Source organism: Lissotriton vulgaris, chromosome 4_1 (assembly GCF_964263255.1).
Source record: "Lissotriton vulgaris chromosome 4_1, aLisVul1.2, whole genome shotgun sequence".
NCBI lineage: Eukaryota > Metazoa > Chordata > Amphibia > Caudata > Salamandridae > Lissotriton > Lissotriton vulgaris.
In genome coordinates, this window is record NC_141691.1 from 2124541397 (window position 1) to 2124685575 (window position 144179).

At 46.8% G+C, this 144179-nt stretch overlaps 1 protein-coding gene across 1 annotated transcript; it reads left to right on the forward strand.

The window, feature by feature from the left end:
* Positions 1–48223: 48223 nt before the first annotated feature.
* LOC147725200 (scavenger receptor cysteine-rich domain-containing protein DMBT1-like) lies at positions 48224–105714 on the forward strand. Its single transcript, XM_086918197.1, has 4 exons — positions 48224–48263; positions 54892–55212; positions 96318–96350; positions 105165–105714. The coding sequence occupies exons 1-4, from the start codon at positions 48224–48226 to the stop codon at positions 105659–105661; spliced, it is 891 nt and encodes a 296-aa protein (XP_086774323.1). The 3' UTR covers positions 105662–105714.
* The last annotated feature ends 38465 nt before the right edge of the window (positions 105715–144179 follow it).

A 144179-nucleotide genomic window follows, 5' to 3' on the forward strand; every position in this document is an offset into this window, starting at 1 on the left:
ATATTTCATCATAAAGATAATGTTGCACCGAGTAAGAAATGGTGCAATTATGAAGATTGACCCAATAGTTATTAAAGGTATTTACATATGCTTCTTCCTACAATACAATGGTATTTTTTTTTGAAAAACTTTATTCGTGAATGTATATTCGTCACAGTTGTGTACAAAATTCACATCAGATATGCAATACATCACGTTTTTCAATTTTCTCCCATTCTACAGATAGGGGGCAGAGCTCCGTCCCTTGGATTGTTCCCGTCCGGATTTGCGTTCAGTAGGGAATGTCTCTGTTATCATCAGGACGCATTCGTAAACCCGCCAACTCGCTCCCCAACTGTCCCTCCCTCACCCAAATAACTCTGGTGCTCAATCCCTCCTGTAAGATCGTACTTCGCTCCCCAGCTCTATTCGGTCCCGGATTATGTAGTAGAAGTTCTTACGACCCCTTCCATCCCTCCTCAGCGCCCTGTACAATCTGCAATGTTCCCTCGGCCCACAGTTTGCTCTTGTGTCCTGGGACAGGGGCCGGTCCATACCATCCAGCTCTAACAGCATGACCTCCCATTCTAGTGCCATCGGAATTTTACGCCTCCCGCCTTCTTCCTCTTTCCTAAGGGCGACACATTCTATTCTACATCATTTCGCTACATCTGTTCGCCATGTCTCCACCCTAGGCTCTCTTGGGGACTTCCACCACGTCGTGATTTTCCTAATCGCTAGTAGGGAGGGCTAAGTCCAGAAATCTTAACTTGGGTTTTAGTGGTTTGGGACGAGGCCGGGCTCCTGCCAGGCAGTATAGTGCACTCTCCTTCACTTATATTTGAGATATCTCTCGTAGCGTCTGGCACACCTCACTCCAGCACCCGCTCAGCCGTGGGCACGACCAGAGCATATGGAGGAAGTCCGCCTCGTCCGCCCCACATCGCGGGCACTGGTGGGATGCGTTGGGGAACATCTTATGGATCCTCACTGGGGGTAGGTACGCCCTGTGGAGGATCATGGCTTGAATATATTTAAATTTCAAATTTCTGGAGACCCTCCTTGGGTGTTGTTCCAGGGCCAATCGCCAGGTCGTGTCTGTCAATTCCTCCACTGTATCCCGTGACCAAGCCTCTCTCAGTGTGTCAAGGGAGGGTCCAGTATGAGTCCTAATCCCGGTGTATAGCCAACGTACTAAGTGACCGCCAGCCCCCATGTAGTGTACCAGATGAACCAGCTCGTGTTGCTGTGGGTGAGTGCGTTGCGGAGCCCATGTCCTCCTGATGTAATGGGAGACAGTGGCTTGTAGCAAGAAATGTCTGTCCGAAGTCCGAGTCACGTGCATGAAGGTGCGGTGGTCCAACAATAGGCCATCCCCGAAGAAACCGCCCCCTCCCTCAATTCCATTTGCCGTCCATTCTCTAAGGGCGTATTTGGTAAGTCGTCCCTGCGGCGTCGGGATACCCAGCAATGGGATATTATCTGCGTAAGGCTGAGCCATGGACGTGTAAGCTAGCGCCTTCTTCCATCTTATAAGGGCAGTGCGGAGCAGTGGGTGGCACCCACGTGGGATCCTACTCCTGGGTAACAGTAAGGCGTTTAATTCACCAGCTGACCCCTCGTCCAGCCGATTTCATGGAGGTTTCTCCCGGCTAGCCAGTAAGACAACCATTGGCGTTGACTTGCGTAAAAATAACCCTGGAAGTCAGGGGCTCCCAGTCTCCCCTGAGAGGTGCTGAGTTGTAATTTCCGTAGCTAAATCTGCCATCTGCCCGATCCCCATATAAGGGTAATCAATAAGGATTTAAGGTACTCGAAAGTGTGGCGCGGAATGCACAGGGGCAGGTTCACGAAATAGTAGAGCAGGCGTGGTAACATGACCATCTTCGCTACCGCTATGCGGCCCATAAAAGATAAGGGGAGTGAGGTCCAGAATCCGATACTACCCCGGAGACCAGTTACGGCCCTAGTAATATTACCATCTAGCTGGTATTCCCGTTTCCTATATATGCGGATTCCCAGATATTTAAAACTGGATTGGGCTACTGGGATCTCATAGGTGCCAAACGGCAGGGAGGGCGGGCCAGGCTCCTCGCGGAAATAGAAACCCACCGATTTGTCCGGGTTGATAGCCAGTCCCGATATCGTTTCAAATCGGCAGAAAGTGTCATATAATATCATGTGGTAGCCTCCAGTCTCGGAGGTACAGTAGCATGTCATCCGCGTATACGTGTAGAAGATGTGACGTCCCCGCCACTGGTATTCCCATCGCCTCCGTGTGTTGGCGAAGAGCGATGGCCAATGGTTCCAGCGCCAACACGAACAGTAATGGGGACAGGGGACAGCCCTGCCTCGTGCCCCGATGGACTGTGTATGCAGCCGACACATAGCGTCCTGTTCTGGCCCTGGCCGTGGGATCGGTATACAGCAACCTGATCCACTGTATCAATGGGGCCGGAAACCCAAAGCGGCCCAAGGTCTCGAACATAAAGGGCCAAGAGAGTGAGTCAAACGCTTGTTTGAGGTCTAATGCGATGCATCCTGCCCGTATGCAGCACAGCTGGTGACGCGGTCATAATTGCGTGGAGGCGTCTCGTGTTGAGGGAAGTGCTGTGCCCCAGGCGGAATCCACTCTGGTCACAGTGTATAAGTGTGGTCAGATGGGGCTGGATACGTAGGGCTATAGCTTTACTCAGGATCTTATATTCTGTGGCCAGCATAGACAGAGGCCTATAATTCGTCAATTGCAGAGTGTCTCTCCGGCTTAGGAATAGATATCACTATGGCCTGCATGGTTGAGTGTGGCAGATGTCCCCTCTCGAAGGCCTCCCTATAAATTCATTCTAGGACCGGTACTAATATGTCGGCATAAGTGGAGTAGAACTCAACAGGGAGTCCGTCCATGCCCGGGGTCTTGTTTCTGTTCAAGTGTTTGATCGCAGCGCGTATTTCATGTGAGGTGATGGGACCCTTCATCGATTTTTCTACCTCTGCTGACAGTTGAGGAAAGGGGAGGTCTTGCATGAACTCGGTTATGTATGTAGGATCGTCTGTCCCAGGTCGGGCGTACAGTGGAATGCCCGGTTAATGTCAGATTGCGTGTCCACTAAGTCTCCCTCTCGGTTTCGGATTTGGGTAATAACTGGGGTGTCCGTTTTGTCGCGGATTAAGCGGGCCAGCAGGGCACCAGAGCGGTCAGTTAAAATAGGCCTTGTAATCAATGATGCGCAGTGTTTCTAGCGTCTCAGCGTGTACAATATTTTGTTCCTGCAGGGTCTGTTTTTTACCCGGGTCTTCCCCCACCTCCCGTTCAAGCTCCGCTAGTCTGTCCTCCACCGCACACAATTTCCGGTGGCTCTCCTGCCTTGCACCCACCAGTTTCCCAATCGCCACTCCCCGCACAACCACTTTCATTGTGTCCCAGACCACCAAATTGGAGGAGGCAGTATCCCAGTTTACCTCCCAGTACTGTGTTAAGGCCTTTGAAAGAGTTGCTTTGAACAAGCCGTCCTCCAAGTGTTGGGTTGAGTCACCATGTAGGAACTGGAGTCGGGACCCTGCCCCAGGAGATAGTACATTTGAGGGGTCTGTTGTCCGAGAAGGTCTTTGCTAAATATTCCGGGGAGCTCATCAGTGGGACTATCGATCGGGAGCATAGGAGTCGGTCGATTCGTGTGTGCAAGTTGTGTACGGGGGTGTAGAATGAGTATTCTTTGTGTGTGGGGTGCACCTCCCGCCATACATCACTAAGTCTCCAGCCCTCCACCCATGACCTGAAAGTGTCAGTAAACTTGGTAGCACTGGCAGCCAGTAGTAGTGGGTGTGATCTGTCGAGGGCCAGATTCAGCACAGCGTTCCAGTCCCCCCCAAGTACCCAGAGGATATCTGCCCACGGGGAGAGTGCCCTCCCAACCCTTTGTAGGAACTGTTCCTGGTCATAGTTCGGGGCGAAGATACAGCCCAGAACAATCAATTGGCCATCCAGTTCCCCTTTAACCAGGATATATCTGCCCTGTTCATCCATTTTCTTCTCTAATTCAGTAAACAGTGTCCCATGTCTCACCCAGATTGTGGCCCCCCTAGAGAATGCCGAATAAGACGTAGAGTATATGGGCCCTCTCCATTTCTTCCTTAACTTCTGAGCTTCTGAGACCGTGAGGTGTGTCTCTTGTAAAAAAGCGATTTGTGTCTTCTGTCTAAGGAGATAAGAGTGGACCCTGTGTCGTTTCTGCACCACCCCCAGCCCTCGTACATTCCAGGTGGTAACCTTATACACTCCAGATTGGTCAGCCATGATCAGTGGGCGGTAGAACCAGTTCCGGAGGTGGTCGTGTGTCTAGGACCCCGGGGAGCCTAACCCAGGAGAGTGCACCTATAAAGATTATCAACATTTCAAAAACAAACTTGGCGCAGCCATCGTACATTGCCGAGCCCAACCTTAACAATTGAAACCTAAAGAGCCAAACATTCGTGCCTTTGCCATGAGGGGGTCGGCCCAGCACACATGTGTCCATTTGTTACCAGTTCCAGTCTCTACTGGCTCAACGGTGGCCCGGCCGGGCGCTTAATGCTATAGGGGAAGTGTAGTGTAATTACAGACAAAAGTTGTATAGTTAGCGACAGGCGGCTTCAAGCCTCATCCAGAGGCATCCAGTGCAGTGTCAATTCCAATGGATGAGGAATATATAGGGAGTGGATCAGTGTCCGCTCGTCGGTCCTCTCACCCACCTCCCACACACCCCAGGAACCCAGTTGGGGTCTGTTACCCTAGGACTAAATATAACAGAAAAAGGATACCGTGCATGAACTGCTGCAACAGAGGAGACTCCTGATAAGTCAATTGTCCATGAGGTCATCCGCAGCTCTAGGGGTGATTGTAGGAAAGAGCAGCACACTGTTATCAGAGTCCGAGTGTCCAGTGGTATCCTCAGAGTCTGCGGTTAAATTCGCCTGATCCTCCCTGAAGGTGCCGGCAAGTGAGATGGCCTTTCGCCTTTCGTCCCTCTGATTATTCCGCGATGGGCCGCGCTCAGCATTCCCTTTCCCGGATCCAGACGAGGAGCGGCAGCTTCTTCCTGAGTTCCTGTCCTTCATTCATCGTTCCCGCTTCCACCTCCTGGGATGCCTCCTGACTGCCGTCCAGTCCCATCACCTCTAGCCAATCTTCAGTGTCCGCAGGGCTCTCGAAGAAGTGTGATTTATTCCCCTGAATGACCTTCAGGCGGGCGGGGAAGAGCAAAGCGTAGTTCAGTTGCGCACTTTTCAGTTTCTTCTTCACCTCCATATAGGATGCTCTCTATTTTTGCACCATATTCGTGAAGTCTGGATAGAGTGACACCCTCTGGTTTTCAAAGTGGATGGTAAATCTTTCTCAAGCTTCCTCAGAAGGGTAACCCTATCCCGATAGTTAAGGATACGGACAATGAGAGGGCGAGGAGGGCGGCCCAGCCAGGGCTGTCCCTTCGGGATCCTATGCCCTCGTTTCACACAGAAATATGGGGAGAGGCCGTCCGGCGCTACATGTTCTCTGAACCAATGTTCCATGAATTCTGCCGCCCGCGGTTCCTCACATTTTCCTGGCAGTCCGATTACCCTGATGTTATTTCTCCGATTGCGCCCTTCCGCGTCCTCAACCCGTTCCATCAGCGCAGTCACTTGACCTCGGAGGTCCTGGATAGATTTGCCGTGATCAGCCACAGTGGGTGTAAGGTCCGCTAGTGCAAGCCCCTGATCCTTGACCTTATGAAATGAAATGAAATGAAAAATTCCACTTATATAGCGCATAACTGCCCGGAGGCCTCGCAGCGCTGATGACTGATTACTGTGTTCGACTGCAGGGCAGAGTTAGTACGCTTTTGAGAACAGGTAGGTTTTTAAGTCTCTCCTAAATGACATCAGATTATCATCCGCCAACTTGCTGTGGTCCGCCTTCAAGAGGGAGAAGTTATTAGTGAGGGTCCCCAATTGGTGCTCCAGCGTCTGGTGGGAGTCACGGATCTCCTGGAGGATGAGGTCCAGTTTGTCCGTCTGTTGAGTGTTCGGTCCTGTCTGGACGGTCTGGCCAGGTCCACCTCCACTCACTCCAGCTCCCGTCTGCGGGCCGGGCTCCGTCGGTTCTCCCGGGCCCTCTACGATCCTCTGGCCCTTCCTGACCATGTTGTGTTTAGCCCTTATTACTGGCTATTCCTGGAGCTGGTCCGGCTCCCCAGGCTCAGCAGCGCAGCCAATAGGGCCCGCGCTCTCTGTACGACTGTTGCGGAGGTCCCGCACCGGACCCCGGGGAGTAAAAGCCGACCAACAGGATTGTCTAGCCCCCACCGGGTTGGCTCAAAGGGGGTTTAACTCCTCTCCCGGAGTAAATCAAGTAAGAGGTCGCACTCCAGCAGGGCTCCTTCCAGCTATTTTGTTTTGCCAGCCCAAGCCCAGTAGCGCAAACAGGAGTAGGAGCAGCTTCCCCTCTCGGCCGCCACCTTATGAGCAAGCCCGTGGTTGTCCGGCAGTACTGCCTCGGCCCTCAGGTCGATTGCTACCTGGTCCCCCAGTAGGCTAGTCTGTCGGCTGCAGGAGGTCCCAGGGGAGAGGGGGAGTATGTTTTTTTGGGAATTAGGGCCGCTGTAGGTCCCTGAAGGTCCGTGCGCTGTGAGGGTTGGGCCGCTATCCCAAGGCCTCCCTTCGGCTGGTTCCCGCGAAATGGCGGCTCCTCCCATCCCAGGGCCGCTCCTGGGCTCCATGGCTCAGCGTGCTCCCCCTCGTCCTCCTCACCATGTTCTGCCGGCTCTACTACCGACCAGTGTTGTCTACGGAGATGCAGGCAGCAATCGACAACAGCCACAGGGTGCCGGCTCTGCCCTCCGATCCAGGCGTCTACCCCTGGGTTGGTCCCTGTGTCCGAAGGACCGCCGCCGGGCCTCAGCGTTACTCCACCTCCCGGCTATACAGGCCCTGCGCCACAGTCTTCAGCGCGTCCTGCTGAAAGGAATTTCCTGGCGCTTCTCCCCGCCGCTGCTGGTCTCCGTCGGTAGGTATGTTCTGGATTATGCCCGTCCGGGCACGGAGCTCTAGAAGAGACCGTCCGCCATTGTGGCTGTTCGGCCACGCCCCTCACCTACAATACAATAGTAATTATAGTTGCTTTGCACATTAATAGTAGAGGTATATCAAAAAATTACATTTCCTAGTGGAAGTGTAATTGAAGGTGGTCTATTAAAGAAGCATTTACTAAACATACTACAGAATTAGATGGTTTCAAATACTTCTCTTGTTTCATCTAAAAATTAAACACGAATCAACTCACATAGAATACAACAGGGCTAGTTGTGTCAGTCTTGAAAATTCGCTTCACTACTCTGTAATGGTCAAACAGAACGGGCAGAGCCCTCGTCTGCACGTGCCATGATATTCAGGGCACACAGACATGATATGGTTGGGTGTCTCAAAGTTAATGCCACAAGCTGGGCATGGGTACATCATTTAGGACATGGTCAGGGACATCACTGATCACATCTCAAATGATATCACTGATGACATCACTGATGACATCATCTAGTGAATGTGGTTTTGTTTGAAATTTAAATATCTATTATATATATAACAATCTGTATGAAGATTGAGTGGATATATAACTGTCTGGATGGAGGATTTAGTAGCTCTCTGACTGTTTGTTTAAGTGAGTAAATAAATGTCTCACTAAATATATGGGTTAGTAACCAAACTATGTGAATGTGTGTTACACTGTCTCTGTTGTATAGCCTGCTGCATCAATTGATCACTAACTACATGAGTGTCTGTATTAGTTATTGATTAGTTGGCTGAGTAATTGTAAGGGAGACTGAGTGTATCTGTGATTGTGTGGGGGATTTGTAACTCTATGCATAGATGTATGAGTGGTTGATTGTCCAGGCATATGGATTTAGGAGTGTTTATGGAAACAGTTGTTTGGGTGTCAGAGTGTGTTTATTTGTGTGTCGGTAAGTGAATATATGTGTACATCTCTAACAAAGTAGAAAAATTAAAGGCATTGCATGTGAGAGTTGATGTATATAGAGACCGTAGTGCACACGCATGACTGGAGCTCCAGAGTAACTTTGTTGTAAAGGCTGAGCTAAGAGGTTGCACTAAGGAATGATTGCTGAGACCGGGTGTGAGGAGGTGAAGCTGATTAGAACTTATCTTTATTCATTGGGCACTTTAATCAGGCTTGCAGTTCTGAGATTCCTTCTTGGGAAAACTCCTGCGATAATTTCTCATTCTGTCAAAGCCAAAGTGGTAGAGAACCAGCCTCAGCAACAACAATACCAATCCTACCCGACAGCGGGAACCAATGTCAGCACTGAGATGGCCCCGAAGGTGGCGGTGGTATCTGCAGCTACTAAGGCCAGGGCTGCAAGGCTGGCGCAGCGTGAGGGCCTCGAGCTGGGCAGTGACGCGAGGGGAAGAGATTTAGAGGAGGTGCCAACTCCCTCTGACCCGACGACTTTCAAGACGCCAAAGCACAGAGTTGGTGCCATGCAGAGAGGACGTACGGCCGGCCCTACTGTGGCTGAACTGCTCTGGGGAGGGCCGGCGAATTCAGCCCTGGGTCAGCAGAGGAAGAGTGAACCCGCCCTCCCTGAGGGAGCGGAGGGGACGGAGACTACTGGGGAAAGCAACAAGAGCAACAGAGCGAGAAGCACTGGCAAGGAGTTGGTGTGTGCCATGTATGGTACACCCAATATCCCTGAATTATCTGACAGGGTGGAGGCTGGTCCAGAGTTGGCGACACAATTGAATGCAAGGGCTCAATCTGCTGCAGATGGAGATAAAGGTATGCCTTTGTCGTTATTATCTCCGCAAATAGTAGATACTGCTCCAAATGCTGACAGAGTGCTAGGCAAGACCAATGCAATCAAAGAGACTAATTCCGAGAGTACTAATCAAATGATACCTTATCCTGATAAGTTAATCAATGCCCAACACATACAGCAGGCAAATCTGGGTGGATCTGATCAAGGAAACAAACAGAACACTGGCCAGTCCAATGAAAACACTGAGACTGGCGAAACTGGTGAAGACGGTCTTTATGATTGTGAACAAGAAAAAGACCCTAGTGAATGCTTTTCCTTCTCGGATAGGGGCGAATGGTCAGAAGATATGTCTTCTACTACAGACGAAAGCTGCAGTAAGCCAACGGACGACCTAGGCTCCAGAGCTAAAAGTACCGTAAGAAAAAAAATGAAACGGCATGGAGTAAAAGATCTTGCTTGGGATTACACCTGTAGAAATCATCTCATTAACCATCCAAATGCCCCAAAAGATGAACTGCTGGAACATTTGAGGCACCCAGATCTGACAGGGGCAGCAGCCCCAGTATTAGCTCAACTTTAGAAACTATCCTTCACGCTATCTCCCTGCACCACGAGGAAACACGCGAGAAATGGGCGAAAATCCCAAGCTGCTATGCGCAAAATGCAAGGGGTTGTTCGTAAACTAGCCAAGACATGCAGTGCATTTGGGGATCGTTTTACTGAGTTAGAATCTAGGATGGTTTCCAATGAATTAGACATGGCATTGAATCAGGAGCGGGTGGATTCTCATGAGGCTCAGCTAACAGACGTTAAATAGAAGCAGGAGGAGTTTGAGAACTGCCAACGGAGGAATAATGCCCAGTGTCCAGCTGTACCAAGGTGCAGAGGAACACAGAGCTAAATGCACTGTCAGGGGCTTCTTCATTTCTCCAACCAGGCTAACCAGCACCATGAAAGGTTGTGGCATTTTTCTTAATCCTTGGTGTTAGAATTGGGGGTCTCTAGTTGGCACAGGTAGGTACTTGTGACAAATAGGGACCCTCTCTTCTAGTCAGGGTAAGGGGTTACACTCCTTAAATAACCCATGCTCACCCCCTTGGTAGCTTGGCACGAGCAGAGAGGCTTATCTCAGAGGCAGTGTGTAAAGCATTTGTGAAAACATACAGTAATCAAGTGACAACACTACAAATGGACACCACACAGGTTGTATATTTATAAAAATAAATATATTTTAAATAGAGTTACATCAAGACCATAAACAACAAAAGTAATCCACAATACTATTAGAAATCAAGAGTTCTTGTTAAAAAAAGATGAAATCAAAGTGTGGTGGTGAGCCTCAGCAAGGCCTACCAGTGCAATGTATTTACCCTTCTCTGCACAGAGTCCTCAGACCAATAGGAAGAAGTTGGCACAGAAAGTGGAATAGAAAAGACAGAGTCTATTAAACCTCATGAGGTGGAACTACATTCACACAACACCCTTCGGCAATGTATGAAGTAGCACACTGAATGAAAGGAGCTTGGTCCTTTTATACCCACACAGGGGCTCAAATGAAGGCGGTACAAGTACAGAATGCTGGTTTTAAATACATACAAGATCATACAGAGAGTTTGCTGGCAACAAGTGGGAGGGGCTGACAGTTAGCTAATTCTGGTGGACGCATCCTGACAGTTACAAGTTGGGGACTAAGTATGAGCGGAAAATCCATTCCGCTTGCGGATTTTGCGAATTTTCAGTAAATTCGCGATCCGCGAACTCCCGCGAATTTACCGAGAATTCGCAAATCCGCGAGCGGCGGATTATTCCGGGGGCAAAAGTTGAAGCCTGGCCTGTTGTAACTATTTTACGATGGCGCCGGCAAGCTGCTAGCGCCATCCTAAAATAGTTACTAAGTTAGCTTCAACAGGAAGCTCTAATAGATAAAATAAAGCAGGTGCTCGATTTTATCTATTAGAGCTTCCTGTTGAAGCTAATTTAGTAAGTATTTCAGGATGGCGCTGGCAGCTTGCCGGCGCCATCGTAAAATATTTACAACATGCCCTTCCTGTGACTCATTCATCAGCCCAAAAACAATCATGAGCGTCATCGAGGCAGGTGTGCCTTCTTCACAAATCTACCGTGGAAAATCAGCTGTGATGCTGGATAGAGGCTTTTGCATCCATGACTTTCACGAGCGCAATACCCGTGCTGTTTCTGTGACCAGGAGCCTATTTCTCTTCATCTGCTGAACTGATATTTCTCTGACCTTTTATACACACAAGAAGCATGTGTGAAGTGAACTCGCATGGTAGCCCTGCCCGTTTGGCCCCACCCACACACTCGCGGTTTGCACCGTCTTCCCGCCATTCACCCACTATGATGGACAGCTCACTCAAGGGACCCCAGCGCCCTTCGGGGCGATTGCATAGTAACACACACATGGTCGCTCGAACTAGTTGATGCTCAAATTCAGTGACTCATTCATTAGACCTAAAACAATCGTGAGCCTCGTCGAGGCTGGACAGGTGTGCCTTCTTCCCAACTCTACCGTGGAAAATCAGCTGTGATGCTGGATAGAGGCTTTTGCATCCGTGACTTTCACGAGCGCAATACCCGTGCTGTTTCTGTGACCAGGAGCTTATTTCTCTTCATCTGCTGAACTGATCTTTCTCTGACCTTTTATACAGACAAGAAGCATGTGCACTCGCATGGAAGCCCCGCCCCAAATCCGTGGATCCGCAAATCCGCAAAATCCGCGGATTTTGCGGATCCACGATCCGCAAATCCGCGGATTGTGGATCCGCAAAATCCGCCCATGCTTATTGGGGACAGCTGTTAGCTCAACTGAGCATGTGCGAAGCAAAAGAGGCTAAATATATCTCATCTCTAGGCAGATTTCAAGAGCAGATGACAGGAAAGTAGGACAGAGCACTTGGTGAGCACATGGCAAACAAAATGGCTGCCAGAAATATAAAATGGAATCCACACAACGGACAAGATAGTCTCTAAATACAAGATGTCTTATGCTAATGCTTAACCTAATCGCTGCTAAATTACAACAGATGACCCTTACAGCATTAGCTGAAGACATTCGATTATCTGGGGTAATCTAGAAATGCATCCTGCACATTGATGTTCATCATCTCAGCTATTTCTTTTTTAAACATTTGCTGTGCTTTTATATCTGCAATATTTCTTTTGGCAGGTGTACAAGCAGTGATGCACATGGAGCAAAGCATAGGACCACATTGTATACAAGTACAGTATGTAAATAGTATCACCAGTAGTATACATAAATTGTCAGTAGCTTCCAACCCCAAGTAGCAAAGAGTGTCCATATCCAGTTTGAAAATGTCCATGTACCAGTCTCTGTGTAAATTTCTGCAGCAATCTTATGCAGTTTAGATGTTGCATCATATACTGAAGGTGAGTGATCCGGTATAAATATGCAACAACTGCTACCAATGATGCAACATGCACCACCTCGATCAGCCAAAATCACGTCTACCACCATCCTATTTTGGAGTGCAACAATCCTCGCAATTTGTAGTTCTCTGTAATGTTCCCAAGTGCCATAGCTGTTTAATTGGTGACAGCTTCCACAACATCGCCTTATCTTTCTGCTCTTCAATGCAGCACCCACAAAGAAGAACAAACCCAAATTGAAATTGACATATTGTTGCAAAGTGGTATCTGTCTGGTCAACCTCATCTGTACTTATTGTTCGTTTGTATTTATTCTTGAAAATATCAGTTTTCAGTTTTTAACGTCTTTATTTCGAAGTTTTTCTTCATAAAAGACAAGCATATAAAATAACATACACAAAACACACGACTAATATATACAAATTATGCAACAGTTAAAATTTTCAAGAATCTTGTTCAAAATAAACAATTAAATAGCATAAAAAGACGTTTATGTCAGGGAATAGGTTAACATGATTGACACTCAGCTATTGGCTCTTTGTAAATACATATGATGCAGGTAAAAAGAGACATGTGGCCAAACTATAAGAGCCTTATCCTCGTTTACGAACATACTACATAGGAACCGCATTGCTGTCTAGGTTAAAATATAGTTACAACAAGGGGTGGTGAGGGACAGAGTCTCTGAATTAAGCAGAAAGCTCTCACCCAGTCAAGAGATCAGGGCTAGATCCAACACCGTTTTTTAGCTCACTGCACCATCCCAGTTTCAGAACCTGGCTGTATGCAAATTAGTCTGTTCCTGTCCCAGTGCATGATGGGAACAGGGCAAACCAAACTACAAAAGCCAATTCTTACACTGGGAAGGAAACAAGCTCCCGGGATGGGGCAGTGAGATAAATAACGGTGATGGATCAAGCCCTGATCTTTGGACTGGGTAAGAGTGGTCTGCTCAATTCAGACACTCTGTTCATCACCACCCCCTTTTCTGAATCGATTTTGGCCACTATAGGTGTGGCAGGGTATACTCAGACATGAGTCCCTTTCTCACTGCTCCATCAGGATTCAAGCAAGCCGGGCCGAAGACGGCTGAAATGCCAGAAACCGGTCCCCGGTAGCTTGTTTCCTTTCTGGTGAAGAATTGGCTTGGTAGTTTAGTCTGCCCTGTTCCCATGATGCACTGGGCCAGGGACAGACTGATTTGCATATAGCCAGGTTCTGAGCTGGGATGGGGCAGTGAGATAAATAACTGTGATGGATCAAGCCCTGATCTTTGGACTGGGTAAGAGTGGTCTGCTCAATTCAGACACTCTGTTCATCACCACCCCCTTTTCTGAATCGATTTTGGCCACTATAGGTGTGGCAGGGTATACTCAGACATGAGTCCCTTTCTCACTGCTCCATCAGGATTCAAGCAAGCCGGGCCGAAGACGGCTGAAATGCCAGAAACCGGTCCCCGGTAGCTTGTTTCCTTTCTGGTGAAGAATTGGCTTGGTAGTTTAGTCTGCCCTGTTCCCATGATGCACTGGGCCAGGGACAGACTGATTTGCATATAGCCAGGTTCTGAGCTGGGATGGGGCAGTGAGATAAATAACGGTGATGGATCAAGCCCTGATCTTTGGACTGGGTAAGAGTGGTCTGCTCAATTCAGACACTCTGTTCATCACCACCCCCTTTTCTGAATCGATTTTGGCCACTATAGGTGTGGCAGGGTATACTCAGACATGAGTCCCTTTCTCACTGCTCCATCAGGATTCAAGCAAGCCGGGCCGAAGACGGCTGAAATGCCAGAAACTGGTCCCCGGTAGCTTGTTTCCTTTCTGGTGAAGAATTGGCTTGGTAGTTTAGTCTGCCCTGTTCCCATGATGCACTGGGCCAGGGACAGACTGATTTGCATATAGCCAGGTTCTGAGCTGGGATGGGGCAGTGAGATAAATAACGGTGATGGATCAAGCCCTGATCTTTGGACTGGGTAAGAGTGGTCTGCTCAATTCAGACACTCTGTTCATCACCACCCCCTTTTCTGAATCGATTTTGGCCACTATAGGTGTGGCAAGGTATACTCAGACATGAGTCCCTTTCTCACTGCTCCATCAGGATTCAAGCAAGCCGGGCCGAAGACGGCTGAAATGCCAGAAACCGGTCCCCGGTAGCTTGTTTCCTTTCTGGTGAAGAATTGGCTTGGTAGTTTAGTCTGCCCTGTTCCCATGATGCACTGGGCCAGGGACAGACTGATTTGCATATAGCCAGGTTCTGAGCTGGGATGGGGCAGTGAGATAAATAACGGTGATGGATCAAGCCCTGATCTTTGGACTGGGTAAGAGTGGTCTGCTCAATTCAGACACTCTGTGTTGTATCCTTACAATGATGTAATGTTCCATGGTCTCCATGCTCACTGGATTCCAGAGTGTGGAATCCAGGGAGCAGTACATAGATGAACTGTTTCTGAGTGACTTGGTACCTGGATCTCCCTGGGGTTAGTACTGAACCCAAATCATCCAGATCAAGTCGTTTTAGCGAATGACTATCTTGATCAAGTTTTATTAACCAATGAGGATTCATCTTCAAGATGGGAAGCTATTTTTTCCAAAATTATTTAGCAAAAATTTAGGATGTCTGATCAAATTTGAACATAAAATCATATTAAAAGCTGACAACACTCCATCTATCCACAAGGTAAGGAATGTACCTTTTGCTCTACGGAATCCTTTAAAGGAAGAATTAAATAGGTTATGTGACGCTAAGGTAATAGAACCTATTGAAGCTTCAGAATGGCTTAGTCCCATCGTTTTGGCTCGCAAACCCAACGGAAAAATTAGGATGTGTGTGGACCTGAGGGATCTAAATAAAAATATTTGGGTAGATAGACATCCCCTTCCGCATATCAATGAAATGATTTCTAGTATTAAAGATGCCATGTACTTTTCTTCAATTGATTTGTCAAATGCATATCACCAAATCAAGTTACACGCTGATTCTAGACATCTAACATCTTTTATTACACCGGAGGGTGCTTTTCAATATCTCAGGATGCCTTTCGGATTGGCATCTGCGTCCTCAGTTTTCCAGAGAGTCATGTGTAGCATTTTGAAGGATGAACTAAATGTTAGAATTTTTCAAGACGATGTTCTTATTTGGGGGAAGGATTTAATTTGTCATGACCATGCAGTTCACAACGTGTTGCAAAAGTTGCAAGATGCTGGTTTAACTGTGTGTGGCGAAAAATGCAAGTTTGGAGTGAAAGAAATTGATTATCTTGGTCATACCATCTCCAATGAGGGTGTTAAACCTAAAATGAAATTGTTAGATGCCATTGAGAAAGCTCCTCACCCCATTAATAAGGATCAATTACGATCATTTTTGGGACTTGCAGAGTATTACTCTAAATTTGTCCCAAATTTCGCTGATAAGGTACATAGTTTAAGACTTCTAATGAAAAAAGGTACCTCTTTTGTGTGGTCAACCTTGTGTCAACAAGCCTTTGAGAACATAAAAAATGATATCACAAAAGCTGTAGCTCTTAAACCGTATGATCCTGAACACCTTTCTATTATTGTGGTGGATTCTAGCGCTTACGGTTTAGGTGCTGTTCTTATGCAGAAACACGAAGGAATTGAACGAGTCATTGCGTTTGCGTCTCGTACTCTTAAGGGTGCTGAACCTTCGTATTCTGTGATTGAAAAGGAGGCATTAGCATGTTGGTGGGGTGTTGACCATTTCAAGACGTTTATTTGGGGGACCCCATTTGAATTAAGAACTGACCATCGACCTCTTATTGACATTTTTACTACTAAAGGTGCTGCAAGAGCTACACCTAGAATAGCTAAGTGGTTGTACAGATTACAGGGTTACAATTTTCAAATAAACTATGTTCCTGGTCATAAAAATATAAGCGCAGACTGCTTATCCCGTCTTCCCCTGCCGGGTGTCAATAACGATACAACTGGAGATAATGATGAGTGGTTAGTTGCCAGTATTGAAGAATCTTGCAACAATGCATTTAGTGAACAGGAATGGATTCAGGCTGTGACTGATGACACTTTGTTGCAACAAATCATTAATAATCTACATGTCGGTGTAGATCTATCTTCTCTGGACAAGTCCATTTTGGCTGATTATAAAATGATTTGGCCGGAACTATCGTTTCATGATGGCATTCTTAGGAGAGGTGACAGATTTGTTGTACCTACAGTTTTGCGTGACAGATTATTGAATTTGCTACATGAAGGACACAGTGGAATGACTAGCATGAAAAGGAGGGCTAGAAATGATTTTTGGTGGATTGGAATGGACAAAGACATAGACAGATGTGTTAGGAATTGCCTGGCGTGTATGTCTAGTGACAAATCTCATAAATCCCAAGAAACTACTATCTCTGCTACTCCTTTTCCTGACAAACCTTGGGACAAAGTGGCTATTGATATCTGTGGTCCATTTCACGTGAAGGGGATTGAGGACAAGTTTGCAATTGTTCTAATGGATTTTCATTCGAAATGGCCTGAAGTGGCTTTTGTTAGGGATATTAAGGCTTCCAATATTATTGAGTTCTGTGAAGGTATTTTTCGCAGAGAGGGCTATCCCAGTACCATCTTATCTGATAACGGTCCCCAATTTATAGCAGAGGAATTTTCAGTGTACCTTAAAAAAGTTGGTACAAAACACATTACTACTTCTGTGTATAATCCAAGAGAGAATGGTTTGATAGAAAGGTTCAACCGAGTATTGAAAGAATGCATTCAACTTGCCAGCAATAATAAGGATGATTGTAAAGATGCTGTTAAGGAAATGTTGTGGTGTTATAGGAATACTCCACATACAGCTACTGGTGTCTCTCCATTTTCCTTATTAAAAGGGCGTACGGCTGGATCAAAAGTCAAACCTGCATGGATGTCTAGAAATTGCTCAAAAGCTATGGATGGTGAGATTGTAGCAAATAAAGTTCGACAATATCAGAACAAATATGTTCATAGTCATAATTCTAAAATCAACTGCAGTAGTAGATCTTTTAAGACTGGTGATTGGGTACGTTCACAATTGGTGGGAAATCGGAGACCTGGTTCCTCTAAATGGTCTAAACCCAAACAAATTGTTTCTGTAATTGGCAATATCGTGAAACTAGATGACGGGAAGCAATGGAATGTGAGAAGCATTACAAGGTGCAATGATCTTGAATGTAAACACATAACTGATCAGACTGTGAATTCTCAAAAAATCTCTGCTGAGAAAGGAGATGGTGTTCCTGTGTCAGTGTCTTTATCATCTAGGCCCAAATGTAAGCCAGCGTGGATGAAGGATTATGTTTGTTCATGATTTGGAGCACTCATATACTGTCAGAGATTTCGCACTCATATACTTGTCATAGATTTCTTTTGTATTTTCTACATGTTTTAGGTTTATGTATATTTTCTTTTTTTCTTTTAGATATTGTTTTATTTGTTTTTATAGAAAGGGAGATATGTTGTATCCTTACAATGATGTAATGTTCCATGGTCTCCATGCTCACTGGATTCCAGAGTGTGGAATCCAGGGAGCAGTACATAGATGAACTGTTCCTGAGTGACTTGGTACTTGGATCTTCCTGGGGTTGTTGCTGTGAATAAACTACTATTTTGGATCTACAAATCTACTGTACTTGGAGTCATTTCACTCTGTTCATCACCACCCCCTTTTCTGAATAGGTTAAAATATAAGCTTGACCTTTTAAAAAGCTACTTAACCATTGCAGTATTTATAAAATGTATCAGATCTGTGGAGGGCTGGAAAGCTAATACCACCCCTGTCTAGCAAAATAGTTGTAAACTGCTGTCGATCTTGGTAGGGGGATGTGTGGGGGACACGGATAAAAATCATACAAATCCCAAATGGAGATTGGGCCATCACCTTCGTGGGGCTGGGAGCATCGTAAATGGGAAACGATGTTCCTTTTCCTAAATTTAACAAGGATTAAGTCCCCGGGAATGTCCTTAGGTAGTGATCCTAACCAGCCCACCCTTCTAACACTCAAGATACCGCCATCCATATTGGGTGGCAGGGGTCTGTTTTTAGCTAAACAGAGAATCACCTTGTGAAACAGTTCCCGATAGCTCTCGGATTTACTATGAGCGGGAACTGGTGCTCCTGAAAGAACAAGCACAAAGGGGGCAGCTTCCGGAGGTAAGTCTATGCGTGCTGCTCTGTTTGACTCTGCTCTACCAGCAGAGTAATTAGTTAACAATGGATTAGGGGCAATTTTAGTGACCAGTCGCGGTTGACTCTTGGGAGGCTGTCTATCAATCGGGACATTTTTTCTTATATTAAACAGTGGTTTGTGGGCGGATTTAGTAGCAGTTGGGGACACCATGCTGGGAAGTTGTCTTTCAGTTGAAATAGTTTTTATTGTGTCAGTTAACATAGGCACATCAGGTGCAATTGGTGGAATGAAACAATTAGGTGTTGCCATCTTTATTACGGGTGAAGAATTGGCTTTAATGGCAGTCTCTATACTTGTCAGCCTATCCCCTAAGGCGGTAATTCGTTCTAGCAAAGGTGCTATTACAGAATTTAACAACTGTTCGAGCTGAGGCAGTATTTGCAATTGAGGCGGTGATTCTTGAACATTCATACACTCTGCGACCCCCCCAGATATGATGGAGTTTATGGCAGGCGATGGGGGATCGATACAGAGTTTTTGTGTTTTAGGTTGGAGTTCATGATCGTTGACCCCGTCATATTTCCTTTTCACACTTTGGCCCTTCGACAATGCAGTAGCCTGGATGTTATCCTCATTTGGTGGTAGGGAAGGTTCGCAAGGTGTGTCAGGGGGGGTATTAATACTAGGGCCTTTTACGGGGGAGGGGGATATTACAGGAATAAACTTAGTCCCGCACAGAGCATTTAGTTCCTCCCAGTATGACAATTTTTGCAAACAAACGGGGGTATGTGACGGGGATAGCATTTGGCGACGAACATCGGTGTCTAGGTGATGTATAGCTCTGGATAAGCTTTTCCATTCTCTGGCTTGTAGTACAGAAATGTAATATACCCCCTTGAGTATCACTAATAATAAAGTATGTGATTGATAAAGTAGTGTCAGTGAAGGGGAAGCCAGCAAGTCCATGGGTAGACAGTGAATGGTATACAGTACTATACCTTCTTTCTTTTAACTGTGAAGCCAAGGGAGGTGGCCCGTCCCGTCCTCCTCGATCCTATGAGGGCCTTAGAGGGCCCGCCCTTTGCCCGGGCTTAGCCCCGCGTGCGTCCTGCGACGCGGGAATGGTGAACGAGTGAAATAGCCTGAGGGTGGGGGCGCGGCTTACTCCCAGGCCAGGTGTGAGCACAAAGAATCCTGGGACTTGGAGTCTGCCTCGGTGTTCCGGCGTGACTGCGACAAGCCCAGGTACACAAAGTAATGCCCCAGATAATCCTCCTAGGTCCTCTGGTCTCCGTGTGTCAGGGTAGGACTTGATTCCAGCACACAGCTCCTGATTAAACCCCCCGGACCTCCACGCTGCGGCACCCGCGGAGCGGGTGCGGCAAGGTCAATTTGTTCTGCCTGAGGGTGGGGGTGCGGCTTACTCCCAGGCCAGGTGTGAGCACAAAGAATCCTGGGACTTGGAGTCCGCCTCGGTGTTCCGGCGTGACTGCGACAAGCCCAGGTACACAAAGTAATGCCCCAGATAATCCTCCTAGGTCCTCTGGTCTCTGTGTGTCAGGGTAGGACTTGATTCCAGCACACAGCTCCTGATTAAACCCCCCGGACCTCCACGCTGCGGCACCCGCGGAGCGGGTGCGGCGAGGTCAATTTGTTCTGCCTGAGGGTGGGGGCGCGGCTTACTCCCAGGCCAGGTGTGAGCACAAAGAATCCTGGGACTTGGAGTCCGCCTCGGTGTTCCGGCTTGACTGCGACAAGCCCAGGTACACAAAGTAATGCCCCAGATAATCCTCCTAGGTCCTCTGGTCTCCGTGTGTCAGGGTAGGACTTGATTCCAGCACACAGCTACTGATTAAACCCCCCGGACCTCCACGCTGCGGCACCCGCGGAGCGGGTGCGGCGAGGTCAATTTGTTCTGCCTGAGGGTGGGGGCGCTGCTTACTCCCAGGCCAGGTGTGAGCACAAAGAATCCTGGGACTTGGAGTCCGCCTCGGTGTTCCGGCGTGACTGCGACAAGCCCAGGTACACAAAGTAATGGCCCAGATAATCCTCCTAGGTCCTCTGGTCTCCGTGTGTCAGGGTAGGACTTAATTCCAGCACACAGCTCCTGATTAAACCCCCCGGACCTCCACGCTGCGGAGGTCATTATACAACTTTAAATTCAGGTGATATATGTGAGGGCCAAGAACACAGGTGGTAACAAAAATGATAAGTAACATACCCCGGACCACCCAACAGGCAATTGATAGTATCCTTTATTACCACATACAAAATAAATAATATGCGAAGATGTAAAACTACTGTTATTAGCACCTTCAATAGTCAATGTCAAAATACATTCACTCAGTCCTACTAGAATTCTTCCAACACTAATTATACACAGTTCTGCTTTAGCTGTGGTCACAGAAATTACAAAAGGTCCATTATCCTTGATAGTCCTCATATTCGTGAAGACATATGGTGTTGAAATATTGTCCGGTTGGTACTCTTCCCATTCCCATTTAGTTCCTTTAGCTTGAGGATAACCATCTTCATCTTGGTAGCATACTTTATTCAACCGAAAGATGATTCCACCTACTGAGGGCATTCCGAAAGCAAACAAAAAGGGCATACTAAGCTTGACATGAACCATTGTGGGAAAACGGTAGAGGAATAAAAGGTATTCCTCCTTTCTTTTGGTGTGCAGGTATCATTCCACACACCCAACAGTTGGTAGCATTCGTAGCATTGTGTGTATGATGCAACATCTGGATGAATGTGTTATTTAGATAGGATTGTCGATGCTTCTGCTTGTGATAGGGAAGTGTAAAATATTGGTGTTCCACTGAGCTGGAGTAGTGGCAACAAGAACCTGTCGAGCAGCAGCCACTTTCTCAAGAAACCAGGTGATTGTCGCCATAAGCACCAGAGCAACAACAAACCCTATAGCACAAATGATTCTTTTGTTATTCATTTCAGCAACAGTGATAATTGATCTTCCTAAAACTCGTTAAAAACAATTGTTGGAGCTCTTATCCCTTGGGCAGCCGCTGATTTCTTCATCACGGGCCAAGACGGGTGTCACTACACTAACGCAGGGCTGATCCCCACCATGCCACATCGGCTCTCCGTTTCACTAACCCAGGGCGGTAGCTCAACCAGTCTTTTTCAACACTGCAGATATTTTCCTCGCTCTCAAGTGGTATCGCGATGCTCCAAGAATCGTAGGGTCCGGGAAGACTTCCGCAGTTTCATCAGGTGAGATAGCTTGACCTTTCTCCGTCTCCAGAATCTCTCAATGGTCGGTCAGCACAGCTGGTTCCACCAAGGCAGGTGACACATGCTTACAGTGTGTGCTGTGGACCCAGTTTTTCTTGTTCGTCACTCGAACTGCTGGCCTTGTAGTCAGGAGCACCTGCTTCGGACCTCACCACCTCGGTTCCAGGCTGTTCGATCTTTCGAAGACCTTGAACATCACATAGTCGCAAGGACGGAGTTCGTGGGCCTCACCTGTAGATCTGTCAGGAAGCGCTCCTTGAACCTGTTGCTGAATTGAGATCAAACTGTCGGTTAACTGTGCCAAATAATCATTCATCAGAACACAAGGAACATCACGTATGGGGCGTGGCTTAGGAACTCCCCAAATATTCATCGGTGTCCCAAAGACCACTACGTATGGGGTGAGACCAGATCATGAATGTGGCACCGATCTTATGGACAACAATGCCAAGGGTAATTCTTCTGGCCACTTTAAAGACGTGAAAGCTAGTATTTTTGCCAGCTTCAATTTTAAAGTAGCATTGTACCTCTCCACTAATCCTGCTGATTGTGGGTGGAAGACTGCATGGAATTTCTGCTTTATCCCTAATCCTTTAAGGACATGCTCAATAACTTGCCCATAAAATGAGGTCCGTTGTCACTCCATAAAAGTTTACAAACACCATAGCTAGGGAAAAACTCCCTCAGATGCACCTTTGCTGTGGTGAGAGCAGTATTATCCTTTGAAGGGTATGCCTCTATCCATTTACTGAAGGCACATACCACCACTAAGACATACTTCAGATTATTGCAGCGTTCAAGTTGGATGTAATCCATCTGCAAGACTTCAAAAGGTGCGGTTGGTGTAGTAAACCCTCCTGTAGGAGTCTGTGTCCAGTTTCCAGGATTATACTGCCAACAGATCAAACAGGACTGTACTACTCTTTTAGCTGTGCTGGCAATTTCAGGATGCTCCCAAACTTGTGTAAGCAATTTAGTTATTGCTAGAGCTCCAACATGTGCCGGCCCATGTGCCATTAGAACCATAGGTTGTAAATAGGCTATAGGCAATTTCCACTTATTCATTTATTTGTTACGAGATTATGTTCGAATTCTCCATGCATTATCTGCATCCCGTGGGATGTAAGAAAGCCTCTTTCCTGCCAGAGTAGGCCAAAATCATGGACCACTCCAAAAGCATAGCGGGTATCCATGTAAATGTTCACACACAAGTCAGTGCTAAGTTCACACGCTCGTGTCAAAGCTATTAGTTCAGCTGCTTGAGCCGACTTCTGAGGTATGCGAGCTGTTTCCACTACTGTCTCAAGCGTGGTAATTGCATAAGCAGCTGAAGTCATGCCATCTGGTATCTTCAGACAGGACCCATCAACCCACAGTTCCCTATCTACATCTGGAAGGGGCGTAACTTGCAAATCGATGCGACCCTTTGACTGTTCCTCAGTAAGGAATGTACAATCATGAGGTTCCTTTGACTGGGACTGAGTCGCAGGATATGGCAAGAAAGTGGCTGGGTTCAGTGTCGCGAACCTCTTCAAGGTAATATGAGGTGCTATCAGTGCCAATTCGTATTCTGTTAGGCGAGCACTAGTTAAGTGTTGTGTCTTGGTCTGATTCAAAAGGTCATCTACTGCATGGGGTACTAGAACCAATAGTTTGTGTGACAAAACTACTCCTTCACTCAGACGTATGGACACAGCTGTTGCTGCAACTGAACGGAAGCATCCAGGCAATGCACGAGCAACAGGATCAAGAACTGCAGAAAAGTATGCGCAGGGACGCTGCTTATCACCATGTGTCTGTACTAAAGCTGACAATGCACATCCATCTTTCTCATGTACATATAGTGTAAAAACCTTTATGTAATCTGGTGTACCTAACACTGGTGCAGAGCAAAGAGTTTGTCTTAACTGACAAAAAACATTTTGGCATTCATCCATCCATGGAAGGGGGATCGGAGTGTTTTTAGTCAAAAGGGCTAGCAGGGGTTTAACAATGTGTGAACTTGTCCAGAAATAACTTGAGCAGGTACAGTGCCCCCAGGATATAAAGAAGTTTATGCTCCTGAGGACCTGTCTGTCGATGTTACACAAGCCAACTCAGCATGAACTTGCATCTGTGGATGTATTGATCTTAAATACTGCCACATTCCAGTAGTGCCAATGCTATACTATTTCTTAGTCCCCCTACTAAACTCCATATTGAAATGTTTGCAGTTTTCAAACTTAGCAAACACATTCTTCCCTCCTAATCTCATTTCAAAGAATTGAGAAACACGAGACTCTGCCTGGCGGAGCAGGCTAAAGTGGTGGAAGTCCTCCTGGCTGCTAATTTGAGTCAGAGGAAGACATTGTATGTCTGAAAAAAATAGATTTCCTATAAGGAAAGGAAAGCAGGAACCAAGATCTGCCCACACCAAAATCCAAACCACAAATGAGGCCAAAAGGATGGATTCTTCCTTTTCAATCTATTGACATTGATATGAACTAAACATTTTGTGTTCCTTGGGGTGTGTCTTTCCTCTCATGGACCTCTAGCGAGTGAGTTGTCAGTCTCACAAGGGATCGTAATAAAAAAATAGTATTATACGTGTTAAATAATATAATACTAAATGTAGGCAGTTGAGACTGTTAGTAAAGGTTTATTGGGAATAAATTCCAACTTTTCACTACCGTGTTGGAGAAAAGCCCTTTCTCAGTGTCTGCGTTTTAGGTACTTGGAGGAGGAGTTGCTTATTATGTCTGAAATTTTTTTGTGTGATACACCACAAAGCGGTCCTTGTCAAACGCAGATTTTGGGGACTAAATGGCATTGTGCACAATACACATGGCCTCATACCTTACACGTGAGTGTACTGGAAGCCAACGAGGATGATTAGTGGCCATATTATTATCTCATGTTTATTTTTTTAACCCACATAGAAGGTGTGCTGCGGCTTTTTGAGCAAGTTTAAGATGGGTGATCTGTTTCCTAGGGGCGTTGGAGGAGAATGTCATTGCCATAATCAATTCTAGATTGCATGGGGGTAGTAACAATAGGTAGTCTCTATTTTTGTATTGCATTTCTTTAATAATATTTTTCATAATTCAACATATAAAAATCAACAATGAAATATCTTCATGTAAACAGAGAAAAAAAAGCTGATTATGCAATATGTAGAGGCAAACAGTGATATTGTTAACCAAAAGAAATTGTAACATAAGAGGAGGAAAGGAAACAAAACAGTATCACAAATACCTTGAGTGCACACATCTTAGTCTCACTGCAGAGTTAAAAAAAGGGGGCATTTGATGGAGTATCGTCAGGAGAAAGAAGTATACTTGAGTGTGTGAAATGGTAAGCTGTGCCTAGATCCACATTAATGTGCATGCCAAGATTATGCACAGATCATGCTGGAAGTGGAAATGGGCCCATAAATCGTGGCCTGTGGAGGGCCTTTAAATTGCTATTAATAAACAGAAGCAGATGTTTAGTCTTGCTTTGATGCAACTTAAAGTAGTAAGGGCACATATGGAGAACCGCAGCCTTAAGGCCCGGTGGCGCAGGGTACGGCTAAATCCCCGGGATTCACCTGCCTTGTCAAAACAAAGACACGGACTCTTCGTCTGGTGTAGAAGATGGTATTTTTTAGCTGCAGCTAGTACAATGGTCTTAGAAGTCGTCAATACAACGAGGTCCAAAAGAGACTGCCACTTAACTCCGTGGCGCACAGGTTTATATATCATACAGCACAATGCAAAGATGCAATCACACACGAACATGAGCTATAGGCAAATGTTGCAAACAATATTTTAAGTCCAAAAGAACTCAAATACCCGAGTATTTTTGTCACTCGACCCCTTAAGCAAATCACAAGTGAATCCACACAATTCAATTTACTAGCAGAGAAAAACACAGTTTACTAGCAAGGAAAACACAGCTGTGTGTCGTAGAAGGACAGTCGAGAAACAGGAGAATGCATGAGATGTGTAGCGAAGGGCAGCAGATAAGATAACTTAAAGGAAACAATGGTGTGAAATGACATATAGTCCGAACGGGGATTATTCAGCTCAGACAGGAATTAGTGTACTCTGCCAGACCCTGACACTCATTAGTAAACATAGGCGAGGAAGCCACCTGACACGTAAAGCAGAAATAAAAAAAAACATTGCGTTCGCCGAGCTGCCTGAGTGAGGGCAACACAAAATGGCGGCAATCTCAAAATGGAGGCTGAGCACAAACAAATTCGTAATTTTCAGAACCTCAGACCCTCCTTTTGCCATTACTCAGGCAAAAACAAACCAACTCATGCTAATCTGAGTCAGAGTCAACACTAATATTCATGAAATCTTCAAGCTGCTGCTGCACCATCATTCTAATATTCTCTGTCTTCTGAGCAGCAGATCGTGGGACACACAAGGTAGCCAACAGGCCACACACTGCAGGACCACACTGAATACACAAACAACAAGAGAATATGACAGCTAGAATTGCTCCAATGAATGTTAAGATTTTCCACCCCCAAGTTGACAGCATTCCCCAAAACCATCCCATAAAAGACCAATCTCCTTCATCCTGATGTATCGATTCGGAGACTGTGTGCAATTTGGAAATGGCCTGGTATACTGCTGGAGCGTCATCTGGAATATAAATGCAGCAACTGGATCCGATCAATCTACAGACACCTCCTCGATCTGCCAGAATCACGTCTAGCGCAATTCGATTCTGAAGCGTCATAAGACGGTCCGCTTGAAGCTCTGCAGTAATGTTACCTATCGCACCTGCAGTAACATTAATAGTGGTCTCAACCACTCGAACCAATTGCCTAATGTGTCTGCTGTTAACTATCGGACCCCAAAAGGGAAGGAATCCTTTAAGGAAATCTCCTCCCTCTTGCTCTACCGTGTCTTTGGCATCGAATACGCCTCTGCTATGTCTAACTTTGTGATGGTCTGACGAAGCTGTATATATAGGGGACAGAAGAAAAGCTATGTAGCAAGTTCCAGAAAAGTTAGAAGGTAACCAAGTATAGGCTCGATCATTACAAACAAAGTATGTTCCTTGAGATGGAACTAGCGGAGGGAAATCAAGAGATGAAAGAACAAAGGTGTATGTACATTTCTGGACATCATCAATCTTCTTGCTGTTAATCTGGAGACAAAGATTTCCTTTATGGGGCACAGTCCACACTGGGGAAGACTCGCCTTTTCTAGTTTTATCGCTGAGAATGGAGACATCGTAAGCTTTCTTTTCATCCAATGGAATCTTACTCTTCTCTACAATCTTGGCCATTACCACTATGCTTTTTATTAAGGAACTATGACTAAACTCTAATCCATTCCCAGGAGTTCTCACAGGGCTTCTAAGTCTGTTGTGGTATGCGGCCGAAAACATTGTCAAATAGGCCCAAGCTCAACCTTCGTATGAGAAAGGAAGAACCAGATATGGCATTCCCTTTTGCGTATTATGTGGCATATTGATAGCCAACTGATGTTGGTGCAACAACTGAATAAACGTATTATTCATATACTCGGCTCTCCTTATCTGTTCATGTGGGGGTAAAGTATGCATTTTATGTGAAAAGACAGAAAGTCGAGAAGGCAAATAAGTCGTAGTATTAGCAACATTCCTTGATTGTAAGATATGACCAATCCATCCTGTGCAGGCTAATAAAATACACAAAAACATAAAAGCACACAAAGCTACGCCAAATCGGCTACGTAATAGTTTACAATATTTTACTCTCATTTCTTGCTTTCTATTTTCCCTACCTACAATTATTGTACCATCCATCTTTATCTGAAAAAAATGTTGCTCACGGCACTCTTCTCCAATCAGTCAGCTAATCACTTCTGTATACCTGAGGCACTATCCGCTTACTAAAGAACAGAATCAGGTTACAGTCTGAGTCTCCTTCCGTGACCCTGCGACGGAGACAGATGGCACATCTAATACTAATATTACAAAAAAGGCTAAAAAAAGGGGAAAAAAGGATGTCTTTAATCAGTAAAGAGTGTTCAAGAGTTCAGTTCATTGGGTCTTGGCCTAAATTGTAGCGTGTTTTGCTCGACACGGTCTGGTCTTTAAACAGTATTTCTGGGTTGGTGGTGTCTATTCGACGATGCACAGGCACAGCAGCTTGTAGAATGTCGTCATCCTCTTTTTCAGACAGAGACCCATAAATCTGAGCATCACTGAACGGGACAAAACAAGGAGCAGCTGCAGTGTCCGATTCTCTTACACCACTACGAGTCCACTGGTCAAATGGTAATGGAAGGGGCACCTTCTTGCAGTGCACTCCATGTACCCAGTTGCGCTTTCCCACCACCTTGACAGCCGTGCGAGTAGCGAGCAGCACCTGCGTAGGTGGGGACCACCTAGGTTCCAAATTCTTGGTCCGTTGACAGTTCTTGACACAGACCCAGTCGCCGGGAACGATGGTGTGACCTGGGTCTGTGCAGGCCTCTGGCAGAACACTTTGTACCTGTTGACGAATAATACTCAATTTAGTAGTCAAATCGTGCAGATAATCAATTAACAGAGGATATGGTATATCTGAGTATCTTTTGGGACGAGGGACACCCTAAACATTTGCTGGGCATCCAAATACCACTTCATATGGGCTAAGTCCCATACGAGAGTGCACAATAGTTCTGGTTGACAAAATAGCTAGGGGCAGAGCATCCGGCCAAGCAAGATCTATACTGGCTTGAATCTTCACCAGCTTAAGCTTGAGCATACCATTGTTACACTCAACCAAACCCGCTGACTGTGGATGGTTTGCCGCATGGAATTTTTGCCTAATACCAAGACCAGAACACACTTTCTGCATAATCTGGCCCACAAATTCACTTCCATTGTCACTCCGGAAAATGCGCGGCAAACCAAATCTTGGAAACATTTCTTAATTAGCACTTTATCAGTTGACAAAGCAGTGTTATCTTTCAAGGGGTAGGCCTCTATCAAGCGGGAAAAGGCACATACCACCACCAGAACATACTTGAGGTTGTTACAGCGATCCATATGAATGCAATCGATCTGCAACACCTTGAAGGGATATGACGGAGGAGCAAAATGGCCTGCTGGAGTTGGGGTTCCTTTTCCTGGGTTATGCATTAAGCAAACAATGCAGTGTTTAACTATATTTTTTACACATTTTGGAATTCCTTCATTCTGCCATACCGGAGCCAAAAGCTTGCATATGCCTTTTGCACTAATGTGAGCCGGGCCATGAGCCATAGTCACGACCCTTGCAAACAAAACAGGTGATGGACCGAATGTGGATCAATGTCACACATTCATCCCAGTCCAAAGATCTGGGCCCAAATCCATCGTTTTTTTGCACTCCACACCACCCTGGGTTAGACAATGGCGATATGCAAATCAGCTCTGACCCTGTGCCCCATGGGAACAGTCCAGTCCGAACTACAAAAGCCATGTCCTTCCCAGAACTGAATCAAGCATCCGAGGACCGGACCGGTTTCGAGGTAACACCTCTCATCAGCCCGGCTAGCTTGACTCCAGTGGTGTGGAGTGCCTGGGACCCACGTCTGGGCATCCCCAGCGCACTAATGGCGGCAATTGCAAACAAAACAGGTGATGGACCGAATGTGGATCAATGTCACACATTCATCCCAGTCCAAAGATCTGGGCCCAAATCCATCGTTTTTTTGCACTCCACACCACCCTGGGTTAGACAATGGCGATATGCAAATCAGCTCTGACCCTGTGCCCCATGGGAACAGTCCAGTCCGAACTACAAAAGCCATGTCCTTCCCAGAACTGAATCAAGCATCCAAGGACCGGACCGGTTTCGAGGTAACACCTCTCATCAGCCCGGCTAGCTTGACTCCAGTGGTGTGGAGTGCCTGGGACCCACGTCTGGGCATCCCCAGCGCACTAATGGCGGCAATTGCAAACAAAACAGGTGATGGACCGAATGTGGATCAATGTCACACATTCATCCCAGTCCAAAGATCTGGGCCCAAATCCATCGTTTTTTTGCACTCCACACCACCCTGGGTTAGACAATGGCGATATGCAAATCAGCTCTGACCCTGTGCCCCATGGGAACAGTCCAGTCCGAACTACAAAAGCCATGTCCTTCCCAGAACGGAATCAAGCATCCGAGGACCGGACCGGTTTCGAGGTAACACCTCTCATCAGCCCGGCTAGCTTGACTCCAGTGGTGTGGAGTGCCTGGGACCCACGTCTGGGCATCCCCAGCGCACTAATGGCGGCAATTGCAAACAAAACAGGTGATGGACCGAATGTGGCTCAATGTCACACATTCATCCCAGTCCAAAGATCTGGGCCCAAATCCATCGTTTTTGTGCACTCCACACCACCCTGGGTTAGACAATGGCGATATGCAAATCAGCTCTGACCCTGTGCCCCATGGGAACAGTCCAGTCCGAACTACAAAAGCCATGTCCTTCCCAGAACGGAAGCAAGCATCCGAGGACCGGACCGGTTTCGAGGTAACACCTCTCATCAGCCCGGCTAGCTTGACTCCAGTGGTGTGGAGTGCCTGGGACCCACGTCTGGGCATCCCCAGCGCACTAATGGCGGCAATTGCAAACAAAACAGGTGATGGACCGAATGTGGATCAATGTCACACATTCATCCCAGTCCTAAGATCTGGGCCCAAATCCATCATTTTTTTGCACTCCACACCACCCTGGGTTAGACAATGGCGATATGCAAATCAGCTCTGACCCTGTGCCCCATGGGAACAGTCCAGTCCGAACTACAAAAGCCATGTCCTTCCCAGAACGGAATCAAGCATCCGAGGGCCGGACCGGTTTCGAGGTAACACCTCTCATCAGCCCGACTAGCTTGACTCCAGTGGTGTGGAGTGCCTGGGACCCACGTCTGGGCATCCCCAGCGCACTAATGGCAGCAATTGCAAAGAAAACAGGTGATGGACCGAATGTGGATCAATGTCACACATTCATCCCAGTCCAAAGATCCGGGCCCAAATCCATCGTTTTTTTGCACTCCACACCACCCTGGGTTAGACAATGGCGATATGCAAATCAGCTCTGACCCTGTGCCCCATGGGAACAGTCCAGTCCGAACTACAAAAGCCATGTCCTTCCCAGAACGGAATCAAGCATCCGAGGACCGGACCGGTTTCGAGGTAACACCTCTCATCAGCCCGGCTAGCTTGACTCCAGTGGTGTGGAGAGCCTGGGACCCACGTCTGGGCATCCCCAGCGCACTAATGGCGGCAATTGCAAACAAAACAGGTGATGGACCAAATGTGGATCAATGTCACACATTCATCCCAGTCCAAAGATCTGGGCCCAAATCCATCGTTTTTTTGCACTCCACACCACCCTGGGTTAGACAATGGCGATATGCAAATCAGCTCTGACCCTGTGCCCCATGGGAACAGTCCAGTCCGAACTACAAAAGCCATTTCCTTCCCAGACCGGAATCAAGCATCTGAGGACCGGACCGGTTTCGAGGTAACACCTCTCATCAGCCTGGCTAGCTTGACTCCAGTGGTGTGGAGTGCCTGGGACCCACGTCTGGGCATCCCCAGCGCACTAATGGCGGCAATTGCAAACAAAACAGGTGATGGACCGAATGTGGATCAATGTCACACATTCATCCCAGTCCAAAGATCTGGGCCCAAATCCATCGTTTTTTTGCACTCCACACCACCCTGGGTTAGACAATGGCGATATGTAAATCAGCTCTGACCCTGTGCCCCATGGGAACAGTCCAGTCTGAACTACAAAAGCCATGTCCTTCCCAGAACGGAATCAAGCATCCGAGGACCGGACCGGTTTCGAGGTAACACCTCTCATCAGCCCGGCTAGCTTGACTCCAGTGGTGTGGAGTGCCTGGGACCCACGTCTGGGCATCCCCAGCGCACTAATGGCGGCAATTGCAAACAAAACAGGTGATGGACCGAATGTGGATCAATGTCACACATTCATCCCAGTCCAAAGATCTGGGCCCAAATCCATCGTTTTTTTGCACTCCACACCACCCTGGGTTAGACAATGGCGATATGCAAATCAGCTCTGACCCTGTGCCCCATGGGAACAGTCGAGTCCGAACTACAAAAGCCATGTCCTTCCCAGAACGGAATCAAGCATCCGAGGACCGGACCGGTTTCGAGGTAACACCTCTCATCAGCCCGGCTAGCTTGACTCAAGTGGTGTGGAGTGCCTGGGACCCACGTCTGGGCATCCCCAGCACACTAATGGCGGCAATTGCAAAGAAAACAGGTGATGGACCGAATGTGGATCAATGTCACACTTTCATCCCAGTCCAAAGATCTGGGCCCAAATCCATCGTTTTTTTGCACTCCACACCACCCTGGGTTAGACAATGGCGATATGCAAATCAGCTCTGACCCTGTGCCCCATGGGAACAGTCCAGTCCGAACTACAAAAGCCATGTCCTTCCCAGAACGGAATCAAGCATCCGAGGACCGGACCGGTTTCGAGGTAACACCTCTCATCAGCTTGACTCCAGTGGTGTGGAGTGCCTGGGACCCACGTCTGGGCATCCCCAGCGCACTAATGGCGGCAATTGCAAACAAAACAGGTGATGGACCGAATGTGGATCAATGTCACACATTCATCCCAGTCCAAAGATCTGGGCCCAAATCCATCGTTTTTTTGCACTCCACACCACCCTGGGTTAGACAATGGCGATATGCAAATCAGCTCTGACCCTGTGCCCCATGGGAACAGTCCAGCCGAACTACAAAAGCCAAGTCCTTCCCAGAACGGAATCAAGCATCCGAGTACCGGACCGGTTTCGAGGTAACACCTCTCATCAGCCCGGCTAGCTTGACTCCAGTGGTGTGGAGTGCCTGGGACCCACGTCTGGGCATCCCCAGCGCACTAATGGCGGCAATTGCAAACAAAACAGGTGATGGACCGAATGTGGATCAATGTCACACATTCATCCCAGTCCAAAGATCTGGGCCCAAATCCATCGTTTTTTTGCACTCCACACCACCCTGGGTTAGACAATGGCGATATGCAAATCAGCTCTGACCCTGTGCCCCATGAGAACAGTCCAGTCCGAACTACAAAAGCCATGTCCTTCCCAGAACGAAATCAAGCATCCGAGGACCGGACCGGTTTCGAGGTAACACCTCTCATCAGCCCGGCTAGCTTGACTCCAGTGGTGTGTAGTGCCTGGGACCCACGTCTGGGCATCCCCAGCGCACTAATGGCGGCAATTGCAAAGAAAACAGGTGATGGACCGAATGTGAATCAATGTCACACTTTCATCCCAGTCCAAAGATCTGGGCCCAAATCCATCGTTTTTTTGCACTCCACACCACCCTGGGTTAGACAATGGCGATATGCAAATCAGCTCTGACCCTGTGCCCCATGGGAACAGTCCAGTCCGAACTACAAAAGCCATGTCCTTCCCAGAATGGAATCAAGCATCCGAGGACCGGACCGGTTTCAAGGTAACACCTCTCATCAGCCCGGCTAGCTTGACTCCAGTGGTGTGGAGTGCCTGGGACCCACGTCTGGGCATCCCCAGCGCACTAATGGCGGCAATTGCAAACAAAACAGGTGATGGATCGAATGTGGATCAATGTCACACATTCATCCCAGTCCAAAGATCTGGGCCCAAATCCATCGTTTTTTTGCACTCCACACCACCCTGGGTTAGACAATGGCGATATGCAAATCAGCTCTGACCCTGTGCCCCATGGGAACAGTCCAGTCCGAACTACAAAAGCCATGTCCTTCCCAGAACGGAATCAAGCATCCGAGGACCGGACCGGTTTCGAGGTAACACCTCTCATCAGCCCGGCTAGCTTGACTCCAGTGGTGTGGAGTGCCTGGGACCCAAGTCTGGGCATCCCCAGCGCACTAATGGCGGCAATTGCACACAAAACAGGTGATGGACCGAATGTGGATCAATGTCACACATTCATCCCAGTCCAAAGATCTGGGCCAAAATCCATCGTTTTTTTGCACTCCACACCACCCTGGGTTAGACAATGGCGATATGCAAATCAGCTCCGACCCTGTGCCCCATGGGAACAGTCCAGTCCGAACTACAAAAGCCATGTCCTTCCGAGAACGGAATCAAGCATCCGAGGACTGGACCGGTTTCGAGGTAACACCTCTCATCAGCCCGGCTAGCTTGACTCCAGTGGTGTGAAGTGCCTGGGACCCTCGTCTGGGCATCCCCAGCACACTAATGGCGGCAATTGCAAACAAAACAGGTGATGGACCGAATGTGGATCAATGTCACACATTCATCCCAGTCCAAAGATCTGAGCCCAAATCCATCGTTTTTTTGCACTACACACCACCCTGGGTTAGACAATGGCGATATGCAAATCAGCTCTAACCCTGTGCCCCATGGGAACAGTCCAATTCGAACTTCAAAAGCCATGTCCTTCCCAGGAACGGAATCAAGCATCCGAGGACCGGACCGGTTTCGAGGTAACACCTCTCATCAGCCCGGCTAGCTTGACTCCAGTGGTGTGGAGTGCCTGGGACCCACGTCTGGGCATCCCCAGCGCACTAATGGCGGCAATTGCAAACAAAACAGGTGATGGACCGAATGTGGATCAATGTCACACATTCATCCCAGTCCAAAGATCTGGGCCCAAATCCATCGTTTTTTTGCACTCCACATCACCCTGGGTTAGACAATGGCGATATGCAAATCAGCTCTGACCCTGTGCCCCATGGGAACAGTCCAGTCCGAACTACAAAAGCCATGTCCTTCCCAGAACGGAATCAAGCATCCGAGGACCTGACCGGTTTCGAGGTAACACCTCTCATCAGCCCGGCTAGCTTGACTCCAGTGGTGTGGAGTGCCTGGGACCCACGTCTGGGCATCGCCAGCGCACTAATGGCGGCAATTGCAAACAAAACAGGTGATGGACCGAATGTGGATCAATGTCACACATTCATCCCAGTCCAAAGATCTGGGCCCAAATCCATCGTTTTTTTGCACTCCACACCACCCTGGGTTAGACAATTTTGATATGCAAATCAGCTCTGACCCTGTGCCCCATGGGAACAGTCCAGTCCGAACTACAAAAGCCATGTCCTTCCCAGAACTGAATCAAGCATCCGAGGATCGGACCGGTTTCGAGGTAACACCTCTCATCAGCCCGGCTAGCTTGACTCCAGTGGTGTGGAGTGCCTGGGACCCACGTCTGGGCATCCCCAGCGCACTAATGGCGGCAATTGCAAACAAAACAGGTGATGGACCGTATGTGGATCAATGTCACACATTCATCCCAGTCCAAAGATCTGGGCCCAAATCCATCGTTTTTTTGCACTCCACACCACCCTGGGTTAGACAATGGCGATATGCAAATCAGCTCTGACCCTGTGCCCCATGGGAACAGTCCAGTCCGAACTACAAAAGCCAAGTCCTTCCCAGAATGGAATCAAGCATCCGAGGACCGGACCGGTTTCGAGGTAACACCTCTCATCAGCCCGGCTAGCTTGACTCCAGTGGTGTGGAGTGCCTGGGACCCACGTCTGGGCATCCCCAGCGCACTAATGGCGGCAATTGCAAACAAAACAGGTGATGGACCGAATGTGGATCAATGTCACACATTCATCCCAGTCCAAAGATCTGGGCCCAAATCCATCGTTTTTTTGCACTCCACACCACCCTGGTTTAGACAATGGCGATATGCAAATCAGCTCTGACCCTGTGCCCCATGAGAACAGTCCAGTCCGAACTACAAAAGCCATGTCCTTCCCAGAACGGAATCAAGCATCCGAGGACCGGACCGGTTTCGAGGTAACACCGCTCATCAGCCCGGCTAGCTTGACTCCAGTGGTGTGGAGTGCCTGGGACCCACGTCTGGGCATCCCCAGCGCACTAATGGCGGCAATTGCAAACAAAAAAAAACAGGTGATGGACCGAATGCGGATCAATGTCACACATTCATCCCAGTCCAAAGATCTGGGCCCAAATCCATCGTTTTTTTGCACACCACACCACCCTGGGTTAGACAATGGCGATATGCAAATCAGCTCCGACCCTGTGCCCCATGGGAACAGTCCAGTTCGAACTACAAAAGCCATGTCCTTCCCAGGAACGGAATCAAGCATCCGAGGACCGGACCGGTTTCGAGGTAACACCTCTCATCAGCCCGGCTAGCTTGACTCCAGTGGTGTGGAGTGCCTGGGACCCACGTCTGGGCATCCCCAGCGCACTAATGGCGGCAATTGCAAACAAAACAGGTGATGGACCGAATGTGGATCAATGTCACACATTCATCCCAGTCCAAAGATCTAGGCCCAAATCCATCGTTTTTTTGCACTCCACACCACCCTGGGTTAGACAATGGCAATATGCAAATCAGCTCTGACCCTGTGTTCCCATGGGAACAGTCCAGTCCGAACTACAAAAGCCATGTCCTTCCCAGAACGGAATCAAGCATCCGAGGACCGGACCGGTTTCGAGGTAACACCTCTCATCAGCCCAGCTAGCTTGACTCCAGTGGTGTGGAGTGCCTGGGACCCACGTCTGGGCATCCCCAGTGCACTAATGGCGGCAATTGCAAACAAAACAGGTGATGGACCGAATGTGGATCAATGTCACACATTCATCCCAGTCCAAAGATCTGGGCCCAAATCCATCGTTTTTTTGCACTCCACACCACCCTGGGTTAGACAATGGTGATATGCAAATCAGCTCTGACCTTGTGCCCCATGGGAACAGTCCAGTCCGAACTACAAAAGCCATGTCCTTCCCAGAACGGAATCAAGCATCCGAGGACCGGACCGGTTTCGAGGTAATACCTCTCATCAGCCCGGCTAGCTTGACTCCAGTGGTGTGGAGTGCCTGGGACCCACGTCTGGGCATCCCCAGCGCACTAATGGCGGCAATTGCAAACAAAACAGGTGATGGACCGAATGTGGATCAATGTCACACATTCATCCCAGTCCAAAGATCTGGGCCCAAATCCATCGTTTTTTTGCACTCCACACCACCCTGGGTTAGACAATGGCGATATGCAAATCAGCTCTGACCCTGTGCCCCATGGGAACAGTCCAGTCCGATCTACAAATGCCATGTCCTTCCCAGAACGGAATCAAGCATCCGAGGACCGGACCGGTTTCGAGGTAACACCTCTCATCAGCCTGGCTAGCTTGACTCCAGTGGTGTGGAGTGCCTGGGACCCACGTCTGGGCATCCCCAGCGCACTAATGGTGGCAATTGCAAACAAAACAGGTGATGGACCGAATGTGGATCAATGTCACACATTCATCCCAGTCCAAAGATCTGGGCCCAAATCCATCGTTTTTTTGCACTCCACACCACCCTGGGTTAGACAATGGCGATATGCAAATCAGCTCTGACCCTGTGCCCCATGGGAACAGTCCAGTCCGAACTACAAAAGCCATGTCCTTCCCAGAACTGAATCAAGCATCCGAGGATCGGACCGGTTTCGAGGTAACACCTCTCATCAGCCCGGCTAGCTTGACTCCAGTGGTGTGGAGTGCCTGGGACCCACGTCTGGTCATCCCCAGCGCACTAATGGCGGCAATTGCAAACAAAACAGGTGATGGACCGAATGTGGATCAATGTCACACATTCATCCCAGTCCAAAGATCTGGGCCCAAATCCATCGTTTTTTTGCACTCCACACCACCCTGGGTTAGACAATGGCGATATGCAAATCAGCTCTGACCCTGTGCCCCATGAGAACAGTCCAGTCCGAACTACAAAAGCCATGTCCTTCCCAGAACGGAATCAAGCATCCGAGGACCGGACCGGTTTCGAGGTAACACCGCTCATCAGCCCGGCTAGCTTGACTCCAGTGGTGTGGAGTGCCTGGGACCCACGTCTGGGCATCCCCAGCGCACTAATGGCGGCAATTGCAAACAAAAAAAAACAGGTGATGGACCGAATGCGGATCAATGTCACACATTCATCCCAGTCCAAAGATCTGGGCCCAAATCCATCGTTTTTTTGCACTCCACACCACCCTGGGTTAGACAATGGCGATATGCAAATCAGCTCCGACCCTGTGCCCCATGGGAACAGTCCAGTCCGAACTACAAAAGCCATGTCCTTCCGAGAACGGAATCAAGCATCCGAGGACTGGACCGGTTTCGAGGTAACACCTCTCATCAGCCCGGCTAGCTTGACTCCAGTGGTGTGAAGTGCCTGGGACCCACGTCTGGGCATCCCCAGCACACTAATGGCGGCAATTGCAAACAAAACAGGTGATGGACCGAATGTGGATCAATGTCACACATTCATCCCAGTCCAAAGATCTGGGCCCAAATCCATCGTTTTTTTGCACTACACACCACCCTGGGTTAGACAATGGCGATATGCAAATCAGCTCTGACCCTGTGCCCCATGGGAACAGTCCAATTCGAACTTCAAAAGCCATGTCCTTCCCAGGAACGGAATCAAGCATCCGAGGACCGGACCGGTTTCGAGGTAACACCTCTCATCAGCCCGGCTAGCTTGACTCCAGTGGTGTGGAGTGCCTGGGACCCACGTCTGGGCATCCCCAGCGCACTAATGGCGGCAATTGCAAACAAAACAGGTGATGGACCGAATGTGGATCAATGTCACACATTCATCCCAGTCCAAAGATCTGGGCCCAAATCCATCGTTTTTTTGCACTCCACATCACCCTGGGTTAGACAATGGCGATATGCAAATCAGCTCTGACCCTGTGCCCCATGGGAACGGTCCAGTCCGAACTACAAAAGCCATGTCCTTCCCAGAACGGAATCAAGCATCCGAGGACCGGACCGGTTTCGAGGTAACACCTCTCATCAGCCCGGCTAGCTTGACTCCAGTGGTGTGGAGTGCCTGGGACCCACGTCTGGGCATCCCCAGCGCACTAATGGCGGCAATTGCAAACAAAACAGGTGATGGACCGAATGTGGATCAATGTCACACATTCATCCCAGTCCAAAGATCTAGGCCCAAATCCATCGTTTTTTTGCACTCCACACCACCCTGGGTTAGACAATGGCAATATGCAAATCAGCTCTGACCCTGTGCCCCATGGGAACAGTCGAGTCCGAACTACAAAAGCCATGTCCTTCCCAGAACGGAATCAAGCATCCGAGGACCGGACCGGTTTCGAGGTAACACCTCTCATCAGCCCAGCTAGCTTGACTCCAGTGGTGTGGAGTGCCTGGGACCCACGTCTGGGCATCCCCAGTGCACTAATGGCGGCAATTGCAAACAAAACAGGTGATGGACCGAATGTGGATCAATGTCACACATTCATCCCAGTCCAAAGATCTGGGCCCAAATCCATCGTTTTTTTGCACTCCACACCACCCTGGGTTAGACAATGGCGATATGCAAATCAGCTCTGACCTTGTGCCCCATGGGAACAGTCCAGTCCGAACTACAAAAGCCATGTCCTTCCCAGAACGGAATCAAGCATCCGAGGACCGGACCGGTTTCGAGGTAATACCTCTCATCAGCCCGGCTAGCTTGACTCCAGTGGTGTGGAGTGCCTGGGACCCACGTCTGGGCATCCCCAGCGCACTAATGGCGGCAATTGCAAACAAAACAGGTGATGGACCGAATGTGGATCAATGTCACACATTCATCCCAGTCCAAAGATCTGGGCCCAAATCCATCGTTTTTTTGCACTCCACACCACCCTGGGTTAGACAATGGCGATATGCAAATCAGCTCTGACCCTGTGCCCCATGGGAACAGTCCAGTCCGAACTACAAATGCCATGTCCTTCCCAGAACCGAATCAAGCATCCGAGGACCGGACCGGTTTCGAGGTAACACCTCTCATCAGCCTGGCTAGCTTGACTCCAGTGGTGTGGAGTGCCTGGGACCCACGTCTGGGCATCCCCAGCGCACTAATGGTGGCAATTGCAAACAAAACAGGTGATGGACCGAATGTGGATCAATGTCACACATTCATCCCAGTCCAAAGATCTGGGCCCAAATCCATCGTTTTTTTGCACTCCACACCACCCTGGGTTAGACAATGGCGATATGCAAATCAGCTCTGACCCTGTGCCCCATGGGAACAGTCTAGTCCGAACTACAAAAGCCATGTCCTTCCCAGAACTGAATCAAGCATCCGAGGATCGGACCGGTTTCGAGGTAACACCTCTCATCAGCCCGGCTAGCTTGACTCCAGTGGTGTGGAGTGCCTGGGACCCACGTCTGGGCATCCCCAGCGCACTAATGGCGGCAATTGCAAACAAAACAGGTGATGGACCGAATGTGGATCAATGTCACACATTCATCCCAGTCCAAAGATCTGGGCCCAAATCCATCATTTTTTTGCACTCCACACCACCCTGGGTTAGACAATGGCGATATGCAAATCAGCTCTGACCCTGTGCCCCATGGGAACAGTCCAGTCCGAACTACAAAAGCAAGTCCTTCCCAGAACGGAATCAAGCATCCAAGGACCGGACCAGTTTCGAGGTAACACCTCTCATCAGCCCGGCTAGCTTGACTCCAGTGGTGTGGAGTGCCTGGGACCCACGTCTGGGCATCCCCAGCGCACTAATGGCGGCAATTGCAAACAAAACAGGTGATGGACCGAATGTGGATCAATGTCACACATTCATCCCAGTCCAAAGATCTGGGCCCAAATCCATCATTTTTTTGCACTCCACACCACCCTGGGTTAGACAATGGCGATATGCAAATCAGCTCCGACCCTGTGCCCCATGGGAACAGTCCAGTCCGAACTACAAAAGCCATGTCCTTCCCAGAACGGAATCAAGCATCCGAGGACCGGACCGGTTTCGAGGTAACACCTCTCATCAGCCCGGCTAGCTTGACTCCAGTGGTGTGGAGTGCCTGGGACCCACGTCTGGGCATCCCCAGCGCACTAATGGCGGCAATTGCAAACAAAACAGGTGATGGACCGAATGTGGATCAATGTCACACATTCAACCCAGTCCAAAGATCTGGGCCCAAATCCATCGTTTTTTTGCACTCCACACCACCCTGGGTTAGACAATGGCAATATGCAAATCAGCTCTGACCCTGTGCCCCATGGGAACAGTCCAGTCCGAACTACAAAAGCCATGTCCTTCCCAGAACGGAATCAAGCATCCGAGGACCGGACCGGTTTCGAGGTAACACCTCTCATCAGCCTGGCTAGCTTGACTCCAGTGGTGTGGAGTGCCTGGGACCCACGTCTGGGCATCCCCAGCGCACTAATGGCGGCAATTGCAAACAAAACAGGTGATGGACCGAATGTGGATCAATGTCACACATTCATCCCAGTCCAAAGATCTGGGCCCAAATCCATCGTTTTTTTGCACTCCACACCACCCTGGGTTAGACAAGCCTCCGAGGACCGGACCGGTTTCGAGGACATGGGTCCCAGACAATGATATTCGGTGCCGGTTGGCCCGAACACCCATGGTAAATCCTCCTTTTAATACCTAGCTTAAATTTGAGAATTAATTTTGACTCAGAATTTATTGAATTATTCTTTATTTTATAGAATTGTCTTGCCCCACTACAATACCTCTTGTCCTGATGAAGACCCCGTCTTAAGGGCTCAAGTCAACCTCCCATGTAGGGGTCGAAACGTCGACGGCTCTACCTATCCCATCATCCGGCACTATCCAAGATTAAATTACTTATGAATGTGACCGTAGAATGATTTGCATATTTGTTTCATTATAACATTGGCTTGAATAAGTTATAGCCTTTCGTAATTTATAATGAATGTTTTGTATTGAATATGTAACTCAGTTTTTCCTTCTTTAAATCACTTTACTTTTTCTTATCCCACACTCCACACTTCTTTCCCCTTTTCTCTGTGCTTGGGTCTTTAATGTTTTTATGCTGAAAAATGTGAATTGAATGAATAGCACATTGTGATTCAATGACAGTGTTGGCTTGATTAAATATGATGAATTCTACATTTTTGCAATGTTTTGATAAAGTATTGTGCGTACTCTTATGTTACGCTCCCTTCCTAGGACCCCTATATATGTATTGCCTAGCACCCATGTCCCAGTGACTTTTTGGGTAAAACCCCCCTTGGTAACACGTGTAGTCACTTAACACCTAAGCTTTCGGGTGCCGATCTGCTTGTGCCAGGATACCCCCGGGGAACTGGCGACCCCAGTTCCTACAAGAACAAACAACAACCAAACTGGATCATTCCAATACCGCATTTCCCACCCAGTCGACAGTAGAGCTTGAGGTGAAATGTGGTGTTGTTGCAACAATAAACATCGCAGGAAGTGTAACAGGCATTTTACATAACTGTCAGCAGAGCCATTCAATCAGCGGCATGCGTAGTCAGGTATGTTTGTCAGGTATACCCAATAATTTTTAGGCCGAGACCTAGGTGGTAACATTTCTTCATAGGTACATAGTGTGTTCGACCGATGGTACCTTAGTACTCTCCCAGCTCATTGAGATTCTGCGTTTAGCCAACAGCAAGGCCACCGCACAGAACTTACGCTTTGTGGCTTTCACCTTGCCCAGTAGACCCAGGAGACAGCAACGAACAGTGCATTCAATGTCAACCCCCACCATTATAGACAATACAGTTATGACTTCCGCCTAGTAGTTTTGTATCCCCGCGCAATGCCATGCTAAGTGGCTAAAGTCCGCCTGGTCATAACCACACCTTTTGCATTGCACTTCTTCACGTAATCCGTATCTATGCAATTGAACCGGGTGAAATATGCCTGGTGTATGTACTTAAAATGTATAATCCTCAAATTGACATTGGGTGTAAGCAGCTTAGTCAGTGTGCAAACAGTCTCCCAGTCCTTGTCCGTAAGGGGAATTTCCAGCACTAGGTTCCATTGTTCCTGAGCTTTTGTAGCCCTATGGCCTATTTCCGCCTGTGCCACCGCGTAGAGTCAAGATACTAAGTGTTTAGCGTTTGGGGATGTTAGGACGAGTTGTAGTGTATCCAGAGTAGGTGGTTCATCAGGAAAGGTAGGGTAGAGTTGTCTAATCGCACTTTTCAGCCTGTGAAATGTGAATTGAAATAGTAACGTTGGGATTTGGATGTAGTCCAAATCATTTGTCGTGAGGAACACTCCATCTTTATATAGGTCACCCATCGAAACCATCCCTACTCGATTTAGGAGTTCCATACCCACAGACTCAGCCGTTACCGACAACCTGGCATGATGGTGGAGTGGCCAAGCAGGAGCGTAGAGTGGTAGTTTGTGTGCTAATTGGCCTAACCGCCTCCATGCTGCGTTCGTAGCGTCAATCGTGTTAATGTCCTTGTTATGAGGCGGGGGTCTATCATGTGTGATGATGGCATCCAGTGGGACAGGCTTAGCGTCTCCCTCCTCAATAGCTACGTGGGTTAGATATGGAATTGTGTGGTACCAAAAGGTGGCATATTGTGCCTGTGCACATAGGTAATATAATAGGAAATCTGGCATCCCCCACCCCCCTTTGGAGTATGGTAGTGTTAATACAGCTAGTTGGACGCGTGCTCGTTTACCTGCCCAAATCAGTTTCAACACAATAGCGGTTATACGTTTGAAAACTTCCTTTGGTGGTTAAATAGGGATATTATTGAAGAGGTAGAGGAGTTTCGGAAGCACTACCATCTTAACAATCGCTATGCGGTCAGCTAGCGACAATGGGAGCTGAATCTATCTCTTAACTTTGTCTTCTAGGGAGTCTATTACTTTTCCATAATTTGTCCTAATTACTATTTCTGGGTCCTTGTGGAACCAAATCCCTAGATAGCGTACAGAATTTGCCACTCCAATGGGTATTCTATCGCATGCGGCAGTGTAGTGTCCGTCAGTGGGAATTTCAAGGATTTTTCCCAATTTATTTGTAGTCCCGAGAATCCCCTAAATTTGATGTATGTATACAATAGGGGGTCCAGATTTGTTGCGGAATCGCGAACATATAGGAGCATGTCATCCGCATAAAGGGCTAAGTGCAGAGGTCTTCTTGGGAATTGGAGCGCTAGGTGATGGTTCTTCTGCCGAACTATGCAGGCCAAAAGTTCTAGGGCAATGGCAAATAGGAGAGGGGACAGTGGGTAGCCCTGTCTAGTCCCCCTTTCTACATTAAAGGCATCCGAGAAATAACCATTGATTTTAACCCTGGCCATAGGTCGGGTGTACAATAGCTGGATCCATTGAATAAATATTTGGGGGAAACCCATCCTGTGAAGTATCGTTAATAGATAGGACCATTCAATGGAATCAAATGCCCTTGCGGCGTCCAGCATGACCCCTACAGCTTTCGTGGTTGGTGTTGTGTAATGGGAGACCGCACAGAGTGTCCTAGTGTTGTGTGCAGTGTTCCTGGAGAGTATAAAACTAGACTGGTCTGGGAGGACCAAGTTCGCCATGAGTGGTTGTAATCGTATGGCGAGAGTTTTTTAGAGAATTTTTGAGTCAACATTTAGCAAAGACAGCGGGCGATATGAGTTGCAGCTATCAGGATCTTTGCCTTGTTTAAGGAGCGCTATGAGTAGTGCTTCGCGTAGTGTAGATGGTAGTAACTGAGCGTCATGCGCAGTTCAAAACATAGCAACTAGCCGAGGCGCTAGGATATCTTTGTACGTTTTGTAGAATTCACAAGTGAATCCTTCCGGGCCCGGGGCCTTGCCATTAGGTAAAGATTGGATCACTTCCGTCACTTCCTCTACAGTGATCGGTAGTGCTAAATATTGCCTCTGTGTGTCGGAAAGCCATGCAATGGCAATGTCCTCCAGATAATGGAGCGTTTCTTGCTGTGTAGCCACCGGTTGTGATTTATACAGGTCACTGTAATTTTGGACAAAGCACTGCTGTATACCCGATTGATCTGTGTGCATCCTACCATCTTCCCCTCTGACTTGCGTTACTGTGTTAGTTTTGCGACCTGCTCAAATTTTAGACGCCAGTACTCGCCCAGGACGTCCGCCCTCTCCGTACGCTCTGGCTACGTGTTTCTTACTCAGATATTTGATTTCATCAGCAGCAAATGCTTGATGTTCAGTTAGTGTCTCCCTGATTTCACTAAGTATAGCAGGTTGTGGCGCTATTTCATATTGGCGTTCTAGCATACTGAGTTTGGAATCGCATCTAGACAGTTGTGTTCTGATATCACGCAATATCCCTGCCGTTGTGCTGATGCAGACACCGCGTATTGTGGCTTTAAATGCCTCCCATAAGAGGCCAGCCTCGTCTGTGGATGCTTCATTCAGTTGAAAGTATTCCCTAATTGCCTTTGCAATTGTGTCTGCATAGAATGAGTCAGTAAGCGCTGCCGCATTAGACCTCCAGCTATATGGTGGTGGTGTGTAGTTGGGTACTTGTAGTGACAGTTTGATGGGGTTGTGGTCAGAAAGCGTCTTGGGCATATGCGATATCGCCCTGGTCTATAACGGTAAATCATCTGAGCCCAGTCAGTAATCTATGCGCGACCAGCTGCCATTTGCAGCCGACGCATGCGTCTCCTCTCTAACTCCTGGGTTACGTGTTCTCCAAATATCTTTGATATTTACATCTAACAGTACGTCATGTAGTTTGGCACGGGCTCGTGTGTGGTGTTCCGTCGTGTTACCCGATCTGTCCAGATTATCATCTAGAGCGATATTTAGGTCACAACCCCAAAGTAAAGTGTATTCATCTTCAGAGTGTAGCTGTTGCCAAATCTCGTGATAGAAGTCAGGTTCGTCAGTGTTTGGACCGTATGTGTTAACTAGTGTCAGCCTCCTACTGCGTATCATACCTCTGAGTATAATGTAGCGGCCGTTCGTGTCCAGTGTCGATGTGTCAATTTTGAAATTCGTACCTTTCCTAACCAGGATGGAGACCCCTCTAGAGTACGATGAGTATTTTGAGCAATGAATAGATTCTGCCCACCTCCTTCCCACCTGTGCATGTGAATGTGGAGCATCGTATGTTTCCTGGAACATTACAATATCAATACGCCCCCTGTCCAGGCATGCAAATATATGCAGTATCTTTTTGGGATTGGTATACTCCCTTATATTCCAAGTGAGCAAATTGAGTGTCTGTGCAGCTAACGTAGGCTCAGCCATGGGGCCCAATAAAGTGATCTGTGAACTTTCTCAGTCTTATCCCGATAATACCTCCGTATGGAAAACACCACATTCTGCATATAGACACCGTATTCAAAACAACAGGTATTTTCCGACTGGATGTAGGAAGTGCATCTTAAGCAGTCTGATCCTTGAACTAAAACAGTGACCCTCATGTTCCACCCCCCTCCCACAACAGCAGCCCAATCCTGCTGATGCCACACCCCAGTTAAACATCCCAATTGCATAGAACTTTCATGGGGATCACCCATTGGGGGGTCCGCCTGGACTGCACGTCTCCATCCGATCCAACGGATGTGGACGGACTACGCTATCTAGTAGCAAACTAAATAACACACCATACTGCAACAGGATAGCAATTAACAGTGCATTGCGAAGAAAACCAAACATAGCACCACTCCTTGCAGGGCGTGCAACTTACCCCGGCGCAATTGATGCCACACCTGATGTCGTATACAAGCAATGTTTATCTGAGATGGAATAAATGCTGTGCTAGATAGAGTGATGGTAGAGTGGTTCATCTTATAGCAAAGCCAGATAAAGAACACAGCGTACAACACAAATAGGACCCGGTAGGGAAGAAAAACACATTATACAATGTTAAAAATATACATCTTTGAATTTAAAAACCATATCATAGTTTACTAAAAGACAAAACAAGAGAGCAAAAGATTTTTTAAAAACATCACTAAATTTATTAAAAACTATGTCATAAAATATTTAAAAATCATCATACCGCCATCAACCTTGTTCCTGATATATGGTACTATTTAACTACTAAAGTGCAAGGTGCAAAGCTTCACAACAATATGGCCAATCTCTCATTCTCCATGAGTCTTTTCTTGGTGCGTACCGCACACACCAAATGATTGGCTACGTGAAAGAGAGTGCTGGGGTGATTTAACAGCTGCAAATAGAGGAGTGCTGGTCTGACTTGCAGAAACCCTGCCTTTTTTAATATTGGCACAAGATACTTCCTCCTTTCCACTGTAAAATGCCCACAGAACATGGTGAAATGTATAGTATCTTGGATAGAAAAGCTATCACAAGAACAAGGTGGAAATTCATCAGGTTTACACCAAGTTGTGTATTGACCTAATATCAGGTGAATCATATTTAGGCGGAAACAAGTTAATAAGAACCTATGAAAGGGGCGGTTAACCAGAGTGAGATAAAATTCAGGGCCTGGAGGGGTTGCAACCAAAAGGTGTGCTCTAACCAAAGGTTTTACCAGCTCCTTTTCCTCTCTTAATAGGGACAGCCTCATGAGCATATCATTTTTGGTTCTAACAATATCAGTCCGCAATATAGTCTCCAGTGAAGAGAAGAGGTTAGGTCGTCCCAGAGCGCTAAAACCATTTTTAACATAGGTTAACCACTTGATTTTGTGGGCGTTGTCAAGTAAAAGACAGTCTTTCAAAATGGCCTGGTTTAAAGATAGTTCCTTATTAAGCCAAATTTTAAGCCACATAATTAAAGGGGCCACTCGAATTTTGTCTGTTATAAAATCGGCCCCCAGTTCAGAATGAACCGAATATGCTTACGGCAGAAGCATCCCGTGCCCACAACGGAATGAAACCAATGAGGAAACCAAACAAGGTTATACGTGAAGGTAGATAAAGCGCAGTGATTCTGAAACATTGTTCATGGTTCATCAGGAGCTACATCTGCAATAGCATCTACATCTTCCTAGTTCATACAGTGACCAGTAGCCTCCCAGGCCTGTATCTCAGTCATCTCAGCGAGACTAGGGAATTATTCTCACATAGTAAAAGAGAGTTGTGTGCTGAGGTCAAGCATCTTACAGTTTATTCAGCACACATGGGTCATCGATACGGTTTATATTCACACATATTTGTAAAGTCGTGTGTGCTAGGGCTGGGCTCTGAATCAGAATGTGAACTTACCGCTGGCGGGGTGCCCATCGCAACTCAAATCAGCAGTTATGTTAGACAAGGCAGATCCTACCAGGTCGTCTGGGGCATCTGTGAGCATCAGTGTCACTGACATTGTCTATTTCCCAGTTGGACCTCATTCCTCGTCATGTTCCTGGTCTTGTTCTCCTATGTTCTTTCGGGAGGTCACAATGGTCTTGATGAAGTCGTTCGTTGCCTTAGGCGTTGTGAGAATCATCGGTTTGCCATTCCATGTCACCTTCAGACGCGCTGGGTACAACATAGCATATTCTATTTTCAAGTTGTGTATTTTGGCCTTCGCTGCGTTAAATTCTTTGCGGGCCTGCTGCACAGCCATCGTGTAGTCAGGATAGAATTCCAGTTTGTTGTTTTGGAAGGTGAGGTCCTTAAGCTCACGAGCCATTCGCAATATAGTATCCCTGTCCCGATAATTCAAGATGTGTGCCACTATTGGCCTTGGTGGTGAGTCCGGTGGAGGACGCTGTGCCAGGGTGCGATGAGCCCTTTCCACGATAAATATCGCGATAGTGCATCTTTGCCAAAGAGTGCCAGGCAGAGTTCCTCCACATACGTATCCATCTTGCCCGTGTTTGTGGATTCTGGCGCACCTGCGATGCGTACATTATTGCGAGGCCATCTAGCTTCCAAATCCTCCGGCTTCGACCTTATGACTTCCAGTATTTTTTCGAAACCAGTGCATTTAGCTGTACTTGCGTGTGCTTCCTCCTTAACCGCCGATATTCTGGTTTCAGCCTCATCTAGTCTTTCGCCATGTCTGTCCAACTTCGACGCCATATTATCTACTTGGCAGGTGAGGTGGTCCAGTTTACCCTTCATGTCCTGGAGGGTGGATTGGATGGCTTTCAGCATGGACTCCATTTCCTGCGTTGCTCCATCCCACGCGTCTGTCTCCATGCCCGATTGTGACGCAGGTGTACGCGTCGTCCTTCTTTGCTCAAAGTTTAACTTAGGTTGTTGCTTGTCCGGCTTTCCCATCTCGAGACGTCAAAAGTTGCAGTGGGTCCGCAGTCAGGCGCAATATAACCCAGCACTCTGATGATGGCAAGCCGGTATTCTCGCTTTGCACTCAGCAGCGGTAACATGAGTGTGACGCACCACCAGTGTTGAAGCATGTACTATGTTAGCGTGCACACATCAGCCCTCAATTGTAATCACCCTGGCGCCACCAAGTTTCCTGGGTAGTGTTAGGACTGTATTTCCAGAAAGTGTGCACCAGAGGATATGAGCGCGACGGATTCGGAAAAAGCGCCTTAGTAATGAAGTGATCTGGGTCTGTGTCAGTGTTTTTCACCATTCGATGATCACGCCAAAATGGCCGCTTGGCGCAAATAAACATTATGTGTCGGTATGGTTGGACGTTGCATGCAGAGTTTCGCCAGATCCAGCAGTTAATTATTTCCGCGTCTCCCACAAGACTCACCACCATGAGATGTTGAGCGCAATTGATGGTCATATATCAGAGGGGATGCAGCTCGTCTGCACAGCGCTCCACAGTTTATTCAATGATTAGTTTTGTCTCAGTGTCACAGCCGGAGCGTCATACCGCAGTGCAACATGTGCCGCATGAATGGCCGATGTATTTCCCAAGTGTGCCATGCAAAGTTAACCACATCCCCATGTGATAGAGGAAATTGGCAGAGTCAGGCGTGTGCCAGCATGCTATATGGGCGCGGGCATACACACGGCATCTCCGGACACAGCGGCGTCCCAAAGGCGGCCTGCCTCGAAAGCAACACCGTGGCTGTTGTAAATACGGCTCTGCAGTCCATAGAACTCCGGGTTGTGCTATTCATCCAGCAAAGCGTCGAGCACTTTACTGGCTATATAGTACTCTCGGGTAGTGTGCAGGCAGTGCCCTGTGGAAGCAAGCGGGAGTCAGTTAGTCGCATTAACGGTGCTCCATGGGGGCCGCCATTTTGGCTCAATCGGCTCAGTAGCTGTTTGCGCGCTTTTCTCCTAATTCGGGCACCTCCTGGCATTTCACAGCTTCGTATGCCCCATAACTATGTTAGATAGGTTACGTGGGAGGGTGGAATGCAAAAGCTGGCAGTGTCATAACGTGAGAGCCGAGATTGCAGCAACATCTTGGGAGCAGGCGTCATCTTACCCCACCATCCCAATTTCAGCCACAGTCCTTTCCGGGGCGATCACCGGACATAGCTCCACAATTACGCTGTTTAAAGGTCATCCTCGGGTGCACGACATGCTCCGATTGCACCACATAACATTTGTTGGCATGTTAGGTCGCATATGTGGTCGCTATACACGCTGTTTGATGTCCGTCCGGCGGAGCTGCCGCATCAGTCAGCCACCGTCCACCACCACCATGTCCACCACCATGTCCACCACCACCATGTCTCCCACCACCAGGTCCACCACCACATCCACCACCACCATGTCCACCACCACATCCATCACCATCACATCCACTACCACCACCATGCCCACCACGATGTAGCCCACCAACACATCCACCACCACCACTTTCACCACCACCACATCCATCATAACGTCCACTGCCACGTCAACCACCACCATGTCCACCACCACCACATCTACCACCACCACGGTCACCACCACGTCCACCACCACCACCAAATCCACTCTCACCACATCTCTACCTCACAGTGGCATACCTGTACGAGTCACTCACTCAAAAAAAGCATTGGCATTGCCAATAGGTCTCGCATTTGTGACCGTATAAGTGTTTAGCTATGCAACACTTGATGTTGTTGCACCAAGGATATTGTGCTGGATAACTAAACACTTTTAAGGTCCCAAAGGTGAGACCTATTGGCTATGCCAATGCTTGTTCTGTTTGGCCACACTCTTTTCGTTGTTGTTTTGATGTTGTTTAGGGAGAACAAGAGTGGCCCCATTTCTTACTCCCCCTCTTTCTCTCATTGTTTTTCTATCTCTAATTTGAGAAATTTGTCATTTTCTCCTCCTAACCATTTGGTGCCTACATTCTGGCATCTTAGGTCACATGCCTGTGATTAGCATTAGAGTTGGCCTTTGGGTATTCATCCCACACATTGAGACAAAGGGAAATTAGGTGTTGGCAGGATGAGCCATTCTGCCCGATGTGTTGCGCAGCTTTTTCCACTTTCAAAGGAGATGCCTCAGCACACACACTCAGGCTTTTTTCAGCCCAGACCACTTTAAGCCTCTGCAGAAATGAAGATATTCCAGACTTATTTGTGAGTGGAAAACTCCAAAAGTTCTGTCCACTTCAAAATTGGCATTAGGTATATAAAAGTGTGCCCTCAGACCCTCTCTTCAATTCACTTCTCAACTGAGGAGGACACTTACAAGGCACCTGGCACTTGAGAGGACTGTCCTGCTGTTAAAAAGGACAGCTGGGTACTTAAGAGGATTGTCCAGCTGCTGTAAGCCTGTCTTAGATCCTCAGAGGACTGGCTACTATTTGAGGCCTGCCTTTGTGCTTGAACCTAACATTGCCAGAATGATTTCAAGGGCTAGTGTGCTGGCCTCCTGTTCTTCGATACAGGGACACAAAAATATCCCAAATGTTTAACCCTCCAAATGGACCCAGCATGAAGTGGTTCATACCTTCTGTATGGTGCCCACCCAATCCTGGACCATTGAAAATTGTGCTGAAGGTGCCCAAACAGTATTAAAAGAAAACATGAGGCTTACAAATTCTTCAGCTAAAAATCACTTTGGGAAGAGACTCGGAGCTACCTGCTCATCAATCTGCCCAAGACGCCATCTGATTGTCCTGACTTTGCTTTAGCTCCCACAACATTCTTGTTCAGCATTTCCTCACATACATGATATCTGGCCTCATAGAGCCCTTGTTGGCTACAGAGTGCCGCTTCATCCTGCTGGAGATTTTCAAGTTCCAAAAAAGTGACTAATGACCAGATTTAAATGGTGGTATGTATACTCCTTGTCAATAGCAGTATTGCTGCTGATGATCAACACCTCCTGGAGACCAGGACTGGGAACTGTAGTTGCAGAAACCAAGCACCAGCCATGAAGGCTGCACCTATCGAAGATGAATACCCTCCATACAGACTTGTCTGACTAACCCCCCCAACCAGTCCTTGTGCTAAATGAAATTATCTTTATGGGCTTGCCTCATCCAAGTCACTAGTGGAGCTGAAGCGTGGCAGAGCACACCCTTCAACACTAGAAGAGCCGCCTCTTCACCAAGGTGAAAAAATGTGGTCTAGCGAGAAGGTAGAGCGAATAAACATATAGAGACAAATGAGCTTTTAAGAACAGTAGGTATTGACTGTGTGAGCTCCTAGTGGAACGACTGTTGATCTGTGCTTTAGCCAGCTAATCAACGACTATGCCTACTCTTCATGAGGGAGAACAGCCATAACAACGCGGGGATTACCCCGCACTACTATTACAATGCGGGAATTTCAACGAAAGTTGTTACAACGACTTTCGCTGGAGGGCACTGTTGGATAGGGAATAGTTTAATTTTCTATCCAACACCTTCCCTACTGTCATCGTGGGCTGGAGTTGGAATAGAAAATTAGACTATTCCACTATCCAGCGCCCTCCAGCGAAAGTCGTTGTAACGACTTTCGTTGTAAGCCCCGTGTTGTAATGGCATGCGCGGTAAAAGCCCGCGTTGTATTGACATACAACCCTTCATGAGTGACCATATACATTAGGAGAGCTTCTAGAACTAGGACAAGGCACACTGAGTGTTCCTGCTTCACTGAGATGTGTAGATGAGATTACATCTGTTAACTGTATTTCAATTTGAGCTGTGCATTATTTTCAATTCACTAAACTAAGCTCAAGGTTGAACAGTATGTGATTCTCTGACTGTTGAATTCTCAGGTATTGTGCTGTGGGAGATTCCTCTTAGAAATAGCAGCAATGTTTAATGTTTATCAAATTTAAATAAGGCCTTGCAATTTAATATGCTTATGTATTCTTTATATTCCTAAAAGCTGTATATACCCAATGTGCTAGCAATTTTTTTTTCAAAAAGTGTTAATTTCTGTTTCTGAAGATTATCTGCTCGAGAACTGGTGGAGAAATAACTGGGAATATGAATGTGCCTTCGAGTATTTTTACACTGCCAAAGTCCTCCACAAGAATCCATTCACTGCACAAACAGGATAAAACTTTTTAAAAAATCAATATAGTATCAAACTATTTTTTATCAAAATGTAATATTGAATGAAATTATATTACTAACAACAATTTTTAACAATACTTTTTACCATGTATGTTAAAAACACCACAAAAATGTGTATTCTTCCCTGCAAAATTCTGTTTAACAATATCTCCTACATCACATATTCTTGCAATGATATTATTTTTTTCTTGATATTAAAAACTCAATACTTTTTTACAATCTCCATTATCTATGTGACCTACAAAAGTAAACGTTTATGCACAAAAATCCTGGGAGATAATGAGGCTCACATTTTAACTGAGGAATGCAAAACTGTCTGAGATGGGAAATAAGTGAGTGATGGGTTCCATCCTGATATCAAAATAGTGTTTTATAAACTCAAAAAATTCAAATTGACAGGCATAAGTTGAAGAGAAGTATCTCATGATTGAGTTGTAGCATGTAGAATGACCCCTCACAGCATACAGCATACAGAGCTATACAATGAGCTATACTATGAGCTATACAATGAAAGAAAACCACACAACTGTTGAAAGGGATAGGTAATTTGGAGTACATGCCCAGTTAGATTGAACACGAAGGATGAGTGGTGTAGGAAGGAGTTTGACAAGCAAAGGCAAAGGAAGGTAAAGAATAACAGAAAAAGGGTTTAAAAGGTGGGGACAATGTAAGAGTGAAAGTCCCTTTGGGGAGACAGAAATGATCCAGGTTTTCAAAATATTAGAGATTTACTCAAATCTATCTATCTATCTATCTATCTATCTATCTATCTATCTATCTATCTATCTATCTATCTATCTATCTATCTATCTATCTATCTATCTATCTATCTATCTATCTATCTATCTATCTATATCTTCGTAGACATACTCACATGTGAGTGACGAAAGACTTTGCTTCAAACCCACCTGCACAGCCTATGTTTACTTATGGTGGACTTACAAAAAAGCATAATATGCCACTCAATTCATATCAAGAACACCCAGCACTGTTTAAGGAGGGGCAACTTTCACTCTCCTGCCCTGGGACACCATGTAAGACATAACATTCCGAGACACAGTAAACAAAGATTGCCCCATGTATCCTCAACTTTGGGAGTACACTGAATACACGCGGAGAGGCCTAAAAGTAACAAGAAACATGGGGCCTGATTACAATTGCGGACGGACTTCTGTCCTGGGGAAGGGGACCGCCCGCCTTTAGGGCGGCGGTACCACATGTGGTATTACAATGCAGCCACCACCCCAATGGAAAAAATGCCTTTACTACGTGGCAGGTTCCACGCGATACCTGCCACCTGGTGCAGAGAAATGTAGTGGGCACCATATGTGCTCCCAAAACTCAAAACCAAAATGCCCGGTGGCAAGGGGGGCCCGCTACAGGCCCGAAGTCCGTCCACACCAGCCTTTCAATGGCGGGTGAACCGGCATAGAAAGGCTGGTGGGGAGGCACATTGTAATTCCAACGCTGGTGCCTGGTAGGCACCGCCACCGTTTTTGGGATAGGTGGGCCTCTACCACACCAGCAGGCTCAAAGAGCCAGCCAGACGCATGTTGGTCAGATTTTCCGACCGCCACAAACCCACCCCCATTATAATACGGCTGGTTGGAAATCGCCATTGAAATGACCCCCACAATGGCCAGGTCAGCATTGGGGAATCCCCTGCTCTGGTGGAGTCACTGACTACACAGTGCTAGGCAGGTCCAGAGCTCTAGATGGGGAAGGTGGTTTACCTCTTCTGATGGCAGAGGGTTGTCTCCATCATCTCTGCAGGGCTCACAGGCAGCATTGTCCTTATACTCTGTTGCATGAGCCTTAATCAACCCGCCCTCTGAGCCCACAAAATCTATAATTTATGAAAGAGTTTATTTGAGGCCCCCAGGTGGTCTAATGAGGTAGAACGTTATGTGCATGTTTATACTTGTTTGTAGGGAGGTGCTCAATCTGGGGTTCATCAAAAAGAGTTCCCCTTAAAGGACACACATATGTTATGCTTCCAAAGGCTTTGTCAAGTATTAGTCACCAGGTCAGTCAACATAAACTGTGCATTTGTCCCAAATGTTAATATACAAATTCTGATGTCATTTAGGTCGATAGAAAGAGTTCTAAGTTGGTTATTAGCACAAGCCACTGAGTGTAATCTGGTAGCACACATGCCACAGTAGTCACTAAGAGATGACAATAAGGGTGGATGGATTTTCTAAAGATTTGACGGCAATTGTTCTTGCATATTAGATTTCTCTGCAAAAATGTTTCTGACCTGTTCCTTCTGGTCCTTTCTTCACAGGGGGAGCCGATACTGTCCGGTTGGTGAATTCCGGGGACGCCTGCAGCGGAAGGGTGGAGATCAAACACGAGAATCGCTGGGGGACGGTCTGTGACAGCGAGTGGGACTTAAAGGATGCTGAGGTGGTCTGTAGACAACTTAACTGTGGATCTGCATCCAGAGCAGAAACAAGAAATGATGTATTTTTAAATGGTGTCTTCCCCGTGTGGATGAGTGACGTCAGGTGCACGGGAGCAGAAAAATCTCTCTTCGATTGTCCACGAAGTTCATGGGGAACCAACAGCTGCACGTACAGGAGGGACAGTGGAGTACAGTGCAGAGGTAAGAGAAACCCATAGCAGTCCCTCAACTCCATCGAAAAAGTCACAAACTAATTAAAAAAGTAGAGTTGGATTAATCAAAAAATGCACAAGTCATAACAACATCACATTACTATTGAAAATCTTAAGAAAGAACATGAATGGAAAAAGACAACATTAATTGAAACAGATGCAGAGAAGTAATTTGACAAACTGAATTGAATTTATTAGGAGCATGAGAAGGCAACAAAAGCAGAAGGTGGCCTAGTGCTAAAACCCTATATACAGATGACTTACGTCTAGCATCAGGCCCTGTCACTTCTGTCCTTCAGTATGTGCAGGTTATAGGTGAAGAAGGGTCCATCTCAGGGCACAACAAAAAGTTGGAACTGATTAGTTTTCCTTTCAAACGTAGATTGTTTTTGATTGGTTTTTATTATACATTTAAAAGCAAGAGCAAGTTCTAGGGATGTTTTCGATACAGTAACTCCATCAACGTCATGTGAAAGGATATATTGAGATGATGCTGAAGACATCATGGAAGAAAGCAGCCTGACTTCAAGTTAAGTAACTAATATATTTGGTAACCAATGCCGACAATTAAGAAGCCTTGAAATATTTCAACCTCCCCATTTTACTATTGTGTAAGCAACATTACTGTCAGGGACTAGCCACACTATAAGTGTTATTTCAACCGTGCTCTGCATCAAGGAGACATTCCATGGGTATTGCAGGGAATTTAATTGAATTCAAATTTTTTGAATTGTATTTATTTATTGTTCAGTTAATTAAAACCATAACAATATACAAACACTACATATAAAGAGCAATCTGCATATAATCATCTTAAAATGTATGCAATTATAAAATATACTTCATGTTTTATCATTGCCCAGATTTAGCTTTCAGTTCTTGTTCACGAGTACGTAAAAATGTAATCAGCTTACAGTTCATTTGGGGGTCAGTGGAAACCATTCCTCTTATGTTAGCTGTTCTGCACGACCTTATGCCTCTGTCCAGGAATGGTTGCCGTAGTTTTGTGCTTCGTGCTGGTTGCACTATCTTACAGTGGCATACCAGATGAATCAATTCCTCCTTTTTATAGCCACAATGCCAGCAATTTTTATTTTCCCTATATATCCAATGAGGGGCATCCGTAAGAGTGGGGAACTGTCCAAACCTTAGCCCCTTCTGTGCTGATGACGAGCTGAGCCCCCTCAGCAAGTAGAAAGACAGGAGAGGTATCGTTGGAAAGGGGAGAATCTCCCCAGTAGATCCCTACTTGGGGATCACCACAAGAGGGCGATCCCCAAGCAGGGATCCACCAACGAGACACCAGGGAGGGGGGAGCGGCCCCTTGGGCAAGGGTTTTTGCTCCCCCCAAATTATTTTGGCACAATGTAGTCTTTTTCCCACCTGGGGGGCATATGGGGGCAGTAGCCCCCAATCTGCCCCCCCGGGGGGGGGGCAAAAAGCAGGGAATTTTAAATATATTTAAAATAATGGTGGGGGCTGCCCAAAAGGGGCATGCCCATGCCCCCACCAAACCCCCGCAAAAATCACAGCCTTTCTGCCCCCCTGGGATGCATATGGGGCATTAGCCCACAATCGACCCCACCTAGGGGGCAAAAAGCCCACTAGACGCCAGGGATTTTTTGGGGCAAATTTGAATTACGGTGGGGGCTCCCAAAATGGGCATGCCCATGCCTGCACCCCCTCCCCCGCAAAAATAAAAGCCTTCCTGCCCCACCCCGGGGGGCTGCTGGGGCAGTAGCCTCAAATCTGTAGCCCCGGTGGGGGCAAAAAGCGCAAAGGGCAAAGGGATTTTTTGGGGGAAATTTTAATTAGGGTGGGGGCATTGGAATGCCCATTTTGGGCCGTTCCACCCTAATTAAAATTTGCCCAAAAAACTCCCTGGTATCTAGTGGAATTTCTGCCCACCCTGCGGGCAGAAGGGGGCATTACCCCACAATCTGCCCCACCGGTGGGGGCAAAAAGCCCACTAGACAACAGGGATTTTTTGGGGGCAAATTTGAATTAGGGTGGGGGCTCCCAAAATGGGCATGACCATGTCCCCATCCCCTCTCCCGCAAAAATAAAAGCCTTCTTGCTCCTCCTGGGGGGCGGATAAGGCAGTAACCCCCAATCTGCCCCCAAGGGGGGGGGCAAAAAGGGCACTAGACGGCTGGGATTTCTTTGGCAAATTAGGGCAGCCCCCACCCTAATTAAAATTTGCCTAAAAAACTCCCTGGCGTCTAGTGGACTTTCTGCCCCCCTGGGGGGCAAATGGGGGCATTAGCCCACAATCTGCCCTGCCGGGGGGGGGGAAAGCCCACTGGATGCCAGGGATTTTTCGGGGGCAAATTTATTTAGGGTGGGTGTTTCCAAAACGGGCATGCCTATGCCCCCACCCCCTGCCCCTGCAAAAATAAAAGTTTTCCTGACCCCCCTGGGGTGCAGATGGGGCAGTAGCCCCCAATCTTCCCCCAGGGGGCAAACAGCCCACTAGGCACCCGGGATTTTTTGGAGCAAATTTGAATTAGGGTGGGGGCATTGGAATGCCCGTTGTGGGCAGCCCCCACCCTAATTAAAATTTGCCAAAATAACTCCCTGGCGTCTAGTGTACTTTTTGCACCCCCTGGAGGGCAGATGGGGACATTAGCCCCTACTCTGCCCAGTCAGGGGGGAGCAAAAAGATCCCTAGAAGCCAGTGTTTCTGCTCCCCTTGGGTACATATCGGGCAACCCCACATCCAATATCCCCCCCAAGGCAGCAGAAAGCCGACTAGGCACAGATTTGTTTTTAGCAATATGTTTACCTGTCAATTTTGGGCCCTAGCACAGCAGGCACATAGGAAAACCTAGCAGACCTGTACATTTTTCCAAACAAGACACCCAGGGGAATCCAGGATGGGGTAACTTGATTGGCTCTCACTAGGTTCTGTTACCCAGAATCCCTTACAAACCTAAAAAATTGACCAAAAAAACACATTTTTCCCACATGTCTGTGGTGGAAAGTTCTGGAATCTGCGTGGATCCACAAATTTCCACCCACCTCGCGTTTCCCAAAGTCTTACGAGAAAAATGGTACCTGACTTGCATGGGTGAGTCAAGGAACCGCAACAGGTAAGGGACCAAAACCTATTGAGGTGACATCAAAATTACCCATCACAAACCAACCTGGTTTTGCAAGCGGGGTCCCATGAGTTTTTGGCCTGGGTCTCAGAGGCCATCTAGGGAAACCAACCTAACCCACTCATAGACACCCAGGGGAGTCCAGCGTGGTATGGCTTGCGTAGGTCTCCCATCTTTCTCCTACCCAGAATACCCTGCAAACCTCAAATTTTGCGGAAAAATTCATTCATCTGCGTGGATCCATAAATTTCCTTCCACCCAGCGTTCCCCCAAGTCTTCCCATAAAAATGGTACCTCACTTGCGTGGGTTGGTCAAGGACCTGCGACAGGCAGTGGCCCAAAACCTTTTGAGGCGAAATCAAAATTACCTATCACAAACCAACCTGGATTTGCAAGGGGGATTGCGTTTTTTTTTACAATTCTTTGTTTGCAAGGGATTCTGGGTAACAGAACCTGGTGGGAGGCAGTCAAGTCACCCCATCCTGAATTTCCCTGAATGTCTAGTTTTCAAAAAATGTATGGGTGTGCTAGGTTTTCCTAGGTGTGACAGAGCTAAGGTTAAAAAACTACAGCTATACACTTTGCCAAAAAAGGGTCATTTTTCATTACGAAATTGAGGTGTGACCACGTTGTGTTTTGCACCGTTTCCTGTCGCGGGCACTAAGCCTACCAACACAAGTGAGGTACCATTTTTCTCGTAAGACTTTGGGGAACGCGGGGTGGGTGTACATTTGTGGATCTACGCATATTACAGAACTTTCCACCACATAATTGTGGGGAAAATGTGTTTTTAGGACATTTAATAGGTTGCAGGGGATTCTGGGTAACAAAACCTGCTGGAAGGCAGTCACGTCACCCCATCATGAATTCGCCTGGGTGTCTAGTTTTCAAAAATGTATGGGTTTGCTAGGTTTACCTAGGTGCCAGCAGAGCTACGGTTAAAAAACTACAGCTAGGCACTTAGCCAAAAAAGGGTCATTTTTGACTACGAAATTGAGGTGTGACCACGTTGCGTTTTGCACCGTTTCCTGTTGCGGGCACTAGGCTGCCCCACACAAGTGAGGTACCATTTTTCTCATAAGAGTTTGGGGAAAGCGGGGTGGGTGTAAATTTGTGGATCCACACAGATTCCAGAACTTTCCACCACATAAATTTGGGGATTTTTTTTTTAACAGTTCATTAGGTTTGCAAGGGATTCTCGGCAACAGAACATGGAGGGAGGCAGTCAAGGAACCCTATCCTGGATTCCCCTAGGTGTATAGTTTTCAAAAATGTATCGGTTTGCTAGGTTTCCCTAGGTGCCAGCAGATCTACGGTTCAAAAACTAGAACTAGGCACTTTGCCAAAAAAGGGTCATTTTTCACTGCGAAATTGAGGTGGGACCACGTTGCGTTTTACACCGTTTCCTGTCGTGGGCACTCGGCCGACCCACACAAGTGAGGTACCATTTTTCTTGGAAGACTGTGGGCAACATGGGGTGAGTGGAAAATTGTGGATCCGCACAGATTCTGGAACTTTCCACCACAGAAATGTTGGGAAAATGTGTTTTTTTTACAATTGTTTAGGTTTGCAATGGATTCTTAGCAACAGAATCAGGTGGGAGGCAGTCAAGAAACCCTATCCTGGATTCCTCTAGGTGTATAGTTTTCAAAAATGTATGGGTTTGCTAGGTTTCCCTAGGTGCCGGCAGAGCTACGGTTCAGAAACTACAGCTATGCACTTTTCCAAAAAAGGGTCATTTTTCACTGTGAAATTGAGATGTGACCACATTGCGTTTTGCAACGTTTCCTGTCGCGGGCACAAGGCCGACCCACACAAGTGAGGTACCATTTTTCTTGGAAGACATTTGGAAACGAAGGGTGGGTAGAAATTTGTGGATCCACGCAGATTCCAGAACTTTCCACCACAGAAATAAGGGGAAAATATGTTTTTTTAAAATATTAATTTAGGTTGCAGGGGATTCATGGTAACAAAACCTGGTGGAAGGTAGTCAAGTCACCCCATCCTGAATTCCCCTGGATGTCTAGTATTCAAATATGTATAGGATTGCTAGATTTCCCTAGGTGTCGGCAGAGCTAGGGTTAATAAACTACTGCTAGGCACTTTTCCAAAAAATGGTAATTTTTCACTTCAAAAGTGAGGTGTGACCACTTTTCATTTTGCGCCGTTCCCTATCCCAGGCACTAGGCGGACTCACACAACTGAGGTACAATTTTTCTCATAAGACTTTGGGGAACCCGGGGTGGGTGTAAATTTGTGGATCCATGAAGATTCCACAACTTTACACAATATAAATGTGGGGAATTTTTTTGTTTTACAATTCTTTAGGTTTGCAAGGCATGCTCGGTAACAGAACCTGGAGGGAGGAAGTCAAGAAACCCTACCCTAGATTTCCCTGGGTGTCTAGTTAAAAAAAAATTATGGGTCTGCAAGGTTTTCCTAGGTGCCGGCAGAGCTACGGTTCAAAAACTACAGCTAGGCACTTTGCCAAAAAAGGGTCTTTTTTCACTGCCAAATTGAGGTGTGACCACATTGTGTTTTGCACCAATTCCTGTCGCGGGCACTAGTCCGACCCACACAAGTAAGGTACCATTTTTCCTGGAAGACATTTGGAAACGCAGGATGGGTAGAAATTTTTGGATCCATGCAGATTCCAGAACTTTCCACCACAGAAATGTGGGGAAAATGTGTTTTTTTTTACAATTCTTTCGGTTTGCAAGGGATTCCGGGTAACAGAACCTGGTGGGAGGCAGTGAAGTCACACCATCCTGGATTCCCCTGGGTGTCTAGTTTTCAAAAATATATCGGTTTGCTAGGTTTCCCTAGGTGCCGGCAGAGCTAGGGTTCAAAAACTACAGCTAGGCACCTTGACAAAAAAGGGTCATTTTTCACTGCGAAATTGAGGTGTGACCACGTTGCGTTTTGTGCCGTTTCCTGTCGCAGGCGCTAAGCCGACCCACACAAGTTGGGCACCCTTTTCTCTGTAGACTTTGGGGAACGCTGGGTGAAAGGAAATTTGTGGATACACGCAGATTCCAGAACTTTCCACCACAGAAAAGTGGAGAAAATGTGGTATTTTTTTACACTTTTTTAAGTTTGCAAAGGTTTCTGCCTAACAGAACCTGGTGGGAGGCAGTCAAGTCACCCATCCTGGATTCCCCTGGGTGTCTAGTTTTTCAAAAATGTATGGGTTTTCCAGGTGTCCCAAGGTGCCGGCAGAGCTAAGGTTCAATAACTACCGCTAGGCACTTTGCCAAAAAAGGGTAATTTTTCAATGTGAAATTGAGGGGTGACCACATTGCGTTTTGCAATTGTTCTATGTCTCACTTTTTCCAGTTTTGCTTTTTGGCTGTTTGGGGTGTTAAACTTGTTTTCGCCTGGGTTGACGGGTCTGGGGGCATTGCTGGGAAGGTCTAATACCGGATAAAATTGTTTTGGATAAAATCCATGGTGAAAAAGTTTTTCACTTTTCACAGTTTTCACTCACTTTCGTGTTTTTGGGGGCCTGCTTGGGGGGGTTCCTGGTGTTTGGGGGCTTGGGGGGTCTTGGAGCAATGCTGGGTATGGATGGTTTTGATTGCAAGTGGTTTGAAGAAAATCCATGGTGGCAAAGGGGAGTTAGGGCCTAGCTGCAGAGCGAGCACAGAGTGATTTGGGAATGAGGCCTAAATTATTCTAAGTCTCACTTTTTCTGGCTTTGCTTTTTGTCTGATTGGGGTGTTAAACTTTTTTTCGCCTGGGTTGACAGGTCTGGGGGCATTGCTGGGAAGGTCTAATACCGGATAAAAGTGTTTTTGAGAAAATCCATGGTGAAAAGTTTTTCACTTTTCGGAGTTTTCTCTCACTTTTGTGTTTTCGTGGGCCTGTTTGGGGGTTCCTGGTGTTTGGGGGGGTCTAGGAGCAACACTGGGTTTGGATAGTTTTGATTGCAAGTGGTTTGAAGAAAATAATGGTGGCAAAGGGGAGTTAGGGCTTAGTTGCAGAGCGCGCACGGAGTGATTTGGGAATGAGGCCTAATTTATTCTGTCTCACTTTTTCCGGTTTTGCTTTTTGGCTGTTTGGGGGTGTTAAACTTGTTTTCGCCTGGGTTGATAGGTCTGGGGGCATTGCAGGGAAGGTCTAATACCGGATAAAAGTGTTTTGGAGAAAATCTATGGTGAAAAAGTTTTTCACTTTTCAGAGTTTTCGTTCACTTTCGTGTTTTCGGGGGCCTGCTTGGGGGGGTACCTGGTGTTTGGGGGGGTCGGGGGTCTCGGAGCAATGCTGGGTATGGATAGTTTTGATTGCAAGTGGTTTGAAGAAAATCCATGGCAGCAAAGGGGAGTTAGGGCCTAGCTGCAGAGCGCGCATGGAGTGATTTGCGAATGAGGCCTAAATTATTATATGTCTCACTTTCTGGTTTTGCTTTTTGGCTGTTTGGGGGTGTTAAACTTGTTTTCGCCTGGGTTGACGGGTCTGGGGGCATTGCTGGGAAGGTCTAATACCGGATAAAATTGTTTTAGATAAAATCTATGGTGAAAAAGTTTTTCACTTTTCAGAGTTTTCGCTCACCTTCGTGTTTTCGGGGGCCTGCTTGGAGGGGGTTCTTGGTGTTTTGGGGTTTGGGGGGGGTCTTGGAGAAATGCTGGGTATGGATAGTTTTGATTGCAAGTGGTTTGAAGAAAATAATGGTGGCAAAGGGGTGTTTGGGCTTAGCTGCAGAGTGATTTGGGAATGAGGCCTAATTTATTCTGTCTCACTTTTTCTGGTTTTGCTTTTTGGCTGTTTGGGGGTGTTAAACTTGTTTTTGCTGGTCTGTGGTCTGCTAAATGTCCGGTCGATGCGTGCCCATAGAATGGACATCCATGATCTCCTTAGTGAAAAACAATGGGACCTAGTTTTCCTTACGGAGACTTGGTTGGACTGTGACTCTTCCCCAGAGGCCCTCGAAGCCATCCCAGAGTGCTATACCCTGATAAGGCAAGATAGACCGAAGGGGAGAGGTGGAGGGATAGCCATTGTTGCCCGCCAGGGCTTACGCTGTCATTTTGAGCCGACGGCTATTAACAATAGTGAGGCGGGTGAGTTTTCCATTCAGGTCAATGGGGGTTTCTGTGTAAAGGGCCTCCTGATATATAGACCTCCTGGCCCAGCAGCAGGATTTGTTGATAGCCTAGTCGAAGGCGTCACAGAGCTTGCCTTGCACACGGATAAATTCCTGGTGTTGGGTGATCTTAACCTACACCTGGACGACCCTGCGGATAAGCTGGCCAGGGCCCTTTGCAAAGCAATGAGTGCGCTTCAACTCGAGTTGATGGGCAAAATTCCCACCCACTCACGGGGCCATTTGCTGGACCCAATTTTTGCAAACTGGGAAAAAGTGGAGGTTGCTACCCCCGTACCCGTTCTCCGGTCGGACCACTACTTGGTGCCCTTTTCGATCTACATTCCGGGTACTAGAATACCGGAAAAGGTAGCACTACATCACCCGAGGCGGAGATGGGTTAACTTTTCCCAAGATAGATTCAATGAGCCACTTTGGAGCCGTACATCCGCCACCTTCTGAACATCTCTTTTGGGACTCATTCTGTCCCTGAGGCCTGGAAGCAAGCGGTAGTCCTCCCGCTTCAAAAGAAGCTTAATATTAGTTACGATAGGCTGGACAATCTCCGCCCCATTTCTCTTTTGCCATACATGGCAAAGGTGGCCGAAAAAATTGCGAACCTCCAGCTAATGGGCTTTGTAGAGGAAGCCTCCCTGCTCCATGATTCACAGTTTGGATTCCGTCCGCGGCATTCGACTGAATCAGCACTACTAATGGCTGTAAAATCCTTACGACAGGGAGTGGATGAGGGCCAGACTATGGCTCTGATCCTCTTGGACCTAAGCGCAGCATTGGACACTGTAGCTCATTTATTCTTGCTACAGTGTCTGAATGATGGGGGAGTTTCAGGGGCTGCGCTTGGGTGGATCTGATCTTTCCTGACAGGCAGATGCTTCCAGGTTCGCCAGGGAGAGTGTTACTCTAGGGAGATTGAGTTGGGACAGGGCGTGCCGCAAGGCTCGTCCCTGAGCCCGACCCTGTTTAATCTGTATGTCTCCCCACTGGCGGCCATAGTAAAAAGCTATGGACTTCGCCTGGTGTCCTACGCCGACGACACGCAGCTGGTCATCTCCCTTTCGCGCGCACCCGATTTGATGGCGGACAACTTCAGAGTTTGCATGCAAGAACTGGCAGCCTGGATGTCCGCCAACTGCCTGATACTTAATGGCAGCAAAACCGAGGTGCTCGTGGTGGGGGGATGTCCATCTGTGTGGACGTCGGCATGGTGGCCGTCCTGCCTAGGAGAGACGCCTGTTCCCTGCCTGGAAGCCAGGAATCTTGGGGTGTGGCTGGACACCAACCTTGCCTTCGGTCCCCAGATTGGCCGTGTGGTGGGGACTTGCTTCGGAGTCTTAAGAACTCTGAGAAAGGTCTTGGATTTCCTGCCAACTTCTGCTCGTCGGACGCTGGTGCATGCTTTAGTCACCTCACGCCTAGATTACGGCAATTTGCTGTATCTGGGGGCCACGGGAAAGGTTCTTAATCGCCTACAGGTGCTGCAGAATGCTGCTGCTTGCCTTATTTTGAGGCTTCCTAGAAGATCTTCCTCTAAAAGTACTGATGATGGCATTCGTTTAGACTTCACCACTACGAGTAGGTGGCGGTGAGGTACGAGAGGAAAGCAGCACCAAACAGGTACAACCTTCTGTGAGCATTGCTTATCCTAACATCGATGATAGCAATCACACAGAGAACTGCACAGTTTCAATATTTTCTAACTTGGGCGAAACTTTCACCTGATGTTGTAGACCAATTTTTTGCGGGTCTGTCTGAAATGATGTTCTCTCCAGTCAACGAAAATAACTCTTTAAAAAAAAAAACAATGAACAGACAGCGTTCCCTGAACTCTGAATTCGGCCTTCAGTTTTGATGAACAAAGCTTGGAACTATTTTTTCCCCTGAAAGCGAAATAATTTTTTTCCCATTTACCAAAATATTTACTTTTTTTGGCACATGGTACTCTGCTTAAAGTAGAACTATTCTTACAGAACAGAGCTTCTATTTTTAGGATACTAGAGACAATATTTTACTTCAACCTCTAGCACATATACAGCATTTTGTATAAATATGTGATAGAATGGTCTCGACCTTCTTTTCTGTATTAAGAGCCATTTCATGTGTAATTTTCGCAATTCATTCAGCTGATATATATATGCATTTAACTGAATGATGACACTGCTTGAAAAGGGTACAGTACCAACGCTCATTTTCGTGTACTTACCATATACCATGTCAAATGCGAAATATGTATGTTGGGGTGGGTTGGAAAACACACATGCATCGTTATATGTTTACTATTGCTTCGTTTTTTAGTAGTAATGATGGACATTAGTCCGTGGAGCGGGTGTTGTATTTCTATCTAGGACCCTATTTCGATATTCCCGATTCATGCCTTTATGTGGTTATAATTAATAATATCCTTATAGAGGCATAAGAATCATATCCATATTCAGTAATAGCCCATGCAGTCCAAAGCACAGCACGGCTACTCCCATCGACTCCTAGAAAGCACAACGCGTTCTTTAAACAAACCAAGCCGCCAGCAGCCCGGGAAATCCCCCCCCTGCTTTTGTTTTGATTTGAACAAGAACTCCTGGAGTCCAGAAAGAACTGTTAGTTCTTAGTGATGCCTTATGTCCAACCTTAGGTCAAACTCGGCATCTTTCAGGTATAAATATACCAGCAGTTGCCTTAAGCGAACACACTGTGGTTTGGAGCAGAGCGGCTATCTACTTGCCCGAGAGCCCAGCTGATGCAAGAGCCCACGGAAGTCGCCCCTCCCATTTTGACGCACTGAGAGAGACTCTGTCTTTTTCTCCACCTACAGCGATAAGAGAGGGCATTAAAGACCTTTTGTAAGGAGGAACCTGAGTCATCACTGGGTCCACCTCCATGCCGCTAAAGAGGATACTGAACAAAGCTACGACAAATGTTTCCAACTTCTTCCCTCCAGTGGATAAACATTTGCCTTCAGGTCACGACAACAGCACAGACACCATGGCCTTCACAGAGGATGACCTCAAGGCTTTCCTTTTTTTTTTTTTTTTTTTTTAACATTTTTTATTTTTTTTATTTTTTTATGTACAAAGGCACATTAATAATACACCATAGCTTTTACACAATTTGCAGTAGATTGGTCATTACCGCATTTTCCCTTAGCCCTTCCTAGCTACTTAAACTCTAATACAACTAAATCATATATCAATCAGACTCCTAACCGTAATTACACATATCCTTCAAATCTATTACTTTTGCTTCTCTTTCCATTTACTTATAGGCTCCCATATTTTCCTCCCCAACTCTCCTCCTCTTCTTCCTTTCCGAGCATAGACATTTTCCTCAATCTTAAAGGCATACAGCGTGGCTGCCAACCAGTCTTGAAATTTAGGGGGATTTTTATCTAGCCAAGCCCGGGCTATTGTCAGCCTATACACTGCCATTACTACAAAGAGAAAATCTACAAATTCTTCTTGGTTCTGTTCAGCTACCCCTAACATAATCCAACATGGTGTGAGGCGAATTATGATCCCCAAAGATCTTTCTAAGAATCCCTCTATCTCCTTGATCAGTGAGAATTGCTGTGGGCATGTTGCAAAGATGTGAATACTATCAGCTTCCAACTCGTTACATCGAGGGCAATTTATACCTGTATTCCCTCCCCATTTTGCTATCTTCTCAGGTGTATAGTAAAGAAAGTATAATGTCTTGTAATGTTGAGACTGCAAAGGGGCAGCACTCAAGATCGTGCGACCTAAGTTTAAAGATTCAAAAAAGCGATTGCAGTCAACCCCTATTTTCACTGCCCACTTTGTACTATATTTCTCTAAGTCATCCTGCTTTTCTTTCAGCAGAGCTGCGTACAGAGACCTAATTGTACAATCCCTTGACGTCCTAATTTTTTCCATTATTTCAACCTTATTGAAGCCTACTGGCCCTCCAGATTTATTCTTTAAGTAACTTCTAATCTGTAAGTACTTGAAGAAGCCCCTGTTTCCTATGCCATATACCTCTCTCAAGTCTGCAAATTGCTTAAAGCCTGCTTGATCAAATAGATCCCCAATTTGCGTAATACCACTCGCTGCCCAATCTATCATAATTTGATCAGCAAAAATCTCCCCCGGGAGGGAGCTATTATTCAGCAGTAGAACATATCTATTATATCTGCCCATTTTAACTTTTTTTAAGAAAGCATTCCATATCGTAACTGCAGCCTTAACAGTTTTAAACCTCGTCCTCTTGAAGTAGCTGTATTCTATACTTTTTAAAAAACAATTCTGTGCATTTGGCCCTAATACAACAGTATAAATCTTTGTAGACAGGTCTTGTATTCTTACATCATCAACCTTCCCCCCAATTAACCCTTGTATGTATTGCAATACAGTAACCACATAGTATAGATGAAAATCAGGTGCACCCCATCCCCCTCTTTCCCTAGGTAATGTCATATATCTGTACGCTCTCCGAGTTTTACCGTGGGCCCAAATAAATCTATTACATATGCCTTCTATATTCTTGAACCAACTGTATTCAAATAACAGTGGTATGGCCCTAAAGAAATATAAGAACTTAGGAAAGATCATCATTTTGATAATGTTTGTGCATCCCACCAATGATAAATGTAAATTGTTCATTCTTTCCAAGTCTCTTTTTACGCTGGTCAACAGGGGATCAAGATTGCTTTTAACAATGTTATCAATCTCTGCTGTAATTCTCACCCCTAGATAGGTTGCAGCTTCTACCACTCTGTCGTCATTACAAATTGCCCACTGGTTTTTAACAATTTGGGTTTTAGTGCTGTTCAGGCTATACCCTGAAAATTGACCAAATCGCCCCGCTTCAGCTTCGATTGCTCTAATAGCTACTATAGGTTGTGCAGTCAAAATAGCCACATCGTCGGCCTACGCTAACGTTTTAAATCTGCATCCGTTAATAACTAATGGCGGGATTTGTCGATCATTTTCCAGTCTCCGAATATAAGGATCTAAATATAGAGCAAACAGCAGGGGGGAAGAAGGACACCCCTGCCTTGTCCCTCTAAAGATTTTGACTTCAGTTGATTGTCCTCTGTTGACCCTTATTTTGGCAGATGGATTAATATAGAGAGTCTGCAAGGCCTTTACAAATCCTGCCCCTATTCCATTCCATCTCAGTACCTCCCATAGATATCTCCAGGAAACCCTGTCGAATGCTTTTTCAGCGTCTAAAAACAGAGCAGCTGTAGAGACTTTTAGCGCATTTGCTGCATCAAATACCGTAATCACTTGCCTAGTGTGTTGTGTCGTTCCCTTTCCTGGAATGAACCCATGCTGTGTGGGAACTACCAACGTTTCAATTACCCTTGCTAGCCTTTTTGCCAGGATTTTAGAGAACACCTTGACATCCGCGTTCATTAACGTGATGGGGCGATACGAGCCCGGGAGGTCTGTGGGTTTACCCTTTTTAGGAATTACAATAATATCTGCACCTCCCCATGAATCTGGTACAGCTTCACCCTTTTGTGCTAATAACATCACATTAAGCATTTCTTCTAACAGTACTGGTTTGAAGGTTCAAATAAAATTCTACTGGCAACTGATCCGGGCCAGCTGCTTTACCAGCTGGTAGTTCCCCCAAGGCTTCCACCAATTCGTTCACCTGTATAGTCTCTTCCAGGCTATTTTTATCTTGCTCACATAGTTCCGAAGGGTCTGTTTCACTGAGATAAGCTCTTATATCTTCCTCATCCTCCTGACCATCCTGTGCATAGAGTTCCTCGTAAAACTGTTTAAAGACCTCTCTAACTTGCTCGACTTCCTTCACAATATCCCCCTGCTTATTCTTAATTTCTTTAATATCAGCCATTCCCTCTCTTTGCCTAGCTCGCACAGCTAGTATATGTCCTACTCGTTCGTTGAGTTCATAGGCCTTTTCTTTGTTTGCCATATATTTTTCCACTGTCTTTTTCGCCATCTCATCCAGGGCTTCCGCTTTAAGAGCTACTATTTTCAATAAAATTTGGTCTATCGGAGAGTGAGAAGATATGGCTGCGATAAGTGTATCTTCTGCTTCCCTCAATAATTTAATATTTCCTTCAGTTTTTGCTTTTGATTCTCTCTGCATCTTGATGACAAAGCTCAGGGTTTCCCCCCTTACCCCGGCTTTGAAAGCGTCCCACACTATCCCTGATGGTGCTGTACCCTTATTTATCTCCCAATATTCCTTTATCCAAATGCTCATTCTATCCTTGTAGCCCTGGTCCTGTAGTAATGTCCTATCAAATGTCCACTGACTTATTGCCTTGTTTCTCCTTTGTCCCATTACCACCGTTAAAACTAATGGGCTGTGATCCGAGATGACCCTCGGTTCCCTGTCTACCTTTACACTATCCATCAGACTTCTTGAAATTAAAAAATAGTCTAGCCTAACCAATATTTGGTGGGGGGCTGAAAAGTAAGTACTCCCATCTATATTAGGATGGCATTTTAACCAAGGATCATTTAGTGAATTGTTCCTTACCATCTCTGCTAGAGCTCTGTAAGTCCTCTTTTTCCTGCCTGAATAAATCCTACCATAGTCTAAGAAACTACTGTCCGCATCATGTAGATTCAGATCCCCGCATACTATTATGGGTTCTGGCCACTGTGCTAATTCTATGTCCAGATATTGAAAGATCTCGGGATCATCTCCTGTAGATCCGTAAACCGAGACAACTGTGAGAATCTCCCCTCTAAATACCAATTCAGCTATGACCCATCTACCCCCTTGATCTACCTTCTTTCTTTTAACCTGCGTATCGCATCTCTTACCTAAGATGGCCACCCCCCTTGTCTTAGTATTCTGGTTAGTTTTTGCTAGTACGTTAAAACCTAACTGCTCTAGTAGGTAAGCCTTAGAATCCTCAATGTGTGTCTCTTGAAGACATACTAAGTCCGGGTTTAGTGTTTTGAGGTAGGCAGTAGTCTTAAGCCTTTTATTTAGATCATTTAGCCCACATATGTTTACTGAAACTATCTTACAAGTCATTCGTAATCTGTTTTTTTCCCCCTTCCCCTCTCGCATTCCCCCTATCCAATTGCTTCTTTATTTCCTTTTTAAATTTTAATAAAAAACTAATAAACACGTCATTCATCAATTCTTTCTTTCCTTTATTACCTGTGTTGTGCTTTGGCTTGTGATTGTGCCCATCACCTGAGTGCCTTACCCCCCCCTTCCCCTCCCCCTGTCACCCTCCCCTCTGGATCCCCCCCCTTACCACAGGCAAATAGGTCTAGCAGACCTATGTGTGGCCCCTGTAGTCTGCAGAGTCGCTACTCTCCCCCACCCTGAACACACATGTATTGACTGTACTTCATATACTTTACATATTTTGCTCTCTTGATTACCATTAGTTTGTCCTAGTTTTGGAGATTTTTACGGAGTTTTTGGTGGACTAACTGCTGGAGATTTTGGCGGAGTTCTAGATCTGTTCTCTTTTCTTCTCCTACCTGACTCCGAGATCTCTTCAAGATATTCCCCCGCCTTTATCTCCGATGTGAACATCCTTGTGTACCCCTTCCTTATTACTTTCAACCTTGCTGGATATAACAGATAGGCTTCCGCCCCTTGTTTTTGGAAGGGAGTTATCAACTGCCTTAATTTCCACCGTCTTTCCACCGTGACATGGCAGAAATCAGGCCTATCAAAAAAGGTGTTCCCATCGGCCGTCTTTCTAGCATCAGGCCTAGCCTTGTCGATTATTTCCTGCCTTGCTAAGAAGTTCCCTAAAAAAACCAGCATAGCCCTTGGTAATGCTTTTTCCTGCCCACCATGGTTCTTCTTTCTGAACATAGGATATCTATGAGCCCTCTGTACCTCTAGGTCCCATTGCCATTTAGAATCTGGAAAAGCCTCAGTGAGTATTTTTACCACATAACCTCTAGGGTCCTGGCCCTCGCGCCCTTCCTCCAGTCCCAAAAGTCTCACATTGCTTTGCCTTTGTCGGTTTTCAAAGTCTTCCAACTTCCATTGCAAGTCCTCCACCACTTTTTCTTGTTCTACCTTGAATGTTTTCCAGTCTGTTACCTCATCCTCCACTCTGCCAGTTCTTTCTTCCACTTGCGTCACCCTTGCTTCAACCTCTTCCTGTTTTCTGCTTACTCTTCTGATAGAGGCTTGTAGTTTTTTTGTATCCCTCTTCGCTCTCCTACTTTCTGCTCTGGCCTCAGAATGCATCTGCTTTAGTGTCCCGAATAGCATTTCCAATGTCACATTTTGAGAATTCCCTGAGTCCCCATTTTCGCCCTCCTTTTGGTCTCTTTCCTGGTATGTCTCTGATGTAGCTGAATAGTCCCACGACAGTTTTTGGTTCATACTGCTTCTAGACCCTCTTGTACCTTTGCTAATTCCAGCTCTCCTTTTCTTCCTGGATGTTTGATCCCTGGAGTCATTACTCATAGCAGAGTCTGATGATTGATCTGTGCTGCTCTCCTCTTCCTCATTTTCTGGGCCGCTAATATCTGTAGAGTCAGAGCCCTCGTTAACTGAGAAAAACTCGGGTGAGCCCCCTCTGGCCTCTCTCTCATCTCTTCCTCCTCTACCATTTCCTTGAACATGCAGGAGCTCCTGCCGGCTCATTAGGCTTTGTGTGCTTCCCCAGCTTGGGACAATATGGGGCAAAGGTCTAGTATTCAGTTCCAATTCAACCTCCTTCAAGGCATCTAGCATTTGGGAATTACTGCCCCTTTCCGTATGCTCACCTTCTGAGCGAGCGTCCTCCTTGCTCCCCTTTCCTTCCTCTGCATTCAGCTCCGCTTGCATCGCGCGCTGCGTTTGGTTACCTTCAGTCTGCCGTGGTTGCCCAGCAACCAAGCCCTCGACGCTTGCGTCCTCGAGGGTTACCGTTTCTCCGTCCTCTGTGTTCTGCCCGACTGCTAAACTCGCCGCTCCCGTCTCAGCCTGCATCGTTGACGGTGCTCTGCTCGTAATACTGGGCTGCTGCAGATCGAGTGTCTGTGTCTGTGGCTGCGCCTGAATCGGCGGGAGTATCTTCACCGCTGAGAATGTTTCCGGTAAAGTAGACTGCCGTAATTGTTCTTTTATCGATGTTCCTTGGATTCTCTGGCTTTTCAGTTCAGTATCGAGAACTGCCTCCCTCGCGGCTTTGCTCGCCGTGAGGCGGGTTTCTGGTTTTGTTTCGGTCTTTTTCTCCTGTTTATCTGTCTTTCTGAGCATAGTACTTTTGACAGATCGGGTAACCTGCTCCATTTGCTTCTTTACTGCGGCGGCTGGAACCTTTGGGATCGCGCCTTCTTTTACCGCTGGGCCCTTACTCTGCCCTGCTGGTTTGTCCAGTTTACTCTTCTGGGACATAGTGTGTTCTCTCACTCTTCTCCAAAAGCAAAAAAGAGCTGATTTAGTCGCAGCAGTTACCCAATGATGACCTGCTGTAACCAGGGATTCGATCAGCAGCATCCACATCCCCGTATCTCCGTATCTCCCTATCTCAGAGTCCTATCGGTCCGCTACCATCCTGGGGTGGGAGAGAGAGGAACTAGCGACTGTCCTCTACAGCGCTACAGCGGCCATCTTGCCTCCGCCCTGTTCCAGGCCTCAAATGACCTCAAGGCTTTCCTGCGGGATTTCAAAATAAAACTTTGAAAATAACTTAGCCAGGATACTAAGGCCTCCATCGACCAATTGAAGACTGACCTCAGTGAAAGACGGGGCCCCCTCCAACAAGATGTGGAATCAGTGGGGTCAGAGTGGTGGATCTGGAGACCCAGACTCAAGAATTCGACAAAAGTACCTCTGAAATGCAGGACAAAATGCGCACCCTCCAGGATCAGCTTCTCCAACCGAACTGAAAGCTGATGATTTGGAAAACAGGGCTCAAAGAGACAACCTACGGATACTTGATCTAGAGGAGGGGGTGGCAGGTCCAGATCTGAAAGCTTTCCTCAAAGGCCCATTTATTGTGATCCTAATTCAAAATACTCTTAACATCAAGCTGGAGTGGGTTCCCCGGGACGGGGAACCACCAACCAGAGAACAGAGGCGAACAAGAGACATACTGGTGAAATTCCACTCCTATAAGGGGAAATAAGCAGTCCTGTTGGAGCCAGAAAACAAAATGTCAGACACCACTGGGCAGACCCGTTCATCCCAAGTTTTGAGTACAAAAGAAGCAATGTCATATTACGGAACTGAGGGAGGGGCTGGATTTACTGTGTATCTCTACCACCGACATTGAACCTTCCCAAAGTAAAGTACAAGGGTCACAGCCCCCAGGCTCATCACCGACACAATGGTCCACGAGCTCCATGGGGAATCACAAGTAAGACGGGAGATGAGAGATTACAGGATATGACTCCTCAAGGACTGTGGAGCAATGCTCCATCCTTACTCAGACATTCATCCCCTGTCAAAAGCCATGATGTTTTCCAATCCTGACAACAGCCTCAGATTAGAGGATAAAACAGATCTGCTCAACTTCGAAGAGACACCATTCAAGGCGGCCTTAGCTACCCTTGATCTAGACGGGCGCGAATGGGGTTATCGTTCACACCATCACCAACGCATCCAGATAGATGGTTACATGCACGGTCGGATTCTTACCATCGACCCGCCATGTGTTATTGATGGTGAAGTTGGGTTTGGGTTTTTCTTTTTTTGCTGCTTTCTGGGAGGGGGATGGTTAAAGGAGTGGTGGCAGCTTTGCTCAGATAGGCAACACCCCAGCTTTCTGGTCAGGGAACATCCAACATGAAAGGCACACCTGGGAGGTCTACACATGTCTACTTGGGAATCTGATATCATTGTCTTACTTGGGAGGGATGTGAGCGGCGGGAAGAGATGTCTTGGAGAAAATGTTAATTACAATAGGATCATGGATTGTTAAGGGGCTGAATTCACCCCTAAAGAGGCAAAAAATCTGGAAATATCTCACTGATCATCACTGTGACATAGTGACGCTTCAGGAGACTCACCTCCAGAAAGAGGAAGAATCACAACTTAAACACAAACAGTACCCGCTTATTTACAGATCCTCAGCACTCACTAAACACCTGGGGGTTGCACTTTTATTCCATTCCTCAATGAAGTTTAAACCATTGTCCATCCAATCAGACAAGGAGGGTAGGCTGGTTATGGTCAAGGGTGTACTGAGGGGTAAACTGATTACCTTTACCACGGCCTACGCACCCAACACAGGACAAATGGGTTTTTGAACTACCCTATGGGACAAAATAGCGAATTTTGCAAAGTGGCCAACGGTTCTCAAGGGGGACTTTAACCTCACTTGGCAGGCAGATTCAGATAGTACACACTCACACTGAGCTAAATCTAGATCATTTAATGCAGACATTAGCAGAGAATATCTGACTCTGGACTCAACGACGCCTGCCGAACTATGTACTCTCAGTCTAGGGATTACAAATTATATTCCCACATGCATCGCACCTATTATAAATTGGATTATATATTTATCAGTCAAAACCAGTTAGGCACCCTCAAGGAGGCTAAGATTTTCCCCCTCTCTCTTTCAGATCACTGTCCTATTTCAGTTTGCTTACAGTGGGGGGCTGCCTCGGTGACCATGCCTAAATAGTATTTCCCAATCTCCCTTACACGAGATAGAGTGGAATGCAACGAACCCTGAGAAGCAATCAGGGACTGTTTGAAATTAAATAGAGCTGAGGACACCTCTGTGGGCAATACATGGGACACTTTTAATGCAGTCATGAGGGGAAAATGCATAGAGCTTAACTCCAGATTAAACAGACAATGTACTAAAGTGAGGGAAAACCTAGAGATTGAACTGGAAATGGAATTTACAGAGAAGGCACACATATCAACTCCTTCCAGACCTTCTCTTTGTACCCTTACAGCATTGCGGGGTAAAATGAAGGCTATCTATAATAATAGGTTCGAACTCGCGCTTTTATAGCTTTCGTCACATCTCATATAACCAGGGTAAGAAAATAGGCAAACATTTAGCAAGACAATTGAAAGAGAAGCGCATGAGGTAATACATTGGAGTCATACGGACGGGAACAACCAGCTCATACTTACAGATAAAGACAAGGCAGATATCTTTGGTTCCTTTTAGAGATCCCTTTACACTGGGGAATCCAGGGATAAAGAGCTGCAGGAGAACTGTCTCTGGGCATTGCAATTCCCCCAGGTATCGCAATGCACAAATGATAGGCTCACAGCTCCCATTACAGCAAAACACACAAGATGATGGACGTAATGTTACACAATGGCAAAACATTCACCCCCAGTACAGATCTGGGTTTAATCCATTGTTATTTTGCTCACCAAGCCACCGAAATTCAGACATGGCCATATGCAAATCAGTCATGACCCTGTGCCTTATGGGAACAGTCCAGCCCGACCTGCCACGACATGTCTTCCCTGGACTGGAATCAAGCATCCTAGGATCAGTTTCCGGCTATCAGCCATCTTCAGCCTAGATAGCTTGACTCCAGTGGCGTAGTGAGCACGGGAACCATGTCTGGCATACCCTTCCCACATAGGGCAAACAGCAAAACATACAAGATGATGGACGGAATGTTGCACAATGGCAAAACATTCACCCCAGTCACAGATCTGGGTTTAATCCATTGTTATTTTGCTCACTAAGCCACCCCAGTTCAGAAATGGCAATATGCAAATCAGTCGTCACCCTGTGCCTCATGGGAACAGTCCAGCCCACACTGCCAAGCCATGTCTTCCCTTGACCGGAATCAAGCATCTTACGACCGGTTTCTGGCTATCAGCCGTCTTCAGCCAGAATAGATATACTTTATTTGCACAATTAATTAAAATCATTGCAATTCATACAAAATAGAAATAGAAAGACACTTTCAGCTCTCAATTTAAAAGAAAAATACGCAAGTTCATGTCTGACACAGTAAAATTTCATGGGTGGTATCTGTTGGTAGCATTAGATTAACTCCTTGCATGCGTCGGATGGCCCCTGGCCATCCGACGCTGCAGTGCTCGTGCGCCTCGGACGGCTAGGGGCCATCCGGTCTGCCCACGCGTAGACTTTTGCCGCACCACTTCAAAGTTCCGGCCGCGCCCAAGGGGTTAATCTAAGTCATGAATTACACAAACCGAGCAGCCATTGTACTGATTTCCCCTTCATACATTCCTCTAAGGCTTCATGGCAGGTACGCACATTACAAATTCTCCAGATGGGGCGCAGCCATTAAGTTCGAAGGGGGAGTAAAGTACTGCAAATACACAAAACATGGATTACATTTTCTTCCCCATTGTTGCTATAGCAGCACAGAGAAAACATGTCTGCCTTGTATCTCCTTCCATAATTGTACCCCACCAGGGGATTTGTCCAAAACGTAGTCTCATTAACTGATGTTTCACTAGTGGGCTCATGGAAGATGACATGTAGTGTGGAAGGGTTTTTAGGTCATAGAGTTTTGATGCCCAGCTGCCATGGGATAGCTGTTTCACGGATATTTTATCGTGTTCCATTGATCGTATTTTTGCTTGTTTGGTCAGGGCTTTGGTGGCAAACCTTATGGTTAGCAAGCTTGCCCATAGATCATGGGCTTCTAAAGGGTCCAGGCAGAATGTTAAAAATGTATTCTAAGAAGTGCTGGGGTTAATTAGCAATGACCAGATGCAACTCTTTAGTGTGGAGACTTGGGCTATTTTTGTTTTTGCACAATTGGCAATGAATTTCGCTTTCATGATCCATTTTTGGGAAAACAAGCGGAACTCCCTGCAGATTTGGGCATGAGAGGTCGAATTAGGTAGGTGAAACACTCTACAAAAACAGGCTGATTGCATTCTGTCCAACCAAGTGGAGATTTTATCTTTAAAATTAGTAGCGCTAAAGGCTATTGTAGTTAGTAATTTGGCGACTATCACTCTAATTAACGGAGTGAAGTCAGGAGAATGGAGAGCTTTCTTAGTTCATAGGAAGGCCCCCTCCAGGCTGCGGGCCACACTTTGCATTGCCGCGGTTTGCGGACCCGAGCTTCCTCTGAGATCTAATTTTTGATTTTTGATTTTTTAAATTTTTCGGGATTTATTGAGCGCTCGATTGCCCGAAGGCCTCTTGGCGCTGGTCTATCCAGACTCCAAGATATTTATAAGTGGTGACTACCTCAATGGATATTTCAGCAATGTACCAGGGGCGTTGTCTCGCTCGGCTTCTCGAGACTATCATCACCTTTGTTTTGGAGACATTAATCTTCAATGCATTGATTTCACAATATGCTACCAAGGAATCAAAAAGTCATTGATGGCCCACCGGTGTTTGATCAAATAGAATCGTATCATCTGCGTATTGCATTGACTGGATTTTAACAGATGTGACTCTTGGAGGGAAGGCATGAGAGCTGGCCAGCCACTCCGGTAGATCTGCGAGGTACAAATTGAAAAGTAAAGGGGCCAAAATACATCCCTGCTTTAGGCCTTTGTTGGTCATAAACTTGTTGGTTGTAGACCAACCAGCGGAGACTTTTATTTTGACCCAAGTATCAGAATACAGAGCGATTCTGATAAAGTTCAATAAAGATGGCGGAATGCCATATTTGTGCAGTTTCTCCGAGAGCCTGGGACGGGCAACGTTGTCAAATGCCTTTTGGAAATGGATAAATCCCAGAAACAGTGATTTTCCTTTTGTTGCAAGTGTAACCTTAATCATGTGGGCTAAGCAAATCAGATTGTCATCAATGTGGCAGCCCTTTTAAAAGCCAGTTTGCATGCCAGGTATTAATTTTTGGTCTTCCGCCCAGCTGGTCAGTTCTTGTAATAAGAGGTTTTCGTAGGCCTTTCCATCAACATCGAGGAGTGCAATCATCCGGTAGTTATCAGGATTAGATCGCTGACCTTTTTGTGGATAGGGACAAGGAGCGAACCACGCCACAAATCAGTAATGGGACCACCCATTCTACATGTCTCAAAAATGGGGGCCAGAAGCGCATCCCCTTTTGTTTCACTTATGAGTCGAGGCTTTATATATCTTTGTTGGTAGCCCATTTGGGCCTGGGGCCCCTCCTGGACGCATTCGTTTTATAATAAGGCAACTTGACTTGGGGTAATCATAATAGTTGATGACCTACAAGGGAGGGGATTAAGAAGGATGGAGCTATGGTAGTTACACCAATTATATTTATCAAGCTCAACGTAGAGAGTTTCAATGTGGGCCTGCCCATCAGTAGGGGAGACATTCATTATGGTGGATGATTGGCCTGATCTAGCAACCTTGTTTACCCAGTTCCAAAATCTCTTTTGATCTTTTGATTTTATGATTTCATGGGCAAGGGTCCAGCGCTGTTCTTTTTTTTATCTTTGAACCTTTATTTCCTATATTCTTTACGGGTGCTCAAAATCTTTCTTCCTAAGTATTTGTAGTCCAGGCTGGTATGTGCGCTTTTATGCAATAAGGTATTTAATTTAGTTTTAATACTCAGCATGGTGTGCTTGAGGTCGCTGTGGCGGGGTATAGATGAATAATAATTATTTGAGTTTTAATACTCTTAACGATAGACTTTTTTTAAGGACCTCCTCTGCCTGTTCCCACCGTGATAGCGTCAGCTGGCTACCAGGCTCTAGATTCAAGTTTTCCAAAAAGTTGACCACCTTATCTTCAATTGCCTAAATGTTGGCCCAGTGTCCAGTGTAGTTTTCTAATTGGCTCCGATGTTGAATCTTTCCCAATCAGGTCGGTTTTTGGCCGGAAACTCTGATTTGATAGAACCTTGCATGTTAAGATTGCATGATCACTTTCCAATGAGGGGGTTACCACAAATGTTTGGACTAAATGGAAGTGGGCAACCGAAATCTATATGTAGTCCAAGGTGACCATTCTAAAGGGAGAAACATGGGTATAAGCAGCAGGCAAATCTGACTCCAATCTACCGTTCAGGATACAGAGCCCTAGTTGATTTAAACTTGTGGCCACCTTTGTCCCTTGACTATCCTTCCGTTGGTACTAGCATTTTATATCTGGAATTGCCCACATTTGGTTATCCAGTGAAGTTAGAAGGGAGGGATTCAGATTTTTCTCCATTAAGTCGGCATTAAAATCTCCCATTATTAGCCATATATCATTCGGAAAGTGTTCAAAAAGATCTGTCATGATAGGAAAAATGTTGTTCAAAGTAGTCGCTTGCTTGGTTTTAGAGGGGTGTAGATAGATAGAGCCCAGGATAATAGAATGTTTTTTGTTGATTTGTTTTCCAACCCTTGTGGCTCAATATTAATAAAAATGTAGTCACCTTGGCCTTCTATAATCATGGAGACCTTTAGGAATTAATACACCTCCTGACGCATGCCCACCTACTTGAGATGCAATTGCACTAGATTTATAATAAGCGTTGCAAAGACCTGATTTCTTGCAGAGCAATAATATCATAATTTCTTAAAAAGGAGGTTGTTACTTTTTCCGCTTTTTCGTTTGTTAGCCCTCGAATATTCCAGGAACAGATACTGAGGTGGGGGGTGTTTTCTTCACCAGTTTTATGTCCACTTGCGATGTTATGTGCTTCACCCTAAGACCTGGGAGAACCAGGGCCAGTCTTGAGAGTTCTGTAGTTTTAGTGCACATTGGTGGGGGCCTCCTGTTCTGGATGAAGTTATTTGAAGCGGATTTCTTTTCCACGGTGCTGTTTGGGACGCTGCTAATGGGCGACGCAAGACTGAAGTAGTCAGCTGGCTGGTTGTATCACTGCTTGCCAATGTTGAGGTGTTATAATCCTTTAATGCATTTGGGACTCTATCCTTTAAGACGACAGGGTATTTAGCTTTAGTCATGAGACTGGTGTGAATGCCCCAGTCTCCCAGCCGATCTTTATTCAACAGTAGTGCTACGGCTATGTCGTTACTCTGAAAGGTTACTACTGTGGTCTCGTTGACTTGACCCTGTTCAGGGGCAATAAAAGCGATACTTTCAATGTCTGTAGTTTTTATATTTTCTAGTCCTGGGAGGTGCGAGAATAGATTTAGAAGGTTTCCTCTTTTGAGGATATCCCATTTCCCTTGGGATAGATACTCTGGGTACAGTTTTAACTTTTTACCTTCTTGTGGTGATTGAGCCATGTCAGCCTCAACTGACATGGTTTTCTTTCCATTTGAAAATGTTGTTTCTAAGTCAACTTTGGGCATCTTGTTCTTGAGTGAGTGGTTCAGACATTCTGGTTTGTTCGCTTTAAAACAATGTGGGTTGACCTCATAGTTAACAGATTTCTCATTTATGTTCCCTTGATTGAAATCCTGGCTCTGGTTCAATATTACCATGGTGTTCGAGGTCTTCTCAGTTTGTTTCATTTCAGAGACATAAGATTAACTTGTGTGGCTATCTCCTCTGTGGCTTTCCTTGTGTTTTGGCTCTTTTTTGTTGTTTCACGTGGGTATCTTAGGTCGCTTCGGCTTGTGGCTTCATGGGGGCATCCCAACGTGTGGTCTTTCTCATACCGTGTCTAATAGGAGGTTGATCACATGGTGGGTTTGTGGGTTTATCCATGATCATCTGGGTTTCTCCATAATATGCATTGGGTTCTTTTCTTTCCATACAATTCCCAATTTTCTCCTTTGGGCTATCCAAGGTGCCTTGGATAGCTTCTGGCTTACATTGGCCCATATTTTTTATTTATTGGAAGGCGAGTATCTAAAGTTCCTCCTCCATCTGAGTTTTTGCTGAATTCTGAGGCTATGATTGATTTCAAGTCGTTGTCATTAGTTCTGAGCCAGCGTAGAAGCACTCCACTCTTTTTCCTAGCATTGTTTAATTTCTTTAATCTCTTCTTGTTTTTCCTGGACAGATGTTGTTCTTCGGCCGGGGTTACAGTTGTCATCTTCAATGGTGAGAGGGAGTGAGACAGGTTATTAGCTCCTGTTACAGTGATAGGTTGGGATATATTTACTGGAGCAGACTTTTCTTGATTAAAGTTATCAGCCCCATTTGTTGTACCTATGTCTAAGATGGATTTGAAGTCTTGTTTGTCAACAATTTTCAGGTTTTTAATCTGCTTGTCTTGTATGAAAGTAGTCGGCTGATCTATATAATCAGGGGAGTCATTGCCATGGGACTGAGTTCTTGCTTTTGAATTTATCTCTGTGTCGCCTGTGTGCTCTATACTTTGAAATATTGTTTTTTCTGAAGTAGGCCGATTGGCACGTGTGGGTTCGTATCCCATCCTCGTCACCAATGTAGAAATTAATAAGGTCTCGTAGACAGCTCTTGTAGGTGGTATTTTATTCATTCAGCTACAGCTTAGTAAGTTCCAGTGTAAGCCTTAATATAAGCCCCACCAGGAGCAGCCTCCTGGCTGCTCAGCCCATCTTCTCCAACAGCTCCCCCTTCAATTACAAACGTCCATAACATTCCAAATGACATCATATAGCTAGAGCATCAGGCAGAGAACCAGGGCCAGGGAGATGCATTACATAAGAAGCAGATTACTACAGTATTGGTTCAACTGGGGATTAGGAGAAGTGGATTTCGACATACGTCCACATGCCTCTTTCTTCAGGTCCTCTATTAATGTGAACATAACTTCTGGTAAGGTTTCTAATTTTTTTAATACCGGATAACAGCTACCCTCGCTGTTACTTTGGCTTGACGCTACATTATTTTGGGCTCTGCATACCAGAGAGTTTAGTAGGTCAAGTTTGGTATCAATTTTAGTTATTAGACCAGCTATTAGCTGCAGGATATTTAGTTGGCCATCCAGTTTATCTGCGTGCATATGGGCAGCGCTCGCCATTGAATTCAGGGCTTGGTTGGTTTCCGAGATGAGCATCTCAACCTTGTGCTTGATGGGAGTATAAATATGTCTTCCTGAGCCGGAGTTCAGAATTTAGAGAGTCACTGATCTCATTTTGACTGTGTAGGGAAGGTAGGTTTGGGTTTATAGGGCTACTGGTTATAGGTGTTTGCTTTCTTATGTTAGTTTCATTTAGTTTTTGTTGTGAGTTTAGCTATTTTAGCTATATTTAGCTACTTTTATTTATGAACACTAGCGGAGTATTAAATAAAGAGTCCATAGCACAAGTCTGATAAGGGTCTTTCGCGTAATTATTTGACATTTGCTCATAGGGTACCGGAGTTGGTGTAGGGGTGGGTAGTGGAAAGTCAACTTGAGCGTTTGGATGCCTGGCTGACCTGTACCATTGGGTTCTATATGTTTGTTTCAATGGGAGACCAGCCCAATAGGCTTATGTGCTGGGATGTGAAACTCACTGAACTGGTTGACGAAATCCAGATTGGAGATTCTAGTATAATCTGCGCTGGGTCGTAAGTGGGGACAGGGACTTTGTCCTTTCGCGGTCTAAGAGCACTAGCCGTTCGGCTGATTCTTGATTGGCTCCGATTAGCTTCAATTTGTCCAGGGTGCTGTCAAGCGATCTGGGCACACTCAGGATTAGGTTGTTGTTTTGCAGGTTATCCTGATGGTTTTCTGGATTCTCTTTGAGGAAGGAGAGAAGTTGTTTTTACTGGGGCTAAAAGTCTCCCTTGAATTATAATCTCTGGGTAGAGATTAACAACAGGGAGAGTACTTGCCCGTGACTCTTCACGTTGGATCCAGGGTTTTATGGTCTCCAAACACTTGAAGGAGATTTCAGAAGTGAACATTATAGCTTCTTTAATAGGCTGCTTGAAATATTCTCTTATGTTGCCAGTGTCTCTAATATCACAACTATTCCAATTAGCTGACCTCAAGACATGTCCTTGTTGTGTTCTCTTAAGAAATTCTTGGTTTTTTTTGACAGGTGTGAAAAGGTGTTACAAGGCCTGTCCGATGTAATCCTCTCGGGCTCTTCATGCCCCTCTGATTTTCCCTCCTGGGTCTGATTCCCTCGTCTTTCTTCTTTGGGATATTGCATTTTCACTTTCTGTCGTTTGGCAGTCTTATGTGGTCGATGGGAGGTTTGCAACTGCACAGAGTTTCTTGTTCTCATTTTTATTGTCTTTTTGATCTGTTGTTTCTCGTGTGCTCCTTCCTCTTTGTGCCTTTTCAAGCTTGGGGCAGGCAGTAGTTAGTAGGAGTTAATCTCTGAGACCCAGGGTCTAAGAAACCCAGGGGCATATTATCAAGGGGGTTTATCTCCGCTTTTTTGGCTTTAAAAGCCAAGAAAGCGGAGATAAAATTATCTCCCTATTACCTAGCTGTCGCTAACACCAGTTAGCGACAGCTAGTAGGAGATAGCGACCATCTTGGGCCCCACTTTGCATGTCAGTGATATTTATCACTAATGACATGCAAAGTGGGCGTGCCAAGATGTTAGAGACTGAAAACAGTCGCTAACATCGCTATCTCCTATTACCAACTTTTGGAGATATTCGCGCTAAGCGCGTATATCTCCAAAAGCTAACACCTGCCCTGAGCAGTTCTTAGCCATGTTATCCAATAGGAGATGGATAACATGGCTAAGAGCATTAGCTCGGTAATGCATGAATATCGCTGACTTTTTAGCGATATTCATGCATTGCGGCGATTTTTATCGCTTTTTGTGATAAACCTTGGTAATAACAAGGTTTCTTTGCGGTAAAAATCGCCGCTGCTCAGCGGTAAATTTTTGTCTCTAACCAAGCAATAGCGATAATTATCGCTATTGCTTGGTAATATGCCCCCCAGAGTTCAAACATGCCCAGGGGACCCCACAGACACTTGTTTTGGTTTCAGGTAATAGAGAAATATTAACATTTGAGTTTCAGTCAGGATAGCTTGACTCCAGTGGCGTAGTGAGCACTGGACCCACATTCGTCCATCATCCCCATTGGTATTGCTTTGTTCGCCCTGAGTTGGCAGGGTATGCCCAGACCTGGGTCCCTTGCTCACTCTACCACTGGATTCAAGATAGCCCAGCCGATGAAGATAATGAATCGGAAACCGGTCCACGGAAGCTTGTTTCCGGTCCAGGGACCCCCTGGCTTGGCAGTTTGGGCTGGACTGTTCCCATGAGGCACAGGGTCAGACTGATTTGCATATGGTCATGTCTGAACTGGGGTGGTGGAGTGAGATTAAGAATGGTGATGGATTAAACCCAGATCAGTTGACTGGGGGTGAGTGTTTTATTCGCTCAAGCACTCCGTCCATCAACCCCTTTGGTATCGCACAGCTTCCATTACAGCAGCAGAAGTGAATGCGGCCATCACTGCTCTTGAAATACACAAGGCCCCCGGCCCTAATGCCCTGATGGCCAACTTTTGCACAAGACCTCATTCCACACCTCACAAGCCTTTTTAATCACATGGCGGAAGCCGCAGAGGTGACTCCCTCAATGGCCGAGGCTGTAGTGTTGGATATTCCTAAACCCGGGAAAAATGTGAAACCATGTGCCTCCTACCACCCAATTGCGCTTTTACATTTAGGTGCAAAGCTTTTCTCTGCTAGTTTAGCTGCTTGGCCGAATGATCTGATGCCAGATCTCATCCACCCTGAGCAATCCGACTTCATCAAAGTACGCCAGACACATAAATGTATTCAAATGATTAAAGCTAACTAGTCATCTCCCCGCTCTACAGTGAAGGTCAATGGAGTGCTTTCGGCCCCTTTTTCTCTAACAAGACGTACTAGGCAAGGGTGTCTATTATCACCCTCACTATTTGCTCCTAGTATTGAGCCATTAACAATGTCTATTAGAGAAACCCAGTTAATTAACCGCTTCGCTGCTAGAGAGTTTCCCCTGCTGTTATGGACAGCAATGAAAACTGGTGTGGTCATGACGAGCTCAGCTCGTCATGAGCACACGAGCACTGTGCTGCATGACGAGCTTAAAGGAATTCGCTTCGGGGGTGATACTCATAAAATCTCTCTTTTTGCAGACAATGTGCTCCTGTCCCTCAATTTCTCTTCCCACACTACAATCTGAGCTGGTCAAGTATCAGGCAGTAGTGAGCTTCAAGATTAACCTCGATAAATCACTTATATTCAACTTCATGGTCCCAGAGGTCGAAGCCAGCGAACTGCAGTTACACTCCCCACTCCAATGGACTGACCGCTCTCTTCAACATTTGGGGATTCAATTGACACTGCGTGTGGAAGGGTTTCATAAGGCTAATTTCCTGACTGCTCTTCTCCAACTCCAAAATGACCCTAAGGGTTGAAAGCCCATGTTCATCTCCTGGCTTGGTCGAAACATGCAATCAAAAGGACAGTTCTTCCCAAACTGCTATATCTCTTTCAGGCTCTACCTATTGACCTAGACAGGACATTCCTCCCTAAAAATAAATCCATGTTCACCCGGTTTATATGGCAAGGAGGGAGGGCATGTTTATTGTTCACACTGCTACGGTGCCCCAGAGCAGATGGAGGGGCAGGAATGCCTGATCTAGGCCTATATTACAAAGCTGCTCAGGTGCATGTAGGGACAGAGTGGTTTAAAGGAGAGTCAGAGAAACACTGGCTTCATATGGATAGAGCACTTTCAGGGAGGACAATATGAGACAATATGGAACTTAATATGGAAGCCCAAAAAAAAGAGGCTGGCAAATTAATATATCAGACGAATACTTCCACTACCTCCACCTCTGACATTGGGCTCTCACTCCCTATGTTCATGAGGCAGCTACAAGGGTGAAAATTGGATTTGAAAAATTTGTGAGGTCGGTGGAATCCATGAAAAGGGTGAATTCCTTCCTATGCATTTATCTTCTCTCCTCCACACACTCAGCAGGTCCTCAATATATGTCAATGTGGAATGGGGTGTTACAAAGAGAAATACTAGATAAAGATCGGAATGCCCTGTGGTCTGATATCACAAAATGTAATCACTCTTTAGAACTAAGGGAAGCACATTTAAAAACACTGATGGACTGGTACCTATATTCCTCCAAACTCAAACGCATTTTTCCAAACATGTCTGACATGTGCTCTAGGGGCTGTGGTTAGCTTGAGGATTTTCAGCACATCTAGTGGTGTTGTCCCACCATAAGACCATTTTGAGAGGAAATCCTAGTGCACATTTAGACCATAATGGGCTACCCCATACCGATTACTCTGGAGGGGGTCGTCTTGGGCATCCGTGATCCTTCCCTTAAACATCAAACCAAAGCTGGACATGCATAGGAGCTGCGAAGGTAACGATCGCAGCCACCTGGAAGAGAAAGTCAGCCCCCTCTCTTTCAATTTGGCACTCTCACCTTTGGAAACTACTGTGTCTTGGGAGAATGGTGGATATCTTCTGTGATGTTTATAAAAGCTTTGAACACAAGTGGGGACCACTGCTTGCCTTTCTCACAGAGGGCTTGCCACTGACAGAATGCCCACCTTCACTCAGAGACATGCATCTCTTCCGATTTAAAGCACCTGTATATGACCAGATGGTGAAATACTCTCCATAGTTAGAGCAGCCGCCACTTACCTTGTTCAGCCTGGATGGATTTAGTCAAGCTATCCAGGCTGATGAAGGCTGATAGCCAGAAACCGGTCCTTGGATGCTTGATTCCGGTCTAGGAAAGACATGGCTTGGTAGTTCGGACTGGACTGTTCCCATGAGGCACAGGGTCAGAGCTGATTTGCATATAGCCATGTCTGAACTGGGGTGGCAGAGTGGGCTAAAGAATGGTGATGGATTAAACCCAGATCAGTTGACTGGGGGTGACTGTTTGATTGGTTTAGATGCTCCGTCCATCACCACCCCCATTTGTACCCCGAGTGGGCTGGGTATGCTCAGACGTGAGTCCCAGGCTCTCCACACCACTGGAGTCAAGCTAACCAGGCTGAAGAAGGCTGATAGCCCGAAACCGGTCCTTGGATGCTTGATTCCGGTCTGGGAAAGACATGGCTTGGTAGTTCGTACTGGACTGTTCCCATGAGGCACAGGGTCAGAGCTGATTTGCATATAGCCAGTGTCTAACCCAGGTTGGTGTGGAGTGCAAAAGAACGATGGATGTAGGCCCAGATCCTTGTACTGAGGTGAATATATGACATTGTTCTACATTCTGTCCATCAACTGTGTTTTTTGCAATTTTCACCTACAATAGAGAGAGATCACCGTCCGCTCCGCTGTTACTTCATAATGGACTACTTCCTAGTGCAATTAAGAGCAATGAGGCAGCCATGTACGCTCTGATGATGTTTTAGTAAGCGATAACCGTCGCTCACTATAATGGGCATGAATGTTCGAGCATGGTGAAGTATTGGCAAGCATTTACAACACATTTGCCAATATTTTCCGTAGATATATGACCACACCATTAGAGGGAAATACATTTTTAGACTTACATAACAGGTTTTTAAAGCTCTCGGCCCAAATGTAACTAAAATACCAAAAAAGACTGGTGGAGATGTAAAGCCTATGCTGGTAGGGAAATTCTGGTTTAACAAGGACTGCCGCAATGCCAAGGCTGAACTACTCCAAGCTATTAAAAACAATAATTTGCTTAAAATAAAAGATGCCAGACTTAAATACAGGAAAGTACAAGAGAAGGCCAAAACATCATGGGACGATGAGAATTGGTCAGACTTGCTCATTGCTGCTAATAATAAGGACCAAAAGGCCTTCTGGAGATTTGTGGCTAAAGGAAATAAAAAAGAAAAAGAAACTAAGAATGTTTATCTCGATGATATTACTTGGACTGAGCACTTTACCAAGCTATATGGAGCACCAGAGGATGGTAGGGTTCCACCAAAAGATGGGTTATTATCAAGTCCAAGTGATGCCAAATTAGACTTTGACTTAGAGGAAACTACACTGGCTATCAATTTAGCTAAAAACAGGAAAGCACCCGGACTGGATAAAATTCCAGGAGACTTGTATAAGCATGAAACTGGTGTTTGGGGCCCCTACAATAACTATTTATGCAATGCTGTAGCCGCGGGTATAGATTTTCCGGAGACATGGAGGGGGGCGGAAATCCTTACCATTTTTAAAAAGAGCAATGGGAGCGATCCTGCAAACTATCGCCCAATTAGTTTAATTGACACCTTAAAAAAGATTTACGCAAGGCAGATTTTTTATCAAATGAACACATGGATTGAGGAAAACACAGTCCTCTCAAAGTTTCAGGCAGGGTTCAGATCAAAAATAGGCACTATAGCTCAGGTCCTCAGCTTTTGTTGCCTATGCTGGATGTAAATATAAGAAAGGGGCATTTACATGTAGCCTTCGTAGAGGTCAGGGCTGCATTTGATCTCATTCCCTATGATCTGTAATGGGCTGCCAGCAAATCTCTTAGAACAGATTCTGAGACTGCATGAAAATAATTATGCTAAGGTTAGGTGGGGTCCAGGGGGCGAACTAACAAGCCCAATCCCTATAAATAGGGGGGACAGCCAAGGTTGCGTATTGGCAACCACGTTATTTTCACTATTTGTCAACGATATTCCATCTTTTTTGGAGGGCTGCAAAAATGATGCACCAAAGCTGAGGTCAGAAAGGATACCAGCCCTCCTTTTCGCTGATGATACCTTATTAATATCTCAAACGCCCAAGGGACTACAATGTCTACTACATTTGTTCCAAACATACTGCAGCAAACAAGGCCTTGAGATCAATACTAGTAAGACCAAATATATGGCCATAAATCCTCATAAAACCTTTAGGGAAAATTTGTTTTTAAATGGCCAAAAATTGGAACACGTACAGAACTTTAGCTACTTGGGTGTTTCATTGGATTCTAAATTATCATGGAAAACTCAAGTTGAAAAAAGTAAAAGGACTCTAACACAAAACATGCTACCAATTATGAAAAGACATGGGAACAGTCTTAGTAAAGCCGTTTCGCCAGCACTAGAGGTATTCAAGTTTAAAGCCCAATCGGAAGCATTATTTAGAGCCAAATTATGAGGAACCTCATGTGAAAAGGTCTTTGAGGTTGCCGAAAATAAATTTTATAGAGCATTGTTAAGGTTGCCTGTACATACACCGCTCATACCAATTCTTCTTGATCTGAACATGAAAGGTACTGACCATCATGCGACCCTGAGGCCCTTGATGTTTTGGGTAAAACTTTGGTCAAGTTGCTAGACTACAAGGAAGGTTTAGAAGAAATAATGGAATTGGATAAGAACAATAGTATCATATGGCTTAAACATGTTTTTACTTGGTTAAAAAGGATCGGCTTATCACAGTTTTGGGACAATCCATCTACATAAACTCAAAACTCGAAAAAGGTTCTAAAATCATAATTTTGTGCATACATTGCGCACAGTGTGTTAAATGAAAGAGCAAGTGGAACCTTAACAAGCAAGTTCCTTACGTTCAAAGATAATGCTCACTTTGAACAATTTTTGGATGAAGTATATCCACCACTTGCTAAAACATTATATATGAAATGTAGATATGGAGTATTGAGCAGAAACACAAATGTAGCAAGGTGGTCAAACCATCATATTGAGAAGAAAGATGATTTATGCACTTTGTGCCCAGGTAAAGTTAGAGAAGATGAGTCGCACATTCTGTTCTTTTGTCCTGCTTATGCCGTAGCCAGAAAAAGATGGATCAAACAGCTCCATCTAAATTTAGGTGTGAGATCACACAAAGAGGCGGAATGGATCTTAAAAACTGATACTAGCCAGGTTATCATCTTTGGTATTTGCAACTAATTTTGTACGAAAATGTTAGAGAAATCTTGCACTGTTATGCAATCGATAAAAACAGTGGAGCAACTCCTAATGAAACGTTACTGTCAATTTTATTTCTCAAGAATCAAAAGTGTATATATATTAACTGTCTAAATATTTTAAATATACTGGAATATTCTGACTGACCATGGATTTAACCTCAAATGCCATATGTGTTTTTATTATTAATGCGTTTTAACTACTTAAATTAAGGTTTTAAAATGTAAGGATTATATACCCTACTATGTTACCTTCTAATAATTACTTGATTGAACTTCTACTTGGTACTTGTAATAATATCAGTTTATGTTTTTATGCATCTGAAAATGTTTTTATGTATCTTTTATGGTTCTAATGTACCGAAATAAAGTTTATGAAAGAAAGAGTGGACAGGGCTTGCTCTAGCAATCCCAATGTGCTCTTCTAGGGCGTAATGTGTTAGAACAGCCTTCGGCTTATCAGAGAGGAGTGTAAGACTTATACAAATACACACAATAGTCAATACAGATGCATACAACTCAATAGGGAGATCCACACCAATTTATAAAAATAACAAGTATCTTTATATATATTTAGGCACCAGAATCAATACAATGAGGTAAGTACATTATCAATAGAAATTCTTTTGTATTCTCAAAATTGACAAAATGCAATTTTCAGAAGCTGCAAAGTCATGGGAGGAAGAACAAGTAGAGCATTCAGGTACAGTAAAGTGACTTACATAGGAAAGTTCACGAGGTGTGAAACCACAGTGGACGATGGCTCAGAAAGGTTGGGGGACCGCACTGACCCCTTTGGCCCACTTCAATTCGGGCTTGGAGCAACGGGTTGTTCTTAGGCACAAGGATTCTGCGATCTTGGAGTCCTCTCATTTCTTTCTGGGTGCCTGCAGGATGCAGGGAAACAGGTCCCCAGCTTCACTGGCGGTCTTGGTTCCTAGAAGAAGTACTGGCAGGTCTTCCTGGTTTTGAAGACACAGCAGCTGCAGTACAAGTCGTCTTTTTGCGCAGTTCTCCAAGTCTGCAGGCTGGCTGGCAGTGTTGTCACCAAGTCAGTTGCTGGATTTTCAGGTCTTGCTCTTTGCAACTCTTCACGTCTGTCCGGTCGGCAGGATCTGATTTTTGGTGCAAGGGCTCCCTGAATACTGAATGTAGGGATGCTACAGGAGTGTAGGGTAGTAGCCAACGGTTTTCATGTTCTCTGTCAGAGAAGCTTGCACAACTGCTGCTTATGATTGTCATGTTTTGTGCAAGAGAAGCTTGCACAGCTGCTGCCCATGCTGGACCTCCTTTGCAATGGTGGGTTCCACAGCTGCTCACTGTAATGTACAATTTTAGCTGCTGTCCAGGCTGCACCTTTCCTCTGCAAGGAAAGCCATCAGTGCTGCTGCTCGTGGTGTGCCTGTTCTGAGTTGTGAATGATGCCTCCATAATTGTTGATTCCCCATGGCTGTTAACCACCATGTGCTTTGCTCTTGTGCATAAAGGGACTTTACACTGGGGCTGCGCTTTCTGTACCTCTTTAACTCTTATTTGTGAGGTAATTTTACAATCCTTCCTGCAATATACCATAGTTAAATTAAAAGCAGCCAAACTTTAGATTTGCATAAGGCATACTTTTCTTTAGAGTGGCACAGTCAATGGGACGAATAGGTTGGAATGCAGTGCCACAAGCTTTCTTGCTGCACCGCTCTCCGTCACAGGAAATGGGCAGGAACGTGCTGCATCTATGAGATGCAAAAACCACAGCTGGAATGCCAGAAACCGGTCCTCGGAAGCTTGTTTCCGGTCCAGGGAAGGCATGGCTTGGCAGTTCGGGCTGGACTGTTCCCATGAGGAACAGGGTCAGAATGCAGAACAATGTCATACATTCACCCAGTACAGAGATCTGGGCCTAAATCCATCTATGAGATGCGGCACATTCCTGACGTTTTTAACAGTGCTGGTGCACAATGACTGCCATGGTACAAGTATGTCTGCGTTGAAATCAGGTTGATTTTGTAGGGGAAGAATTGCCTTCCTTCACAAAAACAACCCTTACACCACCCTTGGGGCGGTGCACGCTTTTGATACACACACTAGTTTAAAGTATGTTGTAAACCTGGGAATGTGTCACATGCCACGGGTGTTACATGGGAGCACTCACCGTAATGCCCATGGCACGCCTCCCCCTCACAGTGCAAGGCAACGCAGAGACTTGTGCTGCGTTGCCTCACAACATATCTATGGGGTCATTTTTCACTGTAATGTCATTAAAGTGATGCTCTGGTGGTGCACTGTGCTTGCAGATAAGCCCCTAAGCGTGTTGGAAGACATTGTGGCTAAAACAAGTAGACCCTCATTGAGGAGAGAGAGTTTCTCTGAACAGATCCACCACTGCTTCCAACACTTTTCAAAGGTGGCCACTATAAAAATTATAGCACACCACTGTAAACCAAAGACAATTTAAATTCACCCTTTCTTCTTGTGAGATAACCAACCTCACCAGCCAAAAAAACCCTCTCCACTGTGGTCAGGTGTTCAAGCATCCTTGATAGGCTAGGTTCCTCCCGTAGGATTCCAATAATGAAGCATGCAACCAACTAGGTTGGTGGGCAAGGGGTCTTTTGATAAACTTAAAGGCTTTTTTAACACTGAGTCTCTCACCTACGAGGAATTGGCATGGGCAACATTGCAAATCTTCTTGCTGCACAGTCCTACAACAATGTGAGATGGCAGGAATGCACCGTATTAATGAAACTGTGATGAGTGGCCTTTCCCCCTGTGCTGGCTCCCAATTTGCTGCATATCACCGCCAAAGTAAGCAGTCTTGCACCACGGTACAAGGGTGCCTCTGTGGCAGGCAGGATTGTTTTTGTGTAGGAAGGGGCACCTTCCTGCACACAAAAAAATCCCAGACGTTTTTCTCTTTATATTTGGGCTGCAGAATGCAGCACACATATTTCTCCACATATTTCTCCTTGTTATACCTGCTCTGGGGAGGTGTACAGTTTTGGTGCAGCCCCAGGGTTACAGGATTTAGTCAATCCTGGAGCAGCCTGAAAATCAATGGGTGCTGCATAGGTAAACCCTGTAGGAGAGGAGGGTCTGCTATCCTATGGTCACCCCAAATTTTTGCTTTTTGCTTCACTGGTTTCTGACTTAATGTGGCTGTGGGCCTGCTAATCAGACCCACAGCCTGCTGTTCTCTCTCTAAATTACTGCCAATGCACTTTAGGTGCATTACGAATTGGAACTGGTTCACCTTATGAGCCCCTGTAGTAGTGTACCTTAGGTACCCAGGGCATAGGTGTATCCAAGGCCTACCAGGGGCTGCAGCATGTATTATGCCACCCCTGGCCTGGCCTCCATATTTGACACAACTGGCTGATCACTCAGCTGGGGTAAGTTGGTGTAATCACCTCTTACTTAGGTATAGTATGCCTGTGCCTAACCCTAAACTGGACACATATGTTCCTATCAGCCACTCCTATGGAAGGCCTCATCAATCCTGGAGGCAGAGTGCTTGGAAATATGTGAGATGGTGCTCTAGCATGAGCTGAGCCTGTCTGCAGCTGTCGGGAACCACTCCCTAAGCTGTTCCGGGATATTGCCATACCATATACTCTTAAGTGCATTATAATCCTCGCGGTTAAATGCTATCTTTGGTTTGGCTTTATCAAAACATGTCGAGTAAGGTGTCATACGAATTGGAATACTATCCCCTCGCCAGTTCTGGCGACGGGGATAGCATTCCACCCTTCTAGAGGGACACAACATGTGTGTAGCCTTAACCCCGGTTAAAGTTAAACAGAGCCTCAGCATCACAAAATGGATGCTGCCACCACAGACACGAGTCTGGCCTCCTGCTGCTGACCGAAACTCGGCAGATGGTGGCCTGGACAAAGGGTTTCCTGCCTTGGGAGGTGCGAGCACCACCCCAGACAGGGTTTTGTGTATTGGGTAGGACAGGGCTGAATAGAATCAGACATGCCCGGGGCACACAAGGTGTCCCCGTGCATAGGCCAGTCCAAACCGGTTCTGGGACTTTCCAGACCCAGGCTTGGCGCGGAACTGGACAAAGGAAAGGGGGTGTAACCGCCCCCCTTCCTGGTTCCTCCCAGAGGAGGGACCTAGTAGGTGATCCACCCCTCAGATTGGGAATAAGAGTGGGAGCAGTGCCATTGCATGGCAGATCATCCTGAATCAACTTGAAATACAGAAGAAGACTGGACTTCGACATTCTGCTGCACAGAAGACTGAAGAGAATCTCCCTTGTGGCCTAGGAGTGGCCACCCTGTGAACACAGGCACCAACCAGCAACTCGACATCTGCTTTACCGCCGCCTCCCGCCGGAGCCCAAGCCCAGAGCCCGACAAGAACCAGACTCCCAGACCTCTCAATGCCCGATCCACAGTCCCTGCAAAGAAGGGACCTGTGGAGGCACCGCGTGACGTGGGACCGGACCTCTTGGAAGACACTTGAAAAGCTGACTGCGCAGCTTCTGAGGTATCCTCGATGTTGTGCTTTGGGGACTGAGAACCCCCACCACCGAGCAGCCCTTGCACCGAAGATCAGCCCTCCAGCATCTCCACGATCTGCGTGGGGCCCTTTTGCATTGTGCCACTTGATGCGCCATCCCGGCCACTAGCCACGTGGTCAGCGGCCTTCTTGGCGACGAAACCGACGATTTACACAGCAGGCCTAATTGCTCCAGACCTACCCCAGCTCCTGTGAAAAGGAGCACCCGCTCTGACCTTGCTGGTCCGAGTGAAAAGCATCTTTCACCTTCTGCGTGGCTTGCATTTGCCAAGGCCTGTTTGCTCCGATCAGGTCGCCGACACCGCCAACAGTGAGAAGCCTGCGTGGGACAGCTTGTGACCGACTCCTGGACATCCTCGACCCCGGGTATCTACGTGGCTGCAGAAAGAAGCTACCTGACAATGCCTATTTGCACCCGACATCGCCTGGTTCCAATCTGGTTCCACGGTAGTCACTGGCTAGTGACTTTGAACATTGTCCCCTCTGCTTTCAGGTCTTCACCACTTCAGATCCACCCTTGGATCCACCGGAACTCTACACATCGAGCCGCCTGCAGCATCTTCAGCTCCAAGCACCATCGACCAGCGTGACGAAACCCGACACTACTTTGACCCTGTGCACCCGCTTCCTGTGGGTGAGGTAACTCAGCTCTGCCAGTGCTCCTGCACTGGTAAGCATCTCAAGGGCCTGTGTCTTAAGTTTCAGCTCCGTAGGTCACTCAGAAGGTTCCTAACTTTCTAACTTTGTACTTTTTACGCGCCATAGACTTTACATTGGAAAGTGCGTGCACTTTGAACATTGCACCCGAGTCCCGGGGGCCTTTCCCGACTTAGTCACTGCTAGTCTCGAATAGCTCCAGCGATTCCCAAGGCCCTAGGCCTGTTCCCTTTCCTATTGGTATCTCTTATACCACTTTCTTAGTATATGGTTTAGGTGGCCCCTAGGGCTCATCCATATTGTGCAACTTTTGTGTATTTTAAACTGTCTTGTGATTTAACGCTTGTGCTTCTGTGCTCATAAAGAGTCCAAGGGATTTTATAGTTAATAAATCAATATATATTTTCAATATATATCTGTGTGGTGTCCCTTTCATTTGGTATTCAAGGGGGTTGTGTATGGTAATACAGCTGGCTTCACATGCCTTTCAGAGTTTAGCCTAAGACTGCTTTGTCCACGTTACCACTAGGATAACTGGTCTACAAGGTTGAATTACAACCAATCATCATAAGGGTTGCTTGGCATGGTACAAAGTGATCACTAAGAATTAGTGAGCATTATATACCAGGCCAATTTCTCACAAACCCACTGCAACAGCCATAGAACGCCTCCTTGGTGCACAGTAAGGGAAGGCAGTGGCTTGCGCTACTTTGTCTTACTCCATATCTATGAGGCTATGTAAACCAGGCAGAGTGACTTTGCATCACCTCATAGATATGATTGAGAGGTCTATGTCACCGGAGCATCAGAAAAAGGTGGCGTCAGCCTGTCATAAATAAGCCCCTTAGTGTGAAGGACATCTCTAAGGAATTAATAAATGACTTGGTAGCGTGCTCTCTTTCCATTGATTAAGTAATGAGAGGTAGACGTGGGAGGTAAGCATGGTAAATATACTAATACTTCCTTAGAGTTTTTGTATGTGTGGCTCCTCACAGAACCTTGCAGGGAGGCCATATGGTTTTATTAGGCCACTGGATGCTTTATTTTTCACTGTCCGTCTCTGGGTGGAGAGGGTAGTAAATATGGTAATGCCTTCCTGGATGTCTCTCTAGAAGGGAAGTGGTGCAGGAAACCATAAGAATACAGCTGATTAATGTGTATAATACCAGCATATAACCAAGGAACAATGTATAAAAATAATATCTTGTTATGTTTCTCTTTTATCTTCTCAGAGAGTCGTGTTTTCAACCCAACAGTCTTCAGAGGTACATCTATAAGTTGTTTTGCATCCTTGAATGTATATATTTAGTCCGCTCCCTGTCTAGTACAGTGTGCACCAACATATGTAACAAGTGTAACATGTTACATAGAAGACACATATTAGAAACTCTCCATGTCTAGAGAGATCTGTCTTAAGGCCAGAAGGGTGGGTGGCCACATTTTCCCCACAGCAACCTTAAAAAGTGTTACTTACCTCAAAAGTAGTTCTTTAGGCCTCTCTGCACACTAAAAAAATGGTAGATGGGCACTATCTTAGAATAAGAGATCATGTGAAATGGCTCAAGGGGAGTTCCTAGACACTAAACACACGATCCCCTGACATGAAGAGAAACATCCATTACACCACAGTCATTACAATGCACAACTGTTAAAACGCAACTGTCTTTACATCGCATGCCATTACAATGCATGCCATTACAACGCATACCATTAAAACTCATGCCATTACAACGTATTATAAGGTATGTAATTGAGATTTATTTTTTTAGTTTTAGTATGGGTTTTGGGGTACATGGGAATTTTAATTTTTACCCCTACACTATTAAAAACTTTCCCCACTGTTGCACTCATTGGAGGAAGGATAGTAATGTTTACCCCTACGCTATCCAACGCTTTCCCTACAGTTACCCTTACAGGAGGGAGAATAGTAATTTTTACCTCTACGCTATCCAAAACTTATAGTAATTTTTATCACTACACTATCCAACACTAACCCTACTGTTGCCTTAAAAATATTATATGTTGTAATGGTATGCGTTGTAATTGTATGCGAGGTAACGGAGTGATTTGTCTTGGTAGTTGCGATGTAAAAACCATGTTGTAAAAGCACGTGTTGTAATTGTTTGCATTGTCAAGTCATATATTTGACATGAGGCACATCTGCCCGCACATTACCACCCATCACACTAATCCGTCGCACATACACCTTAGTACAACTTGTGTCTGATGTTGTATGTTTGTCCTGAAGTTTAACATGCGTCTAACACATGCTGTACTGGCCTTCATCGATGGGGACCACAGGCTTGCCTGGGTGTCACTCAGAGGCAGTTGGTGGCAAAGCACATTGGAGGGACAAAAACAAGTACACATAACTAATAAACATGCTAATATACACAACAATATGCACATCATTATAAATATACACATAAAAAAATAACTTACCTTACACTGCCGCTTGATGTTCTGAATCACGTCCTCTTTGTTCTGCAGCATATCCTCCAAGTGCATTGCCCCCAGCCAAATCTATTGTCCATTCAAGACACTGTTCTCATTCTGTTAAGCAGTATGTGTAAAACTTTTTGTTAGGCTGGAACAGGCTGGCTTCGTGCCTGCTCCCCAACCCAACTATCTAAGACAGCTGGGTTGGAGATGGTTGAATTGCGCATGTCGGTTTGGCTGTAGCTCGGTAGCCAGACAAACCAACGTGTGCAATTCAAGCTTACATGGCTACTCCTCACTGCTGCCAGTCATTGTCAGTAGTGCAGCACTGCCCTAGCTCTGCTATCGTACTCCGTTTGATGTCAAAAAGCATAATAAATAAAATAGGGATACAATTATTTTATTTTCAACACTTTCTGCACAGCAGTGTGGGGGTGCGAAGATCCTCTGCTCCCATAAAGGAACTGCCGCTCAGGTCACTGCACTTTCCTCACCATTGATTGCTGCCCCTTGTTAGAAATGGGATTACTGGTTGACGAAAAGGCTTGCACCAAAGCCAGGCAGAAACCACCACTCTAGTGAGGGCAAGGGAGTTACACACTGAATATAACCCCTACTCACATGAGCAGTCATTCTTATCCCAGGAGCCATTGTGTAAAGCTTCTGCGCAACACACACACAGCAACAACAACAACAACATACATGGCGCAGCACAAAAGGAACTCCACGCAAGGTTATATATAAAAATAGCCTTTGTATTATCATAAACACATTAGAATGGTAATCACACAATATACACTGTGCCAATTGGCACTAGGCAATATTTACAGGGGATTATATACACATGACAGGGCCAATTGGGTCACTCTCAGAACTATCAAAAAGTGAAAATAGTAAATGTAGTACACAACCGGTAACTACTGGCAAACACTGTACTCCTCATTATATCCTGCAACATAAGTCATATTGTGCAATCAGCATTATAACAGGCATAAAATGTATTATGCGCCAACCTCATAAGCCTAAACATATCAGACCATAACCTCCTGATCATAAATCACATTAGGGGCACAAACCACAGTAGAGAATAACCTCACAAGCATAAACACAGTATGCAAATAACCTCATAAACATAAATCACATTAGAGGCACAAACCACAGTAGAGAACAACCTCACAAGCGTAAACACAGTATGCAAATAACCTCATAAACATAAATCACATTGGAGACATAAATCACATTTCCTGCGTACCACATAAATCACATTATAACCTGGCGCCCTATCAACCTAACAGTCCCCCTGGGCAACTGGCCTTTGCAGAGTAGTCAAATCCTCTATGTCCCTAATGTCAGGGCTTGGGCTGCCAATGCAGCAACATCAAAAGTGCACAATTGCACTGGGGCAGAGGAGTGTATCTCACTCCTGTCTCACCCAAAATGCCCCCCAAGAATGTTGTAACTGCCGCTAATTGAGGTGCAGCTGTGAAAGAAATTAGGCACTGGCACTGACTGTGCCCTGAGAGCCCGACTGGGACTTTATAAAACAAATATGCCAAAACATTGCAGCTGCCTGCTCTGGTGTGGTGCAGCTGTGCATAAAATAAAGGGGCCCTGGCATGACTGTGCCCTCGGGCCTCCACTGGGGATCTCTGAATAAAACTCCCCCCATCGTTGTAGGTGCCCTATATCAGGAGAGGCAGCTGTGAAAAATGGCCTTAGCCCCACTCTGGGACTTGTATCTCTAGAATTGCACCAAATAGAAATGGCACTGGCACTATACGTGCCGTGGAAGCCCCACTCCAGGACTCCCAAAGTAACCTTTGCCAATGTTGCAGCTGCCCTCTGTCTAGCGGGGCAGCTTTGAAGAACAATCAGGGACTGGCACCAGCCGTGCCTTAGGAGCGACCACAGGGGTGTGCAACGACAATGTGCCCCGACATACCCTCCCACCATGCTCCCAATGCGGTCCCACTCACCAAATCTTCTCTATGACTTGCTGACTCCTCCTGTCACCGTCGATCTCTGCAGCCTTCTTCCCCTTCTGCCAGGTGGGGGAACGCTGAAACGCTGCCACTGGAGCCTGCAAGCCTCCGTCCTCTCTTACCGGGGCTACCTCTGGTCATTACCGCGGGGCTCTCCCACCCTCACGGGAGACCCAAACAGACTTATGGCCATTCACTGCAGGCCCCACCCACAGTCAGGAGCAGGTGCCTGTCTTCCGGTTTTGGTGCTCTCGGGCAGCGGCACTGATCTCCTTAACAGAAGAACGCGGGGTGGGTACCCACAAAAGGCAACATAAAAAGGGAGTGGGCACCCGCATTTAAAATAGCTTGAGAGGAGGGTGGGCACCCGCTCTCCAAAATAAAGATAATTGCGGCATCAATGCGAGGTGGGCTCCGGCCTCATCAGAAATGTGGGGGAATCCCTACGCCAGGGATTCCCTTCTTCACTAGCAGCTCAGTGCTGCGAATCCCACGTATTCCTCTTCTTGGGAATTTAAAGTAAAGCGTTCTCCAGTCGTTAGGGGTCCTTAAGTCCATGGGGCATATCTGGGCTAAATTAAAATGTAGCGCCCAGAAGGCGCTAGATTTAGAAAAAGTCCTGAGAGATTAAGAGGGCAATGCTGGGCCCAGGGAGGCAAGCCCTCATGGTGGTTCCTCTTGGGCCCAAGCAGCAGTATGCCCCACAAATTCAAGAACAAGCACAATCACCCAAAACATGGGGTAAAAGCCCCTATACTTATACTCCTTTCTCCTTTGTCTACAGTGTATGGTTTGGGGGAACCAGATGCAACTGGTTCAGGGGGGAATTGGAGCACTTTGTTTATAATTTCCGATTAAACAGATTTTTACATATAAAAGCAGACAGAAAACAAGTTCTCTTTTATCTGTATTTATATATAAAAACGGGAAAATACTAGTATATTTTGTCATTGGCCTCAATGGATTCACACCCCCAACCATCTGCTGTCTCCCCCTCCTTCGAGTTGTCAGCCCAGGGGCACACACACAGCCGCACCGAGTACTTCACAGATCTTTGAAAGACCTTTTACTTTTTAATGAGGCTTTTTTGTTCTTTCACACCTTAGCCCCTGCCTCTTCACTCTGCTGATTGCACTGAAGGCTGTTCGGCTATCTGTGGGCACACCCAGCTAGGGCCTGCGTTGAGGCCGCATTTACTCCTCTACATGGAATACAAAAGGATTGTTTCTCTCGGCTTCACCTATGTTTGTTCTTGCAGAGTGTGCCACGTGGACTGTGCGTGTTTGCACTTTGCATAGCGCTTGATACAGCAGTGTTCTTCTAAGCACTGTAAATAATAGGTTCTTTTTACTCGGTCCAGGATCACTCTATTCAGGTCAGTAGGAGGGGGGGAGCCACACTGGCCTGCAGGTCACACCAGAGGTCAGCAGAGGTTGCTGCGCCTTGAAGATAACATTTGAAGCACCAGCATCTTTGTGAATCTAGCAAAATGTTTGTACTGGATCCCTCTGGAAAATGTCAGCATTATTTCAGGGTCTGGGGGTGTCTCCCCAGCAGGTTTATGTTTTAAACTAGCATGTCTGTCGTAGCAAGCCTCAGCCAGACCCGCTAGTGCAAGGGGTTCGCCCTTCTGTGCACAAAGTTCTCAGACCAATAGGAAGAAGTTGGCACAGAAACTGTAATAGAAAAAGTAACATTTATTACACCTCTTGAGGTGATGCTACGGTTCAAACAGTACCCTTCGGTATTGCATGAAGTAGAGCCAAGAAAGCATGATTTATTGATACCCACACAGGGGCTCAAAAGAAGGCGGTACAAAACACAAGAGCACAGCTTATGTACATATAAGGTAATATCGAGAAGCACAACCGATCAGTGGGAGGAGCTAACAGTCTTGGGGGCTGACAAACACATTCCTATCTGGAACGAATCACTAACAGATGTGGACCCTAACGGACATCAGCAAAGTGGGGGAGGCTAAATATAACTTGTTGCCGGGCAGATTTCAAGCGCCGTGAACAGGAAGATAGGACAAAGCACATGGACGGCACGAGGCAGCATGAGGCAAGTAAAATTGCCACCATGAATACAAAATGGAGTCCGCTAAATGTCAAGTTAACGGCTAGAACTAAGATGTCTTCTGCTAATGCTTAATCTAATCACTGTCAAATTACAACATGTCCACCACTGAATACCAGTTTTTTTGGTCTGACTAGAGATCGCATTAGCGGTAAGCCATGTCTTGTGATGGCAAAGAAGTATTCACAGAGGGGCTCTTCCTGTTTGCTTCAGTCTTTTGTGTTTTTGAATTGGTGAGGCAGATTCAAAAAGTAGATTTTGTACACGATTGCTCCACAGAGCTGCCTTCACGCAATCGCAGCCCCTGGTGTTGGTTCATATTTACAGCAGTAATAACTATGACAGTGACAACATATCTTGTCCTTGCTCCAACCGATATGGATAACCAAAGCAGCTGCTGTATGGCAGCTGTTGCGCCTGTGGTCACTGCCGTTGTCCCTAAAGTGGTCACAGCTTTGGCATCTTCTGTGTTTCCTGCTCTTGTGATAGAAACATCTTATTTGCAATGCCCTTCTTATTTACCACAAGGTGTTAGGTGTCCCTGTCTTCTGGTTTTGGGAGCAGGTGGCTATAGTTTTCGAGATAGGATTTTTTTAAAAATGAGAAACAAACAAACAGCTTTATTGTGCATGTGCTGAGAAAGGAGACAAGAGGCAAGTCGGTTTAAACACCAGAATGAAATGGATCCAAAAAAAGAAGAAACACTTTTGCTGCAAATGTATTTGTCTGACATTTTTCTACTCCAAAATGCAGCCTAGGAGGAGAGAATTTTTTTTGGTAAAATACAAACAATAAATACATAACTAAATTAAGCAAGACTGAGTAGTCGCATAGTGGCCAGATTGGTTTCATTTACACTTAAACACATTAGCGCCACCTTACAGATTTTGACAGTGAAGCGCTATTTTTTTTCATGCAAAAACACTCATTGATTTCTGAAAATGCTGATGGTAAAAGCTTTAAGTTGTATTCCCTATGAGTGTTTGCTTTTTTTCAGTATGTTGTTACTTTTTTCAAGCAGCATATTACTGTAGTCTAGTGCATAATTTTAATTGAATTGCTTCCTGGTGTTTAAAGCGGGACACAATTGGTTTACAGCTGAAGGCAGTGTGGGTTTCTCTCAGTGGGGTACTATGGTGTTCAGTGGGGGAGAGGATGTGGCACCCTGCCAATGACAGAAACTGCAAGGCTCTGAGACAAATGGCTTGTGATAGCACTTTTAAGCATATTTGGGACATTCTGCAAATGGCAAAGTTTTCAGATGAATGTATATTGTTGACCAATAACAACCAAGCGCATGTGTGCATTGTCAATTTAAATAAATGTGGAAAAATACTAGCTGTGGTGTCGTCTTTTGCTTGTGGCAAAAATAAATGTGGATAGATACAGAAAAAATGCCCAAAAAATAAATATGGATAAATACAGACGGAAATGACAAAAAAATAAATACCATAAAACCGGGAGCCTTTTTATAATGCTCCTCTTCCCCTTTGTCAGATGGGGGCTAGGTGATCAGACACACCACAGGAGGCGGAGCCAGCATTGTACAGGCTGGGCAAAGATCTATTCAGGGTCAGGGGATTACTCCTCTCACTATTCCCAATGCAGATATCCTATTCAGCCTAGTGCTGACTCACCCTGCCCCTCCTGGAGCCACACACACCTCCCAGCCTCTGTCACTCAAAAGCGAGAAATGCAGTTCACATCAGGCAGGCAGACACATAGCACACAGAAATGCAAACTTCTAAAAGTAGTATTTTTCAAATAGTCATAATAAATCTGCGCACACCATTGAGCAGCATTTATTGCGACAATTCCAAAAATACTAAACTCGACCACGCTGCTCCCCTCATCCCAGGAATTACCACTGACACACTTATCAGGGAATCCCCAATGCATTCCTATGGGAGGGCAGGCCAATCTTACCAAAAGTACCACAGAGAGAGCCCGGACTTTACACTGGACAGTAGTGCTAAAGTGCACAGAGGCCTAAAACCACTAACACCATGTCAGAAAAAAGGCCAGGAGAAAGGCAACAAGTTTAGGGATGACCATGCAAAAAGGGCCAAGCCCAACACCCCTCTATTCCCTCTGCACTAGTACAAGAGTGCGGCCAGGTAGGACTGGTCGTATTACACTGGCTGCACAAATGAGACCTTTGCCTCTGCTCACAATGCAAAAGCATGGCCAGCTTGGCCCGGGTGCCACTGCACCAGCTGAATCATTGATAGATACCCTATTGCTCATAATGTACCAGTACAGGTGCTGCAACGCTGGTCAGACCCGGGCCATTGCACCTGCTGCACCAGTGCTCTGCGCTCATCTGAAGATGTATGTCCATCTCTCACACTTCAGATGGTGATGACATCAGTTAACGTGGCACTCTCCAGTGAGGGACACGTCATTATCTGGCACTTTTAAAGGCTTATTCACAATCCCCATGCAGCTGCCGGAGCATCACTTTTTCATATAATAAAAGTGATGTGCCTGTGCTGCAAGGGGCTTGTAAATCATCCCCTCAGGGTCTCATTTATGAAAAGTGTCACATCGCTCAGTAAAAAAAGCGATGCAACACTTTACGGTGGGCCCTCCTTGCGACACCATGGAGGTGCTGTATTTACTGTAGGGTGCTCTATGTCGCAAGGATTTACAGGCATAAGGATTTCAAGTAGTGACACTCTAGAATTGTCGCAGTGAGACCTCATAGATTTCACTGTGTCACTTGTACGTGGCTGTCCAGCGTCGGAACTCCCACCATGCATACATTATACCTGTCGCAGGTATAATGTGCGCAGGGGTTTGCAAAGGTACACATCTGCTTAGATGCGTCACTTTGTAAATATTAGGGGTGGGCGGAAGTCGCGTAAAGGACTCACGCGGAGAGGCACAGAGATTGAACCCATCTCCATGCCTCTCTGCATATTTCTGTTACGCGACGCCCGCCCACCTGCCCACCCACAATATTAAATGAGATAAAAAAGCCTTTAATAAGATTTAAATAAAACTTACCTTATCGCTGGGTCATCCTTGTCCATCTAGCCTACTTCTTGAAACTGCGCATGAGCAGGAGCCTGCAAATGCGCATTCCTCACCAGGAACTGCGCGTGCGCAGGTTCCCGAGCATGCGCAGTTCCAAGAAGAAGGCTAGATGGACAAGGATGACCCCGCGATAAGGTAAGTTTTTTATTAAATCTTATTTTAGGCTTTTTAATCTCATTTAATACTGTGGGCGGGAGGCGGGCGGGAGGCGGGCAGCCAACTTCTGTTACGCTCCCGAGTGTCCGGAAATTTGCCTCGTTTCTCCACCTTCATTGCGAAAGGCGGAAGGCGCAAATCTCCGCACATTCCATGGGCGGAACGGAGATGCCCACCCACCCCTAGACTAAATATGGCACAGCATGGCAATTATTTTACGCCTCAGCAGTGTCACAAAAAGTGATGCAATGACAACGTAAGGCCTTCATAAATAGGGACCTTCGTTTTTTATATCTTTTTGTCTGCCAGATAATTCTGCGCATTATTGGAAAGTGTTGACAAGTTTGGTGAGTATAAATAATGATATTCTCTTTCTGTCCTCAGTGCCCCAGTCAGTGAATCCAAAGGCTGCAGGTGGGTCGTTTTTCATCAGCAGCGACGGGAAGGATCTCCGCAACGTCGGCGAGATGCGCTGTCTCCCGGGGACCACGGGGATCATCTCCGGGAAGTGGTACTGGCAGGTGTACATAAACCCGGCAGCGAACGTCAAGGAATCATATAAGCTGGGTCACCAATGGAGGCTGGGGGTTGCCAGAGAATCAGTAAAAGAAAAGTTTGTGTCCCTTTATAGCCCCAGTAATGGCGTCTGGGTTCTCACCCAAAAATGGACAACGTATTATTTTATCGATGAAACGGACAGAGAGCACACGTTTAAAGGCATGCCTTATAATGTGGGGATTTTCGTAGACTTCGAGGAGGGGCTGGTGTCTTTCTACAACGCCAATGCACAACAGCACCTGTACACCTTCACCGCCACTTTTACTGAAAAAATATATCCATACATCTGCCTTGGGCACGGAAGAAACCTTTATCTGCCGTAATCGCACTAAGGTTAAAAATGGGTGTCTGATGAACTGTTCTCTTTTCATGATATTTTGAAATCACAATAATATCAAAATAGTTAAAGCTGCAGTAACGATTAATTATATTCAATAAAAAAGGCAAGTTAAACAAATGTGGCTGTGCATCTTTCTAGAAGCCAGAGTCATCTGATTTGAACAAGAACATCTCATTGAGAGAGAAAGATAAAGTGGAAGCTAGAGGTCAGAGGTTGTCACATCTTGAGACTCATGACCAGCAGCAGTGACGTAGAGAGTTTGTCCTGAGCCCAGGTGTCTAGGAAGGAAATGGGGCCCCTACCACTGTTTGACCTGTGAAATACAACAATCATGACCTCTAGGCCTGGTGACACTTCACCAGCTGCACCAATGAAAGCTAAACCCCATAGCCAGTGTGTCCTGAACCCAGGAGCAACAAAGGAAATGGTGCCCGTAACCACGCTTTTGAACTGTGAAATAGAGCAATAATCAGGGCTTCTGGGCCCCGGTGCGACAGCACCGGCTGCACCAATTTAAGCTCAAGCCCTTGTCAAGGGGAGATATTGATTAGATACACACTTCAATTTATGGGAACGGACATTTTATTCTGAAGTAAGCAAAGGTCAGAGGGACACTCCTTCGGTTCCATAATGTCATCCATTTTTTATTTATTTTTATTTTTTATTCATTGCTTGGAATACAGTACCAAGGATGTATTTCCAGAAGCCACCTCCCACTGCCTTGAATAATAAATAACATTCATTGCAAACTGTATGCCATATCTCATGATAGAACAATATTAATAATTTTACACAAATTCATAAAAGTTACAATGCGAGTACCGTACACATTTCCCCAGTCATTGCTATTGAGAGATGGTATGACTAAGTGTGCAAAGCAATGAATAAAGTCCATGTCTATTCTCCTGAACCTCATATTCCACAAAGGATGACCCTGAGATCTTTCCTAGGGGTGGGCGGAATTTGCGAAATTCACTTTTTCAAACTATTGCAAAATTACCAAAATCTCCGCAAACACGCAGAAATATCGTGAAGACATGGAAGTTTTTTTCCCCGCCTGTTCGCGATATTTTCTGCGTGATCGCGTTAAAAAATGTCTCACCAACCTGCCCATGAGGTCGCCATCTTGTTTTCACTTGTCCCACCCGCTCACGGGTCTCGAATGACATGTTCGCGATCGCTAATTCACGCGGGATAGCATGACTGGCTACCAACAATCCAACATTGGAAAACTCGTCAGCGTACACAGGGACACTACCGTGCACAAGAATGCATTTTTAAAGCGCGAGCAAGAAAAAACTTCCGTTTCACGGCAAATTGCGAAAGTTTTGACATTATCGCGCTCTCCGCGGAACGCGAAAATGTCAAATTATTGCAATTTCCGCGAGTGGAATGAAATTTACCTCCTAGGCCTAATCTTTCCACAGCATTATATGTTATTCATATGGGCAAACTACCAGTATTACCTTGTGTAATGAACCCAAATGTTCCCACTGTAGGCCTAGGTAGTTGAATGACCTTTTACTTATATTTATCCTACCATTGTTCTACATAACGGTTCTAGTGCTGACCTTTTACCTAGTTAGGTGCTGAATAATTATTGTGTGATTTTCTCGAAAAACTAGCCTCATTTATTATGCAGGAGGATTCTCAGCATCACAGCAGGATTACCATCTTTTGCATAATAACTCTGTATAAGGGTCACCATTATCGTCAACCTTGGCCGACTGCCCACAGTACCATGACACATCTTGTGACAATTGCTCGCCAGAACCTGATGGAATGTCTCGGTATATAAGCACCACATTTTTGCTGGGCAAACCAGATGAGAAAGTCTTCCATGCTGACACACTGACATGAGACGATGAGGGACCTACATGCAGATACTCCAGCACACAGTGGTGTGACATCCCTCGCGGGGTGTCCATCTCAAGACCAAGACAGGGTCCTTCATTCTCTCGCATCAGGTAATGGGGTAGTCTCTTTCCTAAGGGGACTCTTGGCTATACACCAACATACATGTTAGGTACACTTAGGTACATCTAGTTAGGGTTTGCATCGTAAGAGTATGCAATACTACTGTCATGTATTTATATGCCTATATATATTTACTATTTTAGCACTATGATAGAATTCTACCATCTATTTACTCTGTTGGTGCTGATACCTATATATATCTGTTTCTATATTATGATTGTTGCAGCACAAGTATTTTATACTAGATGGACACGGTTTCAATAAATATTTATTGACATTGTCCCCATCGTTTATTATGTATAACTCTCTGAGACAAAATGAGCACAAGTGACTGAGCAAAAAGTGATGCACTATTTCCACAATCGAGGAGTGGTCAGGGTTGTCATGTCATGTTCAATATTTGCCAGAAAGTACTCGTACCCTGATAAAAGGGTCAAATAGTGATACTGTGAGCTAGCTGGTCTACAGACTAACATATCCTTTGTGGGTGTCTGGAATCAGTCTGGACACCAATCCCATAGTTTATGCTGTCTAAACATGCAGATCCTATATAGATTTATCGGAACTACACGACATGGAACCAATGGTTTGGTTCTAATTTAACGGTAAAATCTGAGTAGTTCAGTTGTGCTTCTACTCACATTCACCCAGAGATATCTGGAGTGGGAAGGGAAAAATCACCACAGCTGAGTAGGAATACCATATGTATTGGCTGTAGGTGTATTCAAGCTTGAAGGATTATACTTTCCCACATTGTGCATAAAACCTTATATAATTTTCTGTAAAACTCTTTCAACAATGTCTGGTGAACATAACGCTGCAGCAGCATTACCTGCAAATGCAACAGTAGAAGAAGAGCAGAAAGGTGCTATACACATTTCCAGAAAAGGCAAAAATAAACTTACATTAAAATTAGCAGAATTTGGAGTCCTGTCTTGAAGTGGCACTGTTACCTTCATGGTTGAGGCACACAAGGCATGCAGGACAGAGGTATTATATTCTTGGGCTAAATTCGCATCTGCAAATAAACGTACACATACATTTCATTCTTATATTGTAGATGAAATAGAGGAATACTGTCCATATGAGGATATTGAAGTTCTGCTCAGTTACCAAGAGCATATGAATTGGCTTAAAGGTGCCCTCCCACCTACTACAGAAAACATGAGACATTGGCTGGTCCTGGCTGCTTACACACCACATCTGGAAATTGGCACATTGCAAATAGCAGACTTTCGTACACTTTACTAAGAAATAGTAAACCTTTATAGGAATTAAACACAGTTTGTTATGAGAACTCACACTACAACCCTAGGGGAGAGGTGTGGTGCCACGGCCAGGGCGACTGACGCTGGAATCTGGGGCTCACGGTTCGATCCCCGGCTCCGGTGGCAAGTTAGCCCAGCACGATGTGACTCTGGGCAAAAGCTTGCTTAATCTTCCTGACGGCCCCCTGCACCTGGAGACTCTTACGGGTGATTGTTCGCGCTTTACAAATGTGCATATTATTATTACAAGGGTTACACCAGCAAGTAAACTTCAAGGGAGCAAAGACCATTCTAGATAGCACAGAAAATGGCACAGTTAGAGACAGTGGGGGAAATTCACAGTACTAATCTGAGACAAAATCCTAAACTTAAGTATTCACATTAGGCATTTAGTAGTAGTACATTTATGATATTGTCTTAAGTTTGACTTAACACAGTCTTAAGACAAACAGGACAGACTAAAGTCAGACTCAAGACAGACTTAAGACAGATTTAAGACAGATTTAAGACAGATTCAAGACAAAATCCTAACTTTACTACTACTAAATGCCTTCTGTGAATACCAAAAGTAGTAAGTTTAGGATTTTGTCTCAGATTACTTCTGTGAATCGGGCCCATTGTTTCCTCACACAGGCCCATAAGACAAACACAGAATACTGACAATTTGCTTGTCAATGGGGATAGCTCCCCGATATAGCATTGTACCACTTGAGTACAGTTTTCCCTGCCATCTATATCAAGACTCATGGCACTAATTCAATGGCAGTGATACCAGACATATTAAGACAAATACAGAATGAGTATGGAGCAGAACATGCTCTGAATTTAGGGATGAAATTAGCAGGCAATTATTTCCAGGTATCTACAACTATGTGAGAGAAAATAAAAGGGGAGGCAGCAGTGGTGGCTATATTCCAATGCCTGAGAGAATGCACTCCTGTACAACAGGAGCGAGAATTACCTAAAATTATTGAAGACACATATGCTGAATTGGGTGGAGATCATTTGGGAGATAGACCTAAAAAACCACAAGTGATGGGTAGTCCTGAAAAGGGTAATGACAAGCAAGCACTTGATTCTTCTAAAAAGAAATGGCATAATAAACAACAACAAAGTAAACACATCACAATCACAGGGTGGGTCTCCTCAACAGAGACAGTACCTAATAAAACATGATGCAAAAAAACAAGTTAGGGAGATCTTATATCAGTTTGAATACCAGGGTGTAATAGAGAATTGCACCTCTTTAATGAATAATCCGTTGTTTCCCGTAATGAAACCTGACATAGCATACCGTTTAGTTTTAGAGTACGGACATTTAAACACTTGCACAAAGACATTTGCAGGAAAGAATGCACACAGTGCCGCATTAATGAAAAACATAGTGCAGAAGAAATATAAAACAACACTAAATATCTCAAATGGAATTTTGTGCCACAAAACAGCACCTGAAAGCAGACACTCGAAAGCATTCTTAGCCCTATGCTCTGAACATCGATTCTGTAGATTGCCCCAAGGGTATAAGAATAGCCCCAGGCTATTCTCAGTAAGAGTAACAGAGTTGCTTCAAAATTTTGATGAGGGGCATTGTCCTATAAGGATTATGTTTATCTGACAGATTATGAACTATGGATTATTTGACCAGGGTTAACAACATAATATTGGGGTTTCCTCTGAAGGCTACAAATTTAACTTTAGAAAATCAAAAATTGCCCACCTCAATCTCCTATTAGTAGGATATGAGCGTTCAAGCGAAGGAAAAAGCCTAGTAACTAATATTTGGGAAAATGTGCACTGCTCCAAACTCCAAACTCCGAAAAACTTACAATCCATTTTAGGATTCCTAAATTTTGGCAAAACATACTTTTTAGATTACGCAAAAAAAGTAAACCTTTTCTATGATTTTTTTTACCTGATATCCTGTTCAAAATTGAACACACAAAAAACCTACATTCCATACAAGATGACATGATAGTTTCCAATCACTTGCACACATATGTAAACACCAGAAACTTGGTGATCAGTGTAATCGTGGGTCAATCAGGGTACACTTAACTAACCTCTAATGAAGGCGAAACAGTACCAGTAGCATACATATCACATTTGTACATAAATGCTAAAATGCATATTGCATCCATTGAAAAATTTCTGACAGCAGTTACAGAGGCTGTTACAAAAGCTGGTGTTCCAAATGAAAAAACACTGCATCCATAGTGGATACAATGGGCTACCTCTATTACTGCAATGGATGTGGACTACAAATTTGATTCTACATTAAAGGCATAAGCATTTTTGCAGTATGAAGAAGGATATCCTCTCCTGAATGAAATAATGCCCCATGTTCAATATAAATACATTATTTACACTGACGGTTTTGCTCATTCTGCCATAGGAAGTAAACAACAATACAGCACAGCTTGTGCAATTGTAAAGGGATGTATGCAGGATGGTAAGTTCTGTCCTAGCAATATGCAGACACAAGTCTCTAGAAGATTGCTTACCACAACTGGCAGAATTAAAAGCCCTGACACTGGCACTAAAAATTTAGATTGAGAATTCCCCACACTCATTGTGTCTGATTAATTTTATTGTCTCTCATCTTACAATGAATATCTTCACTACTGGGGCCAGAATGGTTTAGAGAATCAAAAGGTTGCTCTGAAGGACATGGCACTCTAAGGGCCCAACAGGTTAATTCCACAACCGCCTGCTATGCCTTCTCAGATGAAGAGTCGGTCAGACAGTCGAGAATACAAACTTACTTTATTAGTAGTTCTCTGCAGAGAGAGCCCGGTCAGACCTGCACCCTAAGATGGACGCTTAGGGGACTGCCTGCCCAAAGCACGCTAATACATAATAAAGCTTTCTCAAGACCTCAGCCACGCCCCCTATGGAAAAATACCAGCCAGAGCTGTACATGAACAAAGATGGTACAGAGAGATGAGCTAACACCTGCCGGATCGGTGTATTATCAGTGCTCCAAGGCAAATGTGTCGGGCTTCAACATCTACTAACATGGGAGCAGAACTACACATACAGAAATGAATGTACAAAAAAGAGCATCTATTTGGTAGCAGACTTGACATGACGCTTGGGAAGCAGAGAAAGAATAATAATGATATACAATTTTCAGTTCTGATGAAGCAAGTGAAAACCAATTGAGACCTAGCGTGGCTGCGGCCTATACTGACTTCTAATAGTGGCAACATGGAGGCACACAAGCCAATGAAGCTTGCATGCCGTAAGGAAAACTCAGTGGGATTCATAATGCTAATATAAATGGCGTCTATTTAGCCACCCAATGCTAACTTATAGAATAGATACAAATGCATACAATGTAAAGGAATTTAAAACCTAACAGACCTTTCTTGCTGCTTAGGAGGCTAAATAAGCTTTATTGTTATCTGGCAGAGTCTTCATAATTCAAAGGGAAGGGCTAGTAGCATAATCGTCGATGCAAATGCATTTTAAGCAGGTATTCAAAATATGCAAATGCATTGTAAGAGGGTATAAAACATCTACAAATATTGTAGCAATCTAATAATAAAATATTCCCTCATCAAATAACATTAGTGACAGAGATAGCACAGTCCACTCAGATTCGGACCACAGTGTGATACTGTTCCCTACCATGACGCCCCGCACAGCTGATGACGTGATGGGCAATTGTAGGAGGGAGGACCAGGCCGGAAGCAGTTTACCTGCCTACGAACCGTATTGTATTTTGCTGTTTGATTTTACTATGCTCTGTGATGTTTTCCTTGGCAGGCGGAGGGTGGGGGACGCTATGTACAAGTATCTTGTCGTTGCATGGGACTGTCAATCAATCAATCAATCAATCAAAGCATTTATATAGCGCACTTCTCACCCAGAGGGTCTCAAGGCGCTTGGGGAGGGGGGTCCGCTACTGCTCGAACAGCCAGGTCTTGAGTTGCCTCCTGAAGGCGAGGTGGTCCTGGGTCAGGCGGACGTGGGTCGGAAGGCAGTTCCATGTCTTGGTGACGAGGTAGGAGAAGGACCGTCCCCCTGTGGTGGCTCTTCAGATGCAGGGGACGGTGGCGAGGGCGTGGCCGGTCGATCGAAGCTGGCGTTTGGGAGTGTAGAAGTTGAGGCGGCTGTTGAGGTATCCTGGGCCTTGGTTGTGTAGGGCTTTGTGTGCGTGGGTGAGGAGACGGAAGGTGATTCTCTTGGTGACCGGGAGCCAGTGCAGGTCTCTCAGGTGTCCGGAGATGTGGCTGCGACAGGGGATGTCCAGGATGAGTAGTGCTGAGGCGTTCTGGATCCGCTGTAGTCTTTTCTGGAGTTTGGCGGTGGTTCAGGCATAGACGGCTGGTGACGAGGGCCTGGGTGACCGTCTTCCTGGTCTCGGCGGAAGATCTTTCGTAGCATGTGCAGGATGTTGAAGCACGACGAGGAGACGGCGTTGACTTGTCTGGTCATGGAGAGGGTGGAGTCCAGGATGAAGCCCAGGTTGCGTGCGTGGTCTGTTGATTTGGGTGCGCTGCCTAGGGCGGGGGCCACCAGGAGTCGTCCCAGGCAGAGGGTGAGGATCCTAGGATGAGGACTTCCATCTTGTCCGAGTTCAGTTTCAGGCGGCTGTTCTTCATCCATTCGGCTACCTCTTTCAACCCTTCGTGAAGGTTGGCTCTGGCGGTGGCGGGGTCGTTGGTGAGGGAGAGAATCAGCTGGGTGTCGTCGGCGTAGGAGATGATGTTGAGGTTGTGCTGGCGTGCGATGTCTGCGAGGGGGCTCATGTACACGTTGAAGAGGGTTGGACTGAGCGAGGAGCCTTGAGGAACGCCGCAGATGACTTCGGTGGCTTCAGATCTGAACGGGGGGAGGCGGACTCTCTGTGTCCTTCCGGCGAGGAAGGAGATGATCCACTCCAGTGCCTTCTCCTGGATTCCGACGTTGCTGAGTCGCTGTACTAGTGTACGGTGGCAGACAGTGTCGAAGGCCGCGGAGAGCTCTAGGAGGATGAGGGCCGCTGTTTCTCCGTTGTCAAGCAGAGCTCGGATGTCATCGGTGGCTGCGATCAGGGCGGCCTCGGTGCTGTGGTTGGCCCGGAAGCCAGACTGCGAGAGGTCCAGGGATCCGTTTGTCTCGAGGAAGGCGGCCAGCTGCTTGTTGACGGTCTTCTCGATGACTTTTGCAGGAAACGGGAGCAGCGAGATGGGGCGGTAGTTCTTGAGGTCGGTGGGGTCGGCTGATGGCTTCTTTAGTAGAGCGCTGAGTTCGGCGTGCTTCCAGCTCTCCGGGAAGGTAGCGGTGTCGAAGGAGGTGTTGATGATGTCCCGCAGGTGGGGTGCGATGACAGCGTCGGCCTTGTTGAAGACGTGGTGAGGGCAGGGGTCGGTAGGAGATCCGGAGTGGATGGAGTTCATCGTGCGGACGGTGTCTTCGGTGCTGATCGGGGTCCAGGCGCGGAGGGTGGTGGTGGGGGGCGGTGGTTCGGTCGTGGCGTGCGTCGGTTGAGTGCTGAAGCTGTTGTGTATGTCCGCGATCTTGTTGTGGAAGTAGGAGGTGAGGGAGTTGCAGAGGTCTTGCGAAGGGGTGATGTTGTTGTTTCCGGCGTTGGGGTTGGAGAGCTCTTTGACGATGTTGAAGAGTTCCTTGCTGTTGTGTGCGTTGTTGTCCAGTCGTTCCTTGAATGCGGTTTTCTTGGTGGCGTGGATGAGTTGGTGGTGTTTTCGGGTGGCGAGCTTGAGGGCAGTCATGTTGTCCGGTGTTGGGTCTCTGCGCCAGGTTCTCTCGAGGGCTCGGCAGTTCTTCTTGGAGCTCTTGAGTTCGTCGGTGTACCATGGGGCTTTCTTGCTACCGGGTCTGCTAGGTGGGGTCTGCAGAGGGGCGAGGTCGTCTGCGCAGTCGCTGATCCACTTCGTGAGGTTGGTGGCTGCTTGGCTGGGGTTCGTTGCGCTGGTGGGTGGGTTCTTGCTCAGGGCGGTCACGAGCTGGTCGGCTGTGATCTTGTTCCAGCTTTTGCGTGCAACCTTTTGCTGGTGGTGGTGGATCGTGGTCCTTCTGAAGCTGAAGTGGACGCAGCTGTGGTCCGTCCAGTGGAGTCCGGTGGCGTGGCTGAAGGCGATGTCCTTGCTGGATGAGAAGACGGGGTCGAGTGTGTGTCCGGCATAGTGGGTGGGGGTGGTCACCAGCTGCTTGAGTCCGAGGTTGGCGAGGTTGTCCAGCAGGGTGGTGGTGTTGCGGTCGTTGTTGTTCTCCAGGTGGAAGTTGAGGTCCCCGAGGAGGATGTAGTCATCGGAGGGGAGGGCGTGCGGGCTGATGAAGTCGGCGATGTCTTCGCTGAATTGTGTGCGTGGTTCCGGGGGTCTGTAGATGAGGGTGCCTCTGAGGGTGGTCTTGGGGTTGATGTGGACCTGAAAGTGCAGGTGCTCGGCGGGTGCGAGGGTGTCGACGGTGTTGGTCGTGATGCGGATGGTGTTCCTGTGGATGATGGCGATGCCTCCTCCGGTGTGGTTGATGCGGTCCCTTCGGATGATCTTGTAGCCGTCTGGGATGGCGATGGCGATGTCGGGCGCTGAAGAGGCGTTCATCCATGTTTCCGTGAGGAAGGCGACATCTGGGGCTGTGGTGTCGAGCAGGTTCCAGAGCTCGACGGCGTGTCTGTGGACGGAGCGGGTGTTGAGCAGGATGCATTTCAGGTGGCTGCTGTTGTTGCTCGTCTTGGTCTTGGTTGGTGCGGGAGTAGTGCAGGTCCGGATGCAGGTGAACTTGCAGGAGTTGATGCAGAAGGGTCCGTGGGTGCGTCTCGGGGTGGCTCGGTAGCATCCTGGGATTCTGCCGGCGTTAAGTGCGTTGAGGGTGGCGGCGTCGTACGTCCGGCGGGTGGGCTGGGGTCTGCGGGGGCCAGGGGTCCTGGCACTGGGCGTGGTCCAGGCGCGGACGGGCATAGACGGGCTTACCTTTGGCGCACCTTCGGCGCTCAATCGGTGCTCCCGCTGCGCGCGTCCGCTGCGCGGTCGCTCTGGGGACGTCATAAGAAGGGAGCCGGTCGGGAGGGTCTGCGGGGAGGCGGAGAGCCAATCAGCTGGCGGGGGGGTGGGGCCACGGGCTGGGGCGGCGGGAAAAGCTGGAGCGGGCTTGGCGGCCCTCGGGTGGCTGGGGCTGCGGGAGGCTGGTGTGGGCTCGGCGGCCCTCGGGTGGCTGGGGCTGCGGGAGGCTGGTGTTGTGCTCGGCGGCCCTCGGGTGGCTGGGGCTGTGGGAGGCTGGTGTGGGCTTGGCGGCCCTCGGGTGGCTGGGGCTGCGGGAGGCTGGTGTGGGCTTGGCGGCCTTCGGGTGGCTGGGGCTGCGGGAGGCTGGTGTGGGCTCAGCGGCCCTCGGGTGGCTGGGGCTGCGGGAGGCTGGTGTGGGCTCGGCGGCCCTCGGGTGGCTGGGGCTGCGAGAGCAGGCACAGGCACTGGAGCGTGGGGGTGACCAGGCCGGAAGGCGCAGTGGTCACTCTGCGGACTGTCAGATCTGGGTTTTATTACTTCACCTGTTGCATATGTACATTAGTAATGATGCCCCTGAAGACAGCTTGCTGGGGTGTCCAGATTGACAGACTTATTCCGAACATGGGCGACGGGTTGGGGCTTGAGGGACATATGACGTGCACTTTATCCGGAGGCCATGGAATACTCCCACTATTCACATATACACATGCTACACAATAGGATAAACAGGTTCCTATGCTCCGACTCCATAGTCGCGAAGGTGGAGACCCCGGAATGGCAAAACCTTTTTCTGACCACAGGCCCTTGACGTTTTGCCTCATGTGGGGTAGGGTCCCGACTCCTGTCCCTAGCTGGCGCCTAGATCTGCTTCTACTGGAGGATGGCCCCTTCAGGGCATCCTTGTCCGAGACTGTAGTTGAGTATTTTACAGAAAACTGGGACTCTGCCTCCACTAATCTGGTGGTATGGGACGCCATGAAGGTGGTGATACGCGGCGCAGCGATAGGACAGCTAGTAGGTGCCCGACAGGAAATACACCGGAAACTTTGCAGCATAGAGGAACGATTACAGACACTAGAGCGAGAAGCAGGAGTTGATCCTGAAAAGAAAAAAGATTTGCAGAGAGAAAACATAGAACACGCAGATACTCTAGAAACGCTTCGTGTCATAGATCACAAACAATACCTTTGTCGACAACATACGGAGGCGGACCGGTCAGGGGCACTATTAGCTCGTTTGGTAAGGGATCGCCCGGATGTCCCGGTGATAACCCAAATCCGAACTGGGGAAGGTGATTTGGTTAGTACACAGAATGAAATTAATCGGGTGTTCTGTGTCCTTCTGACTGCACTGTATGCACGACCTGAGCGGGAGGACCTGGGTCGAATCTCTGATTTTCTGGCGACCTTCCATTCCCAACGCTAACCGTGGATGCTAAGAAAGACCTCGAGGGACCCATTACGCAACATGAGATACGCATTGCCATCAAGTCCCTTAACCGCAATAAAACACCGGGTATGGATGGGCTCCCGGTGGAGTTTTACGCGACCTACTCGGACACCCTGGTACCTGTATTGGAAAAGGTGTACCGGACGGCGTTTTTAGGGGGCCATCTGCCTGACTCCACTATGCAAGCACTGGTGGTCTCACTGCCAAAGCTGGGTAGGCATCACTTCGATATGTCCAACTACAGGCCCCTATCGATGCTCTGTACTGAATACAAAATTCTTAGTAAAGGGATAGCTTTAAGGTTCCAAGCGCACCTCCCTACCCTAATCGATAGGGACCAGTGCAGCTTTCTTCCGGGCAGGAGCACCTCCATGAACAGGCGAAGATTACAGGCTCTCATGGCAACCACCTCACAGGTCCTCCTCACGGCAGGCTGTATAGCCTTGGATCTTAGACAGGCCTTTGATTCACTGTCTTGGGCTTTCATGTTTCTAACCTTGGAGGGGTTTTTGCTTCCAGCTTCCATTCTGGCATGGATCAGACTGCTCTACACTGCACCTTCGGCACGAACACGCACAGGACAACATGTGTTCGATAAATATGCAGTGCACCGGGGCACCAGACAGGGATGTCCCCTGTCCCCAATGCTATTTGTTCTTGCCTGCGACCCCTGGCCATAGCCCTGCGTACAAAGGAAGAACAGAGAGGCATACCAGACAGAGGTGCATACAACCTGATATCGATCTACGCGGACGATATCCTATTATACCTACAAGACCTAGGGGCTGATCACACTGCCATCCAAGACATATTTGATCGCTTTGCAGAGGTCTCAGGCCTAGCCATTAACTCGGACAAGCCCAACGGCTTATATTTTCGGGACATCACAAAACCTGGGTCTCATTCTCTTTGGGGCCTATCTTATCCCAGTAGCTCCGATTACGTTTAAGTACCTGGGGATCCAGGTATACAGGAAACAAGAAGACCAGATAGACGGGAACATCAAGTGGGCTATTTTGCGGCTCCGCGGTTTGGTGAGTTTCTGGACGGTGTTGCCTTTATCGGTCGTGGGCAGGATCACAATTTCCAAAATGGTGATGCTCCTCCGAATACTGTACTTTTTCGTTAATCTCCCTGTGGGTCAGCCTCAGTCAATTTTTGACACACTTAATATACTCTTAGTTACTTTAATATGGGGGGTTGGGAGACGCCGGATAGGCCTCCGTAAGCTACAGTTAGGGACTAGAGAAGGAGGGCTGGGGGCCCCAGATTTCAAAGGTTATTACCTTTCTAGTCAGCTTCAATGGCACTCCTACTGGATGGCAGGATGGAACCTATATGAAATAGACTACACGCCCGAGAGGCTGAACCGGGGTGAACAACACACATTGCTACTGCCACGGAGCCGCATCCCCGCTGACTGCCACCAGCTCCTTCGCACGGCTTTGGTATGCTGGCGGAAAGCCCTAGCGTATACAGCTCCGACAGTGGTGTACGCGGCTAATATCCCTCTATTGGGAATCCGGACGCCACAGGGTAGACTTACTAGTAGAGCAATGCGCCCCTGGCAGGAGGCTGGTGTGCTTGAAGTGGGCGCCTTTTTCAGAGATGGCAACTTGTTGGACCACGACGCCACTGGTGCTCCCCCCCCAGTTGTACTTACTTCATGCCACCGTCACACATTTTATACGCCACAAATGGGCACTGCAACGTCTTCAACCCCCACAACATGAATTAGTCCACCTACTATACTACATGGGCTCAGGGGGTCACCTAGTACGTTGGCTGTACATGGGCATCAGGACGCACGCCGCGATTCAAATCACAACACTGAAACACACTTGGGAACGGGACACGGATAGGATAATGATGGAGAAAGAATGGCACACAGCGCTGGAACATCCCTGGAGAGTATCACGCATTATTAGGTTCAGATTTATACAAGTAATGGTTTTACACGGAGCATACCTAACCCCCAAATGACTACACAAGATGTTCCCGGATGCCCCTCATAGATGTCCTCGTTGTGGAGAGGATGAGGCTGGGTTCCTCCATATGATATGGGCTTGCATAAGACTTCGCGAGTATTGGTCGGTGGTGTGTCAGGTGCTACATACGGTCACGAACCTGCCGGTGCCGGTTGAAACACTGCCCTGCTTACTGGGGCTGCGCAGACGGCCTAAACCACTGAAAACCCAACTGAAATTGTTAGACTTAGCTCTCATATTGGCAATACGGGTGATAATGATGAGATGGAAATCCCCTAGGGCACCAGGAACACACCTATGGCAAACAGAGGTACTGAAATGTGGTCGGGCAGAGGGGGCAGCCATTAGGAAGGAAGAAATGCGGGGCCACAGAAAGTAACCCATATCCCAAGACTGGGAGGTCATGCTCATACTACTTAAAGATATAGATCTGACCCCTGCACCGTGAAACGGCTCTCAGGGTTAGGAGGGAGGAGTAGGGCTCTGTTTAGGTAGGATCTGATAGCTCCCACAGGTCGTACGATATACCAGGATACAGCACCTATTCTGTTACATGAAAGCCAGTAAAGACCGAGCTTAAACGACGAGAGTTGCACGGACCACCGGGAGACGGTGAGGGAGGGATTTGCACGGGGTGTGGGAGGGAGGGGGAGGGAAGATGAGTTAGCCTTTTTGTTTAGCCCCACGATATTATAGATTGCGAACACAGACATATGAAAGAGATGCGTTGCAGAACGTAATGGACTACCTGTATTACCGATGGTTCCATGTTTGGGAATAAAACTGGCAAAGTGGGTAGTTATGGCTGGGAGAAAAATTGGAAAATACCAGCTGATGAAACGCAGAAGATAATTGCACTGTCATGTTTCTGAAGATACAGCTGTGGATAAAGAGTTTAAAAAAAACCCATCATTGACAGATTTTTTTGTACCATAATAGAGGAATATTTATTTTCTTGTGTTGACCTCGCTATGTTGGAAGTAGGTTTTGTTGCACAGTATGTACAGCAAGCTGAAAGACAATTGATCTATAAACAACAAGTGAATATAACCCCTGCAATGGCTATCAATACGAGAATTATCTTCCAACCCCATGAAGTCAATAGGTCCCAGAACCACCCTGTGAGAGACCATGATCTTTTATCCTGCTGTATTTCTCTAGCCAATCAGTGTAACCTTTGTATGGCAGATGATACAGTCAGAGCACTATTATGAATGTACACACAGCAGCTGCTGCCGATGACCCTACATGCTCCACCCCTAACAGCCAGTATGACATCTAAAACCATCCGATTTTGGAGTGAAAAATGTTTGCAGCTTTGAGTTCGACTGTTATATTAGTGCGTATACTGGCAGAAGCATTAATGACTCCTTTGACTACTCTAGCTAGGCGGCTTATGTTACGGCTATTGAATATGGGACCCCAGAATAGCACACTACTTTTCATTTTGTTAGTGAATTACTGTAGTGAAGAATCTGTTTGATCAATATCATCTACTTTGACCATTCTTTTGTCTCGGTGCATGGAGACATCCCTTCAATGTAACCTATGACCTTTGTGGTAAGTGGATGGCGTAATATAAACAGGATGCAGAATAAAGGAAAGATAGCACTGACCAGATCATCCCCTAGGGAGTAAAGTATACACTTGTTCTCTACAGATAAAATACATATTTGGAGGTGTCATTAAAGGTGGCCTACTAATCGTGTTCAGCTGGTAAGTGTAATTACACTGGCTTCACCCGACGGAAACATTCCCTGAACCCTGAACACAGAATAATAATAATAATCCACATTTGTAAAGCGCACAATCACCCGTAAGGGTCTCTAGGCGCTGGGGGCCGTCGGGAAGATTAAGCGAGCTATTGCCTAGAGTCACATGGTGCTGGGCTAATCTGCTGCCGGTGCCAGGGATCGAACCGCGATTCCCAGATTCCGGAGTCAGTCGCCCTAGCCGCGGCGCCACACCTCTTCTAATCTAGCCATTGTATTTATCATAGGAACAGGCATGGCTTTCTCCTCAGTGATATTACACTCATTAAAGTATTCAGTTAAGTTAAATCCTTGAAAGTCAAATACTTCAGTCCTTAACTAGGTAACATTTTCGTAAGAATGTAAATACGTTCATGTAAGCATCAGGGTGTAGCGTACCCTCCTTTCCATCTTTCCCGGGGATATATCCCTGATGCACCACAATATACTCTAGAATTGCTTCCTAGTCGGCCTGCGTCATTTTCATTGAATCTGCATAATAGTGCATATTAACCAAGGACAATAACTTAAACCAAACCTCACAGATGCCTAAGTAAGATAAAGGCATAGAAATGAATAGATCATTCTTCTGCATAACGGAAGGAAGTAGAACTCTTACCCAGCACTCTGTGACATGAGTTTTGCTATGCACCTGATGGAGCATTTGAATAAAGGCATTCTGATTGTGTGTTTTTCTATGTCTCTCCGTATACACGGATAATATTATGAACGAATGCTCTGCTGGCACTGGGGTGGTCACTATCAGAATATGTAAAGGATGCTGCTCTTACAGATACCAAACTATTCTCAACAATGCAACCATCAACACCAGAATGAACACCAACGCCACCGCCTTGCTTCCAGCGGACCAACTAAAACATCCAGAGCCATTCCCCTGTATCGGAGAAGCCATCAGAGGGCGCTCCTCTCTCATTGTTTCACGACCAAACGGTACAGAGCAAGATAGTATTTAGGGAAAGTCAAATCCACTGTAGAACCAGCCAGATGAGTATTCTTCGCCCCTGTGTCTGTCAAACCCACAAAGGCCGTCTTCTATCGTTCATCAACGTTGACTGCCACAAGGGACCTGCACACTTGCAACCCAGCAACACAGTTGTGGCCCGAGCCGTAGACCATCCTTCATTCAGAATACAGTAACCTCACTCAACGATCCTGTCCAGTGTTCTAGGCAGTGCACCAGTAATTAACTCTGATATAAAACAGATAGCAGGAGCACAGCCCCAGCACCCTAAACTCAAGTATTTCCCTAACTCCTGTGTTGGCCTGCTGATGCACTGTCTTTTTGTTGGGGCTGCAGATTGCACCTAGTGTGCCCAGGCACTTCATCATCAACAAACAAAGGTAAGAGCTCACACTCTGCTGGGGACCGGAACTCAGGTAATTGCAATGCAGGAGCTGGGGTATCTGGGGCAGCCCTTATTTCAGGGGGGACCACCTTAAGCAAGATCTCACCACTCTCCTTGTCAGTCAGTGCCCCTCTCCACTGGGCATCATAGAAGGAAACAAAACGAGGTACCAGCTCTCCTTCCTGGTAGGCGATCTTCTGTCACCCAGGATTTATACGGGAGCAGCAGTGGTCCCTCTTTACATGAGAGGGGTGTACCCAGTGTTTCTGGTCATCCACCTTCACAGCTGTCCCAATTGCCAAAAGCACCGCAGTAGGGCCTCTCCACCTCGGCTCCAAACAGGATTAAGGCTGAAACTGGCAGACTAGAACATAGTCCCCAGGCTGGATCTGATGTCCGGGATCCTCTGGCAATGGTTATAGGGCGGCAGATATCTGTTGATGAAAAGAACGGAGATATTTAAAACGAGCCTACAAATAATCAGTCAAGAGTAGATACTCTATTTCTGAAAATGTCCTAGGTCTGGGAAGGCCCCAAACATTAGCAGGGCACCCAAAGACTACCTCAGAGGGAGCCAACCCAGTCCTGGTATGTGCAGTCACCCTCGCTGACATAAGTGCTAGAGGTAATGCATATGGCCATTGCAATCCTGTGCTTTCATGAATCTTTGCTAGTTTCAACTTGAGAATGCCTTTATATTTCTCAACTAGGCCGGCTGACTGTGGATGGTTTGCTGCATGAACCTTTTGCACAATGTGCAAGCCTTTACACACCAGTTTAATGACTTTAGCATTGAAATGGCTCCTGTTGTCCCTCCAGATCACACATGGCAATCCGTAGCGTGGGAAGTACTCTTTTATAAGTGTTATTGTTGTCGCTATAGCCGTGCTCTCTTTAGTTGGGTAGACCTCCACCCACTTACTAAATGCGCAGACTACCAATACGCATTTAATATTGTTGACCCGTTCCATCTCGATGAAATCCATATGGATGACCTCGAAAGGGAAAAAAGGCATTGCAAAATTACCAGCAGGTATAGGGGTGCCTTTTCCAGGATTGAGCTTCAAACAGACAATAGAATGTCTCACCAAGTGTATTGCAACTTTAGAGATATTCTCATTCTGCCATACTGGGTCTTGAAATTTACAAATACCCTTTGCACTAATGTTCGCCGGACTATGAGCCATAGTGACCACAGGAAGAACAAAGGCATTGGGTAACATCCATCTCTGTTTTCATGAAAAGTCAGTGCAACGTCCATCCTCATCCAAGCATCCTATCTTTTCCTCCTACATCTAGTTTGTCTACAGTAGTCTCACTCTGAATTACCCTCACACTTTTAACAGTATTCTCGAATATCCCATTATCTGGGACCCATCTAGCAGGACCTACCACAAACATTATATCTTTCTTGGATCTAACGGTCTCCTTGGCTGTTCTGTCTGTGAACACATTACCTCTTCTAACATCATCCGTGACAGATTTATGGGTGCTGCAATTTATTATTTCTACTTTTGCAGGAAGAGTGGTATCAGTGGACCACATTGTATTCTTTGGCCGTCTGACATCAGGAACACTCTCTCTGCCCATAGGCACCCAAAATTTTGAGCCACCCAGAACAGGTACTGGCTGTCTATGTAAATATTGACAGCTAATCCCTCACTCAGCTCACAAGCCCTTTGGAGTGCAACCAACTCTGCTGCCTGGGCCGACTGGTATGGAATGCGAGACATCTCAACTACAGTGTGTAAGGTGGTTATTGCGTAGCCTGCAGTAGTAGAGCCATCCAGCAGTTTGAAACACGAACCATCACAATATGGTTCCCCTTGGAGATCAGATAAGGGAACATCAGTCAAGTCTACCCGTCCCTTTGTCTCTTCTTCGGTCCGGAACAGACAAACAGGAGAGGTAGTATCGTGGCTGGTTTCAGAGTAGCTCATCATTTGATTGTAATGTGGGGAGTGAACAAATTCAATTCATATCTAGTCAGATGGGCACTAGTAAGGTGCTGTGTCTTTGTCTTGTTCAAAAGCGTGTCCACAGCATGAGATACCATTACTGTGATTAGTATCAAGGACGAGCCCTGCAGATTGCGTGATAGAAACTGCCACAGCCGCCGCAGCTCTCAGACAGCTCGGGAGAACTCTGGCCTCGTTATCAAACATAGCAGAGAAATAGGCGCAGGTTCTCTGCTTATCACTGAAACCCTGTGTTAGAACAGAAAGCGCACAGCCATCAGCCTCATGCACGCAGAGCACATAAGGCTTCTGGTAATCTTGAGTACCAAGCACAGGAGCAGTACAAATTACAACCTTTAGATGTTCGAAAGCTTGCTGGCATGCAGGTGTCCAAGGCAGGGGTTCATGCACTTCTTTGGTGGTCAGGTAAAGAAGGGGTTTTGTTAGTAAGGAGTAGTTGGGGGATCAAATGCTGAAAATATGATGTTATCCCAATAAACGTGCGTACCTCACGTTGGGTCTTGGGAACAGGCATGTTAGTGATTACATCTATGCGCTCTGGGGTTAGTCTGCATCCCTGCTTTAACAGTCGGTGACCTAAGTAGGTGACCTCCTGTCGACAATATTGAAATTTGGAAAGTGACACCTAGTGGCTGTTAGACCTGTCAGCCCTAGGGTGGTCTTTCCCTATTTTATTTGCCCTTGCCTCATTTTTCCCACCTTCTTTTTTGTTGGCCTTAGGTCTCCGCGCAACTTCCCATTACTAATCAATGCTAAGGTGCAGGTGCTCTCTACTTCAAACATGGCTGCCACAGGCCCCTGCTACTGCAGTGTGATATTTTTGTGTAGTACCCTAGTTGCCAGGAGCTGGCTGGAACCCTTAAACATTGTTGCCATACCAGCCTGCCTTGCCTGCCCATAGTTAGAGTAGGGAAGCTCCTGGAACCTTCTAGAATAGGGGCGGGATCTGCTTTTGCCGTCTTAGAGAGTGGTCACCTGACCTGGGCATATATAAAGAAAAGGAGGGAAAGTTTTCAGTCAGTTGGGGCATCACTGACCTGGGGGACCCTACGCAGGAGACTTAGGTGGTAGGGCCTAGTCAGAAACCTATACCACTGTGGGTGACAGGGTTTAAGCGCTGCCCACCAAGCTGTGTGAGGAACACTGAACTAGCCCACTGATCTGGCCTGGCGGGAGGGGAACCCAGGGACCACCTGCAGTGACTTGCTGAGGAATTCTGTCAGCAGCCTTCATCTCAACCCCCCCCCTTCAAGAATCCAAGCAACTATCTACCAAGGGCGCTAGAACCGCCAAGCGCCGAGAAGCCTACTTTTCTGTGCCACCAGGACCACTGGGGATCAACCAGGTACCTGCGCTGTATCCACTCTGCGCTCCCCTGCTCGACCTGTGCCCCCTCTGTGGCCCTGACCTGTTTTAACTGAACTGAGCTACTTTCTAAGTGCTCCCTACTTAGCGCTAGCACCCTGCTCTGCCACTGCAGTGTGGCCCGACCTGCCTCACTGCCCCCCTAGCGCTCTCCTGCTGAATCCTTGAAGAGCGCTGTGTTACCAGTGATATCGTCAGAACTGTTGAACTGAACCCCCCCAAGCGCTGGAACGCCCAAGCGCTGTGGTACTCACCGCCGCCACCGCGGACCCTCTGTGTGCCCCCAGAGCGCTGCCTGCTGCATCGAGGTGCTGGAGTATAGCGCCGCTGCTACCTCTAGTTGAGCGTACGCCGTCGCGGCCGGTGCCGGCCAGAGGACCACCCCCTTCAACTTAGTGCCATCATTCCGGCGGCCCCCGGAGTCAGCGCGAGGCCAGGGATCGATTCTCTTGTGGCGTGGGGGCTCCGCAGGACCCAAGAGCCTCTCCGTCCGCACCAAGCCGACTGAGGCCCTCTGGAAAGCGGGAGTTCTCCCTCTGGCAGCAATCACCACAAGGGGCCCGGAAAGGCCCGAAAACAGCAGGTAAAGCCCCAGGAGGAGGGCGGAGAACCTGTACAGACGCGGGACCTCCCAGGAATGAGAGGGAGGCCCCGAAACCGCCCCTCCCTTCAGGAAGACTGTGGCTGGGCCCTGTTGGCCCTAATTGGTCCCTTTCAGCACTGGACCTGGGCCAGGGCCCCTCAAGACATCGTGGGGGACTCAACTGGTACAAATTAACCCCTGCCTGGGTGCCTTGTTATTTAATGCCGTATGAAATGTTTCTTCCTGATTAAGGAGATGTTCACCCTGGCATAAGGAAGTGTCTATCTCTGCGCAAAGTGATTTCTGAGAGGTTTACTTCTAACAAATGAAATGTTTTACTCTTGTTTAATGACATGCTGATTTCTGACGCAATGAAATGTTTATTGTGAAGTAATGCAATGCTAATCCTTTAATGAAATAGTTATTGCAAGGTGATACATTGATTACTGAACCGCTCCCTTCATTCCCCTGATGAGATATCTTAATGAGTTATTGCTACTGTGATTATTGATTGCTCTAAATGAATTACCAGACATGACCCTGATCTAGATAAAATGTATTGATTTGAATCAAACTTACTGGTGTGTTCTCCGTCATTGTGTGCATTCCATTGTCTCAGTGGATGTGTGTGCTGTATGGTGACTTTACACCTAAGCTTTCGGGTGCCTACCTGCTCGAGCCAAGCTACCCCCCGGGGAACTGGTGACCCCAGTTCCTACAGTGGCCATGATGTGCGAAATGAAGGAGTAATTTAACTGTGGCTTCCCTACAGCTATCCTCAGTATCAGAGGCCACTAGAAGGTTGTCAACGTAATGTAACAGCACATTACCAGTGGGAAGTTCTAGAAACTACAATTGTGTTTTTAATGCTTGGCTATATATACTAAGGCTTTCTGCATAGCCCTGAGGAGCAAGACAGAATCCAAAACTTTGACCAGCAATTGTAAAACTGAACAAATAACAGTTGTCTGTATGTATACTGAAAAAGAAGTTCTTTAAATCAATTACAGAAAACTATTTTGGGGACGGGGACTCATTGTCAAAATAGTCGTAATGTCCGGAACCACTGGGTATTGGAGAACAACGATCTTATTAGCTTCTTGCAGGTCAATGACAAAGTGGTAGACATCTGGGTGGATATCCGGGGAATCTAGGGGTATCTTTTTAAGGATAGGAAGAATAGGGCAATTACACATATTTTCTACTGTCTCTTCAACCACACCCGTTCTAATCAAATCCTGTATTATCCGTAGGAGAGCTTTTTCTCTTGCCGTAATGGGACCAATAGTCAATTCTAGAGGTTTAGAACACCTGAGAAACCAACCAAAACATTATTTTGGCAAGACAGAGCTGCCCCCTGGACCAGTGAATGGGAAACAGAGCTATTCATAACCCCTGTGTCAACTAGAAATTTCTCTATGGTGCCTTGCAAATTCGCAGTCATGTAGAGTCCACATTAATCAATAGGCACTGGAACTGGTCCCTCGCCCTGTCTCTGGCTGTCCTAGCTGTGGGACAGTCCAGTCACCTCATTCATGTCATAATCTTCATGGTAATACTGTCGGCTCCTGGGGTCATCAAAATAATTTCCAGTCTGTCTATTTAATGATGCATCCTCAGACTGAATCCCCTCTCTTCCAACTCCCCCTCTCCCACATCCTCTATATCCTCGACCTCTTGGAGCCTCGTCTTTGTGCGGCAGCTCCAGGCACTCATTTTGCCAATGCCCATCTTTCTTACAATACTCACATTGATTAAGCACCAAGGGGTGCATTAGAAGCACCAAGTGGTGGATTGGAAGCACTGCCCCTATTGGACCGAGGTTGCCGCTGGGCCAATCCTGAACCTTTTCCTCTGCCCCTCGCAACTTGCTGTAAAAAAACCCTTGTCTTTAAATCCTTTGCCTTTTTCTCCACCTTTTTTTTGGTCCTCATTCTCTCTATGCTCATAATACTGAGCCATACTCAAGATCACTAAAGGGGAGGACGTAGTCCACGTGCTTTCAGAATCCTGTAGTCTGGCTGTAAACTCACGAAGCAAATCAGTAAAAAATCTATTAATGAACAACCAAACACCACCTTCCAGCGATAAATCCTGACCACTGAAATCCAAGAACCCTCCTCAAATCTAGTAAAGAAATCACACACACACTCTCGTCCTTCTTCTGGCGGCATGGAGTCAACTTATCCCAGTCCACTTTATTTGGGGGAATAAGGCAGTGCATGTATATTATAATATGATCTGGTACAGCTAGCAGCTTCGCTTTCGCTTTGTCACCAGGCTTACACTCTCTATCCCATACCTTAATATCATCCCAGGTACCTACTAATTCCAGTATATGGTCTTGCGTATCTACCTGCTGCCATGTATCAACCGGTTCCAACAAGGTGAAAAACAACTCAATATCAGCTAATGTCATTACAGAGGACGATTCCGCCTCTGTCAATTCTTTCTAATATGCAGTTTTGATTGTTTTGAGGGTCCGACAGCTGCTCTTTAAAGACAGGACCTCACTCCCTTTCCAGTGAGTGTAGATCCACTACTCCTGAAACAGGGCTGAACTTATTGATGAATTACTGTTTTTGTTGCATCACGCACCTCTGGTACTTCTAGATGATAAATTGGATGGACTTCCCTCATAGGGTGTTGCACAGATGTGTCAACATTCAGAAACGTTTGAGGTGTCACTTTTGGAATCAAACATTTTTATTCTGTGGAAAGCACCTCGGTACACAGCCCAACTGCCTACATCAACTTGCCGGTAGGGCGTAACTGCATAGATTCAACACAGCGTCTGGGCCTACATCCCAGAGGGATCGCATCGCATATTGAGAAGCAAGTCCGCCTATGCAAGTATCTCCACTTTTAGGTTAAAACTAACACAAGAAACAATAGGAGAAGAAAGAAGAAGAAATCAAGAACCCCCCTCTCCAAACCCCTCCCCCCAGATCCCTCCAGCCCCTCACCCCGCCCCGCATCAGCCCTCTCCATCAGCCCTTACCAACTAAATCTGAGGTCAACAGGAAATCTTCAGTCCACAGCAGTGGCCCCTTTCAGCTCCAAAGGAATAAGTTGCAAGATCTGAAGATATTTCGGGTATGCTAACAAAGCTAAGGCAAACTGCCTGCCCCTCTGCAAGAGCAAGGGAAAGGACTTTGAGTGTGGAAGCCCCAACAAAACATATTCAGGTGCCCTTGGCGATGTAATCCGAAACGCAACAACAAGCTCATCCAACACCAATTTCCAATAGCGCTCCAGCTTCGGGCAGCGCCACAGCAAGTGCACTAGAGTCCCGGAGAGGCCGCACCCTCTCCAGCAAAGGCCGGACTTCGGCCCATCCCACTCCTTTATGCGCGCAGGGGTATAGTACCAATAGGATACTACCTTGTATGCAGACTCTGTACTCGCAGTATTAGAGGCTGTGTGTTGTACGCGGTAGTAAATGTGCTCCCAGTCCTCAGTAGGTAGTGGTCGTCCCAGCTCCGTTTCCCAGCGAACCTGTGCTTTCGTACGTTGTTTCCTAGGATGACGCATAATCGCTGCATACAAGACAAGTTTACGATCATCTTTCTTACATACTAACAACTTCTCAAAGCTCTTCAAGGGCCGAGACATAGAGGGCATGTTGCTCGGTTGCGTCACCCAGTATGCGACCTGTGCATGATAAAAAGCATCGGAGTCCAACAGCGAGAAGAACTCAGTACGCAGGCAGTCAAAGGGAATCAAACCATCCGAATCAAAAAGCGAGCCTACCTTCTTGCAGCCCTCCTCCCGCCAGCGGTGGAAGACCGGGGACAGACGTCCCGGCAGAAAGTTTGGGTTATCGACAATGGGAATCATGGGGAGGGGAAAGTGGTCCACCCCTGCGCTGGGCTAACTGATCCCAGTCTTTCAAGGTCGGGGACGTAACCGGGGAAGAGTAGGGACCCCAAGCCCTATGCTTGCAAGGCAGCCAGAACTCATGCCAGATGTTGCACCCCACTATAGTCTGATCCATAAAGTTCCAATGCTTACTAGACAGGCGCCTGTTCCATTCCGCAATATAGGGGAGGCATGACGCCTGGTAGTAAGCCGTTATAAGGAGGAAACCCAGCCCACCTGCCGCCTAGCCGTGGATGCCGATTATTCCATAAAAACCTATTGAGGAGCCCTAGCAGCTTCTTCAGGGTGCCCGGCGGGGGGCTCAAGGGTAGCATTTGGAAAAGATAAAGAAGCCTGGGAAGAATTGTCATCTTTGCTGCAGCCACCCGCCCGTACCAGGCAAGTTTAAGGCAGAACCAGTCTGAGAGGGCCTTGGCCGTGTGCTCAACAAGCAGACCATAATGAAGAGACGTCGTTTTAGCAATGGAGGGGACCAATCGGATGCTGAGATAGGGAATGTCAGACTGCACCCACTGAATATCGAAATCTTGTTGCAGATCTTGCACCTCTGCACAAGGGACGGAGACATTCAGGATTTGTGACTTGGAGAAATTTACTCTGAAGCCCGCAGCCCTGTGAAAGGCGCGAAGCTCCACTGACAATCCCCGTAGGAAAGAATGAGGCTGGGTCAAGGAGAGAATCGCATCGTCTGCGTATAAGCTAATCTTGTGGGTGTCAGTGCCAAACTTGATTCCCGCTATATCACCATTAGATCGTATACGCTGGGCAAAGAGCTCCATATAGAGCGCAAAAAGTAGCGGGGATATGGGCACCCCTGCCTCGTTCCCCTTGTTATGGGGAAAAGAGCTGACATACACCCAGTCAGTCAGTCAGTCAGTCAAAATACACTTTATTCGATTTTTGTTAAAATCATAAAAGGACAAGATACAATACAATACACATTTTAAAAACAGCAAAGGATTTGATTGCTAATTTATAACATGAATTGTTAATTTCATTTATTATTATTATTGCATTTCTTATATAGCGCCAGAATCGACCCCCGAAGGGGTATCTCCGCGCTTGCCTTGGGAACCCGTCCTGGTTTTTCCCTGTGAGATAGCCCCTACAGGGCATCCCCAAGGTGAAAGCCAGGCATCCCGCCGCGGGGGGCCGTTGTGGAGATTAAGCAAGCTTAATGCCCAGAGTTGCAGAGTGTGAACCCATGATTAGGTCAGGCACCGAAGCGAGAATTATCGAGTCCGTGGACATTTGAGCTCAACACCCTGCCGCGTCGGGAATCGAACCCTGGTCCCGGGTCTGACCTCTGCTTCAGGGTCTGCCTGCTCTAACCAGTGAGCCACACTTATCCTCATAATTACAATGATTAAAATTGCAGATAAAACCAGATTTAAAATTAGATTAAAATAAAGCTTTCCCAGGTATTCTTTTTTTCCTTGATCTGAAGGCAGCTGTTAAATAACATGCAACGCTAAAGATGATATGAGTGTCTGCTAGTGATTGGAGGAAAATAAAAGCTGGCCTTACTTGGATTAATCCAGCAGCCTTTAGAACAGGAAGTAAGTATTTAGCCCTCTCAGTAGTATACAGACCACAAAAAAATATAAAATGGAGGGTATCCTGGATTGAAAACTGATCACAGTCACAGGGTGGTCCATCTTCAGGTTTTGACCACACAGGGAAGTTGCCAAGTGAGTAATGAATTAAATTCAACCTAAATTTTGTTAGCAGGAGTCTGTGGAGTGGGTTGGTGACGATTTTTAGATATGGTTCCAGGGAGGGAGTGGTGATTTAAACTATGTGAGCCCTTAACGAGGGTTTCCTCAGTTCCAACTCCTCTCTTGCCAGACGAGCCCTCTCCAGAAACTCTTGCTTGATCCATCTAATGTCTTCCCTCCTGATGTTATTTGGGTCGGTAAAGAGCTCCGGTCTCCCAAGCGTGGCGAAAGCACATCTAATGTATTTCAGCTAGGGTATTCTTATGGCATTATCCCTTGAGATTACATCCTTAAGGATAGCATGATTTAGTGTTAGCTCGGAGTTCAACCATGTTTTGGTCCAGAAAAGAAGTGGGGCTAATTTTAGTTTGTCAATGATATAAGGCAAACCCATTTCCTCATGGATCGTAAAAGTAGGCATGGAATTGGGGATGGATACAAATGTTCTAATGAGCCCATTTTCCACCCTCTGGATTTTATCCAGGTTTGCATAACCCCACAAGGCAGACCCATACATGGCAATTGGGATGCACTTGCTATTATATACCTTTATCACTGCCTCCATTGGTTTGGCCCCTAATCTTTTTGTGAAGGCGAAAAGAGGGCTGATGTTGATCGGGCTAGGCTTATACTCTTTGCCTTAATCTGGGGGGCCCAGGAGCCTCTCTGGTCAAAAAGGACTCCCAGATACGGAAAAACAGGAACCCTTGAGAGAACCTCACCCTTGCAGGTAAAAGTTTTAGCATGCAGCTTTTTTCCTTTATGGCCTATGATCATGGTGTGTGACTTTGTTACATTAATTTTTAAGTCAAGGTTCTCCATAAAGGAGCTAAAACGATCTAAAAGGGCCTGTAGACCAATGCCAGTACGGGCGATTAACACAGCATCGTCCGCGTATAGGAGAGCTGGTACCTGTTCTCCTCCTATACGCGGCACATCAGTCATTCCTGCTTCTAGATATTTCCCCAGCCCATTTATATAAATGGTAAAGAGAAGGGGGGCCAGGATACAGCTCTGGCGCACCCCTTTCTCGGACCTAAAACTCTCCGTGCACCTTCCATCCCTAGTGACCCTTATTTTAGCAGTGAGGTCCTGATGCAAACTATCAATAAGAGCTACTAAGTGTTCTTCTATCCCTATCTCAAGTAAGAGAGACCATAGCTTGGTCCTGTTCACCAGGTCGAAGGCCGAGGAGAGGTCCATGAAGGCCAGATATACTGACCCCTCCCCGGCCACCGTGTATTTGGAGACCAAAAGGTGCAGGTTGGAACATTGTTCCAGGGTGCCCCGTTTTTCTCGGAACCCATATTGAATATTCGAGAGCCCCCCACACAGTTCTAAATTTTCCCTCAATTTGGCCAGTAAGACTCTGCCCAGAATCTTAAAGGCAGAGTCAATGAGGGAAATAGGGCGATAGCACCCTGGGTCCTCCCGGTTTCCCTTTTTAAAAATGGGTACAATGATGGACGTTGCCCATGTTTCGGGGAAGATTCCTTCATTTATTGCCCTAAAGACTCTAGCTAGTACTTTGGACCAGAGTGTTGGGCAATATTTGAAAAAGTCCGCCGGCACACCATCGGGACCAGGCGCCTTATTTTTTGAGGACTCCGTTATGGCTTTATGGACCTCCTCCTCAGTAAACTCCACTGCAGATAAAAAGTGGTCCCCCTCCATTGTTCTAGCTGTTTCGTTACAGTTACCACCATATATGTTGCTAAAATGCTGCACCCACTTCTCATCAGGGATCACACAGTCTGTGACTGTATTATCATCCCCCGAAAAGAAAGAATGGTTTATGATGTCCCAAAATTGTTTACTGTCTCTAAGGACATCTATGGTAAGGAGATCGTTCCATGCATTATTTTTAATCTCATTTTTTCTTGCCTTGATATTTGCTTTATAATCCCGCCTCAAGTTTGAAATTACAACCTTGTATCTTACCTTGGCCTTTAAGACCTGTTTCAGAGCTCTATGGGACCGTGAGCATTTAGTGTCGAACCATTTATGGGGTTTTGGAGGGAATTGTAGTGAGGGTTTTGTGAGGCCCCTGGCAGTTTGTGCACAGATAAAATCAAAAGCTACTATGATTTGGGGGTTTGAAGTAGTATGATCCATACAAATTTCCAGTGGTCCCTCAATTTTAGGCAGTAAGGTGTCCATAAGCGTTTCCTCCACAACCCTACCCCATTTAAGCCGTCTGCCCGGGTCACTGGGCACCGCCATGGCGCAAACCCGTGTTTGTCCCACTTGTTTGCGCCATAAGTCACTCCAGTGTAACTCCACCGACAGAGGGTTATGGTCGCTATGGGGTGAGGCAAATGCCTTATAATCTTTCACCTTTGAAATAAGGCCTGGGGAAATGAATATGTAGTCGATAACCGACCCATTTGTCGAGCCTTTATAAGTGGGTACCATCTCATTACTTCCTGTGTTAAATGGTTCATACAAGTTAAAACTAGCTATCAATAATTCAAGCGCCTCCCCTGTTTTGGTGTGTTCAAAGTGAGGGATGTCTGCTCCGTTAGGGGCCTCTGAAACACCTGAATGACACAACAGTTTACATTTGTGAATGTTAAAATCCCCCAACAAGTGAATCTCAAAGGGAATATGTGTATTTTGACTATATTTATTCAAAAAGTTCTCAAGGTGGTCCACATGGTCCGTTTCTCTTTGTCCTCCCCATGCATTATAAAAATTAATAACAAGTAGGGTGCACCCTGGGGAAAGAGTCCATTCTATTGTCAAGATATTGGGTGAACCTGAGTCCAACTGATTAAAAGACCCCGCTATCTCTAAAGAGAAGAGTAAAGTAAGCCCCCCTTTCGCTCTCCCCGCATTACTAGGGGTTGCTGGTACTGTGAAACTTGAAAAACCATCCAATAGGAAGGTAGATGAGGTGTCCCAAGTTTCTTGGATGGCTATCACCTGGTGTCTAGAGATATAATTTACCCAAGTTGGATCTGACCTTTTAGCTCTCGCCCCTGCGACATTCCGAGTCAGGAATGTACATAGGAATGGAGTAACCACCTCGGGGAGTGCTGGTATTGGGGTCAATATTGAGACTGATTGTCAGTCATTTGTGTTTAAATCGGCTAATGGGTCAAATCTATTTACTAGATCCAGGTTTGGGTCTTCACTATAGGGTGCAGGTCTATTATGCCTTACTTTACTAGATACTGTTTTCCATCCATTTCCCGCTATCCCTATGTTGGGTATTGTATTCATGTGTATGTTAGGTTGAGTATACCCCCTTAATGGAGGATAAAAGAACTCTAAGGGGACCGCTCTAAGGGTATCATTATCTCGGATATCAGACCCATCCCAAAACAAGCTATTTGGGCAATAGGCATTATCAAAATGTATCACCACACAATCACCTTTCACAGTTTTGGCTCGCTTCCCCACCCAGCCCACTCTTCTCGCTAAAATAATGCTGGAGGAAGTGCTTAATCCTCCACTACTGGAATCATCACACCATTTTTTTGCCTTTCTCATGAGGGTAGCAGTGGATTCAACCTCTTCTTTTCTTAGCGGGGGGACCCCCATAAAAACTGCCACAAAAGGTACTACTGCTGGGGGCAGATTTAGGTGAATCCTACTTTCTGAGTGCGTGTGCTCCTTTGCCGAAGGAGGAACCCCTTGTGAGATTTTAGGTGTGGGTAGTTGGGGTTTCTCATTCATACCTGGCCCTACGCTAAATACAACCATGGTGTTGCCAATGGATGATGGTAACAATGGTTTTGCCTGCAGATTTGGGAGGCCTTCAGATCCCAGAATGGGACCTTTGTGGGCACTATCAAATTTTTTAACTAGTTCGTCTATCAAAACACATTTTTTTAACAGTCCTTCAAGGCATGTGTTCATAGTGTCAACGATGTCCTTCGCAATACCCACTAATAAAGGTTCAATCCGTTCCTCAAAGAGAGCATCAAGATGATCCTTCAGAGTGCCCTCCACCACTTTTCGGACTTCGGGGTCTCCCTCTCCCTTCTTCCTCTCTTTCGATGTTGGTTTTAAATTTGCAGGTGGGTCCAGAGTCACTATGGGTTGCAAAGCTTGTGGGACACATGCTTGTGTCAAGCTAGGGGCAGAAGTGGGTTTCATTATAATAACATCTGGCTCTAAAGGGATGACTTGCACTGGGGTTAGTTGTGTTGTGGTGGGAGAGGCGGCTAATAAGCCCAGTTCTTGCTGTGCCGTTGCGATTTCTTTGGACAACGCCCCAACCGCGGTGGTGAGGTAGGACATGATAGAGTCTGATTGTTTAGCAACTTTAGCCTTTTTCCCCCCTTCATCCACAGTCGCTCCATTTTTGCGCTTACCCATCTTGTCAGCAGATGTACGATGGGCGGCCCAGCCCTGCCTGATCCTGCCGTGGACTGCCGTAGACTGTCCCGCCCTTGTCCCGAACTTCTTCCGGGCAGCTCCCTCGCGCGACTCGCGGGGCGAGAGTAGCCTCTGCCTTTTGTAGCGCCTCCAGGCGCGCTGGTCTCGTGGCAGGTGTGCGGGGTGCCCGGGGTTGCTGGCAAATGTAGTTCCCAATGGAACTACTGCCGTTGCCCTCACAGCGCTTTCAGGTGTCTGGCCGTTCCCCTCACGGCGTTTTGGTTGGAGTCAAGGTGCCCCCTCAGCGATGTTCCCCGCAAGAGCTTGTGCAGCCTCTGCCTTTTGTAGCGCCTCCAGGCGCGCTGGTTTCGTGGCAGGTGTGCGGGGATGCCCGGGGTTGCTGGGAAATGTAGTTCCCGATGGAACTACTGCCATTGCCCTCACGGCGCTTTCAGGTGTCTGGCCGTTCCCCTCACAACGTTTTGGTTGGAGTCAAGGTGCCCCCTCAGCGATGTCCCCCCACTTACACCCATTCACCTGAGCTGCTGCCTTAGGGGCTGCATACAAACACTGAACCCACCGCAGAAACGTATCTCACACCCCAAAGGCCTTCAGCACCGCAAACAAATAATCAAATTCTACACAGTCAAAGGCCTTCTCAGCGTCAAAGCACGAAATCCTGAGCACGCGAGTGGTGGACCAAATCCATAAGGTGCAGCAGTCTTTTGGTAATATCCTCTCCTTGACGCGATGGGATAAAGCCCGCCTGATCCGGCTCGATGATCCCATCCAACAAAGGGATAAAGCCTCGCTGCCAGAATGCCTGCAAACAATTTGCCGTCGACATTTAGTAGCGAGATCGGTCGGTACGATCCGCAGGCTTTAGGGTCCTTCCCTGGTTTAAGAATTACCGTAATAGCAACCTATTACATGGATGGAGTCACCGTACCCTCATCAAGGAAGGAGTTGAAAAGTTGGGTTAAAAGAGGAGCTAGCTCCAGACGGTATTTTTTATAAAATGAAGCAGAGAAGCCATCAAGCCCTTGGGACTTGGCAACTTTCAAGCACTCAATTGCAGATATGACCTCCTCAACATGAATCGCCTCATCTAAAGCTTCCGCCGAGGCCCGAATCAGAGGTGTGACCCCAAATGTCTCGAGGTAACCTGCTACTTCCTCCTTGACCGTGGCCTCCCCCTTGTACAGAGCTCGGTAAAACTGTTGGAAGGCATTCACTATAGCTGCGTCAGTCGTCTGTTCAACCGCCACAGAGTCCCTAATAGATGAAATAGCTAGCTGTTGGGTGCGCACACACAGCCTATGTGCAAGCATCTTCCTACCCTTGTCCCCACTAAGGTAGAACTTGAGTCTCAAGTGCAGCATGGCATGGAAGGCCCTATCAAGGTCTAAGTGCTTAAGCATGCGCCGCTTCACCTCCATCTCCCTCCAGACCCTCGCTGCCCCAGTCCTTTTGTGGATTGCCTCCAAACCACTGACCTCCTTTTCCAACTCAGCTGGCTTTTCCTTCAACAATCGAGAATAGGCCGCCGCTGTCACAATGAACTCGCCAACAAAAACTAGCTTCAAGATCTCCCAGACTGATGCCAGGGGCTTCCCTTCTATATCGTTCTCGGCCAAGAAGTGAGAGGTAGTCTCAGGCACCCTCTGGATGACCGGGTCAGAATGAAGCATGGAATCTCGAAGGCGCCAGCCCGCCGGTGGCGGTCTGTCACTACAAGAAACAAGTGTTACTGAGATGAGCGCGTGATCCGACAAGGAGCGCAGTGTGATGTCAGCATCAGACAAATGAGGCAGCAGTGAAGATGTGATCGATTAAACCCAGATATGTGACTAGGCATGAATATTTTGCCATTGTGCAACATTCAGTCCATCATCTTGTGCTTTTTGCTGTTCACCCTATGTGGGAAGGGTATGCCCAGACGTGGGTCCCGTGCTCACTAAGCCACTGGAGTCAAGCTATCCTGGCAGAAGACGGCTGATAGCCAGAAACCGGTCCTAGGATGCTTGATTCCAGTCCAGGGAAGATATGGGTTGGTAGTTCGGGCTGGACTGTTCCCATGAGGCACCGGTCAAGACCGATTTGCATATGGCCATGTCTGAACTGGGGTGGCTTGGTGAGCAAAATAACGATGGATTAAACCCAGATTTGTGACTGGGGGTGAATGTTTTGCCATTGTGCAATATTCTGGCACCTCATCTTGTGTTTTTTGCTGTTCACACAATGAGTGAAGGGTATGCCCAGATGTGGGTCCCGTGCTCACTAAGCCAATGGAGTCGAGCTATCCTGGCTGTAGACGGCTGATAGCCAGAAACCGGTCCTAGGATGCTTGATTCCGGTCCAGGGAAGATATGGCTTGGTAGTTCGGGCTGGACTGTTCCCATGAGGCACAGGGTCAAGACTGATTTGCATATGGCCATGTCTGAAGTGGGGTGGCTTGGTGAGCAAAATAACGATGGATTTAACCCAGATCTGTGACTGGGGGTGAATGTTTTGCCATTGTGCAACATTCCGTCCATCATCTTTTGTTTTTTGCTGTTCACCCTATGTGGAAGTGTATGCCCAGATGTGTTTCCCGTGCTCACTAAGCCACTGGAGTCAAGCTATCCTGGCTGAAGACGGCCGAAAGCCAGAAACCGGTCATAGGATGCTTGATTCCGGTCCAGGGAAGATATGGCTTGGTAGTTCGGGCTGGACTGTTCCCATGAGGCACAGGGCCCTGACTGATTTGCATATGGGCATGTTTGAACTGGGGTGGTTCGGTGAGAAAAATAACGATGGATTAAACCCAGATCTGTGACTGGGGGTGAATGTTTTGCCATTGTGCAACATTCCGTCCATCATCTTGTGTTTTTTGCTGTTCATCCTATGTGGAAAGGTTATGCCCAGACATGGGTCCCGTGCTCACTAAGCCACTGTAGTCAAGCTATCCTGGCTGAAGACGGCAGATAGCCATAAACCAGTCCTAGGATACTTGATTCCGGTCCAGGGAAGATATGGCTTGGTAGTTCGGGCTGGACTGTTCCCATGAGGCACAGGTTCAAGACTGATTTGCATATGGCCATTTCTGAACTGGGGTGGCTTGGTGAGCAAAATAAAGATGGATTAAACCCAGATCTGTGACTGGGGGTGAATGTTTTGCCATTGTGCAACATTCCATCTATCATCTTGTGTTTTTTGCTGTTCACCCTATGTGGGAAGGGTATGCCCAGACGTGGGTCCCGTGCTCACTAAGCCACTGGAGTCAAGCTATCCTGGCTGAAGACAGCAGATAGCCAGAAACCAGTCCTAGGATGCTTGATTCCGGTCCAGGAAAGATATGGCTTGGTAGTTCGGGCTGGACTGTTCCCATGAGGCACAGGGTCAAGACTGATTTGCATATGGCCATGTCTGAACTGGGGTGGCTTGGTGAGCAAAATAACGATGGATTAAACCCAGATCTGTGACTGGGGGTGAATGTTTTGCCATTGTGCAACATTCCATCTATCATCTTGTGTTTTTTGCTGTTCACCCTATGTGGGAAGGGTATGCCCAGACGTGGGTCCCGTGCTCACTAAGCCACTGGAGTAAAGCTATCCTGGCTGAAGATGGCTGATAGCCGGAAACCGGTCCTAGGATGCTTGATTCCAGTCCAGGGAAGATGTGGCTTGGTAGTTCGGGCTGGACTGTTCCCATGAGGCACAGGGTCAAGACTGATTTGCATTTGGCCATGTCTGAACTGCGGTGGCTTGGTGAGCAAAATAACGATGGATTAAACCCAGATCTGTGACTGGGGGTGAATGTTTTGCCATTGTGCAACATTCCGTCCATCATCTTGTGCTTTTTGCTGTTCACCCTATATGGGAAGGGTATGCCCAGAGATGGGTCCTGTGCTCATTAAGCTACTAGAGTCAAGCTATCCTGGCTGCAGACGGCTGATAGCCAGAAACCGGTCCTAGGATGCTTGATTCCGGTCCAGGGAAGATATGGCTTGGTAGTTCGGGCTGGACTGTTCCCATGAGCAGCGGACGCGGCTAAGGAGTGCCAAAGGAAACGCGTCTGCGCCCGTCAGTTTCCCGGAGGCGGACGGGTCGGACGGGTGACTGCGCGAAGGATGCTAACATAGTCCCAGGCGCGCGCGCTGGTCTCGTGGCAGGTGTGCGGGGTGCCCGGGGTTGCTGGGAAATGTAGTTCCCGATGGAACTACTGCCATTGCCCTCACGGCGCTTTCAGGTGTCTGGCTGTTCCCCTCACAGCGTTTTGGTTGGAGTCAAGGTGCCCCCTCAGCGATGTTCCCCGCAAGAGCTCGTGCAGCCTCTGCCTTTTGTAGCACCTCCAGGCGCGCTGGTCTCGTGGCAAGTGTGCGGGGTGCCCGGGGTTGCTGGGAAATGTAGTTCCCGATGGAACTACTGCCATTGCCCTCACAGTGCTTTCAGGTGTCTGGCCATTCCCCTCACAACGTTTTGGTTGTTGTCGAGGTGCCCCCTCAGCTATGTCCCCCCACTTACACCCATTCACCTGAGCTGCTGCCTTAGGGGCTACATACAAACACTGAACCCACCGCAGAAACGTATCTCCCACCCCAAAGGCCTTCAGCACTGCAAACAAATAATCAAATTCTACACAGTCAAAGGCCTTCTCAGCGTCAATAGAAAGCACGAAATCCTGAGCACGCGAGTGGTGGACCAAATCCATAAGGTGCAGCAGTCGTTTGGTAATATCCTCTCCTTGACGCGATGGGATAAAGCCCGCCTGATCCGGCTCGATGATCCCATCCAACAAAGGGATAAAGCCTCGCTGCCAGAATGCCTGCAAACAATTTGCTGTCGACATTTAGTAGCGAGATCGGTCGGTACGATCCGCAGGCTTTAGGGTCCTTCCCTGGTTTAAGAATTACCGTAATAGCAACCTATTACATGGATGGAGTCACCGTACCCTCATCAAGGAAGGAGTTGAAAAGTTGGGTTAAAAGAGGAGCCAGCTCCAGACAGTATGTTTAATAAAATGAAGTAGAGAAGCCGTCAAGCCCTTGGGACTTGGCAACTTTCAAGCACGCAATCGCAGATATCACCTCCTCAATATGAATCGCCTCATCTAAAGCTTCCGCCGAGGCCCGAATCAGAGGTGTGACCCCACATGTCTTGAGGTAACCTGCTACTTCCTCCTTGACCGTGGCCTCCCCCTTGTACAGAGCTCAGTAAAACTGTTGGAAGGCATTCACTATAGCTGCGTCAGTCGTCTGTTCAACCGCCACAGAGTCCCTAATAGATGAAATAGCTAGCTGTTGGGTGCGCACACACAGCCTATGTGCAAGCATCGTCCTACCCTTGTCCCCACTAAGGTAGAACTTGAGTCTCAAGTGCAGCATGGCATGGGAGGCCCTATCAAGGTCTAAGTGCTTAAGCATGCGCCGCTTCACCCCCATCTCCCTCCAGACCCTCGCTGCCCCAGTCCTTTAGTGGATTGCCTCCAAACCACTGACCTCCTTTTCCAACTCAGCTGGCTTTTCCTTCAACAATCGAGAATAGGCCGCCGCTGTCACAATGAACTCGCCAATAAAAACTAGCTTCAAGATCTCCCAGACTGATGCCAGGGGCATCCCTTCTATATTGTTCTCGGCCAAGAAGTGAGTGGTAGTCTCAGGCACCCTCTGGATGACCGGGTCCGAATGAAGCATGGAATCTCGAAGGCGCCAGCCCGCCGGTGGCGGTCTGTCACTACAAGAAACAAGTGTTACTGAGATGAGCACGTGATCCTACAAGGAGCGCAGTGTGATGTCAGCATCTGACAAATGAGGCCGCAGTGAAGATGTGATCGATTAAACCCAGATATGTGACTGGGCATGAATATTTTGCCATTGTGCAACATTCAGTCCATCATCTTGTGCTTTTTGCTGTTCACCCTATGTGGGAAGGGTATGCCCAGAAGTGGGTCCCGTGCTCACTAAGCCACTGGAGTCAAGCTATCCTGGCTGAAGACGGCTGATAGCCAGAAACCGGTCCTAGGATGCTTGATTCCGGTCCAGGGAAGATATGGCTTGGTAGTTCGGGCTGGACTGTTCCCATGAGGCACCGGTCAAGACCGATTTGCATATGGCCATGTCTGAACTGGGGTGGCTTGGTGAGCAAAATAACGATGGATTAAACCCAGATCTGTGACTGGGGGTGAATGTTTTGCCATTGTGCAATATTCTGGCACCTCATCTTGTGTTTTTTGCTGTTCACACAATGTGTGAAGGGTATGCCCAGATGTGGGTCCCGTGCTCACTAAGCCAATGGAGTCGAGCTATCCTGGCTGAAGACGGCTGATAGCCAGAAACCGGTCCTAGGATGCTTGATTCCGGTCCAGGGAAGATATGGCTTGGTAGTTCGGGCTGGACTGTTCCCATGAGGCACAGGGTCAAGACTGATTTGCATATGGCCGGGTCTTAACTGGGGTGGCTTGGTGAACAAAATAACAATGGATTAAACCCAGTTCTGTGACTGTGGTGGAATGTTTTGCCATTGTGCAACATTCCGTCCATCATCTTGTACTTTTTGCTGTTCACCCTGTGTGGGAAGGTTATGCCCAGATGTGGGTCCCGTACCCAGTAAGCAACTGGAGTCGAGCTATCCTGGCTGAAGATGGCTGATAGCCAGAAACAGGTCCTAGGATGCTTAATTCCGGTCCAGGGAAGATATGGCTTGGTAGTTCGGGCTGGACTGTTCCCATGAGGCAGAGGGTCAAGACTGATTTGCATATGGCCATGTCTGAAGTGGGGTGGCTTGGTGAGCAAAATAACGATGGATTTAACCCAGATCTGTGACTGGGGGTGAATGTTTTGCCATTGTGCAACATTCCGTCCATCATCTTTTGTTTTTTGCTGTTCACCCTATGTGGAAGTGTATGCCCAGATGTGTGTCCCGTGCTCACTAAGCCACTGGAGTCAAGCTATCCTGGCTGAAGATGGCCGATAGCCAGAAACCGGTCATAGGATGCTTGATTCCGGTCCAGGGAAGATATGGCTTGGTAGTTCGGGCTGGACTGTTCCTATGAGGCACAGGGCCCTGACTGATTTGCATATGGCCATGTCTGAACTGGGATGGCTTGGTGAGAAAAATAACGATGGATTAAACCCAGATCAGTGACTGGGGGTGAATGTTTTGCCATTGTGCAACATTCCATCTATCATCTTGTATTTTTTGCTGTTCACCCTATGTGGGAAGGGTATGCCCAGACGTGGGTCCGTGCTCACTAAGCCACTGGAGTCAAGCTATCCTGGCTGAAGACAGCAGATAGCCAGAAATCAGTCCTAGGATGCTTGATTCCGGTCCAGGGAAGATATGGCTTGGTAGTTCGGGCTGGACTGTTCCCATGAGGCACAGGGTCAAGACTGATTTGCATATGGCCATGTCTGAACTGGGGTGGCTTGCTGAGCAAAATAACGATGGATTAAACCCAGATCTGTGACTGGGGTGAATGTTTTGCCATTGTGCAACATTCCATCTATCATCTTGTGTTTTTTGCTGTTCACCCTATGTGGGAAGGGTATGCCCAGATGTGGGTCCCGTGCTCACTAAGCCACTGGAGTAAAGCTATCCTGGCTGAAGACGGCTGATAGCCGGAAACCGGTCCTAGGATGCTTGATTCCAGTCCAGGGAAGATGTGGCTTGGTAGTTCGGGCTGGACTGTTCCCATGAGGCACAGGGTCAAGACTGATTTGCATTTGGCCATGTCTGAACTGCGGTGGCTTGGTGAGCAAAATAACGATGGATTAAACCCAGATCTGTGACTGGGGGTGAATGTTTTGCCATTGTGCAACATTCCGTCCATCATCTTGTGTTTTTTGCTGTACACCCTATGTGTGAAGAGTATGCCCAGATGTGGGTACCATGCTCACTAAGCCACTGGAGTCAAGCTAT

Excerpts from the sequence above, each read along its gene's own strand:
- LOC147725200 (XM_086918197.1), top strand. The coding sequence starts at position 48,224 with ATGTCTGTCCAACTTCGACGCCATATTATCTACTTGGCAG. Across the intron at positions 48,264-54,891 it reads CCATATTATCTACTTGGCAG|GGGGAGCCGATACTGTCCGG; the intron begins GTGAGGTGGTCC and ends CTTTCTTCACAG. Across the intron at positions 96,351-105,164 it reads CAACCCAACAGTCTTCAGAG|TGCCCCAGTCAGTGAATCCA; the intron begins GTACATCTATAA and ends TTCTGTCCTCAG.